The sequence below is a fragment of the Molothrus aeneus genome, chromosome Z (assembly GCF_037042795.1).
Source record: "Molothrus aeneus isolate 106 chromosome Z, BPBGC_Maene_1.0, whole genome shotgun sequence".
In the NCBI taxonomy this organism is placed as follows: Eukaryota; Metazoa; Chordata; class Aves; order Passeriformes; family Icteridae; genus Molothrus; species Molothrus aeneus.
In genome coordinates, this window is record NC_089680.1 from 33,934,424 (window position 1) to 34,078,602 (window position 144,179).

At 38.9% G+C, this 144,179-nt stretch overlaps 1 protein-coding gene across 1 annotated transcript; it reads right to left on the reverse strand.

The window, feature by feature from the left end:
- Nucleotides 1-2,105: 2,105 nt before the first annotated feature.
- Nucleotides 2,106-83,536, reverse strand: LOC136569366 (microtubule-associated serine/threonine-protein kinase 4-like). Its single transcript, XM_066569761.1, has 4 exons — nucleotides 83,318-83,536; nucleotides 20,082-20,235; nucleotides 2,918-3,039; nucleotides 2,106-2,180 (listed from the first exon to the last, which is right to left on the reverse strand). Exons 1-4 carry the CDS (start codon nucleotides 83,534-83,536, stop codon nucleotides 2,106-2,108), a joined length of 570 nt encoding a protein of 189 aa, XP_066425858.1.
- Nucleotides 83,537-144,179: the final 60,643 nt, after the last annotated feature.

The window sequence follows — 144,179 nt, forward strand, 5'->3', positions numbered from 1 at the left end:
GTCTGTCATGGACAGTTCAAAATGCTCATGACAGAAATTGAAGAGTAGCATAACTCTGACTGAGCTGCCTCTGAACTGTGGGGAGGCCTCACTGCAGTCACAACTTCCTCATGAGGGGAAGAGGAGGGACAGGCACTGATCTCTTATCTCTGGTGCCAGTGACAGAACCCTAGAGTTGTAACAGGGGAGGTTTCAATTGGACATTAGCAAAAGTTTCTTCACCCAGAGAATGGCTGGGCACTGGAACAGGCTCCCCAGGGAAGTGGTGACAGCACCAGCCCAACAGAGTTCAAGAAGCATTTGGACAATGGTCTCAGGCACATGGTGTGATTTATGGGACTGTTCTCTGCAGGGCCAAGGGCTAGACTTTATGATCCTTTTGGGTCCCTTCCAACTCAGATTATTCTGTGATTCTGGGTCCACATCAAATCCCATACACTACCCACTCATCACAAAATCAGCCTTCTCCTATACATCTTTAAACCAGCTCTGTGGGTCTATAGAGAAACTGTATTTTTAATTTATAGTCCAACTGCCAATACTACAGGAGTGAATCATGCATAGCTATTGAACTGTACCTAAAGCAACAACCTGCAGCCCATTTTTAATCAATATTCTGTAAAAAATAATCTATAATTTCCCACAGAAAGGTTTTACACCTGTGAACCAGTGAGAGATTTTGTGAATTTTTAATAAATTATTGACAGAACAAGAAAAAAAATTTACGCTTTTTGTACCCTGTTTGCAATTGCACTAAGCACTAGCATGTCTCTTTGACCTGTTACTTGTCATTCTTGTCTGTATCAGCTCATAATCACTATTCAGTCAGATCCATACCAGCTGAGTATCAACCCAAGTGAGAATGACCAGTTCTGGTAAAAGAACTAATAACAGGTTCATTATTTTTCAGATGAGCAAGGCAATACATTTAAAGTAATTTCAACTCAGACTGTGACCAGCTACATGAAAATTCTTCATAAAAATCACTTTTACATAAGAGTAAACTCTCTCCTAAGCATGATTAAAAGTAAAAGCTCCAATTACAAGAATCTAACAATAGGCCTCCCAAATTCAACTCTACCAAATCATGGAATCAAGGGGAAAAGAAAAGTATGCAAGGAGGGCCCTAACTTATGGCCCCTTTTAAGCAAAGACCAAAGTCCTTCAAAAGCCTGACAGCAAAGTATTTGTCAAAGGAGGCTTGAGAAGAGCTCTGCCAATGTGACACTAACATTAACCTCCTTAGGAGGCAGGTCTGATCAGCAGTTCCAGATAAGAAATAAACACTTCTGAGAAACCTGCACCTCCACCCTGTGCACAATCTGCTCAGATCTGCTTAGATGGTTCTTGCCTGCTTTTGCATCAGCATGAAAGAAACTGCAGTCAGGCACAGATAAAAGATGTGGAGAGACAGGAAGGAAGAAGTCTGTGGCAGACAGACATGCCATAAAACTATATAGGTGATGAGTTAAAGGGCCTTAAGGAAGGAAGGCTCACTGAATTTTTCATCAGTCTACTGCTTTATGACCATTTAAAGTAAAAAAAAAAAAAAGTCATTATTGTCAAAATGGTGCTGCATCTTCCTCTTCCTCTAGTTTAAGCATCACAGCACAACAAAAACACAATATTTCTAGCAGCATGCCCCCTAATAGTTGTGCAGATAGAAACAGACCATCAAACAGCAACACAGCCCTTTTTAAATTCAGTTAATGTGGAAGAAATATTTTTTTTATTCCCAAATACAGAAAAGAAGAAAAAATGTGGGTTTAATGCAATTTAAATTCATTTCTGACCATTCATCTACCTTCTTTTTCATTTCAATTACACATAATCCAAATACTTCATTCACAAAATTCACAATTAACAAAATTCACAGGTTGACATTTAATTCCCTGGAAAATATTAGGATTCAAAGCACAGAACTTCCAATAGAATTAAGTGTTTGCAGTTAGTGTGGAGTCCAAAAAGTCTTTAGGCCATATCTGCCCTAAAGAGCCATAAACAGCACCACCACCAGGCAGAAGACAAGATTAGATTTATAAGTGAAGATTTGTTGCATTTGAAGTGAAATACTACTTCAGACAGATCATGGAGAAAACAGCCATCTACCTATCAATATCATATGAAAAAGAGTCATGATGGTATCTCTTCAACATTGGCTGACCATAGCTGCCTTCAACCTGAATATTGTGTTCAAAAAAAATCCAAAACAAATCATAAGATAAGCTTCTCCTTGAAAGTAGATATGGATCAACAAAGTTTTAATGACCAGCTAAAGGGAAGAGATGGGGGAGGCAAAGCATTAATTTTTTTTTTCTTTCTTTATATGAGCAACATATTATCACAACTCTTTGAAGAAAAGTATAGGCTAGTACACAGAGCCCTGCATTAAATTCCAACACTTCTTAAGATATTAATACACAGAAACACAAAGCATGAAACAGATGCTTGAAACCAAAAAGCTGAAAGGTCAAGTGTATGATGCATCTCTGCCCCTTTCTCTTCCCTTATACTTTTATCCAAAAGACTTCATTAAACTCTTGCTTCACACATCTGTGTCCTCATGAGGACTAAGTACTTTCAGAAGTGGAAAGAGACATTGATAGAAAAGAATGCCCTTTTTTTTAAGAAAAGAAACCATTTAAATGCAAGCAGCTATATTAATGCAACATTCAGCTCAGCTTATGCAAAACCCAGTAACCCAATTCAGAGTTACTGCTACCATAAATGTTATTCAGCCACACTCAACATATTAAGTAATGTTGTGTGTAGGCAAGCATTAAGTACTTCAAAAATGCAGTGTAAGGAGGAGAGATTGGTATGGAAATAGACTTTGGTTTGATCCCCACCCTCCCACCAAGAGACACAGAGATAAAATTTTTTTGGTACATTTCTACATTGAAAAAAAGTTACTCACCAAACTAGCAGTGAGTGAGGGTGCTGACTGTCCAAATGTTTGGTAGCGCATCCGAACAAGATTAGTGGTTTCTATAGGTTGCCACAGCTGCTGTCCAGTTGCATTGGGAAGCAAATATTTGCCTGTCAAGTTCAGAAAGAGTGAGTTAAAATACGAGATGTTGCAGTTGAGGCAATGCAATGGATGGTTTACTGTAACACTCTTTCCTCTGGGAAACATCATCCACTGCAGCCCTGACCAGAGCTGATTCCAACAGAATTCCTGCCATTCACTTGCTAGTCCTTCACATCATCCTTCCACTAGATACAGTTCTCTGTTCTCAAAATTGTATCTTTTTCCTACATAGAAACATATTTAAAGCAACAAGAGATGCAAACATCTAGAGTGCTAGTTCTGAAACTTAACCTCTGAAAGCTAGTCAAAAATGAAAACAAGAAAAATATATTAAGAAATATTCCTCTTTTTCCCCTTGAAGGAATAAGCTTCTGAGTCTGAGGGACGGAGTGAGATTTATTGGAATAAGACACTTACCACGTGGACGATTACACAATTTTGTGCGTGAGGACTATTCTGCTTCTATTCCAGATTCGTCATAAGCTACCTAATTCGTACCACTCAATTGCCAAGGATCTTCATCCAGTGTCCCAAGTAAGGGGACATGACCAAGGTGCAGGCCAGCCATTCCTTAGGAGTGCCCGTGCTCTCTGCTCAGAGGCGTCACTTGGCTGCGGGCAGGAAACCACGAGCCTAGGGCCACACAGGTCACAGGGCCACACTCCCCATCACAGAGCGACACCACTCAGAATTGTCTCCCTACAGGTACTAATGAGGCAGAACACATCTCCAGCTCATGAAGCCCAAGCTACAAACTAGCAGCAGGGAGAATATTCAAGGAACTAAGATGACACGCATGTATCAAAACTGTTAATTTCTGCTTACTTTCAGCCACTGGCAAGAAACAAGCGATATACTGGTCTTGGCAATATGTCCACCTTAAGTTCTTACTTATATCTGCAAACTATGCAAAAGTGAGACAATCACATTACTAAAGCAACTGTCTTCTCTTGGAAGACCAACAAGCTGATGCAAAGCAACAATTCAGAATCTTATTTTTAATCAATCTCAGTTTAAAAACACAGTGCAACATCTTGACTGAACAAATCAAATGAAAAACATCTCCAAACCACATGGGCTAAACATTTGTTTCCTGAAATCATTAAACCCCACCTCATTAATCTTGTCATCTATGCGCCTGACCACTGACATAGGATGTGTACCCTGGTAAATCGGCACAGGTTTGCCAAGAAATCAAAAGCCTCAGCTTCATCGTTTTATTTTAACAGTAGATCCACAGAGAGTTGTTGAGATCTCTGGGACTCTTTTTGGAAGCTAGAAGTTCCCAAGCAGCAGCACAGGATAGCCTTTTAACACTTTCCAATCAGTCTTCCAAATGTGCTATTGCTCTTTGTTACACTGGTAAAGCGGAACCCATAAACATTTTTGCACCCAATTTGCTAACAGCCTGCCTGAGTCTAGAAGAAAAATATACAACGAAGCTGCAGTTTCTTGCCCATTTATCTAACGTAACATTTCCCAGAACTGGAAAACCTGAATTAACCTTCCATCTGCTCTCTCTGCTTCTTTATAAAAAATTTTGGTTACCTTTTTGCATAGGCTCCTATCATGCTCAAGTAAAATGGTGCCATAAAGAGCTTAAGACATTGATTGCAATATACACATCTTTGATATTCCATTTATGTCAATCCTCAAATATACCAGTGACATATGCAGTCAGAGAGAGCTTTATATCTATCACCTCAAAAGGTTAATTCCTTCTCATCTGGACAGAAAAAAGAGAATTAGGAAGTGACTGCAAAAAAACTAAGTTATACAAACCTTCCATTTAAATAGGTATGTTTTACTTCTTTAATGCTTTCTACATAAAAAGAGGTCTATGCCTTTTCTTTCCTTCCTTTTTTACTCTACTTATCAGACACTGGTAAGATGAAGTTCTCAGAGAGGGGTGAAAGTGTGCGATCTATAGGTTTCCAGACTTCCAGCAACATCCAGACAGCTCCAAACAAGCCATCATCAAAATGCTTCAGCAATACCTACTTTGTCAAGTAGACATACAATATGCATAACTCCTTCAGAAACTCTATATTAATCCCCTCTAGAAGCCATAAGGAAAATTATCTTAAATAATTTTCAACTTCATCACTGTAGCGTAATATTAGGGCATTTTATCCTCACAGAAATCAGTATTTGAAAAGCAGTAGGTCTTTGCCTGATCCTTTCAAGAAAAGGTTCATTCTATTAAAGTTTCTTCTAAAACTGGGGAACATCATCAGTCTTTGGTCAACAAGTGACTTTCTCATAGGGTGCTGTGGTTTAGGAATAGTATTCCCAAGCTTAGTTTTCCCAGTAAAAAAAGGAAACTGTAAGCTGCTCCCATCCCCTCTAGTGGGACACACAAAAGGCAGAGATCAAGGATTGAGGTAAGGACTTTTAATGGAAACAGCAATGAGACAAGAAAATGAACAGCAACAGCAACAACACTGAAGACAAAAATGTAAACAAAGAGAGGGTTATTTACATGCAAAAATGCTCAGCGAGTCCAGGACAAGAGAAACCAATGGCAGACAGACCCTCTGCCCACCACACTTTCTCCAGGATCAGAAAGAAACCCTGTTCTTCTTGCTAGCAAGAGAAAGAGACCCTTTCCCTTACCTCCCCAGCAATGAGATAGGAGGTAATGAGAAACATTTGGGTCTCGGCCTTGCCCACTCAGCACATGGCAGCCCAGAACTCTTGGGCTCAGCAATCCAGCAAGCTCAGCTGCCCTGGCAGCCAGGACTACAGCACATACCACCACACTCCGTACCGCAAAGAAAATTAACTCTGTCCTGGCCAGAACTAGGACACAGGGGGAACTAGGACACTAGGCCCTTCCCAGACTGCAGTAATTTTCATTTCATATGAATCCCACTTGAGCTTCCCAAGAAAGAAGATGGCAGGCAATCATTTGCATTTAGTACACAAATTAACATTGGCTTAAGTCAAAACAAGCCAAAAAGGTTTAAATAACAATACAATTTAGTCTAGAAGGAGAAAGATATATGAGAAATAAGTGTTATTATTAATGCTTGTACTTAGTTTTTGTGTAAATGTGCACCAGATCCAAAATATGGAGAGCTAATATTGTCTGTATCTTATCAGGGCAGGGCATTCTAAAAGCCACCTTTACTATTTTTCCTTTACAGTGATCTGTATTTTACCCTGTTTTTATCTTGCTCAGACATCTGAAAGAAAGTCTAAGATATCTTGATACAGAGGCTAGAGGAGATGCAATCCTACACAACCACAGAATCTTGTACTAAGCCTTCCTTGAACTGTAATATTTTGCCTGACTCACAAGAAAGCAGAGTGGATTTACTCAGCGCTCTACAGTCAGTATCTCCACTGCAAGAATTCACTTAATAGTTCATTATTTTCCTGCATGATTAGCATCAAGAAATATTTAAAATAATGTTGGGGGTGTGTCTGTTGAAAATATAAATTAGGCAGTAAACACTGTCAAAATTACCAGTGAAATCGTGAGCATGTATGATGCTGGAATTATCCCTCCCCCTCAAGGAGCCTTGAAGGTACCACAGTTTTCACAAAATACTGGAATTAAGGAAAGCAGACTGTCTAGAACTCCCAATTCTTCTTTTCATAGTACACAGGCCTTTAAACACAGAAATGGCATACAAGAAATATGCTTTCTAAAGGGTCAAAATTAGCCAGGCCTTAGACAAAAAGATGGTAACAGATAAATTTCTTATCTGAGAACAGAGCTAACCTACTGCATTTAACCATTACATGATAAAACAGTCCCTGCCCAAAGTGAGTTAATCTTCAACTCTCCTTCAACTCCTCCAACAATAATAAAAAAAAAGTTTAAAATCCTCTCATACTGTCCACTCCCCCTTTCCCCTGACTTTATAGCACTCCTACACTTTTTTTGCTGTAGTTTCATTCATAATTGTATGCATTTTACTGCTTTTACATTTTCTTTGACAACCCTTGATTTTATACATATCCACACTTCCCCTTATTAAGTGATTTCAATGCCAGTATTACACAAAAATTTGACCTGAAATACATTATTATTTTCACACTGCATTCATGTCTGCCTTCAAGCCTAATTCTCCAAGCAGCTGTTTTCCTTTTTAAGTGAACTGATTCATGAGGAATTCATGAGGGACTGAGAGGAAGGCTTCAACTCCACCGCAACCCTTCCATCTTAATTCAGTATTCTGGCCCATATACAGCATAGAACACTGCCAGCATCCAGACCACTGATACACTGGCAGTAATTTCATACTACTTTCATAAGCTATTGATATTGAGTCATCCACTGATAGAGGTCCCCTATTTCTGTCCTCTTCATTTCCAAAATGGTCATTGTTGACTTCCTCCACTTCCTCTGCAGAAGTTTTGCTGGTATCTTTGTCTCCCTTTCAGGACTATCAGGACAGCCCTAAAGTAGCTACACAGGAACTAACATCATCACTTCCCATATCTGAATGCAATCCTTGTTAGTCCAGCACATTCATCAAAAGACATTTTGATGAAGGGTGATTTAAGTTGACTATGTAATGGCAATAATTTTGCATTATTTAATAGTATTACATCATCGTTGGTGAACATAGGTAAGACATCACTGCAGTTCAGTGGCATCCCCCCCTTGAACATGCCTCTTGTATATCTAGATTCATTTGTAATGAGTATTTGTTGAAGGTCCAAATAGAATCATCATTAATTCTTACTTCTATTAGGTTCAGCAAGCACCTATTCATTATATGACATATTGTATAAGGAAAAAACTACTTGTATAAGCACAAAGAGACTAAAACCACATACACTTTCACAAAAATCAGTCACAAAAGGCAGGCTTCGCTTTATTCTAAACAAAAAAATTTTTCCTACAGCTGAAGTTCTACTTTCCTTCCTCTGTCCCTCTCAAATGCATATCATAAAACAGCTGAGAATTACTAAATGAGCTCAAATCTAATACCTACAAATCTTCCATTTTCAGTTAGAATTTAAAAATAACTTCGTCTCTGATAATTAGGCAATTGCATAATATTAAGAAAATGTTTTGGCATCCAAGTAAGATTTTACTTTTACGCAAGTACTTAGGATAGTTTAGATTGCACTGCTAGAAAGTCTGATTTGTAACTAGTCAAAACGCAAAAATAAATACAGAGGAAGCATCTTGAAAGTTTTTACTACAAATATTTTTTGTTAAAATAGTAGAAGCAGTTTCCTATTACGCTACTGCCAACATAAGACAGGTATGCACTTTGCTAAAATGGAAGAATCTGAATTAGGGCTGACAGGAGCTACAAACACAATTAGTCCAAAGCAAAGCTGTGCATATGATTACAGTGTACCACAGACCTACCAGAAGCTAGCATCAATGTGTTTGTGTTAGCTGCTGTGAAATAGCAGTCTTCAAAATAGCCTCTTGCCATCTGGACATCTTTAAGGCAAGGGCCAAGAAATACTTACTTCAATTAATTGTCTTGTTAAATCCACTATAGGTATTTATTATGTTAGTGCAGAATATAAAAAAAAAATACAGAAAGCTAGTTACTTCTCCCTCACTGGTTTACTTTAAAATATAACTGATCTTATCTAAAGAACCTATGCTCTCGACAAGTTAGACTTGCCAAGCACAGTTTCAAGTGGGTTGCTCACTCCACACCTCTTTTTGGGGAGCCTTAGGAGCATGAGCTACCTCAGAGCAGCAGCAACAAGCCACAGTAGAAGAGAAAACTGGATTCTACAGAGTGCTCTTGATCATAGAAATGTTCTGAAAAGAAAAAAAGATGGGTACTGCTCCCTCTTCTTACCCCTGGCATATTTTCAAACACAAAAAAACCCCAGAAGAGCTGGGTTCATTGACAGGTCTTGATGTGAACAGAAAACTGAAGCCACCACCCGCCACCAGGTCACCAGAGAAACAATAGGAGTCCCTACATAGCCAAAGCAGCCACTGTTACCAGATGATAAATTCCCTACACCTGGTGAGCTAACAAAATGCTTCTTCTCCAAAAACTACTGGCCTATGGAACTGCAGAATGTCTATTGTGTAAGAAGGAGAATTTCAAGTTCACCAGCGCCTGTGCCCTGCGAACTCTGACAGGTGGACTGGAACATCGGGATCTACGACCACCAGGGACCACCAGAGAGACCATCAGGACAGAAGAACAGGAGTATAAAGGGGAAGGAAAACACGTTAATGATTTCAGGGAAATTATTATCATATTCTGGGACAATCAATCAATATGTATGTAAAATACAGTATATAAATAGGAACTTCCCTGTACTCAGACTGCATGGCTTGGGGAAAAGCTACTCCCCTGTGCATCTGGACAAATAAAGAATGTTTGCTTCTTAATGCTACATTGGTGTTAATAACTTCTGTATTTTATTTATCAAATTTTTGATAACACCCCTGCCACTCACAAATTGCCTGTACAGCAGGAAGTGAAGAGCAAAGCTGGCAGCAATGTACCACCACTTTTACCGCCACAAATAAGTGAAGCCTCACTCCAGGTTCAGACACCTACCAGGTGAAAGGCAGAGCCTCCCACCTTCAAGGTTCAAGTTAGGACACTTAGCTTTACTGCCTCAAATTGAACTCCTGCAGATATCCCAGCTGTAGAAAATGATGGGGACACTGCAAATTTTAGGGGGGGCAGGGAGGAGAGGTGGAATTAAAGCCATCATTCCCATTAGCTGTTAACCAGAAAAGAGTGGATGGATTTGAAGTCATCACTAGGAAACTTTACAGTATTTTGCCTTATTCTATTGTAGCTACATCAGCAAATTTTACTTAAATTTCAAATCTCCAACAAGCAAAAAAACCAAGAAATTATCATTTTAATAATGTCTCATTTACTGCCCAGAACTTAAAGGAGTATGTTTTGCATATTACTCAACTACACATGGTTGAAGTTAATGAACAATGCCACTTTCCCAGTCTAATGGAAGAGGTGAAATTTTCATTTCAGCCAATTTGTCTCCTAAACATAACATTATTCAGGTAAGCCCATAATTACAACTGACTCAATTACAAATTCTTTTGTTACTGTAGAAGAAGCCTTTGCAAAAAATCCTATTACGCTCACTATAGTTCTTTTACTTTTTGATGTACTATAAATCTCCTAAAATACTCTGTATTTGTTTCACTTTCTAAAATTAGATGAAGCAGTGGCACCCTCAGGCACGTGGTAGGATTCTTTGGGTTGTCCAGAGCAGAGCCAGGAGCTGGACTCATTGATCCCTGTGGGTCTGTTCCAACTCAGGATATTGTATAGTTCTACGATTCTGGCTGACAATGCAGGAAAAATAAACATGGCCTACCAAAGGCAAAAATTTGGGGTGAGATTATGAACTGTAAAAAAACCCACAAAAAAACTGCAGCAGATCTACCTTAAAATTTCACCAATATTGGCAGAATTGGAACTGGAAAAGGACATATCAAGTTTTGGACCACAAACTAGTAGGATGAAGGTTTAGATCTGTTTAGATCTAAAAAATGTATATATATATATATATATATATAAAAATATATATATAAAAAATGAAGCCTCCATTAAGTACAAAGGCATGCAGAATCCATGCTTGGAACAAAATTCTCTCACTGAAAATCATTTAAAAGACAGTACAAAATTTTGCTGATCAGGAAATTACTCAGAGTTCCCTTGCTAACAGATACTCACTGAAGTTATATTGACTATTTGCAAATTATTATGGAAGAACTGTGACAGCAATATAATATTTAAAATGCATTTGAGATCAGTAGCAAATCTCCTTAACTTCTAATTAGATTTGGAGGATAAGGATAGGTTTGGGGTTTTCAGTTTGGTTTGTTTGGTTGGGTTTTTTAAGTTTTCCATACCAAACACACCTAACTCAATAGCACTGTTAGCCAACCAATGACAACACTAACTACATGACAAAACACCCTACAGATTGAAGTTGTCATTCATGACACTACTTCCTTACCTCACAGCTCTACTGAAATACAACTTAGCAAAATAATTAGTTGGTAATATTTATCAGTGAGCTCAGAGATAGAACACTCTACTGCTTCCTTTTCTTTATCTTAAAAACAAATAGGTTCTCTTCCCATAATTCTAACATGCAGTTCCAAAACTTATAAACTGCCAGTCCATTCTATAACACAAATATAATCTACAGGTATTACTGCATCCCTTTCATCCTATGTTACAGCTTACACCTGCTCTAGAAAAATTTCAAGGTCCAGTTCTGTAACTTTGATAACAATAAGAAAAACACACAGTTAAGATTCACACTGCTCACACGATACTACAAAAAGCACACTAAACTACATTCAAGTGATAATGTGACAGAGTTCCTTTCAACATATAGCATATTTTGCAAAACAAGAATCCTGCACACCAAGAGGTCAGAGATAACTGATACTGGCAGACCTACAACAAAACCGTGCCTAGAACACAAAGGATCTCAAAAATTCACTATTGCTCAATTCAAACATTATGTGAACAACTGCTTCAATCAGTGGCCAGTACCCTTGGCTCACGACTCTCCACCAGTTCAACATCTGGGGTTTTGCTGACAGAATTTATGGTACGAAATAAGTATCTCCCATTGCACTATGAAGAACATACCCAGCAACCCAAAACTGACATTAAAACAAGCATGAAATGATGTGTTAACATGCTATTTTCTCTGCAGTACCCACTGCGACCCCTTCTTTTGTCTCATGTATATGTTGTTATGCCCCATAATTAAATCCCTACACTCTTAGAGTAATTTCTCAAAAGGTAGAGTTCCCCAATAGAAAATCCTGCTCCTATTTTCACTGGAAAACATCTATAAATTTTTCCACTCAAGTGTCAACCTTCATTCTAAGGATTAAGTAGAGGAAGTGTTTTTTCCCTCTTCTCAAATATTTCTCTATCTGTGCATTCAATTTCTGCTAAAGCAACCAACTTGGATAAAGCAAGTATGTGGTAAAATCATTTGCTTTACAACATCCACTAGAGAGAGACCACAGGGAAAAAAACAGGAAGACAAGCCTCTAGGAGTAGAGATCATGTGTTCTTGATGTGCAATTATAGTTTATTTATAAATATGCTGCAGTCAGTTTTGCACCAATGAGCTCAGGTACTAGCAACAACAGGACTGCAGTCTCACAAACCTCAAATTTAGTTAATCAGATGATTAAATACAAGCATATAGCTAAGTCCAGGCATGTGGACTGGACTTCCATCCATGCTTTTACAGTTTCAGTGCTAAGCATACTTGAAACAGCTAATTCAACAGCTCTTAGGGTACTTCTTAAGGAGCTACAACTCAAACTTCAGAAATTTAACATGAATATTAATTTTCTCCACTTTTTGTTTTTCCACTATGACAAATGACTCTTAACAATTTTCAAGCTGCTTTTATAAGTGTCACAAAGAGGGTTAAATTCTCTTTCTCCCTCCTTCAAAACTGGCAGCTTGCAAACATATCTGCTAATTAGGCACTCTACTGCTACAGTTTGCTTTGATCTCAACAACAATCAACTTCTCATGTTCCGATGATACAAGCACGATTAAGCAGCAATCAAGGAGTTAAAGGCAAAATAATGAGACAGGAATACAATATCTTCTGTTCTCATCTCATTCTATTACATGGTGCAGACTCCAGACACGTCAAAGAATATGGAAATTATCTTGCTAGGCACACACGGAAGTAAAAATCAACTCTAGTATGCAGGCTGATTGAAGCCTTAAATGATGAAGGTAAGTGACAATGACAAACATAACCTAATGTCATCTCAAACACCAGCACACCAAGAACCATCTAAAAATGCCTATTTTACAGCAGAATATATTTACTTCATCTGCAGAAGACAGCTTTGTACTGAATGCATTAAAAAAAAACAAACAAAAACCCCCCACATTGCATTTCCTCAGCCATGTAATTATAGAATAGATTGCCTCTATCTACTAATTCTGGAGTAAGTTTAACACGTGGCATAGTGCTTTAAGGAAACCTTTGAGGAAGGCCATGGAAAAGACTGCCAGATATGCCCTGGGTAGGCAGTGAATGAATGAAGCATGTTGTACTTGTGTCAGGCACGCATGGCTGCTGAACCTTCCCACCTCTGCAGCCCAGAGCCCAGTCTGGGTGTTAGCACCCGTGTTGGGCTGCTGCTCCCCGTCTGCTGCTGATGGGGAGAGCCCTCAGGCAGCTGCAGCTGGAAAGGCTTTCTAAACAGGGTACATCCAGTCCTGACACATCACAATGAAAGCCCTTTTGAAATACTTCTGTTCTGATATGAGAAGGGAAGAAAATGCAGGAAGTAAAATTTCCTATTAAAGGCACATCTGATAGAGCTTTGGCACTGGCAGTCATTCTTACCCCCACATCCTACAGCACCCCAGCTTCTGGGGCTGGGGACAGCCCAACAGAGGCCACCAAGCTGCATTCCCAGAGACAGCTTTGAAATCATAAGGTTCTTTATGGAGTGCTGTAATCATGTATTTATTCATATATTCCTGGTGTAAATATGTGTAATTTCTTCCATAACAGAAAGAAATTTTGATTATGTACACAGTAAATACAGAACACTTCCTTGTATCTACACCAAAACGCCATCATTAATAGAAATAACCCTTTTTTTAAATGTTGCCATTAAACTAATCATATTATCACTATGACAAGCAGTTGCATGTTATGGGAAGGTCTCATTTCCAAAGAGGTTTCAAGGTACAAGTCACGTGATTGTACAAGTTCAGTTTTCCCCATTCACCAACTTGTACCAAATAGTTGACACTATTGGTACACGGTGTCAACTAGTCTAGTTGACACTAGAGACTTCATGAGCTAATCTCCATTTTCAACAATATTAATGATAATTTATACAGCCCAATGTGTGTGAAAATTCTGCTACTGCCAATTGCTCCTCTGTATGAACGGGGAAAACCTCCTCTTCCAAGTCCTGCCAGCACATGCCAACCTATGGATAAGAGAACAGCTTGATTTTCATGGTCCATAATGCTGTTGATCTTTCTGCTAATTAGTGTTAGCAGAGTGATGAATCTCTGAAGCAAAAAACAGACTGAGAGTTCCCAAGTTCATTTCAAATCAACCATAGATTAATTATACAGGAATAACAACAATTGCTGAGCACATTTGGATGACTGATGACTCAGAGGTGGAAAGTTGATCAAAGCAAGAACATTAAAGAAAAAATACATAAATCACATGGGTTTTTTTTTGTTTTAGTTCTTCATAATCTGTAGACAATACATGATCAGAAGAACACGAAGTAATTTTCCTAATGTAGAGTGCTTTAGGATCCTCGGATTAAAGATTCTATAAAATTAAATTAGTACGTATTATGTTACCTGTGCTTGGGTAAGATCAATATACACCTAGTAGATAACAGCCCTACCACAGTTAAGACACAATTAGCCCATCAGGATGTCTTTTTCAAGTTCTTGATGAGATAACAGTAAGTGAGATAAAAACTTCAAACTACAGGTAGCTAAAATGTATTTTTTCTTTATATATAACAGTAGAGCTTATCAGTATGGTATAAAACAACTGAGTTAGCTTCAGTACTCTCCAAAATATGATCTCTTCCCAGAAATATGTTCTTGCATCTTTCAGAAGTAGAAAGGGAGATAGCAATCTCCAAATGCTGCACAGTACCTGAGAACCCAGGACTGCACTGCCCATCTCGGGGCAAAGTGAGGAGCAGCAGCAGGGCATGAAAGTCAGGGCAGTTTGTTTTGCTAGTCCAAGTGATTTGCTAGGTTAACCCTCTCCACGGTAAAAGCTCATTTAATTTCCCATCCTTTCACATCACCTTCTGCTCTGGATTCTTTTTAAGCATCTCTGAACACAGCAAACTAAAATCTGTGGACAATGTAACTGAAAAACCCTCTGACTATAGACAGCCCTTTGAAGTTTGTGGAGATCAAGACAACCAGCCACCACAGAAAAGCAGCTTTTTAATTAAACATTTTTTCTCCTGATTCAAAACAAGTTTTAAAGTCCCAGTCTGTGTACCATTAGAAATCTTTAAGAAGGCAACCTAAGGCTACAGCAAGAGGCATTTAAATACACGTGTATTAAACAAATGTCTATTGTCCCCAGAATAACAGAGCTGATGCCACCTACCATACTTTCCTCTCAATCACATCCTTTCCCCATCTAGCACACGGCCAATGACCCTGCACCCAGAGGGCACCAGTATCCCTCTGAGACAATCCTCTTTTCCCTCTATCTGACCTAGGGCTGTGAAACAAGCAGCTGCAGCTCAGCTTTGTGACAGGGCTTATCCTGCAGTTCAACAACCTGTGCAAGGATTGTGTTTAACACTTTCTGTGGCACAAGCAAAACTTAAAAACATCCAGTTTACTTCCCAGACAAAGAGTGTGGCAAGCACTGTTATGGGCATGTGTTCATGCAGTGAACGGGGAATCTGGAGTAGGAGAGAAATTAGGACACAGCAGAAGAGAAAAAGGCAAATATTGATTATAGTGTAAAGTGACCATGTTATCCAAAACTTTATAACCCGTTGGAAATATGACCTTTCAAATTAAAAGATGAATTGGTCATAAATTGCATTCAAGTTATTTTACTCTGAGTTTGTTTTATCTCATGAATTCTTATGTTTAATAACCACAGTTATGAAATGCTATTTTTCATCTTGTCTTTCTATTAAACAAAACCGTTAGCACTTCACAACAGGAACTACTAAGGGAGATTTGCTAGACTAATAGCAGGCAACATACTATTTTGATTCCAAGCTTACTCTCTGTTTTTCCAGAAGTGTTCCTCCTTGGCAATGAAGATTAAGGAAAGCAATACTGTTGCAACAATTATATTGAAGAGGTTTTTCCAAAATATAGTAGTATGGTGTCTGCAGGAATCACTGTATATTTCTTTTATTGAACAAACATTAATTAGTGGCTGCGTAGCAATTTTCTACAGTATGCAATAATAGATTTATTCTCAAAAGCACTGATTTAATTTTTCTTTTACTTTGAAAAGTATGCTTTGCTTGTCACTGAAAACATGTGGTTGCTGGATTACTTAAAACTGTGCAACTCAGGGAAACAATTTCGGCTCTAGTTTCCCTGAAGCTGTGTCAACAATAATTTCAGTTTCTATTCTACCTCTGCAGCTTTCCAGTCCTCTTCTCCCTGATCGTCATGATCAGCACATTATGATGTACTGATGACCCAGTACATCATTCTCAATTTTTCTTGTATTCAAAGAGTTTTGTTTTCTTGTATATAAAGAGTTTTGTAATTTACTTCAGCCAGTTCAGTATAGTAGCTTCCCAGTAACTGTAATCTTTCGGGTTTTGCAAGTCTCATTCAATATACTGCAACAATATAGATTTTATTTCTTCTCGTATGTCGCTCATAACATTATTCCCTCCTGCAAAGCTCAATAAACTCATTTATTTGGGATCTATTCCCAGAGGTAAAATCCCTATATATTTACCTCTATTAGTATTCAGCCCTACAGGAATTGAACTATTTTGTTTTATATGAACTAATAAATTTTGTTTTGTTTGTTTTCATTGTTAATACTGCTTTTGCTCTATGACTCAATAATACTGTTTTTAACAGCCATAAGAAAGGGAGAGTAAAATACAAAGTGCAATTCACCTTTCTAACACCTGCAATGAGCAACACGCATCAGTGTAAGAATATTCTGCAAATTTGCAAGCCCGGAGTCTTGTCTCTTGCTTCACTTACTCCCACCTACTGTATTTTAGGAGTTGCAAATCTTGTAACAACAGAAGCAGAGACAGAACTGAAAATAATTTCAAAGATATTTTTCCAAATTATTTTCCAATGAACTGATACCCACTGTTAAGCTAGCACTTAAATTCGTATTAAAAGTAACAAAAGAGAAGAAAGAATAAAGGAATACAGGAACCAGTAATAGTGATGTTAAATATCAAGCACTTTCTCAAATTACAGGCCTCCAAATATTTTTCCCCCTTTATCAACCAGGAATATTTTTTCAAAAACATTAAGACTTAAATAGAAATTTGGAAGGGAATGTGTGAGCATAGAAGTTATCCCTTACCGAGCACATGTCAGCTCACCATTTTAAAAGAAGGATTTATTGTGCACCACTTTTTTTTTTTAATGATACTATGACTCTTGTAGTTTCAAACCACAGTGGCAAACCACTCTTAAGCATTAAAGAAATCTTTAAAAAACCCCAAAACTTCAATATGTTTAAAAAGGGATGTAAATACATGACAAAAGCAACACTGTACTAACTTCAGATTACTGAACATTTGAAACAACTCTAGGAATTAGTTCTCTATCTGCAGTTGTTTCTTTAAAACAGTTTTTAAAAAATCCCTAAAGAATATAAAGAACTTTCTGTCATCAGAATGAGTTTGATTAATTTAATCAGTATCATGAAAGCTGTTAAGATATTAAAATTATTTTAAGATACCAAAGCCCTAGGGTATTCAGGTTCATTTAAAGTGCATTGGTAATAAAGCAGTTTAACATCATTGCACACTATATTCCTAAATCCTGACATGAAACCCTGCACAACAGATTGCATGCAGACAAAAAGCATATCCATTTCCCTTTATAAAGGCCTCAAGCAATAATTCAAGCACAGAGATAAAGATTAGAGACTATGGCAGCCAAGCACAATTGCTATGTTTGTTTTTTATTAGGCTGTCTTCTTCCTCTTTATCTGCGCAGCTTATATGGCAAAGATCAGTTTTTAAAGACCACCATTCCACTTTAAAGTTAGACAAAAGCAAAATTAAAGAACCACACCAGCTCCTGCTAAAAAAAATAACTGTGCTGGCAGTTTCTAGTCTCACTAAAACAGTAGTTTGGTTTACACTCCAAGCTTTCAAAGCTGTAACACTCCAGAGCTGCCAGAGAGTTTACTGAAATGGCTACCAAAATTGACACTTGTCTGCTGCAGGTCACTTACTTTTCATGGAAGCCCATATGGATCACAAATACTTTTACACTGTTTCTGAAAGCTTCATAACAACTCGTGATAAAAATGAAGTTGCAAGGGAAATGACAGATCTTACACTAGTGACACTAAAAATCAGAGCAACAATTATCTGATGATATGATACAAGAAATTCCTGTCGTAGCATATGTTTTTTCTTCACATAAAGTGTGAGACAGCTTAAATTTTTTAATTCTTTAGGCTCCTTAAGACAAAATCATTTGTCATTTACCAGAAGCCATGTAGGTGATTTCAAGGTGGTGAATGCAAAAAGAGGTATTGCTACTACTTCTTGGAGCTTCTTCCAGGGAAAGGGGTAGGAGAGAAGTGAGAAAAGCAAGTACTCCAGTAGTACTTTTCTGTCACCATCATTTTCTGAAAAAATCCCCTTGCCCAGGATTTCTCTCCTGGGAAGCTGAGAAGCCTCAGAGAAAAAGGAAAACAATAATTATCTGATTTGTTTCTCCTGTGTTTTGCTGCTTTGGAATGTGTTTGGAGATTGTTTATCCAACAGGTGGTTGCTTCATTGGTTCCAGATGAATTGTTTTGACTTAATGACCAATCACAGTTAATCTGTGTCAGGACTCTGGAAGGAGTCACAAGTTTTCAGTGGTATCTTTCTAGCCTTCTGTCTCTATCCTTTCTGTATTCTTTAGTATAGTTTAGTATAGTACTCTTAATATAATACAGTATCTTAAAATAATAAATTAGCCTTCTAAGAACATGGAGTCAGATTCATCATTCCTCCCTTCATCTGGGAACCCCACAAATACAAGACTTTTCAGACACGTACTGCAGAAGAGTCAGCTCTATCCACTGTGGAACCATCTTTCATCCCCAAGTGATAACAACTCTGAACAATTCACAGAATTTAGATACAGAAGTGGTGTTTACTATCTCAAGTAACACCATATCAACTTCTTCAAACCCAAATTTGAAGTACTTGATTCTAATATCAATCAACATCACTTGGACAGATAAAACAACTTCCTCATGAGGGGAAGAGAAGAGGCAGGCACTGATCTCTCATCTCTGGTGAGCAGCGACAGGACCTGAGGGAATGGCCTGAAGCCAAAACAGGGGAGGTTTAGATTGGGTATCAGGAAAAAGTTTTTCACCCAGGAGAGGTCAGGCACTGGAACAGGGTCCTCAGGGAAGTAATCACAGCACCAATCTTGATGCAGTTCAAGATGTGTTTGGACGATGGACTCAGGCACATGGTGTGACTCCTGGCGATGGTGCTGTGCAGGGCCACGAGTTGGACTTTATGATCCTTGTGGGTCTCTTCCAACTCAGCATGTTCTGTTATTCTGTGAAATTTCTATCTTCCAGTAAATTTACTGAAAACTATTGTCCCTCTCACCAAGTACAACAAATTCCTCTAACTATTACCCATTATGCACTTTAGAAACATATTTGATTCAAATTCCATGAATTTAATTTTTTTTTTAAATACACGAAGTCCCTATTTTTTTCTATTTAATTTGCTCCATAATCAAAACAAATCACTCTTCAGTGACCATCACTGCCACAGAGGTACCAGTCACAGTCACAATACCAGCACCTAGTATCTAGAAGATGCTACCAGGGCAGGGAGGGCCTAAGCCCTCCTCAAGCATCCTGCTACCTCTTCATGGCTCCACAGAGGAGAAGCTGCAGTCCACAGCTTGTGGCTAGTTGGTAATGCTGTTCCTCCCCTATGAGTATTCCACCACATAAATGGTACCAAATTGTATTTTCTTTAATGAAATCAAGTCAAAAGGCACCATCCATGCACTTCAGCTCCTAGAGGAAACAAGATGTAGGTGATCCCATGGATGGATGCACGAGAGTCAGTGAGATAAATGCCACAGACATGCAAATCTCAAGATAGGGGTGATTTTCAGGCTGCGCTTGGCCACCTATCAACAGCCCCTAGAGGCAGAACCTCAAACATGACTCACCTCACTAACAGTCAGGGAAGCCACGTGGAAGAGACTTATGGAAACTCCAGGTGGAGCTCACACCCCACCAAAGAGTTCAGCCACAAGGCAAACACCAAGTGTCAGGGTGCCATCAGCTCCTTGTGCCAACCCAGGTGACACTACACATACCCCAAACTCACCAGTCAGAGCTCCTCCAAGGCTTCCTCTCCTGAGCTGTCTCCCATCTTCACTCAATTGCCTCTTAAATTTAGGAGACTTTCCAAGGCCAGAAGACACTTCAGGACTGCTGGATTTTCGGAAAGGCATAGGTGGAGGTGACAATATGTGATCAAGCTGCAAAGAAACAGAAAAAAAATACATACCTATACTGTTTAAATATTTATCTTCATTGAAAGAAAAATGTAAGTTACCTTCAACTAAAGATTATGACACCATTTAGGAAAAAAAGATCCCAAAGATCTTAAGGTAACTAATTTGCTAACAGAAAAGAACAATTTTTCAAGCACCAGATTTGTGTATGGCTATGTAAGAAAGCCATCCTCCTTTTGAACAGTTAACTCCACCTCCAACCACTCTCACACAAAGAGCATTGTGCACAGAGGTCCCTTCTCAAGACAAAAGGAATCATACTTCAACTTACTCAACCTTCCATAAAGCAGCATTTCCACAGCTGTGAACCTGATCTGGAAACCTTCTCCAGACACCAACTGGCCTTAAAATGTTTTTCTTTGACAAGTTTTCCCCACGTCCATGTCAGCAGTCACTAGATGGCACTGCACAACCAACAAACTGTAAACCACTGCCCAGTCCAGGGAAACAATAACAGATTTATCAACGCCAGTGAAAAAAAAAAATTAAATTATCCTGTTTATAAAAGGCACATTCATTTACACTGACTTTGAAGTTAAACGGAAATACAGATCCTCATTCTTCAGACTCGGTTCCTGTCATCATAGCCACAAAACATTTTAGCAGCCTGGTCTTGACAATATGTCTAATGTCTCACTATTTTATTAAATCCACTAAAACAACACAAAATGCATGTGAGCAAATACCAAGAAAGTACGAAAAAACAGGGTTTTCAAGTAGAAAAAGTTTTACAACCACGCTTCTGTAAGTGCTGCAGTGGCATGGTGTTATCATTTTGAAAAACCACACCACACCACACCATTTTTTCTTCTGTAACATTTAAACCTTAATTCTCACTACAATTTTTTAGGAAGCCAAGCATGTCTAAGTGTTATATTTTTACAGTTCAGGTACTGAGACTTATCAGCCAGAAAATCTATGCATCACCTGCATACTTGACTCTTTCATCCTTTTTGTCCACTGAAAGGAATGAGTCAAGGTCACAAGAAACACTGACGAAGCTGCACAGCAAAACCCATTTTGCTTACAGTTAATCCCACAGCAATGTACTGTCTTCCCTACAAAGCACTTTGAATCCCTTATTTAGTTTCCTATGTACTTCATATTTCAGGTTAGTTAATTGTTTTGGGGTTTGTTTTAAAGGTTTCTTTAATCAAATCTGCAGCTCATTGGAAGCGTACATACATTCCTCAAGAAATGCAACTGATTTCTTAATCTGCTTCTTCAGTTTATTAAGACTCATTAATGTTCACAACAGATACTGAAGTATTTGATTAACTCACAGCACATGCCTTTAGCTATTTTCTAAGTCGTTTTGAGGTCACAAAAATATTTACTTGACCATTGTTACTATTCATCTTCCACAAACACAGGCACGTCACAAATATTTGTATTTACAACTTCTAAGATACCTCACGAGATTAATTTAAAAATTAAATACAAATTACTCTTTTAAGAAGGAAGCAACTGACAACAGCTAACTTCTAAAAAAAACACCATTTTGAGAGTCTTTCATGGAAGTCTAAAAGCAAATACTCAAGCTGCTTACTGACTGATAGATCCCAGAGATTGTTTCATTCTAGACTTCAAATTAGTCCAAGCATGTGAAAATTACATGATCCCATCAAGGCTTTAGGTGAGTTACCAGAAAAAATTCATGCTCTTTCTTGAAACAGGTTCACACCTCAAAGTAACTAACCACATTTTAAATCTCTTTTTTTCCTGAACTAAGGTTCATCAAGCTTTTAAACCACAGAAGGAAAAAAAAATCAATTCACTTGCACTAAGCTCCCTACACATTAGCACTTAAGCCAACATAACAGAATTTTGCATCTTCCATTCTCTCATCTTTTCCCCTTTTAACAAGATAGTCAAACTTTATGATTGTTCAAGTCACTCCCACAAAGAACAGACTTGTGCATTCCACAACATGCAGTCTGATCTAAAGTCATTATTTCCAATTAAGCTGTGCTCCCTTTTCACAGCTTTCTGGGTTTCAGAAGAAACTTTAAGACAGTGCTATAGTAAAGACCAGCACAGAACCATCTAGATCTTCAACTTATAATTAAGAGGCTATCCCAGCTTCAGGAAAGTATGATGTTTGAGAGCTAAGACAGTTTAAATATTAGCCCCCAGTAGCTCATAGTCTTAAATAGCAATGCCCTGCCAGCATTCTCTCACAAAGATACCCTCTTCTTGCAGAGTGACTTTATTACACCAAAAGACATTTTTAAGGTATAAGACTATAAAGAAACAACATGGAAGTACAGGATTTAGTATTTTCATATTGATGGTAAACTCTTGCTTCACAGAAACAATTACACATATATCAACAAAGCATTTCTGGAAGCTATCCAAAGACTCACTTTTGCTTCCAAAGGCCAAAAATAATCTAAGAGCATGTAAAATGTGTATTTGACAGGAGTCTGTACATTCTAACTGATAATGCAGTAAACCAACAAGAGTAGACAAGGATATACCCCTTAACAGCCTTGACATAACAACTCTGGATGCCTGGGAAATATGAGAGAAAATGGACTGCAGAAAGTATCCAGGCTTGGAAGCTCCCTTTCTGTGCCAGCCCCTAGACAGAAACACGTACCAGAACTAGAGGGGTTTATAGCCCCCATACAGACCTCATTTCAAGGAAAGCATTTATAGCAGATGAGGCTTTCTGTCCTCAACAGAACTGCCTTCCCTTCCCGACAGGCCAAGCATTCGAGTAAATCCAAGCATCCAAGGAAAGCAACAGAAAACATTAGATCCTACTTCCTTGGAACACAAAACTGGTTCTGATGTTACATATTCAAATCCTACAAAGTGGTTAACTCAGTCAAAAAGACTCTACAATCATTCAGTAAGAAGATTACACCAAATACAAATAAATAAGTATTAGTTAATGGCAAGACCTATTCCAACTTGTTAATACTTATTTGAAAGACCTCCTGGAAACCTGAACACCACATAAGTTCAGGCTGTGCATTTCATCAGATTGTAAGATTAGACACTGCTGTCCACAGGACAACATTAAAGCAACTATCTAAGAAGACAGCTGAAATTCTACCAGAGAGATTTTAAATAATTTTAATTAAGCTGCTTCTGCTCAGCACTCACTTTTGCTCATCCACAATCATCACTGTGTTGGTATTTACTTCATACTTACTAGCTATATGGTCATGAGCTGGTGTTGCATGGCATGCAAACAAAACAGGATAATCAAGGTAAGACTGGTTTCCCTTTTTTATCAGTCAAATTTGCAAGTTGCAGGGAATACAATAGCTATATCCTTACAGGAAGCTTCCAACAGACACACATTCATGTTACATCTTGAGTATCTGGCTATCTCATGCTCTGCCCACTGTCTTATTATTGCACTCAGGCTGCAGCCGTTCTCTCAACAACCTTTGAAACCCTTTGAAAATAAATGTTAGTGACCTCAGGAGCACTGGGATAACAGAAAACAGGTTTTTTAAGCTAAAAAGAGGGGAACAGTGAAAAATGAAAACTGTGAAAACAAATGTATTTGAGTTCCCTGTATTTAAAGTACAAGGGTCCTTAAGTTAGCCTTAGAGTTATTCAGGCTGCTTAGAGAGGGATTTTTAATCAGTGCACATCTTGCCACCAGTCTCTGCTGTTAATATTCACAGTGCATGGACAGTTAACTTATTTAAAAGCCTCCCTCCCCCAACATTAAATAATACCTTCTTAATAAAGGCATTTTGAAGACAGAAAACACACAGCAAATAACAACCTATGACAAACGTACTGTTCCTCAATATTTACCTCTTCCAATACATCTTTCCATACATTTGATAAAAAAATCTGCTTCTGCCTGCTAATGTCATAGATATGATGAATTTCTACAAAAGGACTATAAAATTTAGGAGTTAACAGCTTTCACAAAACCCTACTTGTTCCCCTCACATCTGTGAACCTTAAAAAGGAACAGAGTATTATTATAGGAGAATGGTTTAAAAACTACATAGAAGAGGATATCAAAATATCCTTACCATAGACTTTTACACATAGATTTAGAGATCCTGTAGAAACAGGGATGGAATTTTGAGTGAAAGTTTCCTCCAGTTATACAGGAATCAATTTATTCTCAAAAAAATTTTTTCTGTATTTTCAAGCTATTAATTTTCTGTGTGAATAGAATCAGATACAGTCCTCTGAAGAAAATTATTCCCATACCGTACTATGGGCTTTTAACAGCTCACCTACTCAGAAAGGATTATACTAATATTTTTTAAAACCTCAGTAGCATTAAATCCACCTATCTACCATTATGTATTTATTCTAAAGCTAGAATGAATTCTCTGCTTTATAATTATATCATCAAATAGTCACATCAAGTACATCAGCCCACACGTCCTTATGAAAATTAAGGACATGACAACTGATTCAAAATAAGACCTTGCATCAGTGTTCAGGAGCACAATTTGAGCCGAGTACATAATGAGGAGTGAGGCAGTCAGAAAGAAAATGCAGTTCAGAAAATTCATGGTACCAGGTAAATGAAGCTAAGAGAATACGATCACACTGACAAACCAGGATAAGGAAAATAAGCTGTTCTGGGTTGCTGAAATGCGTTGCAAAATGGAGTGTCTTTTCCCAATAAAAATTAAATCAAAACGAGAACTGAACTTGTCTGATCAGCTCCACTTTTTTTTTTCAACACCCACTACGGTTTCACAGTCCAAACTACTTCACTCCCAACCTCCCTCAATTGCTCACAGGCAGTATTTCTACTTCCCACAGAAACTGGAAAATACTGGTCAAATATTCCGTCTTAAAAACATGAATAAAGATGTTCTATTACGAAATTCCATTTCTTCCTCCCGAAAGCAGCACAACTTCTTCCTACCTCAGGTCATGCTCTATATGCATATTCAGTCCTAAAGTTTTCATAGCAGGCCTGTGCACTGTCACCCATTTTGTATCTCCCCAAGACAAGCACCAATCCAAAAAACAAGATGCACTCTCACATGCAGTATATCAAGAGCAGAAAATAACCAATGTAGTTTTACTGTTTAGGTTTTTTTCTTTATTACTAACCCAAAGTCCCTAAGGAAAATTACTTCAGTAAGTACATAATCAAAAAATATGCCAAATCACAGATGTTTAAAGAAGTGAGAAAGCATCAGGCTCCAGTCCTACGCAGATAAACACAAAGAAGCTTCCCTGAGAGAGAGATTCAGTCATTCACTAAAAACCCTCATTGTAAAGTTAAATGCTTAACAGGAGCATGGCTTCACAAACCTTACAAATCCCTTCTGTCTCTTGCATCTTCAAACATAAGCTATGCCAGAAGCAAGCATGCTAGGACCCACCACAAGTTCAACAGTGATTAACCCTTTATGCTCCTAGCAGTCTGCTTTGATATAAATCAGTCTGTTTCTTCATGTTATTTACACTGGGTTCCTCTCAGCATGCTGCCTCTCTGTCTTGCTTCTTTGCAAGCACTTTAAGCATAGTTGCTGGAACTCAATAGCACAGCAAGGCACTGGGTTTTTTTGATGCAAGCTATACAAACTTACTTCAGCTGGGCATAGGGGAGAGGTATGTTCTTATCATTTAAATACTCTCTCTAAGTCTAATTACATTTGGCACAGATACATGAGTTTTGATTAGCTGCACTGACACAGAGAGCAACACTGAATATAATCTTATTAACAGATAGGATCATACTTTCCAAAAGCATCTTAGGATTCATTTAAAAATACACTTATATCAATTAAGAGCATAGTGCAGTTTAGTTACTCCAGATGCTTGACAAGAACTCAGTAGAACCATGTTAGACTTGAAGAGGAAATGCCACAGTGGTGTAGTATAGATACCAGAGAAGTCTCTCTTACAGTACCATTACAAGCAGAGGTGCAACCAAATTTCCATGGATGTCCTGCAGTAACTCATCTCTGCAGTACACAGGAATCCACTACTTTTAGTCACAACAGCATCAGCTTTTGAATAATTCTGCTTGGGGGTGCAATCTGACCAATCTAGGGCTGCCTATGAATCTTCACAAACCTGTATCAAATACATCAACTGAACTACACTGTTCCCTTTAAATCAGCTGATGGTTGAAATACTCCACATTCCCTTTACCTACAAGCGATATTAATCCACCTTATTTTCAAGTAGGGTTTGCAGAACTATGCAACTATTCTGAATATTTACAGCTCTCAGAGCAACCTCTGCAGAACAAAGAATGACACATAACGACTTACCAACAAAGATAAAAGGAAACTTCTCCAAAAACTAGCACCACTTCCAAGAAGCCATGGATAATGAAGGTTAAGAATGGATACAAAGGAAGATTCAACAGGCCACAAGAATTTCAATGGACAAGGAAAGATCCCAGTTCTTGTCCTGTTTCCTACCACAATTCCTCAAAACCAAACAGGTATTTTTTCCACCACCATAGATCAAGAAGAAAGATCACTATGTATCCCACATATCTTAAATTCAGCATTGCCTCTCCAAGGGAAAGGTCTTGTTCAGCTTGGGCTGAAAAATCTTACTACTTCTACAGCCTAGTGGCATCTGTCATTCTAGTCTAGACTTCAAGCCTTGGATTATTTCACTTCCCCCTAAGACCTCCAGTTTCCTTGTTAGGACAGTGGCACCAGTCTGTCAGCTATGGCAGGGACAGAAAGTAAGATCCTAGGCTCATTGTGGATTTAAAAGGATTACAGACAGAAAAGGTCTTGTTTACAGGGAAATTTGCTCATCATTACAGCAACATTTGATTTACACATGAATGCAACTTGCAACTGGCACTGCAAACATGTCCTTACCAAGGTAAAAAGAAACCCACAGTAAAACTCGGCAATTCACAAAGCATCACTCCTAACCATTGTATTTATTGATTTTACATCCCACATATATGCAGAAACACAGTCCTTAAAACTAAGATCACTATTCAAAATTGTCCAGTTCATTATGTTGAACACATGATGTTGCATAAAGAGCAGCAGCAAAAAAAGTCATGATGTCTTCCTATATCATCTTACCTATTATATCCTAAGTAGTAAAGAAACATTTTAAGAATTCTGCTAAGGATCAACAGAGACATAACCACATTATCTTGCTACCCATTTCCCACTCATTCTAGAAATGCAAATCTCTATTTAAAACAATTGTATTTTTCTTGAAAACAAATCTGATGCCGAGTCAATTAAAAGCAAATAAATACAACTCAAGACAAATTTAAAGTATCAGCTATAGCTATGTTAAAAAATAATCAGGTTGCATCCAATCCTTTTTCAGAAACCTATTTACACATGATTGCACAGAAAATGAAGCACAGCCTTTACAGTATTCTACAAGGCCAAAAAGTGGCCTATAAATATGCATGCACACTGCTGTCTGAGCCAATTATTATTTACCCTTGTTAAGATGGAACAGTTTTGTTACAATATGACAGAGTCCTTCAGTTCTTGAAAGCCTCCTGTGTGCTGCATCTGTACACACAGACTCAGAGATAGACTGCTCCCTTTCCAGGAAACAAAGGAAGCAACAGTATTTGTATTGAAGGCACTGCCTCCAATAATTCAGCCTGCCCTCAGTCTCCTTGAATACACACCCAGCTTTAACAAACACCAAAAGATTAAGAAATAATAGGTTTGGCAGACCTCATATAAGGTCCTAAAAACAGAAGCGGAAACCAGAACTCAGTTCTAAAAAAATATAATTCAACCCATGGTTAAAAGGGATCATATAGGGCACTTTACTTACAGGTAATGTCAAGTCTTTTTTATTTCATTCTGACAGTCATACAGGTATTTTCTCAGGAATGCACATGATGTGCTAAGGCCTTTTGCTTCTTACAAAAAAACATATTTCCAAACTAGGAAAAACTGTCAGCACTCTAAAAAAAGTACAGTCAAAGCATCACAAACAGAATGCTAGCCAGGATAAGGCTGCAGCAGATCAACAAGTCAGTCCTACTCGGAAGGACACAGAGGGACCAGATCCAACACAGCAGATTCTGTGAGGAAGTCTGTTTGAAAAGTTAACAAAAAAAGCATGAAAACAGAGAGCAGTGTCCCAGGGGTCTGCCAAACCCACTCAGCTCTGCTGCAAAGGTACCATCTGGAAAAAGAAAATCCCACTTTTTGCAGTGGTACAGCTCCTCTAAGCACTGCCTGGGCATCAGAAACATGCTCATATTTTACCTTTCTTTCCACAGTTTTTAAAAGGGATCTGACAAAGATAAAAAAAGCAGATCTACCCTTAGCTGCCCAGATGTGCAGCAGAGCATACCACTGCTATGCAGCAGGAAGGATACTCCCTTCCTGCCCCTGTCCTGATGGCCATCTTGTCAGGAAAAAGCATTTTGTGGTGTTGAAATTTGCCGTCACTGCTGCCACATCTGCCTGTTGTAAAAGACTCAGAGAGTAGCCAGGACTCAGCAAGAAAAAGCTGGCAGAAGCACTCCTGGTTCCGTCTGGGGGGAAATCAAGGACACAACCCAACCACAAACCTGGTGGCTCTTGCAGCCTGGGAAAACACCTTTGCTGGGGCGAAGGGACAAGAGCTGGAAACCTGCAGCAGAAGAAAAACCACATACACACACACACCCTCCCCCCACCATTTCAGACACAAGGCACTGCAGGTTTATGAAGCAGGCATCAACACAACAGTCCTGATCATTCCAGCGGGCCCACGGACACTGAGGAGCAGCAGCCGCTGACCCCCACTGCATCCCCCAAAGAAACTGCTTGGCAGGGCAGGGAACAGCCAGTTGCAAAAAACACATCTTCCTAACACTAAGCAAACACTTCAGAGGGCTGGTTTGTTTTCACTGGTTTTTCTACTTTAAGAAATCAGAGAGAAGACAACAAAGTTTTCAGTTAAACAGTAGGAACCACCAAGTTTAAACAAAAGTTATTAATACTGTGACAAGGTACTATTTTCTTACCTTCCCTTGGATAAAGCCACCTCTTTGGCAGCTTTTTGTTCCTCGGTTTTCTATAGTTGTATTCATTTTCTCATTATCATATGCAGAGCCATTAGTAGCATTAGCTCTGCACTATGCTCTAGATAAAGATATTAAGCTAGCCACACTAAGTATTTCCTTAATTTTTCAATGAAAGCAGGAATTAGCTACACAGCAAACTGAAAAGAACTTTGATATTTTAGACACTACAGGCAGCATTTTCACCCTTAATTATTTTAATAATACTTTTTACAGGTCAAGAAATCCATGACAAATTCATGGAAATAAGTATTAAAACTTTGTGCATGTGAAGGCACCCATATTCACACTTTTTTCAAACCTCTCTAACGCTTTGGTTCTTACAGAGACTTTTAAGAAAGACTTTTTCCTGGCTCTTTAACTAGCAGGATGGAAATTTAGTAAAACTAGCCTTCAAAGTCACCTGCAATTGAAAAAAAAATTAAATACATAAGAAATAAGTCTATTCATCTTCATCAACTGTTGGCACCATCATCATTTGTCTCATGGAAAAAAATAATCCAGAGGAAAATATATACACTCTGGAAAGAGGTGGTGTGTTGTGGGTTTTTTTGTTATACCATGAATACTAATGAAGCAGGAGCAGTTTAGTTCTTTATAAAATCTATTTCCATTCACATTCACCAATGAGCTCCTAGACTACCTATAAAGGTTTCATTTATTCTATCACGCTGGAAGCCTCAGAAAACTAATTGTTTATTCAAGTCTATCTGCTCCATCCATGCTCAATTAGGTCTCACTTTTCCCTCAGTTACAGCAAAATTAAAAATCAAAATGCAAGCTGAAACATTCCTGGTTCCACTGGCCAGCTCCCCAGAACAAACCACTCTGAAAAACCATTTTTTCAAGCACAGCAAGAGCTTCTTGAACCTAATGCAGCATTTGAGGGACCTTCTCAGCAAGTCACAAAATTCCTACTCATTAACTTACTCCTACTCATTAACTTACTCCTCTGATTAATGGAAAACACATTTCAAATGCAGCTTTCTAGTAAGAATTGTGTTAAGAACTAGTAAGCAATGTTAAGTATAACCGGGCATTCCAGCCACAGCAATTGACAAGTACCTCATAAAAATGGGGGACATAATCTTAATACATAATAAATTAAAAAAAATTTCAATTTATTATTCTTTATGTAGACCATTAAAATATTAAATAATCCATTTTGTCACATAAAGCTTCAAATTCAGCACCACTTTTATTAGGAATAACATATAAAAGGGAACCCCAACACATTTATGCCAAGCAGGTACAAAACAAAAGAGTGAAACCCATGATGAAATGAGCTTGGAGTAAAAGCTTCTCAGCATGTAATGGAGCTGAAGTTGATCCATAAATCAATGCAAGATGAAAGCAAGATTATTTATGTGAAGGGATTGCATTGTTAATTTACAGTCTGATGGAGAAAAGAAATGCTTTATTTGATCAATGTACCAGTGACGTGCATGTGTGAACTTGAGCACAAATTAGTAATAATTACCGGTAGGTGTATCCTCTTGTATTTTTTAATTAAGTTTAACAAGCAGCAGAAGCACATCCAAAAAGTGCAGGTTTTTCCTGAGTTTGCCTTTAACATGCTCCTAAGTTTTTAAATAATGCAGCCTCGCCACAAGAGACCGTGCAGACAAGGGCTTTTTGATCTCTTTCTTCTCCGTTCAGCACTGAGAAAAGACAGCACACGCCGTTACCGAACAATAGCTACCATGAAAAACCCTTTTCCTGAACTCATTTGAAAGTGAACTAGAATAAGGCATTTATTTGATAGCTTTATAGTTTTGCCCTCATCATCTAACACAGAATTCAGAGACTGGGATGCTTCTCCTTTAGCCTCACTAGTAAAATTAGCAGAAAAAATATCAGAAGGGTAAGACTATCTGGGCACAAGGATGCACAATCCAATTTGCATTTGGCAGAGATTTGTTGAGGACAATACTCAAGAACCATGTTTGCAATTTTAAGTGCCTCCACTGCATTTCAAATAATCTCTAAGCGGCCATTTGTCAGTCTCAGACAATTTACCCAGGTCTATCATTACCAGGAGGGATTATTAACACTGCCCGGCCTAAGAAAGATTTTTATTCTTTTTTAGTCCGATGATTTAAGTAGTACTACAATTAGGAAAAACCATGAAGACCATGTGAGAATGTAACCAGACAGGTGACACTGCATCATTTTAAATACTCCACCCTTCTATTTAATTCTTTGTGTAAGCTAAGCAAGTAACTGTCCATGCATTCTAAAGAGCCCTATTGTAAAACCTACACTTATTAAGTAGACTTATCCTTATTCATCCTGTCTTTTTTATCCAGGCTTTTCCAGTTAAATAAGCATCTATTTAAAACAATTATACTGATGGCTGAGAAAAAGAAAGAACTCCACTTAGATCTTTAAAAATCTTATTTAAGGCCTATTAGGCAATGAAATGATAGCAGAATGTATCACACATTTTATCTGAAAGAAGAGACATTAGTATATATGTGTAGGGAACCACATGTAAAAAGAGTCCAAATCTAAACAACAACTGCATTCTTTATGAACTGTTTAGAGCTGCTATGGTTTATTCACCCTCATACAGAAAATCTAAAATTAACAGCAGAAGATGTATGGCTTTTAGAGATTTATTTATAGATCATATCACCTCAGAGATTTACACACAGTTCCTTAGAAGTTCAGTATGATTTAAAACTCTCTAAATTACAAGGATTAGTCGTACACTAAATTATAGCAGTTGATTGGTATCACCATGAATCTCATAAGTAATTTAATGCAAGTTTTGTTTAAATGTCAATATTGTAGGACTTAGCACAGAAGCACTACAACATCTGCAAGATGTTCGTAACCTCTCAACAAGAAGGGTTTTATAACAATATTTTCTTAAAGTCATCTGATTTAATAAAAAATAAAGTACAATCCTACCCATGATGTCTCACACTGTGTTAAGGTCTTACTTCAACTTTCTTTGCACCTTCCACTACTGAAGGAGGAATGCTTTTAAAAGAGGGAGAACAATCACCTTCTGTTATCAAGGACTACTCGATATCTCTCGCCTGTAAGGCAGCTGCACTTTTAATTGACTTGTAAATCAGCTTTGTGCATACTCATTTCAAGTAAGCACCATACCTCATCCTGTATTCTCAGGGTTTCATCTTCTTATTCAAAATAATGAACCTCCCTATCTTTCATAAAACAAAGTAAGTTGTCTACATCAATGACAAAAATTTTAAATCACACATAATCCTTTAATCTGCGTACAGTTACAGAGACTATCAACTAGAACAATTCCAGACCAGTGGCTTCAAAATACAGAAGCAATTTTACCATTTCAAAGTCTGAGAACAAATTAAATTTATTAAAGGGCAAAGATACTGCCTTTTCCACGGTTTAGAAATGTGTCAGTTTAGAAACCTAAAGTTCCTAAAACACATAAAATGTTCATTTTTCAAATCTGTGCTCTTATTTAAAAGTACTGAAAGACAGCACAAGGGATGAAAAGGCTAATAAATTGATGAGATACAGAATCAAAGTTGTCTGGAAACCAACCATTTTTCCATTTAAACAGTTGATGTATTGTCACCAAACATGCCATACACACAAAGAAGGCCCAAGACAACTTCTTTCTTAAACTACAATCTAATTACTCAGGCCCTCTCAAGTACTAGGAGAAGCAATTTGGAATAATCTAACAAGATATCCGGAATACTTCTTTAGTTCCATCTATATATAGAAACAGAATCTCCTTTAGATATATCTTTATCACCTACAGTACAGTTTCACTTCATTTTAGTTCATTTCTTTGATTCTGATAGATAGCAGTAATTCACTAAACCATAGCTTGAAATTCAAATAAAACAATCTTGCTAAGCCATACTAACGAGATTCCACTAGGAAAAACATGCCATGCTAAAAGCTTTGAAATGTATAACTTATGTGACTACATATCACTGTGGGAGTTAACCCAGTTTTTTAGTGATGTTCAACTGCTGTATTAACTGGACATCTTTAATACTAAATTTAAAAGTTATTTAATAAACTATTTCACAAAAAAAAATTAATCATCTTAAGCTAACATAAAGGTGGTTATTACTATATTTTACTTTATTTCAATTACTAAACCATTCTTGCCTTAACATGTGTTTTACTTTTCTCCAATTCTCCCCTCCATCCCAGTGGGAAAGTGTAAAGTGAGTCAACAGTTGTGTGGTATTTAGTGATCAGTTGGGGTTAAACCATGAGTGATGCATCACCCACTTGAAATTTACTGTAAAAACACAGGTAAAGCACAGCAACTGGGATACACAATTTGGTTTCTTAGCCACCTCATCTTAATTTTCATAGCAACTTCAAAAAATTATTGATAACAATAAGTAGTTTATGGACAAGAGGGCAAACAACTTTGAATCTCAAAGCTATGTCACAGTGATTTGTACTTCAGCAACCACTAACCTTCCTCTGGCTAGCATTTGGATGTTGCCTTACCTATTTGAAAAGATAGACCATATTTTGCATGATGATGATGATGATGATGATGATGATGATGATGATGATGATGATGATGATGATGATAATAATAATAATAATAATAATAATAATAATAATAATAATAATAATAATAATGTTTAAGTATCTAATTGATTTGGCAAAATATAGCTTTAACATTTGGTTTTGTGAAGACTTCAAGCATCAAATCAATCACCAGACTTATCAAAGTCACTCAGGAGGGAATAATGCTATGCAACATTTCTGCAGCACACTCCTCCCCAGCACACTCAATATCAAACACTTCAAAGCCCTTTTTGTGAATCCTAAATGTACCATAAACCAAGGTATTCAGACCTCAATTAGGGATCTACTCTGTAGGACTACTGCCTCCACAGTCCTTTCCAATCCAGGGAACACAGGATCCAGAATTCTCTCCTCTAACAAGTAAACATTGTGCTGTCCAAAGACAATGAAATCGGTAACCTTCCAACAAAAAATGGATAGAAAATAAATACATGCCTGCTCATATTTTACAAAATCATGTAGGAACTAGTGCAAATCACAGATCTGTTCAATCAGAAATGCAATCACTCTAAATTATCCTTTATGTTTTGGCTGTTAACTTAGATTCCCAAGCCATTCTCTCCCTCCTAATACTACTGCTTCATCTATTTTCTCAGATGCAAAGGTGCAGAACTATATGCATGCAGAAAGATTTAGGGTGCTCCACCACATTTGTCCATGCCTCATATAAAGACTATCAATTACACTGTCTTTCCTCTCACCTCTTACACTGCTAGCATACCAGAAGGTCACACAAGAATAACATGAAACAATGGACTCTCCATGAATAACTGCTAAAGAATGTGAAGGACTGTAAATCTCTTCCAAGCTACTACCATGCTGTAGTTTCAAACACACATTATAGCCTCATTAAGAAATACAGTACTGTTAGAAATTCTGACTCAAGCAGAAAACCAAAACTAACACATATATTTTCTCTGTAACAGCATTTCACAAAAACAGTGATCTTTAGATACTCCTAAAACCTCAGCTCAGGCTCCTGGTTCAGAGTTTCCATAAAGTGGCAGGCAGGGGAGAAACTTCCCAGGTGCCTGGAGGAAGCAAAGAGGAATTAGAAAAAAGAGGAAAAAGGCAATTCCATCTTTTACCTGCTTGCCTGATTCAAGCTCATCTGTCCCCCTTTACTAGCATCTTAACTTCAGTCAGGATTCACTATTACATCCGCGTTCTTTGGCACATTTCTTCACTAGCAGGTGCTATGCTTCCACAGTGGAAGCTACTTCCCCTAACTACAAAAGTTACATTAACTTACAAGGCTAAGTACAAGAAGGGAAGCAGCTCAAGGCCACAGTTAGGCAAAGAATCAGGAATGAAGCAATGCAAACCTCCTAATGTTTAATAATTTTTTTTATACTTTCATATTACCATTTGAGTCTTCATTGTTCTCTAGTTTGTATTGCAGATATGCTTCTCTTTACTGCTCTCATAAGATGACTGGCACTGCTGGGTGTTTTATCTCCAGAACAATGACCTCCGGGTATGCAGCTCATTATGCACTGCCTGTAAACCACTTATTTTTAGAATTAAGCATAAAACAGAAATCTGATCTCAGATTTCTGTCCCATTCTCCTCATTTAGTTAAGGTTCTGGAAATATTCAGGAAAACACTGCTGAAAGATACGCTCACATATTCAACATGTGAGGCTGCAGTCCCTGCCAGCCAACAGATGGATGTGTGTCCTCACAACAGCAGTATGTGTAGTTAGCATCACTACTAAGACAATGGTCCTCTAAGACAGCCAACAGTCCAATCACAAAAGTGTCTAGATGAAATGTGTTGATGTTGACAGAAAAATCTCGAAGTGCCGGATCAGCAAAATGTCTGCATTAAATTCAGCACTATAACCTTTCTTAAACTCAGAGCTTAAGAGTCTTAAGACTAACTCAGTCAATAAAATTCTCCTCTGCCTCTATCCAAAAGACAACTGCCCAAACAGCAGCAAGCTCTTCCAACTGGTTCCATCTTGGAAAGCCAACTGACTCCAGAAAAGGAAAGGATTCCAGCTTCTCTAGACAAGATGAAAGAGTAAAGAAAAACAGGCAATTGGACATGAGCCTATTGGACCTTACCAGCTGCTGAGCCTATTGGACCTTACCAGTTGGTGAGCCTATACATGTTCTCTAAGTCACTGAACAACCTACAACAACTGAGGTTACTAGAGAAAGGCAGACCTTTCCCTCCCTTGTAATTGTCTCACAGCAAAGCAGGAAAACCAAGCCCAGACAGTACACTCACCTGACAGCTGCATCCCCCCAAGGCATACAGACTTGAAGGAATGAAAGAAACAAAGGATAAAATGCTCAACTTATCCACGCACTTCCTCCTCTCATTTTAAGCCATTTAACATCAGGATAAATGCTACATTGCATGATGTGTCAAAAGGCAGCTCAAGGAGGCACACATTCATCCCCAGACTACAGATTACACTAGACTTTGTTCCACCAGATCTTTGCAGGACCTGTCCACATTCCTTCCAAAGAAAAAACACGTAGTGCAAACAGAAGGGTGATAGCAGTATTCCTATCAGGTCCTACTTCAACATCTCACTAAGAGTCTTCAGAAGATTATGCAATGGAAAATTCAGATCACAGTAAGTAAAAGATAATACTTAAGTATGGTACCAAATATAATGAGGGAGTTTGGTACAGGGAAAAAAGACCCTTTAAATTCAACAAGGCTCCTTCACCCTTGAAGGCATGCCTTTCTTACTTTCATTGTCAAAGTCCTAAGTCCAAGCCAAAAGAAATTTGCCAGGTTTTAGGAAAAAATTGTTTCTTAAACTTTATTCTTATTCACTTTTTGGAGAGTTTCCCTGAAGTTCCACTAGGAAAGAAGAACTGTTGCACTTTCATATTCCAAGACAGCTGAAGACAGCCTGGCATTTAGACAGCAAATTCCATGGGCAGTCTCCCTCCTAGGTCCTCAGCAGTTTAAAGGCCACAACATTTAGGGCTTCATTTATTAAGAAACAGCTCAGCCAGTATTTTGAGATATGCTATCAAGCATACAAAGATCAATTCTCTGAACAAGCTAAGCTTTACTGTTAGGGACTCCACCAACCGAAAAGTACAGTACACTTTGAGAGCTTTTACAACTTCACATTACAGTCAAGAAAAGAAAAATTATATTGATCAAGTGTGCTGGTCTACAAACATGACCTCATGTTTGTTTCACTATCATACAGGCTTAAGTGATGCCAATGGTTTACCTCTATGTATTCAGAGACCAAAAACAAACTTTAGTTAGCACAGAGCATAGAACAAATTACAATTGTCAAGCCATGGTACAAACATGGTGAAAACTGAAGATCAGTACTCTATCTTGTAATTGTGAAGTGCAAACATAAAAGTCCTACAAATCATCTTTAAATATTAAGACTCAACTTTTTCATGAAATTATTTGATCATTCTTTTATAGTTTTGAAACACTGGATTTATGCGACCAGAGTCAACCCTTTTAGGGGAAGATCTCCATCTCTCGCTCTTCCTTCATGAAAAATGAATTCCCCAATAGTTCCTATTCTATCTTTAATAGCAGCTTGCCTGAAAGAGCAGAGAAGCTGAAAGCTGTCTTCACTATCAACTGCAAGCTCATTCATGAGCCAGGCCAAAGCTGTTTGCTTTCCAGGTAAGTATGAACCTGCTCACATCAACCCCCGCTCAAAAATCTTAAGAGAGGAAAGCCCATGTCGTCCAGATGACACACAGCTCCTGAAATCTGTATACCGAAGTCCATACTGCAGATAATTTAACATGGTGCCTAGAAACTTACCAGAATAAGCCACTAAAGCATCACTACCTCAAAACAACACTACCCATTTATCATCAGGACCCTAACTGATAGAATATAGTACCCAGGCCTTACCATTTGACTTCAGTCAGATTAAGTTTAAAAAAAATTGGACAAGCAAATGCCAAGGAATTTTATGTCAGGACCTTATGCCAACATATTTAAACAACAGGACCACTACAATTTCCCGAGCTCAGGCTCATAGTTACTAGCTCACACAGCACTGCTGGAGTTACAAAGGTGGTTTACAGCTCACAATCATGACTCTTGCATCCATCACCTTTTGTGTTAACAGCCAACACACTGAACTGTGCTGCCACACTGGGCACGGCAAGCACCCAAAGAGATACAGAGCATCAAAGACACAAAGAAATGCTCCTTATGAGATAGAATTTTCTTCCATCCTTCAAAACCCCCCTCCCTTTATGCTGCAAAGAGCTGGAATTCTTTGGCCATCACTCGAAGTTTTGAATTTAGTAGTATAAAATTAAAAAGCCAACATGGAAGACCTGAAATGCCCAAGGTGAAAGGATTCTAATACAGATCTAAACACTTACAAATATATATTCCTATACTAGAAATCTATTTGATATTGAAGCCTCAAGCAAACAAAAAAAAAATCCCACATTGCTCTCAGAATCAAGTAACTTTTTGCTCAAGAAATTATATCCTGATATCTTACACAGAAAGATGGAAGGAAGCTTAGCACAGAAAGTATTATTTTTAAATCTTTAAAAAAAAAGCCTGTACCCTTGTTGATGCACACATATAGCAGAATTAAGCATAGAAGTATTTTTCATTCCACTACATTCAGTATTTTTCTTCTACTTCAATCAGTATTTCCTTGTTTCAGATCAAAGTCAAAGAAGAAAGAGACCCTAGAAGAAGCTAATTTGCATACACACTGAAAAAGATAATAATTTACATCATAAACTCCCTAAAAATGGCCTAGATTTGTGCATGATGTTTAAGTATCTTTAGCACATCTTCACTATTACATCATCTGCTCTGAATTTTAATTATGGAAATGGCAAAATTATTCATTATTTGAAAAAATGGCCACACTTGCAGATTAATGCAGTTAGTTAATCATCCACTACCTATTCCCTCAGATGGATATATATATATACATATATATATATACATATATACATATACATTTTTTTTATTTATTTATATACATACACACACACACACATATATATAGGTGTGTGTGGATAGATAGATAGATAGATAGATAGATAGATAGATAGATAGATAGATAGATAGATAGATCGATCGATCCTGGGTAAAAGGGGACATTCTGTTGTTAAGAAGGAATGGGGAAGGGGCAGGGGTTGGCCGTATAAAATTTTACTTATAAATGTATACACCACAAATACATAGTAACACATATAGAGCCAAAATGGGTTAAGAAGAAAATTTTAAAAATAAAAAATATACCTTTGGAGATCACATAAGACAGTGACTCACAGAGAGAGAACAGGTTTCCAATCACTGTTACTAGCACAACTGAAGCTAATGTGCATCTAGGGGATATGTTTTGCTTTGCATTTCCCATTCTATAACATTATGGATTTATAAAAGCAGAGTCTCAGAAAGAAAGATCAATGTATGACAGTTCTCTTTGATCTCTGGGTTTACTTACTTCTGCAAGTGAGATCAGATGTTAAAAGCCACAGGAATTTACCACTTTGAAGTATTTTGACTTTTCATTAACTGGAACAGTAGTACCCGATTACCAGACAAATTCAGAAGGTAGAGCTTATTTTATTTTTGCAGACTTAAGCTTGTTGCCCAACTAATAGGAAAGCCAGTACTTAATTTAATTTTCAGGAACATGATTTCTTAGCACTATTTGAGCTGTGAGAAAGAAAGGGATATTTAAGATAGTTGACCTATTTTGCTCTGGAATGAACAGTGCAACATCCCCACTCAAATTCCAAGAAAAGCCACTAGGAGATAAATATATTTTTCTTTTCATGTTTACTCAGCTGACAAGCATGACCCTGAGCACGGATCAAACTAATAAAGGCCACTTTGCCCTTTCTCAAACAAATTAAGATTTTCTAATGATTACAGGAAAGGAAGACCGAACTGTTTAGTCTGATTAAAACTGGTGGGTTTTAATACTGGCATTCTTTAAGGTTCTTAAAATAACAACGAAGGATAAAAATAGTGGAAGCACCTAACAAATGTGCAGCTTTTTTTAAACAATAATCTGAAAGTAGATCTATCACTTTGTAGATTTTATGCTATGAACTCGGTTTCCTGAATGGAAAATACGTATTTATATCATGTATAATTTTTGAATATTTATTTTAAATATGTAAAGTGTGACTTGAAGACAAAATATTATAAAGTTGCATTTTTGGTCATTGTTTAGCACTTTGGAGTCATTCTATGTATGATTTATTATTTTTATGTAAGATTTCATGACAGTATCCAGAATTGGCATGACGGCAGAGAAAGCTAAAAATTGAAAATTAACAACTATACTCTGGATAAAAAACCTTTTCTAAGAAAGGAAATACAAGAACTTCACTGCATAACCACTTGTCTGGACAAGAAGGCAAGAAGGTTTTTGTTTCCTTCCTTTTTGGGGAAAAAATATTGGAAATCCAAAGAATGAGAAAATTACTTACCATGTTGTTTTTTTAAAAAACTTTAACAATTTTAATAACTTTAGAAATTACTTCCTATGTTGTTTTTTAAGTAAGTAGTCCTATAGTTCTGGTCTCAGACTGCTTCATCTTGTGTGCACAAACTGAGGGGGAAGAGAAAGAATCACCAATGAAATGTATGTGCTTAGATTGGAAACCAGAGAAACAAAACAAAACAAAAACAAAACAAACAAACAAATAAACAAACAACACAGTACCATAGTTGTTCTCTTTTCTGATTTGCTTATGAAAACAATCCACACACTACAGGACTGCAAGATAAAACTGCAACACTAACAGCACTGGTGACACAAGAATGAACTAGAGGAGTATGACACCACTAAGAACATGTACCAAGAAATAGCTGCACAACAACAGACAAATTACTATTAAAATGCCTGCCTATTTATACTTAGTTTCTAATTCTGTCCATCTAATTTCCATGTAATAAGTTTATCAAATATGATCCAAGATTTCAGTTTTATCATTTGGACACCCACACACGTGCTAAGGAAAGGAACTGACTTCATTTTAAATTGGTCATTTCTTTACTACCAAAACCAAATTTTTTCACCAGATAAAATCTTACTGTTCATTAAATTTACTTTCTCCACGAAGAAGTTGGATCTGAAGTAATGTAGCGTCCTAAGAGGGAACAAGGAAATGCAGTACTAAAACAGGTTTCCAGAAAGAAAGCCTGCTGACTCACACAGGATGAGCCTGAAAATAAAGCACCAGCTCATGGAAGAAGGAACTTTCTTGACCAAAAGAGAAAAAAACGCAGTGCCACTGAAAGGCTTAACTAGAGTATCAAACCGCAAAGAAGCAGTAATTAAATCCTGGAAAATCCTGAAATTCCCAGAAAAACAGAAAAGCCAAAGAGACACCAGGAAAAGCAAATTACATAAGTCACGACAAGAGCAGGAATATTTACCTGGGGTGCTTCTACTAGAGGCAGCATGGAGAATCCAGCTGAAGTAACAAGAAGTGGCAAGAGGCTCTATCTACATAAAAACACAGGGGTAGTTACCAAAGCATATGACAATGAGTTAACAGAATTAGTGCAGTTTAATCCTAGAAACACAATCCTGCTTTACACATGGCTCCCAGGACATGTCAAGCCCATGTGCACTCACCAAAAAACAGGAGTGGTAAGACACACATCTCCATGTGCCAAGGGCACTGCTTTTCCCAGATTTTGACCATTTGACCACTGATTGATTTTCAAATTCCTACATCATTAACAAACAAACAGGACTACAATTACATCCAAGTTTTTAAGTGATGGCCACAAAGAATGCATAATTAGGTATTCCTTACATGCACTTATGATGTTTCAGCTTTCTAAAGTTTGTATATACTACTGATACAAATATGTCTTGGGGAAAGTCCATTTTGTTCCCAAAGTCTTAAAAGAATAACACTTATCACTATGTTTTAAAACTAACTTGCTTACTATTGCACATTAATCTTCACATTAGTGTAATTCATTATATATCATGGCTGTATTACTTCAAAGATTTCAATTTTCTGAATGGTGACCAGGTAGTACAGATTGAAATATCAGTTGTTCTTGTGTATTACAAACACTGTCCTTCCCTAGTTACTATGAAGTCTAAGAGAAAATACCATCTTTTCCTGCCCCGCCTTTAGAAGCAGAGGGTGAGGTAGTAAGGAAGACCAAAACCTTTCTACATGGACTATATCTTCACCCCAACTCTGTCCTCTTCCTATTATTCGTAAGAAAATCTGTGTCAAATAAAGGAAACAGCCTGTGTCAAATAGAGGAAACATAAAGGCAGCATGGTTGATGTGGCATAAGAAAGGTGAAGCAGTGACAGCATCAGGAAAAGACAAAATTACAAAGTTTAAAAAAAACAAAAGAAAAAAAAAATCAGGTCAGGAAGTAAGTCTCAGTCATCCAGCCCTGCCTTCTACTCCCACATCTTTGCCATCACTCAACCATAGCGCAGCAAAAGCAATTATCAAAAAACAAAAAACCACTCAAGACTGACTCAATTAAAATTGCCCATTGCCTTTCCTAGATACATCTAAATGACCCCTAAGCAGAGACATTTTTGAAGCTTCTGTGAACCATCTCCCCAGGGGCAACTTCCCCGGTGCACAGTGCAGTTCAGCCACAGGGAAGCACTGCACCAGCCCCTGTTCCACAACCAGGGCTGGTGGCAGTGATGAGGGAGCCCTCCTGTGTCCACAGAACCAGCACAGCTGCCACTTCCTAGTGAAACAAGGCTTGGGACAGCGATGTGGGCTAACACCAAATACACCATGCTGAACTTGCAAGTGACCAGGAAAGTACAGCATGCCAAATGTTTTGAGATTAGCTGAGACGGGACACCATGGAGAAGCACCTTTCCAGGCAAACTCCCACCCACTGCTTACTGTTTTATGGTAACATTTTTTAAACTTGAAAGTAGTTCTTCCAAACACACATTTAGAACAAAACTGAAATAACCACTGAAAATGTCAAAATTTTCCTCATGCCAGAAACTGAAAGCACACCTTCTTCCTAAGTGCTGATGATTAACTTCTCACCAAGATGGCTTCTAGAAGCCGTGGCTATGGCAACATCTTAAATGACTTACCTCTCATGGCAGACTCCTGTAAACAAAGTGACAGCAGCAATAACTTTGGTTTTGATTTTCTGGGGTTTTCTTTTGTTTGACTTTCAGTTTTGGTGGGTTTTGGTGTTTTGGGTGGTTGGGGATGGGGGGGGGGGATGAGAGTTGTTGGGTTTTGGGGCAGCAAGAATAGTTTTGGGTTTGGGGGCCTTTTGTTTGCTTTTTCTTCTGTGGGAGCAAAGCAGGAGGAAAGGAAGTAAAGAAACACACAAAGTGAAGGTCAGCATGTCAGTAGGGAAAAAAATCCCTGGTTTGATCAAAGAAAGTACTAAAAGCTACCATGACTGTCCTACTAAAGGCTTTTTAAACTCTTTGGTTACATAATATTTACTCAGACATCAACTACTTGTAAACAGACTGCTTCAGGGTAATCAGGAATGTTCCTTGATGTTAGCTACTGACCCGCTGCATTACCCTTTGCTAGTCTGTTTATTTTACAGAACAGAGACGAAGAATAAAAGGGATGAGAAAAATACATCTTCTCCAAGTCATGGATTTTGTCTACATTGACTGAATCATTAGGAAAGGAATTTGCAAGAACTTTCTTACTCAATAATGTCCTAAAAATCAAGAAAATCTGGTACAAAGATAATATAGGCTACGTTCAGTAATTTTGTTTTTCTCCTTTCATGCAGCATTTAAAAGTTTCCCATAAAGACAACAATCATGCTTAATGACAGATAATTTGAGTTGTTTGAAGACACTGGAAATACTACATTATGTTACTCAAGATGGAAAGTAAGGCCTAACAACTCAAGTAGAACACATGACATGCTTGCCAAGACAAAACGATACCTCCTGAGACAAAAACAGTTTGAAGCTAGCTGCACTTTTACAGGTGAATTTATTCCTTAGCAGACCCAGAGTGTGTCATGTTAAAAAAAATCCACTGACAGTTCAGGTTATGAACACTATAAAATATCCAGATAATTTCATTAGTATACTGGAAAGACAACAAGCTTGTCTGCATCTCTGCATAGCAGAAACCACTATTTTCCTAGAATTTACTACTAGTAAATTCTGTGAATGAATGTGATGTGAATTTATCAGATGTGGCTTCCCAGCTCTCTTGAGCTCCAATCACAATAACGAAGCACTTTCTGTTCTCTCTCTGATGTGTAACAAACTATGGCAAAATCAAAGCGTTAAACTATTATGAGAAATATCAAATCAAGACTCTGATTCAACTGATATTTGCTTTTAATCACATACACAATTTGAAAGCCAACATGGGGAATGGTATGAAAATGCAGATATTACAAGATGAAAATTAACTTCCCCCCTCTTAAGACTGGAATAATCAAACTGACTTAAAGCACAAGTTATCTGTCAGTATTCCAGGGCAAAGTATTGGCGTTTTTCACAAAAATCTCTGATGTTATAGTCCAATGTCTCTTCAAATTTTATCAACTCTGTCACAAAGAGGCAAACTTTTTTTCTCTTTTTTTAATGAAAAAATTGTAATTGTCAGCAATATAAGTGTAACTAATACTCTAATGATGTCTTTGGTCTTCCTTCCACCAATGCAGCAGAACTCAAATATTTAAAATTGCACAAGTGAATTTTCTTCATCTCACAAAATTATTATTTTTTACCAGGAGGATTATGACCAAAGTATTTCTAAAATTTGCCTGCAAAAAATAGAAATGCAATATAAGCAAATTAATCAAGACCCTCATTAATGGAAAAAGGAGGTATTCTCTGGTTAGATTTTATGTCCATTAACTGTAAGCCCTTAAAAGCAAGTTTAGTACACGCGATTAAATATTGAGAGCAAATCTTACAGTATCACAGAATTACCTAGATTGGAAAATACCTTTGAGATCATCAAGTCCAATCTATGACCTAACACCACCTTGTCAACTTAACTATGGCGCTGAAGTGCCACATCCAATCTTTTTTTAAACACCTCCAGGGATGGTGACACCACCAACTCCCTGGGAAGCCCATTCCAATGCCCAATCTCTCTTTCTATGAAGAACTACTCTCTGATGTCTAACCTAAACCTCCCCTGGTGCAGCTTAAGACTGGCTCCTCTTGTCCTGTGCTGGTGGCTGGGGAGAAGATACCAACCCTCATCTGGCTACAGCCCCCTTTCAGGAGGTGTCATAAGGTCATAAAGTCTCCCCTGAGCCTCCTTTTCTCCAGGATAAACAATCCCAGCTCCCTCAGCTGCTCCTCATAGGATTTGTGCTCCAGACCCTTCACCAGCCTTGCTGCCCTTCACTGGACATGCTCCAGCACCTCAACATTCTCCCTATAAACTGAGGGGCCCAGAACTGAACACAGCATTCAAGGTGTGGCCTCACCAGTGCCCAGCACAGGGGGACAGTCCCTGCCCTGGCCCTGCTGGCCACAGCATTGCTGATCCAGGCCAGGATGCCATTGGCCTTCTTGGCCACCTGGGCACAGCCTGGCTCATGTTCAGCTGCTGTCACCAGCACCCCCAGATCCCTTTCTGCCTGGCCCCTGTCCGGTCACTCTGTCCCCAGCCTGTAGCACTGCAGGCAATTGCTGTGGCCAAAGTGCAGGACCTGGCACTTGGTCTTGTTAAACCTCAGATTGCTGGGCTCAGCCCATCTATCCAGCCTGTCCAGGTCTCCCTGCAGAGCCCTCCTACCCTCCAGCAGATCAACACTCACACCCAGTTTGGTGTCATCTGCTAATCTGCTGTGGCAGACTCAATCCCCTCATCCCGACAATTAGAAAATATATTAACAGGACTGGGCCCAACAGAGATGCCTGGGGAACTCCGCTGGTGACTGGAAACCCACTGGATGCAGCACCATTCATCATCAGTCTCTGGGCCCGGCCATCCAGCAAGTTCCTAACCCAGCACAGAGTGCTCCTGTCCAGGCCCTGGGCTGACAGCCTCTCCAGCACAATGCTGTGGTAGAAAGTACCAAAGTCCAGGTAGACAACATCTACATCCTTCCTTGCATCTACCAGGCAGGTCACCTGGTCATAAAATGAGATCAGGCTGGGTCAGGCAGAACCTGCCCCTCCTAAATTCTTGCTGGCTGGGTCTGATCCCCGACAGCTGTCCTGTAGGTACTGACAAGGCACCTCAAAATGATCTGTTCCACAACTTTGCAGACACTGAGGCCAGGCTGACTGGCCTGCAGTTCCTCAGATCCTTCTTCCAGCCCCTCTTATGGATGGGTGTCACAGTGTCCAGCTTCCAGTCATCTCTAACCCTCCCCAGTTAGTCAGGACTGATACAAGATGGTGGAGAGAGGCTTGGTGAGTTCCCTCAGTACCCTTGGATGGATCCCAGGTGAAACTTAATAGGTCATTTAGATACCTGTATGTATAGACTAGCATTTAATAGGCTATCACAAACCAGAACAAGTCCAACCATAACAAAAGGGGCACATGCCAGAGACAGAGATTCATTGAAGTTATCAAACCACCTGCATCAGTCTGTGGAATCCCTTAGGAAACATTCACCAGAAGCACCCAAGATTATTTATAATTTAAAGCCAGTCATGATTAACAAGCAAATGTTAATGCTGGACACCTCTGCTCTGTACAACCAGCAACACTTCTAGAGTATCACTCCTGCTTATGAAAGACACCCTGTAATGAGGCTAGGATCAAGATGTGTAATGAAAGAAATCAAAGGTCCCTACCAATATAAAAGTCACACTTAGGAGAAAAAGCTAACAATAATCATCTCGACTTTGTTACAGCCTAAGAATCAACGTGGTTTAACTCAGATCTCTTTTGGCTGTTTTTAACACAGCCAACTTTGCTTTTTTTCATTATATTACCATAGGTGAGAAGTTCATTTCCTTCTAAAAACAAACAGATAAAATATTTCTTAATACTGAATAGTATTCACTCCCTGATCACTATAGCTTTTCTGGAAAAAGAAGCAACTGTCTTGTGAGAATTCTGTCAGAAAGAGCAATGCATGGCAACAAGATGTATCTTCTCACCAAAACAGGAAATTCCGCAAGCTGACATTTAGAAACAAATATTATTTTTCCCCTATAGAGTCTGGCAAATAGCCATAACATGACTCATACTGATACTGATGCATCCAATTATGGAACACAAACTAGTAGGAAAAAGTAAACCAAAAGTAAACCAAATCAACTCCAGTAGTATGTGTACTATGCAATGAAGGAATTTTTCTTCTTCTTGCATATTCTGTTGCAAGGGGTGTGGAAGGGGGTGACAAATCAAGGTACTCTAGAAGGAACAGATTCAGTTTCCATTCTTTGTGACTGAGTAAGAATTACAACTCTCTCCATTTATATTTAATTACTCAATTTTTGCTGTACACGCAATCTACTATGCTATTTTACACCACATTGAAGCTAAATATTTGATTTCTGACAAGATCTGGCAATGTTTTGTAAAGACTCTCATCAGTTTTATGCAAAACAATTAAGTAACATTTTTTTCATCTTGAGTTGCTTCATTTTTTTCTGGTTTTTAGTCCCAAGTTTTAGAGCCTCAAAACGTTAAATTTCTCAAGAATGGTAATTAGCCATTGGTAATTCTTGCTCATGTAAAATAAAAATGTATAAAGAAGGGGCTTTTAAATAATTAAATTCCCTTCCTGAGCAATAAAAGAAATAACTGATTCCCAAATATATTTAATTGAACCTACTGCTGTTTCAAATTCAATTTTTCTTTAATTGGTAACTGTAGTACATGTGAATTATTAAGTAGCAATCCCCAAGAACAGGATATAAAATAAAAAGAGAAAAGGCTTCCAATGTAGCTGGAAGATAAACTCGCTTTTTTCAAGACACTCTGTAGAAAAGCACCCTGCTGTGCTGCTTTTTTTATTACCATCTACCTGAAGTTCTGCTGGAAGGTTTTCTCTAAGGAGCCCAAGAAATCAGCTTGAGGATGACGGTATTACGGGACTTGCCTTCTCTGAAGTGTTAAAAGCTTTTTAAAAGGGCTACAGGCACAAGAATCTGCACTCTGACTTCTAAAGAAGCTCAAGAGTAAGCAAGTGGCACCTCTTCTAACATGTGATTGTGCAGCCAAGAGCTGTTTCCCCATTAACCCGTTAAGACAAGACAAGAATGAGTCAGAGATAATTACAAGAAGCCACATGGAAAACAAGGAAAATGCCAACTGTGCAAAGCATATAGTATGTCTGCCTATGCAACACTCTAGAACAGCAAGCGACAACCATTCCACTACATTTTTATGCTATGTTCTTAAGATGCCTATAGTTTCAGCTTTCCTGCATTTAAACAAGGCTATTACCACACTCACCAGCAAAATTATGTTAACTGCAGTCAGCACTATAGGCATTCAATACTCTTCCAAATCTGATGCTGCTCATTATTTACCCAAAAATGCTGATGAATAGAAAGCCTGCTTTGGTAGTTGCCAGCCCTTGCTTCAGAAATATACCAGTCTTCTTTGTACAGTCTGAACACCAATGATCCTGGAACTTCTTGCACCACTGGGGCATTTTTTATTTCTGTTCTGCAAACTGAAGTCCACTGGATAAGAGGAGCTGGCACTTCAGCTCCGCTGGCTGTGGATCACCTCAGCTGAGACTGCAAAAGTCTATGAAGAACACGCAAAAAGGATGTTAGTGGCAAAAAGACTGCTCCATAGGTCTAACAATGCCTTAACTATCCTAACACAACACACAGAACCCTACCCTGTTGCAAGAACAGTGTTTCTTCGTTTCTTCTGTTCTTCAGAAGAGTTCCCCAGGCAAAGAAATGCACACATAAGAAAAGCTGAGCCCTAGACATATGCATAAGCTTACTGTTCATCTCCTCACCAAATACACATCCTCAGGACATCAATATATCCTCTAAGCAGCAGTACCACCAGTACCTTCTGCTGCTGCCACTACAGTTCCTCAGCAGTTCTCTTGGTTAACACTGCATACCACACCAAACAAGAAGGTATGCCACTTGGTACTACATGACAATGTGAACAAAAAGATGCTTTTCCCTAGCTCTTCATTTAAAAATAACCCAGGGAAACTGTAGCAAAAAGACAAAAAGCAGAAGCAAAGCAGGCAGGGATTGCTCAGTAGAGGTTAATCACCTGCAGGGGAGGGCTCACAACTGTTTCCCAGAGAGACTTAGGAGATGTTGCATTAAGCTGAAGCATTACAAACTTGTTGTGCTAAGAGAGCTGCCTATCGGGGGGAAGCCAAAACTCAGCACTGATCCAGCCAGGCACCAAAGGCAATCAAAATAGTTGCCAGCAATCCCAGCAAGCAGAGCAGCAGAAGGCAACAAGGCAGTGTCTGGGCAAGAGGCACAGCATGAAATCACACTTGACTAACACCCACCCCCAGCACAGAAGAAAGTACCCACCATGCTCACATCTATTTTTAAAAAATACTTCTCCTAATAAGGAGGAGAAAGAAGCATAGTCCCTGCATATCAAATGAAAACACTTTAAATTAGATAAAATGCTGAAATGTTTAAGTTCAAGACATCAAATTGGCTTCCTATCTTAAGTAGCAAGCTTCCTGTGAGGAGATGCCTCTTCCTTTCTTATTTCCTCTGAGAAATGTTCCTCAACTTCTACTTAAAGCAACAGGAAATTGTTGAATATTTAGATACATCTTATCTAACTATTTTTGCTAGTTCAGATTGGACACAATTATGTAAGAGCACTAACCCAGGGAAGTTGTGCAGCAGCAGCCCTTTTTAGTCAATAACAGAACAGAGCAAATGATTTGATTAGTCATTAATTAATAAAATAACCATGTGAACACATGGCCCCACAAGCATAGTACTCCACAGGAGTTAGAGCACTATGCTTGTAGGAACCTGTTAGGAGAGTTAGGAGCCTGTTCCCACTTCACCTCTCCAAAAATAGATGGCAAGTTTGAAAGTTACTATGATCCCTGTTACAGGTCTTCTGTGCAGACATAGAAGACAATGGCATATGAACCTGGGAGGGGAAGGACAGGACAGTCAATGCAGTGTCTTTAAGAAGAGCAACAGCTCTAAAACTGCTCTACTTCGAACAGAACTTTGGCAATTCAATTACAGAAGTATCATTTGACTTTAAATCTAGAAGCATCCTCTAGTACAGGAGAAAATCACTTTATGTCTGACAGTAAAAAGCCACTCCACTGGAGAGTTTTGAATTTGGAAGAGAAGAGAAATATAATGAAAGCATGGCCACTCCACAGGAGACTGAACCTACTTTTTCCATTCAAAAAACTACAATGTGATTTCTGAAGTTCTGAGTAACAGGGAAAAAAGGATGTCTTCTGAGGGCAAATTCTTCAAACTCACATATCGAAGCTTTTGATATGACTCCATATTCAGCTATAATCAGCACTAATATTTTATAGAGAATTAAATTTATACAGACTAATTTCTAGTCTTTTCTAGGGATGAGAAGGGAGTTACAGTTTTTCCTATGCATAGTTTTTCCTCATGTAGGATAATATTTCTAAAGGGGCAATTTTCACTGTAATTGACAAACCCATGAAGCCTTGTAAATATCGTTTTACAGAATGTACAGAAATATTCTTTAAAGCCAAAAAAGGGGAAAAAAGGCATCTACATGTGTGAATCAGTGTGTCATTTTCTAGACTGAATCACTGTGTTACAAGATTGCAACCAAATGTTTTCCTGAAATTCTATGATCATGTATGGATTGCACACTGGTCACTTAAGTACCTTTCATCTTAATTTTATAATCCTTGAGGGATACATGGACAAAACCCTAACAACATCCTGCATGTTTTTTTCAGTTTCAGTTATTTAATGACCATTGTGCCTTCAAGGTAAAAAACACATTAATATTTTCACTGAGCATAATAACTATCCTGTGATTACATCTTCCTAGAGAAAGTCTGTATCCTGTATTATTTACCCCAAGCACTCCTTAAGTTACTTAGCACTGCTAAAAATTCAAAAGGTTACATTTAACTGCTGCACAGTAAGCACTGAACAGTATTTTGGCATGTGACCACATATTGTGCCTAACTAAGCACCACAGAAATTGTCTTGCTTCATTCAATATAAAGTTGTATAAATATGACTGGATTTTTGCTAGCTTTATTAAAACGTGATGGGTTTAGAAACCTACTCAATCTCTGAAGAAAGAAAAAGCATGCCCAGTGTTAGAATAAGATGCTGTAACAAATCAAATCAGCTGTATGAGCTCATAAACCTTCAAGTTTCTTAAAGATACCTGAACATGTTCAGACTAAAGACAGATACTCCAAAATCAGTCTGTTAGATAAGAGGCCTAAGACACAAGAGTGGTGAAGAAAAGGAAAAAAAATGCTTTTTTTACTGCATCACTTAAAGAGCTCTTAACTTGCAAATATGCCCATAGCCTATAGCAGTGTCTTAATTACACAAAATAAAATCTTATCATCAAGCCTTTTGTGAAGGATTTCCAAACTTTCTGAAATTTCTGCCATAACTAAACTAAATGTACAACATATTACCATGGTTACCATGGCACAGTATCACCTGGGGAATGCACAAGGCTACTGGGCTTGTATACTCACAACTTGAAGGGTGAAGCAATCTCATTTACCATCTATTCCTTCAACTAACCAGTCACTGAAGCATATGTTTCAAAATTCTTTTACAAGTTCTCACTTCTCTCTAGTTTAGACAGCACAGGGAATATATAGAAAATCCCTATTTGCATGTCTCTGCTTTCCCCCAGTACTAAAATTTTCCTCAGCGTTTAGACTTTGAGAGTATTGAGGTTTCTCTCATCCTCCTTCTCTCCTTTCATATTTAGAGCACAGGTTTGATGTTTGCACTTTTCAGCTTTGGTTTCCTTTCCTCATCTGGTTTCTTCCCTTACTCAGCTAGCTGCACAGTACAAGTCCACCTCTCTTCTCTCACTGCCATTTTCTTTGAGATCCACTCAAGAGAAGCAACTCAAGAAACACCTGCATTGTCCACCTCCACCACATAAGGAGTTGCAAACAGGCAGGCCACTTTCTCATTCTGCTTGTTCAATGATCCATCGGTGCCCCAGTGACAGACTCTAATGTCAGAACATAGAGAGGAAGGTGACAGGTGAGACTACAATTCAAAGTAGGGCATGCATTTACATCAGACTCCCCACACCTGACAGTAGTTTTACACATAATCAGCTCTCCAAATCACTCCAGTCATACTGTGTTTGTGCCCCCGTGTACATTGTTTCAGAAAAGACTATATTCGGCTTCCCCTTCTGTTTACAAGATTGATTCCAATTGTAAGTAATCTTTCTTGGCTTAGAGTTCTTTAAAATTAGAAAATGGCAAGGGGTGAGGACACAGCCAGGTCTTCATATATCATAGGTCATCTAAACACGCAGAAGACTCACGTTAATTAATTTACTAATATCCCCTGCAGATGAGCAGACAAACTCCTTGGTTTTACTTGTCTGAACAGAAGAACATGTCAAATCCTGTATCTGCCATACCTGAAACAAATTATAGCAGCAACTCAAACATTACAAACCGAACAGCACCTGAAGTTAACGTGAAGTTCTGTACCAACACAGTGCTAGGACAGCTCGCAAAACTGAATGAGGAGGTTAACTCATTAAGTTCAACTTCCCATGTTCGCTCAAACAAGACTGCTTTTTAAAAATAAAATAATTTAACATACTGTAGCTCAAACACACAGAAGTACTGAGGACAGAAGGCTCCAAACAGAACACACTACCAACTGAGAAAAGTCATCCTATAGAAACACTTTCAAGTTTGCTGAATTCAATATCAGACACTAACTCTTTAATGGTGTACACTTTCCAAACACACAAATTAAAATAGAAAGAGATTCTGCTGACAAGATAAAGTCAAGGCAATTTCAACATATAGGTGGAACCAGATGATGTTCATGGTCCCTTCCAACACAAATCAGTTCAGGATTCTGTGCTTTCACATCCCATATAGTAATTAAGTCACACCTGAGTCACTGACTCTTTAAATTTTACCTCCTTTAAGCTACAGGCACAAAAGTTCAGCCCAGGCCTACGTCCTAACAAGTAGTAACATTCAAATTATTCCTTCACATATCTGTATCCTTTGAAAACATGGTCCTTTCTGTCCACATGTCCACAAATTTTCCAAAGTCATACATATTTTCATCAGTGACATTTAAAACAGCCTCCCCTTCCAGTGTCACTAAACATGCAACGGACTTTGCTGTTTGTCTTTTGACATGTTCAAAGTATTAGGAAAATACCTTCATTACTGTAGTAACCACCGTTTTATCTCTACAAATAAAGATGACAAAAAATTTGATCAGAATTTCAAGGTATAGTTGAATTTCCAAGAGCTAATCTGAAAGACAGCTACAGTAATCCACATTAGAAACTTCAGAATCAAAGTAGGATTTTCTCCTGTTTCAAGGAAATGTGTAATCCTAATTATCTCTTTACACAATCGTTAAGCAATAAATAGATTAAAGAATTTACTACAAACTTAATTCTTCACGCCTTCTTTAACAAGCCTTTCCAAGAGATGGAATCAAAATCTTTTTTTCATTTCAGTAGCAGTAAGACAGGATTCACTTGAAAAAGAAATTTAAATATAAATACATATTTTCAGGGTTTATTTTCTCTTTACTGCTAGAAAACAATTTGCATTGGTAATGCAAATCACTGTCACTGGTGTTATTTCACATTTAGTATGACAGAAGAGCATCACATTGCAGCAAAGTATCTTTTCTTTTTCCCATTCCCTGTCTATTTGCATTAGGCTAATACTGTCTACCAAGAAAGAACAGAAGGTAATACTCATTTTATAAGGCTACTCTATTTCAGTACACTGTGGTGAAGAATAACACTAAATCACGGTAGGTTTTGGTTTCACAATTAAATCCTACAGATGAGACACCTATATACCTGAAAACTATCTCAAATACTAGCACAGAGTTTACTAAGGCAGCTTTTATTATTTCTTTGAGAAAATTTATATATACAACATTTCTGCAAGGAAAATTTAGATTTTGTATACAAGATATTTCACTAAAAAACTGCTAGTTCACAAAATTTAGTCTGCCCCAATCTTGATGATGGCTAAGGGAAGCTAGTTAGAACATATACAGGTTGTCTGTGGCAAAAGGTACATGGCCAAACAGATGTCAAGAGATCAATCTTCTGACCAGTTCTGTAAGACTTGTTTCTACATGGTTTTTTCACAGGAGGAGTCTGACAAAACTGAGCTGAACAGTTTCCCAACATAATACTGATTTGTCTAAATCAAGGAAGTGACAGCATCAGAAACACCATGATGGCAGTAACAGTAATTGCCAATTACTCCCTCCTGCAGTCTTATCCTCATTCTTGGAAATATGTTAAAAATATTTTTCCCCAATAATTATATTAAATCAACAACTTGTTCTACCATGAACTGGCCTTAATCTAAATTATTAGGAGTTAAAGACAATAAATCAAGTACTTTATGAAGTGGGTTCAGAAGTAGAGTTTCATTCCCAATTCCAGTGAAGTTCTATCACTAGATTACAGTTTTATTCTGCTACAATCCCTTGATCTCATCCCCTTAGCCTGAAAGCAGAACATTTGATTAAAAAGGAAGATAACTGAATTGAATCATATAAGACAGAATTAAAGATGCCTGAAAGTTAACCCAGCGAGGTTGGTTTTTTTTAGTAGTAGTAGTAGTAGTAGTAGTAGTTTACATCAACAAGATCCTATATTTCATTCAGGTTTTTTACTAAAAATTTTAAAACTAGTTTCTTTGGCCTTTCATAGCTTACTCTCTATTATTAGTAGAAATTACAGGTACCCAGCTAGGAGTTGCAGTACATGATTAAAGCATTGCCATGACAATATGCTTAGCCTGGCATCATAAATATTATCCGAAAAAATAACTACCTCTAAGGTGAAACAATCCTGCTTGTAAATTTTACACATAAGCTTCTAAGCTGTGTACACACTTCAGTTGTGCAAGAGGTATCTGACAGGCTCACAGATCAATTCAGCTTGCTAGAATGAATATATTTGTAAATGTAACTCAGGCTTGTGGTTTTTTCTTAAAAAATACAAATTACCTGCAAAACACAGCATTAGCAGGTTATATAGATGAAACCTTTTGAACAATCCCAATTATTTCATACTGAGTAACCATTTCCAGATGGAAAAAAGGAGTAGCAGAAGGATTCCTAAGCTTTCATATGTGGACAAAGGCACAAGAGGAGTGATGCTTCCCACGCACCTACACGTACAGGCTGATGTAAACTACAGAACTATTAGTTTATAAACCTCAGCTTCGAGTCCCTGTAGATGTGGGTGTTCAGCTTCTCAATGTTTACTGCTGGAACTAACATGATGAAGCCACAGTAGCAGCACTACAAAGTGGGCATTCACAGCCTTAAATCCTGCTGCAAAGACTGTTAACGCCCTGTGCTCAGACTTGATGCCACACCCTTCCAGCCACAAATTATATCGGTTCTTCACAGCAAAGACTTCTTCACCCTGTGTTATCAGATGCTCTTGTGGTTATTTCCCCTACCAGCTTGATCAAAGATTATTCTCTGCCTTCTAGTGTAAGAGAAACCCATTTTGGAAACTATGACCTCAGCCCTGCCAGGCTGTCCAATATTTTTGACAACTTCCAGACACTAAATAATTTAAGCAGACAGTATACATGTTACAAGCCACACTAAGACTGAAGTTCACATTTAAAGGCTTTCAAGGATTGCACAAAATGCTTCAGAATACCAGAATACATCAAGTCTCCCTTTGCTGACTCAACTGGATGTTGCACATAGAACAGCTACGAATACAGTTACAGTCTAGGCATATGGCAATATGGCCCCAAGGACCAAGCAGAACATCCAAGATTTCAGTATCATCTGAATTAAGCAAAATCAATTAAGGCAAAACCAGGCCTGTCACCACCCTACCACACACAGTGACAGTGCCCAGCTAGTGCACAGAGAGAGGTGCATTGGATATTTTCTCTAAGAAGAAATTCTTCCAGATGCAGAAAAAACCTCAACTCATTAGCAGTATTATTACTCAAAGCCTGCTGCTGGCAAACATCTAGGCTTTATTTATCAACAGAATAAATAAAATAATAATAAATAACAGAATTTTGGAAACTACTCCAGAACAGAACATGGAGACTTTATTGATGCAACAGGACCTACACAGAATAATATCCAGGAGTTTGCTTCATTCCTCTTGCTTTTAGTCTGTTCCAGTCCATGAAGCAATTGCTGTAGCTTCCCTTTCATTAAGGATGTTCAAGATTCAATGTCAACATTACTAACTAAAATTCTACAGGCTACAGTACATGCTCCTTACATAGGAAGTCTTCTAGCAACATCAGCCAACCAAAAAACTTCATAGTTCAACATTTCTAAAGTTGAGAGGGATTTTTTTCGTGTGTGCAGGTTTTGTACTTCAGAGATCTTTAAATCACATGACAACACTTAAATGTTGGAGGCAAAAGAGATTAAAATGCTAGTTGATTCTCTGATTACCCCTGACATAAAAATGAATCTTTTTGTGTTTATTCTTTCATTAATCCCAATGGCAATACACTTCTATTTCTGAATGTGAAAGAGCAGGACTGTTGATTTAAAGAGAGATGTACTGAATTTTACGGAAATTCAGTAACCAGGCATTATACTGTACATAGGCTGTCTTCTGATTTTACCAGCGAGTTACTATCTTTAAAGACGACAAAAGAAGCAGAGGAATCACTTTCATTTCAAAAAGCACAAGCTCAAATGTCTACTTAAATCAATAAACATGCAATATCACCTCAGAGAGTGAGTCAGAACTTCATGGCAGCTACACCTCCTAGCACAATACAGCAGATTAATTTTTATGTTGGACCTGTCAATGCAGTAATTATTCTCCCCAAAATACAACAACACTATCCTCAGGCACAGAAACAGGGTTTTTTTCTGATCAGCAATTCTGTAAACAAGATGGAGTAACTTGTAATGGACTAGTATGCAATAATTTGGAAAAAGATACCAACAGACAGAAAGACACATTCACAAAGTCATTCGTAAAGTCATTTACAGTTTAGCATTATGACAAGAAATAACACCCACTAATAGGCACCAGGCTTGCTTCCAAAGAGCAACACCTTTCCAGGAGAGAAGGGGAACATTCCATTCAAGCATTGTAACCCCAATCCCAAGTAGTCAAAAGCTGAAAACGTCCCCAAGGCTTGGTCACCTTTTCCCAACTCCTTAACAAAACAAGGGAAGCAATGGATTATGCTTGCACAGGATGGGCAACAAGCAGCTGAAGGGCTGAGAGTGCAGTGCCCCAGCACCAGGGATCAGTGAGTGCAGTGCCACAGCACCAGGGATCAGCGAGTGCAGTGCCACAGCACCAGGGATCAGCGAGTGCAGTGCCACAGCACCAAGGATCAGTGAGTGCAGTGCCACGGCACCAGGGATCAGCAAGTGCAGTGCCACAGCACCAAGGATCAGTGAGTGCAGTGCCACAGCACCAAGGATCAGCGAGTGCAGTGCCACAGCACCAGGGATCAGCGAGTGCAGTGCCACAGCACCAGGGATCATCCAGTGCAGTGCCACAGCACCAGGGATCACCGAGTGCAGTGCCACAGCACCAGGGATCATCCAGTGCAGTGCCACAGCACCAGGGATCAGCGAGTGCAGTGCCACAGCACCAGGGATCAGTGAGTGCAGTGCCACAGCACCAGGGATCAGCGAGTGCAGTGCCACAGCACCAGGGATCACCGAGTGCAGTGCCACAGCACCAGGGATCATCCAGCGCAGTGCCACAGCACCAGGGATCAGTGAGTGCAGTGCCACAGCACCAGGGATCAGCGAGTGCAGTGCCACAGCACCAGGGATCACTGAGTGCAGTGCCACAGCACCAGGGATCAGTGAGTGCAGTGCCACAGCACCAGGGATCATCCAGTGCAGTGCCACAGCACCAGGGATCACCAAGTGCAGTGCCACAGCACCAGGGATCAGTGAGTGCAGTGCCACAGCACCAGGGATCATCCAGTGCAGTGCCACAGCACCAGGGATCAGCGAGTGCAGTGCCACAGCACCAGGGATCATCCAGTGCAGTGCCACAGCACCAGGGATCACTGAGTGCAGTGCCACAGCACCAGGGATCAGTGAGTGCAGTGCCACAGCACCAGGGATCATCCAGTGCAGTGCCACAGCACCAGGGATCAGTGAGTGCAGTGCCACGGCACCAGGGATCAGTGAGTGCAGTGCCACAGCACCAGGGATCAGTGAGTGCAGTGCCACAGCACCAGGGATCAGCGAGTGCAGTGCCACAGCACCAGGGATCAGCGAGTGCAGTGCCACAGCACCAGGGATCATCCAGTGCAGTGCCACAGCACCAGGGATCACCCAGTGCAGTGCCACAGCACCAGGGATCAGCGGACACAGGCCACTCTGAGGAACAGTGAGAACAAAACCCAACTCATGAGCACAATACACACTAAGGGAACACCCTTGGCAGATAAATAACACTTGAGGCAGCCTGTATGGAACATGAACAACAAATTATAATTGATGTAAGCACCAGTGTGAACCACATGAGAATTATGCTAAAAAGATTCAGCTACTCCTAATTTAACAACTCATGCAGTTGTGTTAACAGAATATTCTGAAAGTACCTAAAATACAATTTAGGTACACGCTGGCACACTATTTCAAAAGCTATGTCTCAAACACACAACTCAATATAGATCAGACTGTAAGTCCTCTAAAAATTATAGTCAAAAATTTGATTAACACTGAAGTATTTCACTATGTGGGAACTCAATTTTTTTAAGAAGTAGAACTGAAGCAAGCTATCTGACAGAGACTTTCATTAGTGCTGTAATCAACTGCCAATATATTTTTACTACAATAACAACTCACAAGGCACGTGCAACAATACATCTCAATTATGAAGACCCAGGCTAAACATCTGCTGTTATAAATTCACTTAGGGGCCAGTGGAGAATTGAAGTTGGACTACATAAATTTAAAGCAGAGAGGTATCAGAGAGCTTATTTCTCATTTACACTGCTAGATCAGCAGCAAAGACTTGCAGACACAAACCTGCAAAAATTCTGCTTTCCATTTGTGTGCATCTTCAAAAATTGAAGGCAAAAAATAACCAAACCACAAATGAAACTCTTACATCGCCCACAAAGAGAATTCTGAGGAAATTATTTGACCAGCATTCATCTTTACCTTATTTATAACACTAACTGAAAAGCTTCATCATGTATTACCTAGGCATGGCATGCTTGGTATCTTTCTGTAAGGTTTCTGATAGTGTTGCCTTAAACCATAGTACCTAAGTTTTCACAGTGATTTTTTCTATTTCTGTGACCAGATTACCTCTTAGCCAGTGATCAAGTACACATAATTTTAAATAAAAATTATTGTTCCTAGCTTCTGCTATACTAGAAAGTGGGAGTTATCCAATATATTTAGAAGCATTACAAGGTACTAGAATATCTGAAATTAAAAAAGCTGTATGCTTGTTAAGGTAGGGTTGCAGTTTGCATAAAGATCAAATGGTTAACCTATAAATATATTCATAAACAAGTTATAAACATATGCATAACATTTAACTATTCTGGAGCAGCAGCCAGCCAGTCAAGCAAGATGTCTGTGGAACAGCATGTGTTAAAGAAATCAGAAGTAAGAGACAACTAAGCTGCATTACTTTACAAAAATTGCATGCTTTGATGTTTATTCTACCCACTCCTGGATATTAAAGCTCACCACACAGAAATCTCAGTAAGATTCTTTTTTAGTAGCTGTTTTTCTAATTGTCTTCTTTCCCTTCCATCATTAAGCCTCCCATAATTAGAATGTCAAACACACAATGATTATTAACAAATAATCATCAAAATAAGAAAAAAAATAAATCACATCTACTCACACTCTACTTCAGCAACACGGAAGCAGTCTCCTAATCTAACTTGGAATACAGACTGCTTTCTATATGTAGATCTAGCCTTCCTTCATGTCAAACATACCTAACATTAAATATCAGGCATGTGTGTAATTAATTCTAACACTATAATAGCTAAAAAATCATTAAGAGATCACAGAGAATGAGAAGAGAAACAGGATACCAAATTGATAACTTTTGATAGTAACAAGCAAAAAGGGGAGCACATTTGTGAGGAAGCACCACTTGGAATATCCATTTTTTTTACTAACTGAAGAAGATATATGTGTTAACAAAGTGGTCGTGACATTTCTGGTATCACATGCTGCTGCAGAGAGATCAACAATGCATGAACTTCAACTTGTCAGATCAAGAGAAGCCAATTTTCAAGTGTTACAGCTCAAAATCTGCACATCTTAAAAACAGACCTTAAATACTTACTGTTAACACAAACTCCCAGACCTCCTGCCTTTGTTCATCTAGTGTAATCCATCATGCAAGCAATCTAGTTCACTTCCATTTCGTTACAGTGCCTGGAGGATTATTCCACATATACAGTAGACTCTGGACTAAACTATTCCTAGGTGCTCAAAACCCAGGTATCTTCTTCTCCATGCGACTCATCCTCTGGTGAATACTTAGAAACCTTTTTATCAAATTTTAACTTCTTAACAAAATAATATGAAACAGCATAACAATGCAAGAGGGAAAAAAGTCAAAAATGCTAATTTTCTTGCATTAGTGGAAATTCAAGGTCTAAACAGGTAACTAACAGTGGAAGACTGAAGTCTTACTGCCTGCTCTTAGGGCTTTAAAAGTTGAATATTTTAATATTGTCACTGTTATGTTTGAGAAGCTTGCCAGTAGCAGCATACCTTGAAACCCTTCAGCTTTGAAATTATTTACTTCAGAAATCAAAAAGCACAGAGGTATATTTCCACCACTGCCCCCAGGTGACTTAATGATCTAACAAATTACTTATAGGCAGATGCAATATGGCAACAACTACAATGGCTTAGAATATTTAATAGCAATCTAATGTAGTGCATCATCAAAACAGAGAAGGAAAAGTAAGAACAGCAAATCAAACAATTTTCTCTGGCCTAACAATTAATCTAGACAAATATTTCAAAAGTTATTTTGATGACATTTGTCTATAGGAAAACAGATAATGGGATTCTAACCATGGTTTCTTGACCTTTTTCTACCCCAACATAAAAGGAAAGTAATTATGGCTTTGAAATCTTGTCAGCATAAATTGCTTCATGGTGTCATATGGGGCAAGTTTTTCAGCAGCCACATCTATGCATGTTTACAACCTTCCAGTTTAAAGCCCTTACAGAATTTAAAAATCAGCTTTTCCTTCACTGATACAGTATCAACCTAATAATGCCTGTACTTGAATAACCCACCATGATCTAAAGCAAATGGCCAAGATTCACTTATCCAGACTCAGTACCCTGCATCTCAATTTAAGATATTACCTAATCTGAAAGAAGCTTCTGATCATCGTTCCTCTAATAAGGGAGAAGTCTGAAAGGTGAACAGAAATCTCTGCCTGAGTCTGTAGGATGTTGTGATGAACAACATCAGTAAGAGGTTATATGTAATACATTTTCTGTCTTCATTTGGAAAGCTATCCTGGAACCCAAGGGAAGGCAGACACAGATTCCTGCTGGTTTATCAAACACCCCTCCAATTGAATATCCAGTAGAGATTTTATGACTTCCACAGTTATTAACTAGTGGTGACAGCCTGGACATGCTGGGTCATCACCATTACTGTCAGGGTAGGCTAATGACAGGTTAATGACACACTGTCCATAGCTCATCTTCCTCTGTACAGGAGAAACTCCACTACACTGGTCCTCTCTACCAGGATATACACTGACATATCTTAAAATGAGAGAATAGGATGATAGGATGTTATGCAGAGATTAATCATGTTTCCAAGCTCCAGGATTTTTGCATGCATTCCTGAGCCCTCCAAAACCTGAACTAAGCAGCATTTACAACAGACTTGTTGTGAAGGTAAGAGATTAAAGATGTTCCTTATTCTTTCATTTACTAAATCTAGCTATCCTGTCCACCCTGGAAACACCTTCAATTTTCTTGTCAATCAGCATTTGACCAAGGGATAGACAATCCAAACCTCAGTGTCTCAGATAAAGTGGCTTGATTATTGAGAGAAATCCCTAACACTGCAATTTGGCTCAGTTCTCACTTAGATAATGGTAGGTTAGGAACCTGTCCCAAGGCTTTTTGACTTCAAATTTTTACCCATTCTAAGAATTCCTATGTGTGGTCAAGCAAGAGACAACATGAAAATTTAACCAGAAGCAAGAAAGACAGCTTCATTTCAGGAATATCACGAACTGTTAACAGGTACTGGCCCAAAATAAAAACTCAAAATATTCCCCTTTTGTGAACATGCTGGGGTGGTTTGTTTGAAATAGAGATGGTGACCTCTTGGGTGTGTAATGGCTAAACATCTGAGCTGATAAGACAGTGAGTGAATGACAGACTATGAGTGAGATAGGAGACAGATGGTACCTCTTGTCACCCTAACCTGCCCTCGTTTTGCACAAACCACTGGGTTGTGGGGCTCTCCCTACTTCCCCTGAGAAAATACCAGGCCATTTCCCTGGGGCCTGAGGGTGTTTATCTCTCAACTGCATAACAGAACTCAACACACTGGCCTGATGGGCATATGTGCTGACTTAGAAGGTACCAAGGACTGCCCAAGTGTCCCATGATCCACAATACTACCCAAGCTCCTGCTCTAGAGGAGGTACCTAAGCATTCCCACCTGACACTGAGTGAACATAAACCAAATCTATTTCGAGTTCTGGGGATTTTCATGGGGATTATTCTTCCCCAACACTTCTTCAAGATTTCACGTACCAACTGATTGATCTGGTATGCAACCACCACTTCAACCAATCGGACTTGAAGTAACCAGGAGTAGTCTGCAGTAACCAGCTCTTGGTGCAGGGCCTACAGGTGCTGAGATCCTCACACTCTTGTCCTTTACCTCTTCCCTTCTTTTCCCCTAGGTGTATCCTTGGGTGATGTTGTTGTGCTTTCATACTGTAGTTCTTTTATACTGTAATGCCTTCATGTTTTTATATTGCTATAAACAATAAAATGGCTACATATATATTTTCCTCTGCAATCAAACTGCTCTATAATAAACCCTACAAATGTGTACTTATAAACACTGATAATTTAGTGTCATTTCACTCTAATCCACCCCAAGGGATCAATTAATAACAATCTGTGTTAACTTCACCTTCTGCAGTGAGTTGTAACATTTTATTGGCGTCATGGACAGGATCCCTTGGATGTGGTGCCAGTACAGTACAAATTCATTACAGGCTTTTTTCCTGGTAATAAATCTCACCGACTTCCCAGGGGTGGTAGGGAAAAGGACATTGACCCTCAGTGGGTTGCTGAAGGGTATTATTGCTGAGGGTGAGTGAGGTGGCAGATGTCCTCTCATGGCAGGTTATTAACACAGCCATCAACTTCCCTTTAAGGAAGGAAGGAAGGAAACAATATAATATTAGGAAACAAGTGCCACCATCCAAAACCCTGGGTGACATACATACTGGCAAAATCTTAATCTAAGGATACTGAGTAAGGACAGCTGAAAAAGAAAACTAATGTGTCTGGGTAAGCAGAGAACAGAAATACAAGGAAGAAAATCTCAGTTAGTGGACATCAGTATACTTTCTCAAATAGTGAGACAAATTTGGCAACATAATCAATCTGAGAGCTCAGAAATTTTATAAGCAGTCTCTTTCTGTTATAAGCAGTCTCTTTCTGTTTCTTCTTTTATGGGTATTGTCTTTGCAATGCAAAAGAAAAGTTCCTGGAACAATCTTCAGTTCAGCTGCTGGCTTGATAGATGCCCAATATCTCAAATAACCAAAGTGTCTCCTCAACTAAAACCAGCTTGAACAGATGAAACTGGGCAAACAGCTTTCCCTTTCCTCCTAAAGTCATGAGGCCATTGCAGACATGTCCAGTCAACAATCCTTACAAGAGAATTGTGGAAATTCCTGCAGTTAGGTCACAGCTCTTTCCCCTCTTCTCTTTACTAAATGCAGTCAAAAACCAGTGACAATAGTAAATAATCTTTAGTAACTGAAACCCAAAATAGCAGCTATACCAGAGTACTGAAACTTAGAAGAAGCAAAGGTTCAGCAGGCTCTTGAAGGAGCAGCCCATGAATGTCACTATTCAGAGTCAATTTAATGTCATTCATACAGTGGGCTCTTAGTGAACAAGCTTTTTTACTGTACATCATCTTTATGCTTAATAAGGCTTTGTCCTTACAAATCAAGACAGTTATTGGTGTGATTAAAAATCTGGATGTTCCATTTAGACATTAGTACCTAGGAAAGCATTAGACATTAGTAGTCAGAGGAAAAAAAGAGCAGCAGCGATTTCAGTATCTGTATTGATACCTGGAACTAAAACTTAACTGACTTGCATTCAAAATTTATCATCCTCTTCTAGAACAGTGAATACAGAAAATAAATATATTCCTCCTTGGTCTACACACAAAAACAGGCTAGGAGGAGTTGTTTTGTTTCAGACTGTCAAACTAAAGGACAAAGAACAAGGTCTCACTAGAAGCATAATGCCTCTATGAAAAGACTTCTGTGCATGGTAGCTCTTTAGCAGATTAAATGACTACTACAGAAGTGACATGCTAATCCACATTCTGGAAAGTAATTCCACAGTACAAAAGAAAGCTTCAAAAATTAATCAAGAAACCCCCAAAAACAGATAACCTCCGAAAAAGCTAAACCCACAACCCTTATAAGATTCCCATGTTTCACTTTTCTTCAGGTTGCTCATACAAATACACAGACTCACAGCTCTAAAGAGTTTCAAAGCAAAATGTCTGCTAGCATCAGCATTTCTTCCCCTCAAGGATCTACTTCTACCTTCTGGATATGTATGTAAGAACTTGCTATTGACATCACAGATAAACTAGCTGTGTTCATGGAAATCTTTAAATTAGGTCAGTGCAAATAAGCAAACTATTCTTTTTCCTCTTTGCTTTTAAGTAGTCAAGCTACACCTTGCTTTATTTCTGAAAGCAGTTCACTTGTACAATTATCTTTGGAAGAAAGGCAACCAGCTTCAGCATCCAACAGAACACACACACCTCTGCAACTGAAGCCTCATTAAAATAATGTTACTGCTTAGAAAATAGCTTACATAATTTTTCTAAAGAAACTAGCATTACTGGCCCATCAAAAATAAAAGTAGCAGCAACTAGTGTGGAGAAAAAAAAATAAAGGGAAGAAAAAAAGCCATGTCTACAAAAACAATTCTGCACAGTTTTAAACCTATACCAGGGCTATAATAGAGCTGATAAATCAGCAATACTAGCAAGTGCTCGAGGCTGAAGCCAGGCACAGAGTAACAAAATGAAGGCAGCAAATCACAATTCCAGGTACATGGCCACACACATTCATCATGCCACATAAACGTGGAATCTAGCCATCAAATTGGACAACCTTAGGCCAGTGTGCTGCACACCACCACAGGTAACCTCAACACCCATCTGGCACTGCAGGTTCCTTAACTTACCACTGGAACATTCTTTCAAATCTGCCCTTGTCCTCCTGCAGAAAGGCAATTTATAACCAAGAAAACAATGGAAAAAGAGATGGCTTTCTTGTACCTTTCCTAAGAGCACACCTGTTGAGAGAACAGAATACCTTAACCCAATTAGTTACGGCATTTTCAATCTTTTGTATAAAATTGCAGCACAATTCTGGCCTCCATGCAACTCAAATCTAAACTCACAAACATATATATTTATTAAAAAGGCTGATTTAAGATGACAAAAAGGTTTTAAACCCTTGACAATAAGATGAATGAATGACCAATGAATTTAGCTTCAGAACAGGTAAACCTTCAGCTTTTGCCACATTAAAGGCCTTTTTTTGGCAATCTTTCTTCATAAAGCTAAAATTACTTTAAAAAAAAGTTTCAATTAATACTATGTTCCCCGGCCACATCTCCTACTCTTAAGATACTTATAATATCCACCTCTGACAAATTCAACATGTTTTCACAGAGATTTGTTGAAATAAAAATGTACAATACAAAGAGTGGTTTGATTTTTAAAGCTCTCTCAACTCTCTCAACTTGTAGAAAGGGGACAAGAATACATAGTAAATGAAAGGATCCCCCTAGAAAAAAAATAAATTATCTAACAGTCTTACCATTTCACACAGTAAACCCACTTTGGAGATGTTACAAATATAACACTCTGTATTATGAAATCAGTATTGATGTTTACTCTTAGCAGCTTTCAAATGACATAGATTTTTTCTTCTTACATAATGACAGCTGACAGACATACCTTGTAGTGCTGCTACAGGGATAGGTGTTCAAGTTTCGTACCTGAACCTAAGCTCAGCTCTACAGTACTCAGCCAACAGCAGTATCCACTTCCCTATACACATTCAGGAACTTTGTGGGTAGAAGAGGGAAGCTAGAAAAACATGTTACACATAACCTAAGTGATGTTCTAAAAATACTGTTGTATAAAGAAATAAGGTACAACTCTTCCTTAAAGAAGCAGTGACATGACTGCATATCTATTTCCAGTAACAAAACATGTATGGATCCACACCTTATTTTGATGGCTGAACAGGATTCATTTGGAAACTAACATCAATGGCCACTTCCAACAGCTCTTCAGACAAGACATCAACTTGTTTCAACTTTACTATTCATAAGATTTGCAGATATTACTACAAGTTTGAATTAATTTCTTGGCATTACTACATGGCCAGATCACTGGGTATATTTATAGAAAAAATAACTTTCCAACAGAGAAACTAAGAGCCCAGCATCAGTTTCCAAAGGTGATGTTTGAAGTATTAAATGTATTTAACTGTAAACCCAGCATGAGCTTATAGAGCTGCATTCAGGAAAGGAAAAAAACTGTATTTGTAAACTGAGCAGGTTTCAGCTGCCAACATGTGTCAGCTAAAACTGCATGGAGCTACACCTACCTAAATGTATGTAACAATACTTTTCAAACCCTTTCCTTCTTTGAAAGTTTTTAAAATGCAATATACACATAAGCTACAGACTATGGAGGCCTTGGCTAGCCAACTGACCCAGCCACCCTCTCACTCCCTTCCTCAGCAACCCACGGGAGAAAATAAGATGGAGAAGTTCACAACTCATAAACTCAACAGTTTATGAGAGATCTCATAAACTCTTGGTAATTAAATTATTGGCTAATGAGAAACAAAGACTAATTAAAAGCTTTTTCGAAGTTCAACTTTTTCATTCCAACTCCCCTACCTCTTTCCTCACAAGCACTGAAGGGAACTGGGAATGGGCGTGGGAGTCACTCCCTAACAACTCCTCTCCTCACACTTTTGCCCTGATCCTCACAAAGGACATCCCTACAGCCTTCCACTGCCAGCACCTGGCCACCTGTGCCCAGTACAACTGCATCTTTGGAAAGCACCTGAAGAGGACTTCCTGAGGAAAGACACTGAAACTCATCAAATGCAGGGTGAGATTTACGCAGGGACTCAGGAGCCCCAAACCTGTATTTCTCACTTAGACAGCCAAGGAAGGCAGACAGCTCACCATTTTGCCAGGAAAAGAGATTTTTATTTTTCTTTATAGACATTCCAAGCAAACTGGGTCTGCAGCCATCAAGACCAAGCTCTGCACAGACATCCTTCAGTCAGTTACAGCACAGGACAGGAAAGGGAAGAGAAAAACAGTCCTTAATTCCTTTTGACAATTTCAGCTGGATAATAAATAGCCTCAAAAGCAGCACCATTACATATCTATGTGTAACTGAGAGCCAAGCAATGAAGGCTCAACGCACTTGTGTTACCTCCATCCAACACTGAGTATTCCTCATGATATTACACATGACCTTTTATTTCATGCCCACACAACCACAAAAAACACTTGACTTAAGAGCCAATATGGAAGAACACCTGAGCATGCACAATAAGTACAATAAAGTAAAAAAGACTATGATTGTTTTGATGAAGTCTTATTATAAAAGCTCTCCAAGTGCTTCAGTGGATAGTCACATATAGAGACGTGCTGCAACTACAAGCACTTAGGAGCTGTGCTGAAGCAATCACCAATGTATACTACACCACTCAAAGCACTTCAGAAGGCTGCCTTCTGTGTCTCCTGCAAATGCAGACACCAAAATTATTTTAACTGCTATGTCTGTAGGGAAAAAACCCTTCAAAGTCAATTTCCACACACATATTTTTACTCCTATTATTTGGATTTTTAAAGTATATGCATATGCTTACAGAAATTTTGCAGCAAAAAAACAGTCATAATTGTCCAAACACCAAAAGAAATCAATGCGGCCATACCATACATTTTTATACACAAATGTTTGTCCATATACACTCTCTACTATTAAAAAAAGTTTACTATAAAGATTTCTACATCAAGTACATAAGTATCATTAATCCACTGAAGACCAATTGCCTCCTATATACATGTATTAAATAGTGTGGTTTTAGGGAAATCCTTAAATCTTAGGATCTAACTTTATATCTAGAATAAACACCGATCTTTCATTATGAAAATGTCTTTTGCCTACAGGTTTACTGAAGTAACTTAACTGGCTTTATTTGGTCTATCCAAACAAATAGAGACACTGCAGTTACCAAAACTAAGCTGCAGGAAGCATCTCTTAGTAATACCATCAAAAATGAAAAGAGATCAAAACATTCTACTTGTCCACACCTAGTAAAGTATAGGGAAGTGTGTGTTTAGGTATGTATAACCTCTTAAAGGATTAAAACCACAAAGAGGTATTGCTTTGTCTCCTAGGAAACCTGCAAATCTATTTAAAAGTAACTATACCTAAACACAGGGAAGACACTGCCAAAGGCCAACCACACATAGGAAGAAAGTTCCTATTCAAAAAAATTAAGGTAGATAGAAAACACAGCCTCAGACAGTCAAGACATCTTGGAGGTGGATTACCAACTTCAAACCTAAACAGTGAGGATTAACACTAACCACCTGTTAATTCTCTCATGAAAGCACATTACCTCAACAATAGCCAGTGAAGACAGAGGGATTCATGACTAATGAAAAACACCACACCCAGTCAGAAATTTCAACTGAGATTATTGTGTTTACAGTATCACTGAAGCTGCAACTGCAGCTCTTGCAGACACACTCAGCTTAAGTTTATCCAGTAAAAACAGCTCATGCATCAACTGCTGCCTAAGATCTAAACCCACCAGAACCAACCAGGTCGTGGTTGGCCAGGCACCAACCACGAGCTTTAGGTACCTGATCTAGGGGCAGCACCATCAAAACCCAAGTCAGCAAGGATTCTACTGCCCTTTAACAAACCCTGAAGCACATCTAGGCTCCTGTACAACTGGCAGTGTATGAGGTCATCAAATCTTGGGATCAAACTGGTGTTGATCTGAAGTAATTTCCCTCAAAATACATACAATGTGTACTGCCCTCAACACCGTTTCACAGCAAAAATCCATTACCCTTGCTTTGTGATACTTGCTTATGTAGGTAGGGATCTGTTTCTTAATTTGTTTTGTAAAAACAATATTTCTTCAGCAAGCCTATCTGCATATCAGACAACTGTAGGATCCTTTTTCCAGAAGCTGTACACATTAAGTTTTAATGTCAAAATAACTTCTCTGCAACACAACTTATTAAAGTTCCCAAAAGGAAAGAACAAAAGGAAAGGCATTAATGTAATTAGAAGACCACTAGCATTTAAAATACATTTTTTTCAATAATAGCAGCAGGAAGATTTCAATAGCTGCAACTAGGTATAGCTGAGATACTAGCAGACCTATACTATGAAAAACATTCCCAACTTCTCCTGGAATAAAGCCCAGGTCCTCAGAGATGTTTAGTTTGCTAATTCCAATTCTTTTTTTTTTTTTCCTGACAGATCTATGACTTAATATATCTACATTTGTCATCTACAGTTTCTGCAATTCACTTTTTCCTAATTTAATGTCAAAACAACATACTACTTATGAGTGTCATGCTACTTATGAGTATTGGGAAAGTATACCTGGAATGAAAGTGCTTTAGTTCCCACTGCTATAAAACCTGTCTCTACCTGCTTTAAGTTACAAGCTATTCCTTTGCTGTGCACATGGTATAATGCCAGTTTCTAGCACAGCTGCTCTCTTGAGCAGCATGCAGGTGAGGTAACGCAGACTGTAACAGCAGGGTTTGTAGCTCCCTCTTTTCAGCAGCTACCAACATTCCAAAGTTCAGATGTGCTTTTCTTCACCCTCAAAGAAGCCTAAGTGCCTGATAGTATGGCTTTAGGTTTTTGCATATTTTTAACATATTTTTTCCTTCAATTTGTGTCCAATGGTTCTTTTAACACAATGGTAATACTATCAGAAGCATAAAAATTACTGAACGCCATGGAGAATGTTTTCCCCAAGTGTACCTTATTATACCCTAACCGAACCTCTCTCCTCCTCCTCCTCAAAAATTTTTACCCTACTTTAGGGTAAAGACTGTAGGACTACAGCTGTTTTAATGTAATTCTTGAAGTTTCAGTCGCCTGAGTTTTCAGTCACAAGTTATAAGCTCTATTAGCTTAAAAATATGCACACTGAGTTTGGGTGGCACCAAATTGGGGGAGACCACAAAAACAGTTGCCAGGAGGGAAGGTAATATTCAGCACAGTGATACTATTTTAAACCAGTAGGAATATTCTTTAATTCACGTCTTCCTTCCTAGAACCTTAGAATCACTGAAGTTGGAAAAGATCATCAAGCCCAGCCACTAGCCCAGTCTGTCAAGTGCATTGTTGCTCCACACAACTACCTTAACACATACTCAGTGTGAGCATATACAGATGTCTCAGCAGAACTCAGCAACCCTGAACCCACACCATAATTCCAACACATGGTTTGTGGTTCAGTAAACTCAAGAGCTCAATGCAACTCAAGCAAGTCAATGATGGTCACTGCTCTGCAATGGCAAGTAAGCGATATGCCCAAGGTCATCTCCTTGCTGCTTCAGCTGTAACTCAGAATCACCTTTTCTGAATGTATGTACAGCCAATTCAATATGCAGCACTCTGCTTGTTACAGAGATGTTCCAACAAAATCAATGACATCTTTAACTTTGGAGTGTGTACTCCAGTGGAATAATGTGTTAATACCAGCAGTATTTGAACAAATGAGAAGGGGAAGAAAGCACTGATAGCAAGTTAAAACTCACCCAGAAGCTTTACATTAGCCCAGCCACTCATCAAAGCTATGAAGACGCAGTTGAGCTTAAGGATTTCCCTGTGACCTTTTGTAAACAATCTCTTCTGCTAGCTAGCCCAGAAAAAAATACATTAGGTACAATTCTCCCTGCCCTTCCCTGCAATGTACTAGGCACAAAACCAGAAACACAGTATGAAAGTCATCCGAGGCATTTTTGTTATATGGCCCGAATAACAGCTTTACAATGAAAGCACCCATTGAGCCATAGCTACAGCATTATTACATTCTAGTGAAAGTTTCCTGAGGTAACAATGAAAAAATCAAATTAGCAGTTTAGTGCAGTAGTTCATCTGCTTCATTCAACCACAGCTCTCTTCCTCAGGCTTGCAAGGCTGTTAAAAACAATGGAATCATTAATAGTCCAAGTGCAATTAATTATACAGTCCCACTAGCATGGCAGCATGGCCTCACAACAGAAGTTTGTTACTTGGTATAGAAGCACCACCCCCTAAAAATTAAAAATACATTCATCCCATCCTATAATCAATTCTTTTCACACACACTTAGCAATTTTGCAACAGGGTTTTCGTAGATTCTTTTGTAGTTGGGTTTTTTTGTTTCTCCTGAAAGTCACTTCCAGAGTTGTTTGATCAAAAAGGCAGAAAAATAATTTCTCTTTTTCTAGTTTAAGACTGTACATGTTATCTGTGTGCTTGAGGGCCACACAGGACCAGAGTGGGGCTTCCTCCATCGCGGAGCGGGAACGCTGAGCAGGCTTGTGCTTGAGGGTCACGAGGTCTGGGGCAGGGCTTCCTCCGTCTCTGGGTAGTGGGCTGATTAAGAGACCCCTAGGGAGCACGGCAAACAGGGGAGTGGCACAGCAGCTCACACAGGCAGGGCAAGCAGGATCAGCTGTAGGGTTTCTTGCTAGTAAGGTGTACTGTGTGCTGTTTGCGGTGTTTCTGTTGGTTGGTAGGTTTTAGGGCTTCTGGTAGTAACAGTTTGTACACAATCCAAAACTCTAGTTAGTATGAGTGTATGTAATCAGATGGAACCCTCCAAAAAGGTCTGTCCAGACCCATTCCTGTGCGGACTGTTTGAGCTTATCAGTGGTTTCAGGGGTTGTTGCAGAGGAAGCCTGCCTGCGGTGTGAACTGGTGAACAATCTCCTTTTACTAGTGGCCAGGCTTAGGGAGGAAGTTGAAAGACTAAGGAATATCACGGAAAGTGAAAGGGAGATAGGTTGGTGGAGTTCAGCCCTTCCATCCTTGAGGGAAGCCCACCAAGAGTCAGAGGACCCCCATAACTCCCACTGTCAGACAATCGAAGGGCACCAGGCAGATGAAGAGGAGTGGAAGTACCTACTTGAGGGTACTGGCTTGAGGAGGTAATAAGAAAAATTCCTCCCAACCCCCACTCCCAAGCCAGATGTCACTTTAGAACAGGTGAACCCCTGGACCTGGAGAGCCAGACAGATAATTTAGAAGAAAATTATCTGCACAGTGAGCCTCCCAATTATTATTCATTTGTGAGAAGGATCACCATCTCTAACGTCAAAAAGGAAAGAAGGGTAATGGTGGTGGGTGATTCCCTTCTGAGGGGAACAGAGGGCTCCATATGTTGACTGCACCCACCCCACAGAGAGGTCTGCTGCCTCCCTGGGGCCCAGGCATGAGATATTACTGAGAGACTTTCTGGGCTAATTCAGCCCTCTGATCATTACCCACTGCTGATACTCCGGGCTGGCAGTGATGAATTTGAAAACAGGAGAGTCAGGACAATTAAAAGGGACCTTAGGGCACAGGGTCAAGTGGTTGACAGGGCAGGAGCACAGGTAGTGTTTTGCTCAATGCCTTTGGTGGCAGAGAAAAATGACTAAAGGAATAGGAGAGCCCACATTGTCAACAAGTGGCTCAAGGGTTGGTGTCAACAGCAGAATTTTGGGTTCTTTGATCATGGGGTAACTTCTAAAGCACCTGGCCTGCTGGAACCAGATGGGCTCCATCTCCCTGTTAAGGGCAGAAGGTTTTTAGCTTGTGAACTGGCAGAACTCATTGAGAGGCTAGGTTTCAAGGGGGAAGGGGATGCAGCTGGGCTCCCTGGAAGCAGGCCCAAAGGATGAAATTACCATCATGGAAATGTGGTGGGATGATTCACACGGCTGGAGTGCTCCACTGGCTGGCTACAACCTCTTCAGGAGAGATAGGAAAGGGAGAAGAGGTGGAGGAGTAGCCCTTTATACTAGGGAGGCTTTGGATGCCATAGGTATTGAAACTAATGACGACGAAGTTGAATGCCTATGGGCAAGAATTAGGGGGAAAGCCAACAAGGCTGACATCCTACTGGGAGTCTGTTATTGTCCACCCAGCCAGGAAGAAGTGGTGGACAATTCATTCTATAAGCAGATGGAGAATGTTTCTGGATCATCACCCCTAGTTCTTTCTGGCGATTTCAACTTGCCAGACATTTGCTGGGAACTTAATAGAGCTGAAAAGAGGCAGTCCAGGAAGTTCTTAGAGTGTGTGAAGGACAACTTTTTCTCATAGCTGGTGAGCCCACAAGGGGAGGGGCTGTGTTAGATCTGTTATTTGCAAATAGAGATAGGCTGGTGGGAGATGTGGCGATTGGAGGCCACTTGGGGCATAGTGATCATGAAATTATAGAATTCTCAATATTTGGTGAAGTCAAGAGGAACATTAATAAGGATTTTAGATTGGACATTCGGAGGGCAGACTTTGGCCTACTCAGGAGACTTATTCAGAGAGTTTCTTGGGAAGTAGACCTTAAAAATAAAGGAGCTCAGCAAGGCTGGGCATGCTTCAAAATGGAGATCTTGAGGACACAGGAACAGACTACCCCTATGTGCTGAAAGACAAGTCCACGAGGCAAACATCCAGACTGGATGGGCAAGGAGGTTTTGGAGGAACCCAAGAATAAAAAAAGGATGTATTATCTTTGGAAGGAGGGTCAGGTTTCTTAGGTAGTATTTAAAGGGCTGCTAGAGTATGTAAAAAAAATTAGGGAAGCTAAAGCTCAGTTTGAACTTAAAATGACAACTTATAAAGAATAACAAAAAATGTTTTTATACACATATTAATGGCAGAAGGAAGAGTAAGACTAACCTTTGTTCTTTATTAGACACAGAAGGGAACTCTGTTACTACAGATCAGGAGAAGGCAGAGGTGCTTAATGCTTTCTTTGTCTCAGTTTTTAGTGAGAAGACTTGCCTTAAGGACAGCTGTCCTCCTGGATTGCTTGACGATATCAGGGAGCAGAATGGTCCCCCCATTATACAATAGGAGGCAGTCAGAGAACTGCTGAGCCCCTTGGATGTTCATAAATCCATGGGACCAGATGGGATCCATCCCAGGTGATGAGGGGGCTGGCAGATGAGCTTGCAAAGCTGCTCTCCATCATTTACCAGCACTCCTGGCTCACTGGTGAGGTTCCAGAGGACTGGAAGCTGGCCAGTGTGATGCCCATTCATAAAAAGGATGGGAAGGAGGATCCTGTTAATTATAGGCCAGTTAGCCAGATTGTACCAGGTAAGGTTATGGAACAGTTTATACTGAGTGTCAGCACACAGCACTCACAGGATGGCCAGAGTGTCAGACCCAGCCAGCACAGGTTTAGGGGGGCAGGTCGTGTTTGACCAACCTGAACTCCTTTTATGACCAGGTGACTGCCTGGTGGATGCAGGAAAGGCTGTGGATGTTGCGTACCTGGACTTCAGCAAGGCCTTGGCACTGTCTCCCACAGCACACTCCTGGAAAAGCTGCAGCCCACGGCTTGGACAGGAGCACTCTGTGCTGGGTTAGGAACTGGCTGGATGGCCGGGCCCAGAGGGTGGTGGTGAATGGTGCTGCATCCAGCTGGGGGCTGCTCACTGGGGTGTCCCTCAGGGGTCTGTGCTGGGGCCAGTCCTCTTCAATATCTTTATTGATGACATGGATGAGGGGATTGAGGCTTTCATTAGTGAATTTGCAGATGACACTGAGCTGGGATCATGTGTTGATCTATTGGAAGGTTGGAGGGCTCTGCAGAGAGACCTGGAATGATTGAATGGGTGGGCAGAGTCCAACAGGATGAGGTTTAACAAGTCCAAATGCCCAGTCCTGCATTTTGGCCACAATAACCCCCAGTAACGTTACAGGCTGGGGATGGTGTGGCTGGACAGTGCCCAGGCAGAAAGGGACCTGGGGGTACTGCTCAACAGCCGGCTGAACATGAGCCAGCGGTGTGCCCTGGTGGCCATACAGGCCAGTGGCATCCTGGCCTGTGTCAGGAACAGTGTGGCCAGCAGGAGCAGGGAGGTCACCCTTCCCTGTACTCGGCACTGGTGAGGCAGCACCCTGAGTGGTGTGTCCAGTTCTGGCCCCTCAGTTTGGGAAGGACCTTGAGACACCTGAGCAGGTCCAGAGGAGGCAACGAGGCTGGTGAGGGGCTTGGAACACAAACCCTGTGAGGAACGACTGAGGGAGCTGAGGGTGTTTAGCCTGGAGAAAAGGAGACTCAGGGGTGACCTTATCACTCTCTGCAACTCCCTGAAAGGTGGCTGTAGTCAGGTGGGGGTTGGTCTCTTTCACCAGGCAGCAAATGACAGAACCAGAGGACACAGTCTTAAGCTGCACCAAGGGAAATACAAGTTTGATATCAGGAAAAAGTTTTTTACCTAAGGAGTGATAAACTACTGGAGTAGTCTGCCTGGGGAGGTGGTGCAGTCACCATCCCTGGATGTGTTGAAGAAAAGACTGGATGTGGCACTCGCTGCCATCGTTTAGCTGAGGTGTCAGGGCATGGGTTGGACTTGATGATCTTTAAGGTCTCCTCCAACCTTCTAGTCATTCTGTGAATTCTGTGAATTATCCATTAAGAAAAAAGTCTTCCATTCATCCCTGGTTCCCACTAGATATTTAAGTTACTCAGTAAAGAAACCTGTGGCAAGGGCAGCCAGGCTGTTTGTACGGTGAACACTTACACTTTTACCCTTGAGGTACTTGTAGCTCACTTCTGAACAGCGCAAGTTCATCAGCTTAGATACATTTGTGCAGGAGGGCAAGGCATTCATCCCACTGCTCCTTGGCTGGAGCCAGAGTCTTTCAGACAGAAGGTTTGATGAGGGCACCCCATCTGGTAGCAAAGTGTAAATAAAACCTTACTTAGCTCAGTAAACCAAAAGCTAAGATAGGTTCCTGGCTTGATTTCAAAGCACAGCTCATTTGCCAACACATTCCCATGTTTCCCACCTTTTCAGCTACCTTGTCCTCAATTTTTTGCTTTCACTCTATCACAAAAAAAGAGCTACCAGCATTTTATGACTTTAAGCACCAGTCTCCCACAACTCACATAGCTTAAAACCCAACACCACCCAATGATTATAAAGCTTCAAAAACAATTTTAAACACCACAGCTGCAAGAGAAGAACTGAAAAAAATCTGAAAAATCTGAAGGCTGAAGCAACAAATCATAAAATTTGGCAGTAGGACCTCGTGGGTTTTAGACTGCAGAATATTTCAAGCCCACATCACTGTTCTTAAAGGAGCTTAGCAATGGCACAGTACTGCTGGTGATACCATAACACTGAGAAGCTCCCAACATATGCTAGAACACTGCTGGGCATACCAAAAAACAACAACCAAAAAAACCAAACTAGAAACAAAACAAAAATTTTCTTCCTTCTTTCCTCTTTCCCTGTTAAAGAAGCTGTTAAGAAGACTGGTATTTCTCTTAAGACAAAGCCTGAGCAGGTGAGATCCCAGCCCAGCAACACAGTTCTGCATTACTGAAATTCTTAACAACAGGCATCTACTTCGTCATAATGGATGTAAGAGAAAACCTCCAGCCCTGTGTCAGAGCAATTTCACTGAAGGAAGATTTAAAAACTGCAGGGACTCTTTCTCATTACTAATCTTTTCAGAGTCTTTATACCCCTTATTCCTAAATTTCCCAATTCTGCATTCCAGATTTTTGCTCTAAAGGAATGGTAAATCTTTTTGTCATGCCTTGTACAGAAAAGCATTGCTAGTAATGTTTGTCAGCTCTAGGCACTAACAAGAACAGTAGGATCAGAAACCAAGTATTCAATATGTATTAATGCTTCAGTACTACAACCTTTGAGCACAGTTGTACTTTGGGAGTGGAGAACAGAGTGCATAATTTGTGACAAAACTAAGAGGGAAGCTATCCCATTGCACAAATCATTGCAGAAGAAAAGCTACCTAGCTGCTCAGCTTCCTAGCTCAAGGACCTCCTCATTTACACTGTACTTGGCCATGCTTTTTATTTTGTGCCTCAAGACTTCAGATTCTCTTATTCCCTTCTACAAGGTCAACTTTACACAAGCTGTTACTGCTGGCAAAGTAGCCCCATCATATAGAGCTTCCTGATAGTACAAGAGTAACACACCTTGTTATGTTTACCAACATTCAGTTCAAAGCAGCTTACAGCTAGCCAACACACTGTCAAAGGCAGCAGACTATGTTGGACTCGGGCTGTACTCCTTCTACAGAGCTGCAGCTTTTCAAAAAAGACATTTCTTAAATTTGGTTTCACAGCTGGATGTACAGACACCAAGGGATACTGAAGATTAGCCTCGGGACTATGTCCACCAGTCTGAAAAATCTAAAGGGTGTAAAAGGGCCTCTCAACTACTTTTGCAAACTGTTCAGATTTTGAAGGCTGTAATTATCAGTTCCTCGCCCACCTCTTTCCAGAATTTTAAATATCTAAATAGTTCTGGTGCAAAAAATAAGACATGCAACTCAATGTATGCTTCTTCACTTCTCACTTATTCCAAGTGAGAAGACAGATAGATATTCTGGTTATAGGCATATTTATACCCATCAAATTCTTGAAAAGAAGTTCCAGAGAGCTGCAAACATTACTACTGTAGCGTTATTCTCAAACATCAAGCAGCACACACAGCTGTTTTAGATTAATCCCTCAACCATGTGTCCCTCCATGTCCTCCAATCCCAGAGGATTTTTGAGACAATAAGGGAACATAGCAGCAGGCACCTTTAAAGGCCTATCCTGCACAGGAAAGGTTTAAAGCAGTAGACAAACACACATTTTCTTCATACTAAAAGCAAATCAATGAAGTCTTTTACATGACTCTTGAGACAGCCCTACTCACTCAAATTGTCAAGTATTTCACTTTATAGGTAACTTACCACAAACATAGCTAAAAAACCAAAAGCAATGCTGTTAGTCTGGCTGACATGACACAATAACAGTTTTGCAGCTGCTCGAGACTAGACTGTTTTATTTAATCCCACCACATGCATTTTAACCCTGAGAAGAATAATTCTTTTTATGGCATGACTATTCTTTAATATGAACTAAAGATCATACTTCAGCAATTAGGCTATTCATCTTTAGCTAGCTTTATCATTCACGTGTGCTACAACAGGGAAGAATCCATCATTGTTAAGAGACAAGAATGCCTGAAACAATTAGAGGAAAAAAATGTGCTAAGTGCCACACCGCCTGCGAATGTCCCATGGTTGCTTCTGCAGCAGGATAAGCAGGAATGGAAAGAAGTAACAAAAATACTACTTTCTAGCTACGTCACAGTGACATTTTGCCAGAACTATCACCACCTCCATTACATTGCCATCACTTTATACACTGCTTATTTTACCCCAAAGTCTTTTGATTTCCACCCCTCTCCCAAACAGCACCACAATTTTGTTGGGGTGAAGATATGGCACACAATCTGTAATGCTGAAGGGACTGTACCTTCCCAGTGGGCATATGTTGAAAGATTAATGTGTGAAAGCGTAGTTTCTAGAGCAATACATTCTTTATCACACTCCTCACCTTGCTATGAATACTCTAATAACAAAATCTTAGCTTCTCAGTAATTAATTCTTACCACACAGTCCTCATGAAGCTGCAACAGATCACAACATGAACAGCAAGAAGGCAGATTCAGGAGAGGAGTTAGCCACAATAGAAAAAGGTTTTGTACTCTGTGCAGTGAGATATCTTTTTTAATACACAATACATACTAACTAGATAGTAGGAGAAAATGTGCAACAATCAACTTCAAAGCTCCGTGGACATTTTTCATGAGAAATCTCATCTTGTCATGCTGCTCATCTCAACTCTTACAGACTCAAATTTTCACTTCAGTGCCAAACACTGAATTTACAAAGCAAGAACTGGAATTATTTGAGAACAAAATACAGTATCTCCCCCCCCCCTCCCCATTTTTTGTGGATGGTTTGAGGTTTTAGGTTTTAATGGTTTTAGGTTCTAAGGGAGTTTTTTTCCAAGCATCTAGAATAATGAAGAGAACTTACTATGGTAATTCAGAAGTCACTGGCAGATTCAGAAGCTTATAGATCCATTTCAGACATTTTGTTATATGGCAAGGTATGATTCTGAAAGAATTCTGATTCTTCCTGGTTTGTTATTCTGCTTTGGTAAGCCATGTATACTTACTGTGACAAGGTTTATGGAAAAGTGATGGAAAAGACACGCAACTCCAAGACACACAATTTAACCTTCAGATCCTTGACAATACTGGTGTAAGCAAGGAATCCACTGCTTGCCTTCCTTCTCCTCTTAAGAAACAAGGTCAAACCAAATGAGCTTTCAGCTCCCCTATAAAACACTCACTAAGATTTGAAAACCACCATCAAAATTACTATCCTCCATGTCCATTACCCTCCACAATACCAGTCCAGCATTGACTACTTACAGAGAGCAGAAGCAGACAGATTACAACAGAAAACATACTGTTGTCCAGCCACAACTCTTCTCTTCATAGTCTGCAAAACACTCTCTCCAGCAAAGAGCTCTGACGAGAATAAGGATAAAATTAAAAAAAACTAACCAACCACATGGCATTAGAAATGCAGTGACCCATCATCTATGCAGTATTGTTCTTGAGTGCCCTTCACCATGCAATCCCATCCTGCCTGCCGTCAGCAGTTAGCCACTCACCTCAGAAGAGCATAGGCAAATAATCTGCTTGAATTCATTTGTGTTTATGTGCTCGCTACCCACAGCACTTCAATGCACAAATGTTCCAAAAGCAAAGCACTTCTCAGATGTTGGTGTCAAACCCTTATTTAACTCTCATGTGTCTTAACATCTCAAGTAAAACATCAAAAACACTTCAGAAACTGATGACTGTAATCTTGTAAACTATTACTTGTTCTTGACTACATGAAATGAGGGACCGTTTTTCTTCAGGTATTTTGTGGGTTTTTTTGGATTTTTTTTTAAGATGAAGTTTACACAACTGTAGGATGAAGTAATGACAACAGGGAAGAAAAAAAAAAGTGATGTACCATCTCTTCCCACCCTTTCCTTCCTTGTTTCCCTCCAGGATTTAACTCTTTCAGACATGATACTCAGAAAAGGAGTTATCATGCTTTCAGTCTAATTTCTGAACATAAAAGAAGCTGACCTACTCTAGACAGCAGCATTAAGCTTTCTTCACTGAGGTGGGGAGACAAACCACTTTTTCATAGAGTAGAAATGTTCATATCATTCTTCAGGAAACGACATAAAACTCATAACTTGACCACAAACTGCAAATTAACTGTCTGGGGTATGTAAAAAACAACAGTGTTTCAGAAACCTCTGAAATAAACTCTCTGTTCAGCAGATCTGGCAAGGTGTAAATCTGAGTGTGACATCCTGCTTTTTGACAACATACTTCTAGACAGATGTAACCAGGAGGAATGAGTATACAGGACAGCAATGAGAATGATCAGATGTCTGGAAACACATTCTACAGGAGAAGATGAATGACACTGGGGCTGTTTAATCTAAAGAAATCCGGGAGGAGACTGGTTCAAGTTGTCAATGATGTCTTATACAACGTCACAGAACGAGAAACAGTTCTACTGAAATACCACATGAAATGGTAATGCGTATGGGAAAATCTCCATGTTTTCTAACTATCCATTTATTTAGTTTGGAAACCTATGTCATGACTTAGAAGAATTTACTGACAGCTAAAGTAGAAATAGAGGCAGCAGGACAATCTGTTCCACTGCTGTCTGAAGGATACCGAACAGCTGTGACAACAGATTCAATTCTGCTATGCTGGCAATAGGAACAAGGACAGGGCAAGAGGAGAAATGGTGAACCTGCAAGCACAGGATCACACTGGAGATCTATATAACTAAAAGAACTCAGTAACAGAAAATCACAGAGAACGCCAACATTTCATTATTTGGCAGTAATTAAACAGGATGTCAATGCAAAAACAATATCTTCATGCACTTCTCTCAATGGGATACTTTCAGCACGTGACACTTTAAGTAAGCCTGAATTCATCTGTATGTACATCCTGGACCTCAGCCTTTACTTTTTTCCACTGTGAATAGCTGCTCTCTCAGTTTCAAATTAACTTCTGCACTGTAATGCACTGTGGTGTCCTTGCACAAAAAATAAATTATACAGGTGGATTTGCCAGGTGGTTCTGCAGGTAGGCAGAAATTCAGCTGCAAACAATGACTACACCAAAATGGAAGGATGGGCAAAATCAATGCACAAAAAACAGGCAAAAAAAAAATCTGGTTTTGGCTAATAAGGGAATCTAGCAAAAGGGAAATAAAGGGGACAGAATAATGCTGCATATTCTAAGCAAACTCTCCCACCACAACACTAACTTGAGTTTAAGCTGCTATCTTCTAGCACTGCTAACTGATGGTGAGATATCAGATTGCCCTTACAGAATTTCAAAATTCCATGATTGCAATGTTGAGTTATTTTCGGGCTTACCTTCTCTAAACTGTCAACTCAAAAGATGCCTGTAATTTATCTCCAAAGCATACACAGAAATAACAAGCCTCTACCAGAAATTCAGTGGTCTGCCAGCAGCTCCGAGTTTAGCTAAGTGAACAGACAGACTTTGTAAATTTCTACACGTTTTTATGCAGGCTTACCAACAGAGCACTAAACCATTCAGACACCGCATAATTGTGGTAAGCGTAGCCCCAAGCCCACATGTATCATTCCTGCCGAGAAGCAGGTTATCTTAATCACCTAGCAGTGTGCTCCACACAAACAGCAGCCATGGAGCTCTTACCCAGTTCAGCAAAAAAGCAAGTTCACATCTATATATATTTTTCTAAAAAGTGGATATATCAACATTCATTCTACTCCTACCGTAAATGCATTTCACTGCAAATACATTCCACTCTTCAGGGGCTCATGCAGTTGAAAGAAGCAAGGAACCTGGTCTGAGTTTGAGTATTTAAGAAAAAAAAAGGAGGGAGATACAGAAAGGTATATTCAGTTCCAATTCATCATGCTGCCCTACAGTTGTATCAATTTACAGGATGCACCAGGAAAAGAAGAAAAACAGGAGCTACATAAAAAGCCATTACTGCAGAGGGAAACATTCCTGACAACCACAGCCCAACTAGTTGAAAATAACTTCAACCAGCTTAACAGATATTCCTCTAGAAATGCAAGGTTTCTCAAAAAAAACCTTTGTACATCCAGCTGCATAAAGGCACAGAATAAAAAAACGCCACCTAAGAGCAAACTAAAAAGTTGACCACAACAAAAGACCGTAAGTAAGGCACACAAGAGATGATGCACCGAAGCAAAGTAAAGCAGCAGTGAGACGGAACAATGCACTTGGCTGGGGTCATGGCTTGAAATAGATTTAAGAAGTGTGAATCATGCAACAAGAAATAAATAAAATAATTTCTAAAAATCCGTCTCAAGACCCAAAAAGGTTGTTTTACTGTAACATTGTGGGGTGGCTGTTTTGTCTTAAGAGTGCTTAGTAGGTATTGTAGCTGGATCAGGAGAGAAAAGGGAACAAAACGCGTATCACGGTATATAGATCTATCACCCACAGAGCTCCTCCATGATCCACAGCCTATATCATAAGCTCTCACCAAGGGATTACTGTAGTGTGGGGGCTTGCCCATCACTTCCTTCTGGCATTAAAGAGTTTGCTCTGGAGCGGCGCTTTCCAAAGGTGACACGCTCGGGGATAGGAAAAAAAAAAAAAAAAAGAAAAACAGAAAAACACACACACATAAACAAGCTCTCCTAAAACAAAAAATCCACTCTCCGTACAAAAACCCCCAACTCTCAATTATCGGCAGCCAGAGGGCTAGAGCCGGCCGAGCAGAAACAAGAACGTCTCGGGCTGAGCCGGGGAGACTGAGGCGAAGGCGCTGTCCCCAGGTGGGCGCGGAGCCGCTCCCGCCGCGGGCGGGTCACCGCCGCCTCGCACCCCGGGACGGCCGCGCTGCTCCCGGCGCGGCCCCGGAGCACAGGGCGGAGAAGCAGCCGCCGCCGCCCCGACCCCGCGCACCTCCTCATCCCGCTCCTCCAGCGAGGCGTCGTCCTCTGCCCGCCCGCCTGGGATCGCCCGCTCCGACGAAGCCGTCGCCCCGCCGGGGGCCGTCACCGCCCCGCCGCCCTCTCCCTCCTCGGAGAGAGTTTCCGAGCCGGAGGAGGAGCCGGAGCAAGAGGAGCCGACGTGGCCGGCGCCCCGCGCCCGTTCCGAAGCCGCCGAAACTTTCTCCGCCATGGCCGGGGCTCAGAGCCGTGCCGCCCGCATGCCCCGCCACCAGCAGCCGCGCTCCCCGCCCCGCCGAGCGCAGCGCGGCAGCGGCGCTCCCGGGCCGGGCCGGGCCAGGCACCGCGCTCTGGGCAGCGGGCGGCGCCGGCGGGCGGGCGGGGCGGGGCGGGCCGGGCCGGGCGGAGCCAGCGGTGCGGGGGGCGGGCCCGGAGCGGCGGAGCGCGGCGGGAGGGCGGCAAGTGGCGGGGCTGGGTCTGCCCTGCTGCGGGGGGTGCCTGCCGCCGCGGAAGGAGGCAGGAGGTGGGGAAAGCGCGACGTCCCGCGGCTGACGGCACCTTGACGGCCCGGCCCCGCTGCCCGCAGCCCGGTGCGGAGCGGGCAGCGGGTGTGCCAGAGCCCGGGATCTGCCGGGATCGGCTCGGCGTGGGCACAGCGAGACACGCTCCGCTCCCGGGCGATGTCACGGGTTTAAGTCAGAGCAGCTATTTTACGTTATATAAGGGATTTCTGCGCCCCTCACTTCCTCTAAAACGGAGCTACCGGCAGTTTATGGCAGCAGTTTTACCATGGTCTTCGTACCATTTTGCAGAAGGCTATGGATGCCTAGTTGTGGTCTTGCAGCAAACAGAAGTCCCTTTGAGTGTTTCAAACGGGCATCGACATTGGGATTTGTGACCAAGCTTTCAGTCATTGAAACCAAAGCAGGTGAACTAAGTTAGGCATCTGAAAGCTTTTGCAAATCTTCCTGGACGACTCCTTCATTTTTTAGGACCTAAATGGCTTTTAAACCCAGTTATCCTGTAAATTTTTAAAATATAGTTTCGATATTATTTTTGAAAAAATCTCCTTATTTTTCTTTCCTGAGAACACAGGTCCTCAATTAATGTGCTAATACTATATATAAATATATAATAGTATATACCAGGGCCTTATTTGCTTATTCCTGGACCCCAGATTAATCCAATTGTGAAACAAAACAGACTAAGAGCTTTTGTAATGAAGGAAGTCCCACAGCATCACTACAGAATAGCTATCTTCTTCATTTCACAGAAAGAGAAATGTGAGCACAGACCAGTTATTGATGTACTCTAATTAAAACAGTAGATAGTTGATGAAAATAGGAACCAGAATGCAAGTCTCCACTTTTTCAGATTCCTAATTTGATCAGTTTACACAGTAGGACTACTGCTACTACTACTACTACTATTATTATTATTATTATTATTATTATTATGGTCATCAGATTACTAGTGGAAGGAAAAACAATGATACACAATTCTCCAAATCTCAGTCCTTCTCTCTTTTTGATGCTGGATATTAGGTTGTAACAATGCTGATAGCTTTTTGTGGTTTCTAATCAGTATTTAGATCAGACCTTAAAAAGTTAATTTATTGTGGAAGAGGATTATAAGAGTCACTAGGGACAGAATTTGACCCAGAAATTTGCCTATACTGATATTTGATGATAAGGAAATATTAAATATACACACACAGGCAAAAACTGATTTTGGGCAACTGAATTACACACATATACTGCTCCAAACCTAGCTAAATAATTTTAACTAACCAGTGAAAAAAGTCCCTCCTTGGTACTCCACGTTCTGCACATAAGTTGTTATATCTCCAAAACCTGGACTTATTTATAATTCTTGAGCCCTTGATTATAAAGCTAAACCTTTTTCTGTCAGAATCTGCCTCTAGTGTCATCCTCATAGCAGAACAAGTTGCTTAATTTCCTACCTATTCTTCATAATGTATAAGAAAATTGCCAGGTGGTAAAAAGCAACGCTGCAGGTCTCTGTCATTTCTTTCTTTTGCTGCTAGGGATGAGACTGGAAAAAAATAGAGCTTAGCCAAAGCACTTCTACACTTCAGTTATTATCAGCTGCCAGAACAGCCCCTGTAATCTGGGCGCAGCAAGGAATACATTAGAATAGTCACTGAACTGCTCTAATTTATGCCATAAATTGAAATCTAAGAAGGCACTCAAAATTTATTATATCATCCCAGAGTTACAAAGACAAGTGACGGTATTGTTCTGCTCTGGCCTCTAGACTATGTCAGATCACATGCTCTGCTAACATTATCTTACAGGAACAGAAGAGGGATGCTACATTGCCTATAGTAGCTAAAAGGGAGTTAAAGCTAAAAGCAACAAAGAAAGAAGCTTACATCATTTTCCATCCTGGGAAAAGCACTGTTGCTTGCACTTCCCCATCACAAATCAGTGAGGTACTTTGTAGCAAAACACTGAATATCTGGCATGATTTGAGAAGCTCATTTTGAAAACATTTGTTGAGAAGAAGTCCATATATAAGAAGTCCATATTTAAGCACCTCCTGTCATGCATTGGACTCATTTGGTGCAGAATGTGGAGAGAAGGGTGTAGAGTGGTCTGATTTCAGCTATTACAGGTGGCTGGCTCAGTTTTGGATACATTCATCCATTTAGACACTTTTTTCCACCAGTACATTTTCAAGCAGCCATTCCCTGATCTGCTTTCTGTTCTCCCTCCCCAGCACACACAGCCATCGCCCACTCTGTGCAGTTACAGCTGTTCAAGATGTGTGCTATTCACTTCTGTCATGTCAGCTAGCTGAAAACAAAATACAGGAAAATAAATAAAATGTATCTCAAAACTCCTTGATTATATATCTGTTTGTTAATGCTTGGGAAATTCTTACACTGTGTGGTCTTGAAGGACTGAGAGAATGACAGGCTAATGGATTTATTGACAAGTTTGGCACAAGATACCAAGGTACAGAGGAAACACTGGAAAAAGGTATGAAGAGGTATAGAAAAAAATTGTCAGCAAATAATAGCTGTACATGAGACAGCAAGAAAATTCAAATAGGAAGATAATGATTGGCTTTGTAATTGGCGCTTCAAGCTAAAGATCAGGATCTTTACCAAGAAATGATAGTGGGGAATCAAAGGAGTAGGTATGTTGTAAAAATGACAGGCAAAAAAATAAACATTGCAGCAGTGTATTGAATAAACCAGAGAAGCCAGAGAGAAAGACTGTGAAGCTCATGAAAAAATTTTAAAAGGTGGGACAATGGTGTCAGCAGGGCAAACATCTGTCCTGTATTACAGCTTTAATGAGTCAAATACAAAAAGTAAAGCTTTATAGTAGCTACTGCATCAGTTCCTTGACATCAGTTGTCTTCAAATCATCACCTTTTTGATCTAGGAAAATGTTCCATCAAATTCATTTTTATACTGCTTTGAATATTCTTCTTCCTCTTCGATTCTGAATATTTAGGCAAAAGTCTACCTCTGGTAAGAAACAGTTTTCAAAATACCCTGACAGTGGGGTTAGCACCTGAGAAAATCCCTAGGCAAAACTATCTGATGTGGCAAATGCAAGGCTCTCCAAATAAGACAGTTACACTATCAGTAACAACAGTGCTGTGCTTCCCTTTCTGCATAGTAAATGTGCATTAAACCTGACCTGGAAGAACCACTTCTTTGGATGAATAAGTCTCCATGCTTACTCAGTTCTTGCCCTCCCCGTTGAGACTGCCAACAGCATTGCCAATTAGTGCCAATCCTGAATGCAGATTGTAATACGAATAGGCCTTTCAATATTTAATTCTAGGCTTTTGCACTGGTGGTATATAAATGTTTCATTAGTGCTTTCCTTCCTTTCTGCCATTTTTTTTCTCTGAAAAAGAAGCAAAGCTGTCTACCTGAAGTACTAGCAGAGTATGGGCAAACAGGAACTTGTACTTTTAAGTGCTCCTCCCAGCTCTAGCAGTAAACTCTGGAATGAGAGTTCTTTTTCTTGGGAATCCTGATTTATTGAGAATGCATGTTACAGGATCATAAAGACGACACTAAGTTTTTATGTGATGTGTTTTATCGCTACATATTCACCCTCAAGCAATATCCAAGATCAGGAATTCAAAAGCTTTCATTTGGTGGGGTGAACCCAACTGAATGGTGTTAGTGGCAGGAATACTCACCAACACAAACAACAGTGGTAGGCTGGAAGAGAATAAAAGCATGCATAAGCACGACTCTCATTTCTGTACTGAGACAGGTACCACCAAACATACAGCATAGTTTGGAGATCTCTTTTTTTTATCTCTGAAAATCTCCTTAGAGCTTAGGATACTTCAGAGTAAACAGAATCCACTTTGTACCTCTCTAAGAGAATCAGTTCTGAGACTCTCTTTCTTACCATTAAAAAGCCTTTTTGACAATGAATGTGAGGCACGATTTACTTTCCCTAGCACTTGCAGAGCATGAAACAAGGGCATTTGAACATGCTGATTAGATTCAGATCATCTCAAAAGTCATTAACAAGCTAGTCATGTTACATTGTAAATCCTAGCAACAATAGGCATATGCATGAACAGAAATATTGCATTCAAATCTATGGAACATGTAATAAAACTGAGAAAAAATAAAACATTTCACCTTTTAAATGAACATGTAATTTACTAGATGTAAAATGTTTTTGCCAAGGAAGTAAACACAACTAGTGTAGGCCTCCTGCTGCAGGTGCCTTTATCAAGACCAAGTAGTGTCACCATCTTGGCAGCTAGAGATTATGTGATCTGGACTAAACAGTGTAATTGCTAAAGACACTTTTCCCATATTACTGGCACTTGAGGACCTGCATGAGCACTGCATGAGTCACTGTCCCAAGACCTGCAGAAAATCACACTTAGATGAAGCAACTGGCAGATGTTTACACTCTGACATTCACATTTCTGATATCTTCAGTATTAAAAAAAAAGACATTAAGAAATGCTGCTCAACACAATACATATCACAGAGCATCGGGAGGCTGTACAGGAACGCGGGGAAACGCAACACAGTGAGTAATCCCCTTGTCAGGTCTCCCTCAAGGCATTGCTTTGGGGTTATACCACTCTGACTAAACATCAGAAGCCCACCCTCAGTTTCAGGCAGATTCAGGGAGGCTGTGAGTCTATGTGCTGGAAGGGACAAATACAAGTTAAACTGTTTTAATCTGACTTCAGATTCAGAAGTGTACTGCCAGCCTGTTGTGTGGAGTTTCTGCACCAGTCTGCTGGCAGAGGTGCTCAGTTTTTTGATGGATAACCCTTGAGTAAGGAGCCTTCCATAATTTCTCCCTCACCTTCACAACATCTGTATATCAGGGATATATAGTGACATGCCAGCAGCAGGGAAGAGCAGTAAACATGGCACAGCCCTGTTACCAGCTGGCATACAACAGGAAGGTTACTCATTCTAATACCTCTATCCCCAAATTCTCCTTCATTCAAGGGGAATGCTATGACTCTCATAAAATTATAGGAAATCAGTAGCTTCTCATGTTTTAACAAAGATTATCGCTCTTTCTTCAGAGTGCTGGAACTTGAGAAGTTGAAAGGTGCTAATTTCCCACTTCATCATGGCAGTATCATCCTAGTCAAGATGTTATGAAGACCCAGTCTTATGAAGATCAGATGGGAAGAGATGGTCTATATTCAGGATGGGAACTGGAGATAACCAAAACACCAGTTGTAGATACAATAGGGAGAAGGGAGGAGCTCTTGAAAGGGAGACTTGAACTGTGGTTGTGTTTCCAACCTCATGGTCTGAGAAGCATATTATGGCACCTGTCTAGGTGTGGACTGCTAAATGTAAGCTAAACCATGGCTGCATCCTGTGGTGTATTCTAACCATTATTTTTAATGATGATATTTTTAATTCCCGAACAATGTTTTAATATTTAGCTCAACAGGTGTAAACCTAAGTCACATCTGCATCTTCAGATATTATGCATTTTCCAGACTCCATGGGGTATTGGACTTCCCTGGATAAGTTTAGATGCCTTTAAGTCTACACAGCATCCCTTCCATAAATGTTAAGACTGTGTTTGACAGTGTTATTATGGACTGCAAAGTCTGTGGAAAGAAATCCTTCTCAGCAAGTGTTATCAAGAACCTTTTTGAAAAACATGAAAATGGAAAGTGAATATGAGATCCAGTGATTGTCCTGAATTGTCAAACTCTCCAAAGCTCCATGGCAACAGCTGAGGTAAAAGCAGGTTTGAGGCAGCCCACGAGGTTTCTGTAAGCTCTGCCTGCCCTCGTCCCAGGCCTCACAGTTCCTAAATAGAGCAGGCACAGTGTTTGAGGAAAAGCTGTGATTTTCTCTGAGAAATGAGCTATTGTGTGGGAACACTAAAAATGGTGCCACAGTACTTAAATGGTATTGTTTGTGCAGACATTCCTATTCAGCGAATGAGCAAAAATAAGTTCTTGCTGTACATGTAAATAGGATTAATATTCACAGTTTTACTCTTTTCTAATCTCACTCCCATTAAAGTAGAATCATCTCCCAAACTCAAAATGTCATGACTCTTTAGCTAGGTAGACATCACATGCTTAACAAGATGGATACAATTTTTAGCATAAATACCTCGTGTAAAGTAAAATATTCAAAAGCCAATTTTTACTTGCTCTGTCTACCAGAATTAGAAAAAAAAAGGGCTCTGGGGTTTCTTTTCAGAGTATTGCTTTACCTTTCTTTTTTTTTTAACTTGCAAGATTTTAATAGCAAAAATGACCTCTTTTGCAGACTACTTTCTATTTTTGAAGTAAAATATTATGGCACCAGAATTCTTCCTTTATTCTTTTATTCGTACTTGGTCATTGACTAAATTTGTGTCCCACCATGTATCAAAACTGAGTTCTGTGTTTCTGTGTGGAGTTTTAAGAGGGAAGAAATTCACTGTTTTAACAACCATCACTGTGATGAAAGATTCACATGAGTGGAAGGCCTGCTAAAGGTGACTGAATTCTCTGTTTGCTTTGTCTCTACTAGAAGCTTGCTCCTGTCAAGAGAGATGCATAGCCTTCAGATCTTGCATACTTTTGCTCAGGCTTTGTGTATGGCATGAGATAAGGCATAGTACAAACTCAATAGATTCTACATCAAAATTTGGCCTTTATTTCATCTGTAGCTTGATAGATCAATTATACCAACAGTACCATTCTATGTCCATTGGCATACTTTGCTAAAATATTACCTCAACCATAGGCTTTTCAATTTTTATTCTATGTTGTATTTGTTTGATTGGAAATTTCATCCTAGGACAGCTAGGTCTAAAAATAAATATTTTACAGTAGTGTTTTGGGAGCTGAAGTTGACAAATCCATATTCTTAGATTCATTTACTGCCAAAATTTAAGTGCTGTTTATGCCAGTAACTGCCAGTTTAAAATTAAAACTCCACTGACAGGGATGCAGGAAATTCTCAACTTATCCAAAGCTTGCAAGCTTAAAATTCAAACATTTCTTATGTTCCAGATTAGAAGTAGTGATCAACACTTAAAAAAGTAAATGCTTCAAGCCAGATTCCTAAATATGTACAAAGGATCCTTAAAAGCCACTTTAAAATCTGAAATGAGGTTAATTTAATCTAGGAAGCTAATTTGAAGGAGCTAGCTGTGAAAATAATAGACATTGTTGCTCAGCTGGCCTTGGCTTCCTCTCCAAGGGGATTCTTACAGATTCTGCAAACCCACACAGACTGCCATATGTATTAAGGGAAGTTTTCTCTTAGGAAAAAATGAGTAAGTCCTCCAAAATGTGGGAAAAAATTACAAAGATGATGGATGATGATGATGGATGATGATGATGATAGTAATAATAATAATAAATATATTTTGAAAATTATAAGGTCTATTAAAGTAAGCCAAGATTTTTATGTATTAATGCAATTTCCACAGTTGATTTAATAATTCAGTAGTTTTGGTGTCAACAACACCGATCAAATTTGCACTTTCTCAATGTTATTCTCTGTGTTCAAAGCAACATTCTCTAAATATTTGGGTTTGTGTTACAAAAAAATCTTTGTATATGTGACATTTCATTTTTCTAACCTGTATATGGTAATAATGTAATAAACTTGAAGTGCTTAAGCAAACTTGTCTTCATTTACTAAGTGCAGAAAGATTATGCTTCTCCAGTGACACTTTCCTCCTTTGTAACTAGTAAGTATAATGGCAGAAAGACTGATTCACAGACTTCAAAGACATAATGAAAGTATTCAGACCAAAAAATCTAGTCATGTACAGAAAAGCTTCCTGTCCGAATCCCTGTCCCAGCCTAAGCTTTGCCAACAAAAACATTTAAGAAATGTATCAAAATTAGAGATATGTATTGTGATGCACTTTTAGTAGTGGTCTTTCCCAATACCTTCATTATCACAAGAGTGTGCCTGGGCTGCTTAAAACTTTGCAAAATCGCACTCATTCCGACTGAAGTTTCTATAATGAGAATTTAGCTGAGGTTGTGATCAATAATCTGTGTGGGATTTTTGTTGCCATTGTTAGGATATTTTATTTTGGGGGTGGGTATATTTGCATTTATTGTTGAATTTTCAACCAAAACAATTCAGCCATTTCAAACAATACATCAAATGAAATGCACTGTCTAATCACACTTAAAATTCTCACAGTGACTCAATACAATACAAAGTGCCTGTGTTTTTATGCTTCAGAATAAGAGACAACATTTGGTGGGAGGAATGTGTCTTTACCATCCTTATGAGAATGCAGTCTAATTTCCACACAGATCTACCTTAGTTCCTAGAGTAAAAACATTTTTGTGTATAACCAAAAAAATCATTTACAGTTTGTCTGAAATTAGCCTGATATTCAACCAAGTATAAAAGAATCACAAAGCCTGAGAGAGGCTTTTAAAGACACCGGTGAAAATTTTTAAATGCTGAAAATGTTGTGGGTTGTCTTTCCTGTGGTTTTATTGCCGTTGCTACTGAAAACATGCAGTATAGAGTGTGAAGATTCAAACTGGAGGGAAGTCAAAGAAGCAGGATTACAGGAAGAATGGAATATAAACACCAAAGACTGGAAGAAGAGCTGAGGATGGTTTGGAGCAAGAATGTGGAAATGTAACAAGTGCAATGAGTATGTGCAGAAAATGTTGAACAGAGAAGAGTAGGATCTCAGCGGGGAGAGAGCCAAAACTGCTGCAGGCCATAGGAAACAGGGATTTGTGACCCCTTGGCCATAACCAGCCCAGGCACCTGCAGGTGACTCAAGTCTCTGTTCATGCTTCTGTCAAACAACTGGGGTGAAACCTTATAGCGGGGTTGAGACCCAGCAGCTGTGGGGGTCAAAGCCTTTATGTAAGGAGTGGTGCATCTCTTCCCTGTTGTTGGGTCACTCACATTAGCAGGTTCTTGTTTATGTGTGTTGGCCCTGTCTGGTTGCCCACCAGCCCTGCCTCACCACCAGCCCCTGGCCACTCCCTCCCTACAGCAGGACGTGGGCAAAAATTGCAGGAACATGAGTGAAGAAGCTTGTGGGTGTAGATACAGGCAGGAAGATGGTTTACCAATTGGTGTCACAGGCAAAATAGACCCAACTTTGGGTAATTTAACAATTTATTGCCAATTAATGTTTTAAATTCCTGATTTGAGAACATTGAAGCAGAGAGGGAAGAAGCAAGTGCTAGAAAATCTTTCCCCCTCACTGCTCTTGGCATCCATCTGCCCTTTCTCACTATTTTTCTCCCCACGCACTCCTGCCCAGATGGTGTTCTCTCCCCTTTTGCTCCTTGAGGGGATGGGGATGGTGGTCTGGATCCTGCAGGGTAGAGCAATGTAGCTTCACAGGAAAACATCCCAGACTTCAGCAATACCCAGGCTGAGGTCTCCCTGGCAACCTCAGTGTGCCCCTGGATTGAGGCGATGCTCGAGGACACAGTGAATATCTTGCCCTTACTGGCCTAAGGAGGGAAGAGGGGGTGGTGCAGGTGCCTCTTCAAATTGTGGAAGAAGCTGGAAGAGGTGCTGTGAAACACTGTGCTGGAGGAGCAGTGGGGGTTGAGCCTGGCCACAGCTGTGGTGGTATGAGGGGAACAGGACAGCATCCTCCTGCAGCAGCTAGAATACAAACATATTCTGCTTTGTATTCCTTTACTGCTTTGTGTTGCTTAATAAAAACCTGGTCTTTGCTTTATCACTCTGCTGTACTACATAAAGGTATCATAGAGTCATTGAATCATAGAACGTATGGATTGGAAGGAACTTAAACGATCATCTAGTCCCAACCACCCCTGCCATAGGCAAGGACACCTCCTATGAGACCAGGTTGCTCAAAGTTCCATTCAACCTGGCCTTGAACACTGCCAGCGATAGGATATTCACAAGGTCAGTGGGCAGCCTGTTCCAGTATGTTACCACCCTCACAGTAAAAGACTTTTTCGTAATATCTAGCCTAAATTTCCCCTATTTCAGTTTGTATTCAGGTATTTCAAAACCATTTAAATACAAGTTTATAAAGATGTTTGGAAACAAAATTTCTAAATCAAAGGCCTGGAGAAATGTAAATATATTCTTTATTTTCCTTTGTATTTCTTTCTCAGAGACCAAACTAAATTTCAATCAAAACTCTTTCAAGGAAATTCAGTCATAAAAATACCCTGGAAACTTTTAAATAGTTCTTCACCCTTTGGAAAACTGGTCTGTTGCATCTTCAGCCAAGCTCACCCACTCAGTGTGTCTCTAGCAGAAGAATAAAGATAAAATAAAGATACCCTGAATAAAGATAAAATCTGCTGCAGTCATAGAACTGCTGCCATAAGAAAATAATTCATATACAAAAGACTCTTGTATTACAGTAAAAAAGTCACAGAAATGAGCAGGCAAAAATTAATAATTCTATGATCATCATAAGGACTAAGGTTATGAGTTATATCAGCTCGGAAGTTACCCATGAAGCAAGGGAATTAAAGAAATATTACCTCAAGGAGCACTGGACATGTAACTTATAACACAATACTGCTTTTTAGTGCAATAAGGCATCTGATTGTACACTATTACCCAGGAAGCCTTGATTATGGACCACTCAATAAAGTTCTTCCAATATTGCAGGTATACAACACAAAAAAGTCTGAAGTAAACTAGAGATGCTAAGGTGAGTAAACTGTCTTAGCCATCCCTTAAAATTAAACAAAAAACCAATTATTTTCAATAATGGAATCAACAATTGAGCAAAAAGAGATTCAGTGACTTCTTAAATAGCTGATTTAAAGGTTCCTTCAACAGCCACACTTTGTTCATTCAAAAGGAATGTTTTCAAGTTTTCAAAACCATTTATAGCCGTTTTGATATGTTACATTTTTTATTGTCATTGAAATGCATTTACTGTGATAATTAGAACTGATGGCAAATATAGAGGAACTTTATAAGGATATTCAACCGCTCTAACACAGCTCTAGGTCCTGATGGATTTAGTAATGACTTTTAAAATGAAATTACAGACAAATCAAATGATTAAATACTTCGTCCAGTAAAAAAAAAAAAAAATTAAAAATTAAAAATTTGTCAGTGACATAAAAGCTAAAGAAGTCTTAGAAAGGATAATATGTACATATCTTTCCACCCTAGATCATGTTAATTAGTTGAATGAAAAATTTATCCAAAGCACATAAGCTATTTTTCAGTTCATCTGTTATGGTAGGATTTAGGGAGTTAAAGAGAATAAGGTCTCTTATCGCTGCAGCATTTTATTCTGACTCCAAGAGGGTTGAAGTCATCATTCTTTTCCATGGGGAAATTATCCTGCTATTAACCCACCATTATATTTTACAGAGCAGAGTTAATGCAAACACACTATAGTTGTATATAACTAAAGCATAATTCATTAAATGAGTACAAATTTTATGTAAGACAAGCAACGTAAAGTAATCCTTGAACTTTTCTACAATGTAGAAAACAGAAGTTGGAAAATTTATTGGAGACCACGGGGCTGGGAGGAGTGGGGAGTGTTTGCCCTTTGCTGACTGTGTGATTTCATCAGGATCTCAGGCTGGCCAGATGTGATTGTGCGCCTCTGCCCCTCTGAGAAGTCTCGTGCAATCATGAGGAAGTGAGTTACACATGTAGGTGTGCCTGCCGTGACAGACCCTGTCATTCATGTAACATCACCTACTGAAGAAATATTTGTGCATTTCTATTAAAAAAAAGAAAACCACTTGGTGCATAATCAGTCTTTTTATATATAAAAGAATTGCTTTGAGTGTTAATTAATTTCTAAGATGTTAAAATGTTACATAATGTGGAGACTGTTTTGCAAATGAATGAATTTCTTATTGCAACAGTTCTGTTGAACAATTTTTTTTCGTTTACAAATGCTCTTTTCACAGTCACAGTATTTATCCAGATCTGTAGTTGGATAGATATACTAAAATATGCACAATGACTACTTGTCCAATTGAAATAATTGGTTTTTTGTTTTTGAAATAATTTTGATTTGCCAAACTGTTTTTGCCATGTGAATGAGCTAGTGTGTTACTTAAATCATGTAAATAGAATCAAGATATTTAAGCTTATAGGTTGTCCTTTCTTTCTGTTTTATGGAGAATATGTACATTTGAATAGTAACACGCATTTTGGGATAACATTCAGTTCTGAATATGCATATAGTAGAAATGCATATAGTATGCATATAGTTCTGAAATGCATATAGTAGACCAGAGATTTTTATGTAATGTCATACCATATTAATATATAGGATTATTTGAAAACTCAAATCTCAAACAAATTATTACTTAGTCTTCCACAAAAGTTTCTTAGTTTAAGATAATTATGTGGGGTTAAAACTCAAAATAACTTACATCCCCTTAGGTTTAACCGCTTCATTTTCACCAATAAGGAGAGACAAGTGCGAGAAGATATACGTGAAAAGAGTTTGCTAATAAGGAAAACAGCAACAACCGAAATAACAGCAATAACCACTAGATACAAAGGTACTGAGTCTTGAACAAAGGAAACGAGGTGGAAAGAGAAGCCCCTCCCTCCAAGATGGTGGCCAGTGTAGCAGCCTGCCTGGGTCGGAAGAAAAAGGCAAGGTGGTGGCAAAGTGCCCTTCTCCAGACCATGCAGCAGAGAGAAAGAAAAAAGGGAAAAAAACAAGACAGCAACCAAACCTCCATGGCTCCAGGACTCCCTCACTTCAGTGAGGGATAGGGACAAAAAAACACCTGTAAAAACTATTTTTGTCCATAAGGCGCCAATGCTGCCAAAAACACTGGAAGAAACTTCCCAGCAAGTTGCAGGTCAAATCCCTCCTCAGCACAACCTTCTCCCTGGAACAAAAGAAGGAGCTTATGAAACAGTTCTGGTGGCGCATGGGGGTGCTGGCATGTCTGGGAAGCTCCAGGCCGGCGATGTCAGCCTCCCTGCTTGCTTTGGGCTGAGTGGACACAGTTAGTGTCTCTGCAGTTCCGAGTCACCGCTGCAGTGCAGGGGAGAAGAACTGCTCCTGCTGAGCGCCAAAAGGAAGCAGGCTCAGTCTGGCAGTTCAGAGTGGCAAAAAAGGTCTGGAACGGTTTTGGACAGCAAAATGCAGCTTCTCAGGTTGCACCCCAGAGACTTGCCAGAGGCAATCCCCTCAGTAGCCCAGAGGGAACAAAAGAGAGCTCATACAAGTCTGTTTCCTATTTTTAAAGGGATTCCACCTGCCCCCCATCTGTGAACCTGGTGTAAAACACGTAAGTGCTAAGTTTCCCAGGTTGTTGAGTCTTAAAATGACCTTAAAAACAGACTGCACAGTTTAGCATAGAGGAAATACAGAATACACAGTTTTGGGGTCATTTGGGGCAAAGCCAAGATGGGACACCACGTTTCCCAAAGTGGTGCAAAGCCCCAAGTTGACTAAGGAGTTTTTTAAAAAGAAACAGAATTAAAAATGAAAAGTCAAAGTGTTCCTGAGCTTTAGGATAGCAAGCTTCCAGATCCTCAAGGATCAACAGTATCCTTGTGAAATTGTCTCCAGAGGCAAGGGAGTGGAACACAGCTGGCAGGTCTTTAAGGAAGTCTTCCATTGAGTACAAGAGCTTGTGATTCCCACAGCAAGAAATTGGGCGAGAAAGGCAAGAGACTGGCATGGCTGAGTAGCAAATTGCTGGTCAAACCAGGGAAAAAGAAGCAAATGTACGGTGTAGACTAGGATGGATAACCTTGCAAGGGTGTAGAGAAGTTTGATTGTGTAGGGTTAGGGTAAGGAAGGTCATGCGAAGACTGGAACTGAACTTGGCAGGGGGTACAAAGGATGGAAGGACTTCTACAGGTACATTAACTGACCAGAAAAGGAAGTCCAAAGAAGGCCTCTGATAAACAAAGCTGTTAAATTGGTAACCATGGAGGGGAGGGTTGATGTAATTATTAATATTTTTGCTTCAGTCTTCAATGGTAAACTCTCCTCTCACACCTTCAAGTGGACAGACAGCAGGATGGGGACTGGGAGAGAAAAGTCCTACCCACTGTAAGAAAAGATCTAGTGTATGACGACGTGGGGATCTGAACATACATAAGCATATGGGACCTGACAAGATGCATCCCAGAGTCCTGACAGAGCTGGCTGATGCAGTTCCCAAGCCACTCTCCATGACGTTTCAAAAGTTACAGCATTCAAGGCAAGTCCAGGTGACTGGAAAAGGGGAAACGTGGTGCCCATCTTTAAAAAGGCAAGAAATTAGGACCCTGGAAACCAATAACCAGTCAGCCTCACTTCTGTGCTCGGGAAGATTATTACATTTCTATTACATTTCACCAGCTTTATTGTCGTAAATGGGGCTTTTATTGTACTGTTACATAGCATGCTGTACAATGCAATGCTTCTACAAGCTTGAGACACAAGAGAGGTAGAACAGGTGAAATGCTAAATATTTTGAGCTAATCAATAAGGTCATTGCAGTTCATGTGTCTTTCTAACTCATTTTATATTTATGAAAATAATTTTTAACTCTAATAAATCATGTTTATATTTTGACAGTTCTAGTGAGAAATCACAGTAACTGGGAGTGTCTCTCTTCTGCCATGTACTTCAAAACTTTTTTACAAGAAAGACCACATAAGACCACATCTTCCTCTGGACACAAGATGAATATCTATTTTATGACTGATAGGTGTTTACACTGCTCACTATTAGGGTCAAAATACTTGTGGTCCTGCCTTTCTGTGCCAAAAGAAATTGAAAGCCCGCATGAAGATTAAGCAGTGAAGGTTACTACTTCAGATCATGCAATGCATACAGTTTAATTTGATTCACAGCAGGTTTAGCAGAAACATGGTACTTGGTGTACATATTTTTCACTGAGTTAAAACCAGGCTGGTTGGCTGGGCCCAGAGAGTGGTGGTGAATGGTGCAGCATCCAGCTGGGAATCACTCACCAGTGGTGTCCTCCAGGGATCTCTGTTGGGCTCAGTCCTGTTTACTGTCTTTTCTGATGATCCAAATGAAGGGATTGAGTCTGCCACAGCAAATTAGCAGATGACACCAAGCTGGGTGTGAGTGTTGATCTGCTGGAGGGTAGGAGGGCTCTGCAGGGAGACCTGGACAGGCTGGATAGATGGGCTGAGCCCAGCAATCTGAGGTTTAACAAGACCAAGTGCCAGGTCCTGCACTTTGGCCACAGCAATTGCCTGCAGTGCTACAGGCTGGGGACAGAGTGACCGGACAGGGGCCAGGCAGAAAGGGACCTGGGGGTGCTGGTGACAGCAGCTGAACATGAGCCAGGCTGTGCCCAGGTGGCCAGGAAGGCCAATGGCATCCTGGCCTGGATCAGCAATGCTGTGGCCAGCAGGGCCAGGGCAGGGACTGTCCCCCTGTACTGGGCACTGGTGAGGCCACACCTTGAATGCTGTGTTCAGTTCTGGGCCCCTCAGTTTATAGGGAGAATGTTGAGGTGCTGGAGCATGTCCAGTGAAGGGCAGCAAGGCTGGTGAAGGGTCTGGAGCACAAATCCTATGAGGAGCAGCTGAGGGAGCTGGGATTGTTTATCCTGGAGAAAAGGAGGCTCAGGGGAGACTTTATGACCTTATGACACCTCCTGAAAGGGGGCTGTAGCCAGATGAGGGTTGGTATCTTCTCCCCAGCCACCAGCACAGGACAAGAGGAGCCAGTCTTAAGCTGCACCAGGGGAGGTTTAGGTTAGACATCAGAGAGTAGTTCTTCATAGAAAGAGAGATTGGGCATTGGAATGGGCTTCCCAGGGAGTTGGTGGTGTCACCATCCCTGGAGGTGTTTAAAAAAAGATTGGATGTGGCACTTCAGTGCCATAGTTAAGTTGACAAGGTGGTGTTAGGTCATAGATTGGACTTGATGATCTCAAAATTCTTCTCCAACCTAGGTAATTCTGTGATACTGTGATACCACAGGAAATAAAATTCTTCTTTCATAAGGACCATTTAAGCTGTAAAAGATATGAAGCAACAGTCAAAATCGTAAGTTATTAAGTCTCTTCAAAAAGATAAGCACAAAAAAAATATAGAAACCACAGTCACAGGAATACCTATGGACTTTTGAGACATATTTAATTGTTTGTAGTTAATGCAAAAGAAGTATAATAAACACAGATTTTTTTGGCTTCTGTCATAATTTGACACTTATGCCAAACCATAACCAGAGCAAGCTGGTTCAATACTTCCAGTAAATGGTGCTGAATTTTACTCCATTTGAGACTGTAGTACTGCAGAGGTGGGTAAGCACTTTCCTAGTGTAGCTGCCTGAGATGTAGAGATGGATGTAGCCCTGTCTTTTCCAGGTACCTTAGCTCTTCATGCAGTGCTTCATTTCTTCTGAAGTCAAAGCCCAGCTAGACAAAGTAATATATTGTGCAAAATGAAGTATTACCCACGAGATGCACATCTATAATACATGCATACTTCTGTAATCAGAATTTGGGCCAGAAGCATTGATATGTGGTGTTTATCTTGAAATATGCACTTAATGTTTTCTTGCTGAATCACAGAGCACTGGAAGTGCTGGTATACAGCTTTTAGTAAAAATAAAACATTGATGTATAGTTGTTACACTGTCTACTTGAATTCTTAAATTGTGATCATTAATTACTCAACTTGCTTGCTTTATGCATGGCAGGGTGAATTATACCTGCATTGGTTAGTACCTATTGTTCAAACTTACAAATTATCCGTGTTCCATAGCAGGTAAGAACAATCTTAGGTTTTGGCAAGACAAAATAACACATAGCAACTACTGACAATGAATTACAGTTTTTTAGAATTTGCTGCTTGAGTGAATTGCAGGCAGCTTTTGAATAGCAGCTTCTGAGTTGGGGTGGGGTAGGGAGGGAGGAACTTTACACCAAGCTGTGTAGGGCAGTACATAAAGAACTTAAGTTAACAAAGCATCTTGCATTTTGGATGTACTCTTTCTACGCCAGCTTGTTCCTTCAACACTCTCAAATGAACCCTACTGGAATTTACAGCTTAGCTTATGTGTCCTGTAAAGCTGAATTTTATAGATGTTTTCTCTGTTTATTTAATGTGTAGGTAGCCCCAGGCTCCCATAGAATACAGTTATTTCAGATTGCTTTCCAAATGCAGGACCAGTACCTTTCCTCTCCCCTGACTCTTTGATAAAACAGCTGGAAGGCTAAAACATTCATTTAGGAATCAAGAAAGGAAGATTACCACCTCAATCAGATGGGAGAAAAATGCTCATGTCCCACCAGTGTATCCCCCTGCCTGCTGTCAATAGGGCACTATTCCCCTCCCTGGCTGAAGATGTTCCGTTAACCAAGCCAAGACCCAGGAGTACAGTGAGAAAGAGTAGGAAACAGCCTATGTCCACAGCCATGTGGAATAACTATTAACTATTTTGTTATTTCCAATAACTATTTTGCTTTAAACATTCTTCATGCACAGACCAAGAGTTAACATACAATATTTTTTTCTTCCATGGGGTGACACCTACACATAAGCTTTATTTTATAGAGACAGACTTTCAAGAGGCTTCTCCAAAATGACAGAAGCAGATATGCTTCAGGAAAAACACATTAGAAAGATGCAAGTCAGTCTTAGATTCTTATGGGCAGCTTTGGACTGTCAGTCTCAAATGGCAATAGTTTCCTATTTATTACCTCAACAGCTGGAGAAGAGACAGGCTGAAAATATGACTGACTGTCTAGCAGTCAGTGGCTACTTTTACTGAGTTTCATTTGCAGCTAGGATGTGTTTGTGGGAGGTGCTGTACTTTACTATGCACCCTATGTGAAAGCTACACATCTAAATCAGCAGAGCACAGGTAAGTGCAATTGGTGCACCACAGATTGCATGCACTATTTCAGTGTGTATTTGCCTTTCACCCCCAGACTGGCCAGTGCCTTTTCATCCTTTCATTTTCAAATTACTGTGATACAGTGGAGAGTTTAATAAGACAAAGATTCAGGGCACTGTAACACCTAGCTCTCAAATTTTGACATCTTTGGTGCTAACCCAGGGTAAATATGTGATTCTTATTATTTGACAGTATTTTTAAATATTGATTTAATGTTTTCTAACTGCATTAGATTGTCTCTATCTAAAAAAGTACATAGCTATTATCCACATAGCCTCAGTGCAAGCTGATGGATAAAAGTTATTTAATTCTAACCTCGCAAAGTGTCATTTCCATTTAGGTGTCTATTTCACTTCTGGAATAACAAACAGCAGTGCTGGTTCTGATTGATAGCTTTGGCCACAAAGAACTGAACTGGGATCATGATTTTGTTTAACATAAACTTTACAATGTACCCCTGTTATGATTTCAATATACTGAAATAAAGAACACATGGCCCTCTCTTGTACTCAGAAGTTATCTCAGCACTCCTGCCTGGTCTGACATTGCTCATCATAAAGTTGGACTAAAAGCTTCCTAGATCATGTTATATTTACACAGTACTTTGACAAAACAGGCTGAAATCAGCAGAGTGGCTCTATACATGTACAGAACATATGCACACATACACACACACCTGTTGTTGCTGTAAGGTGCCTCTAGCTTAACTACCAGCTTTAACCTACTCTAAAGGCACCTTGATATCACCAGCAAATCCAGTCTACCTTCATGGCAGGGAAGTAGACGTGGCAGGGAGCCACAAGGCAAGAACTGGTAGAAATCTGTAATAGCATGTGCATGTATATTACTGCTCTGGTACATGCTAAGGTATAATTGGGGTCTAAATTTTCTCCGTGGCCTTCTCTGAAAGTCACCTCAAGAGAATTTACAGCCCTTTGGAAGCAGATGATATTCATGCAAGGTGTCATCCTTGAACTTAAAAAGCAGTTGATATGCTAAGGTTGTATATCATGTTTAACACAAAAGGGGTATTTGCTTTTGTTGATACTTGAACCTAATGCGTAATTGGTAATAGATCACTGTTCCCTGATATCAGTTCCATTCTGGTAATGGGTAAGTAATGGTTTAGGAAAGTGTTGATGCCAGAATCTTGAATTCTGTATAAAATATTTTGAATTATTTACATTTTTTCTCAGATATGAGGCAAACTGAATTTAGCCACATAAACAGCCACAACCACAATACCAGTTATATACATCTTTCATATATAAATGTAATCCATTTATATATGAAATCCATTTATTTACAACTGTAAATGTAAATGTAAATACCAGTTATATACATCTTTCATATATAAATGTAATCCATTTATTTACAACTCAGACTAGTTGGCATGACTGCAGTCATTATTTCTACACAGGTGGGGAACCCCTAAGCAAGCCTTGCATAAGTTACCAGTTAGAGAGCAGTGTCACTACAGATACGTGTTAAACACATCTGGGGGTCAAAAAGGAACAGGCAAAGTAAAAGCAATGCCTCCAAAACGTTGTACTTCCTCCAACTTTGCAGTTTCTGTCATCTTCAGTATCAGGCTGGGATTATAAAAAGGATTAATTCCCAAATTCAGCACAGCTGACTCTGTCTCCATGTACACAAACAACCAGTGATACCCACTAATGACGCAACAACTTAGCAAAGTTGATTCCAGCCCCTCCTTGTGATTAACCATATCCTGTGCATTCACTCTGACAATATGTCTTGAGAGGCAACTACCTGTCTCCATAGAGGAGAGAGAGTTACCTGATCTGTAATAATTTATAACAATCAAATAATAGATACTCTTTTTCTTTACTAAATTGTTTACTGTGGCATTCAAATTAATACAGATGCTTATTCAACAAGAAATGAAGACAGAAGGGAACAATTCCAGAAGGGCAGCAAACATTCAGGACTATTGACTTTGTTCTAATATATGTTGATTCCACTTAACTACCGAAACTGGTTTAACCCAGATTCAGATACCACAACAGAACAAGATTTCAGCACCTTTAATAGATGTTGCCAAAAGGTCAACTGAATAGACAGGTAAAACAAATAAAATGCAAGACGCACAGAGTTTACAGCTTGAGTTAAATATCTATAGTGATTGACAATAAGATGAAAAATTGTTAAATTAACTTAATGTAATGATTTAACTCCAGCCCCATCAGTAGAATGGAGGGAGATCTAGAAGGATAGGAAAGCAAAAGTGGCACAAGCAAGCAAAGCAAAACAAGGAATTTATTCTCTGCTTCCCATGCACAGGCAGGTGTTCAGCATCTCCAGGAAAGTGGGGCCTCATCCCTCAGAGGAACATGAGGAAGATGAATCTCATCACTCTGAATATCTCCCTTTCCTTCTTCTTCCCCCCACTTTGTACACTCAGTGTAATGTCGCATGGTCTGGAATATCCCTTTGGTCTATTGAGGTCACGTGTCCTGGATGTGTCTGCTCCCAGCCTCCCAAGCACCCTCAGTCTCCTCACCAGTGTGTAGGTACAAAAACAGCAAAAGCCTTGGCCTACAGAATAGTAAAAAAAATATCTCAGTGTATCAACCCTGTGTTCAGCACAAATCTGAAACACAGCCCCATACCAGGCACTGTAAACAAAGTTAACCCTACTGCAGTCAAAATCAGCATATTCATCAAACCCATTTGCTTTTAGCCTCTTTTCTTATTAAGTCATATTTTGAACATAGAAAGTTGTTAGTTTAACAAGACTCTAAAAGAAATGCAAGTACCTGGATGAACTAGATCTGCTGGAGCATGTGTGGTTGATCCCCAGTGTTCTGAAACCTGGAGCAATCCAGAAGATTAGAAGAGGTTGCAAAAGATGGTGAGGGTGCAGGCTGCCTTATACTGCAACAGAGCGTGCCTATTTCAGTTCCCATTCAGGGGTATACCCTTGTAAGCACGAAATTTCAACAAGAGCTACACCAGACAGAGTTTCTTACACGCCACTCTATTATAGTCTGGTCTTTTGAGAATTTTAAAAGGTATCTTCTGGCAATGCATTGACACCATCAGACTTTTTGCTTAATAAGAATCAAACAACAAAATAACAGCTCTTCATCTGTACTAGCGTGCTTTTAGTTACAAACAGCTTAACAGAAATTCCTCTTATATTTGCTCCCCCACTGCTGTGCCACATTTTTCCTCGAACCACTTTGTGAATAATATGCCACAAGTATTGACATATAATTTAATGGACATTACTTGGAAAAACAAAAATATCAGAGTTAAAAAAATTAATGTTTTCAATAGTATTCTTAGCTTATATTATTTAGGAAAACTGAATTTTCATTTTTTGATAATTTACTCTTTATTCCAAATTAAAATATTTGCATTATGACACCACAGTTGATTGCTGAAGAAAAGTCCACTATGTCCAAGCATAATATTTTATGATTGCAGAGTAATGAGAATGGGAGCAAAAGAAGTTTAACATCAACAATATTGATAGTAAAGATAAAAGCAGAAACTAGCAAGGGTAACAATAAATGTTGAAAGTACTTCCAATTATGAAATATTTAGGCTAGATATTAGATATCAGTTGCAGGTAATGTCTTCAGTTGTGCAAGACTGTCTGCCTCAACATTTACTTGAGCTAAAAACAAGTGATGGGGGGAACTATACTGAATGACTCAGTTTTCTATTTTCTTTTCAGATTTTTATGCATACAATTAACTTGATAGTGGCAACTGAGGTCAGGAAATTCTAATCTATGTCACATAATTAGTGGGATTTTAGAAGCCTGATGTTTAGAATAGAATAAGCTTTCATCATAAAAACATTATTTCATTCCCTTGCAAGTTAAATGAGAAAAATGAAACCTTGTGTAGAACTCTTAGACTAATATTCTTTGAACGAATTCTGGATTTCAACTCCTTGGCTAAGACTACAAAATCTGTTGTGAAGCAAAGAGTCTTGTTTATTTGCTGTCAGAAGGTCCTCCACATTTTGAGGTATAATCAGCAGACTAATCAATTATTAACTGTAGTTCTGTCTTGTCAATCTCTTTCACCTTTTATCTTAACTAATATTTATTTTTTAGTCTTACATCTATATTTAATTTTGACTCAGTGATTGTCTTCAGCCTCTCTAGGCTCTTGTCTTCTTACTAAGTGGGATGTTTTTCTGGCTACTGGTGCAAAAGTATTGAAAATACTTTAAATTCACATTTACTTTAATTTCCATGTATCCCCATCCCATATGTTATGAGTGCTCTGAGACAAATCTCATTAACATTTAAAGAATACCAGCTATTCAATATCTTCTTTCCAGCTTGCTTAGCAATATAACCTTTATTTTCCTTTAACTGGAGTCCTGACAAAGACTTAATTTACAAGGGAAGCCTCAGCTACAGCTGCCATTCAATCCCACGTTTTCCAGGGACATCTAGTTATCAATGTGTTTAAAATAATTACAGAATGATGATAGCAAAGCATTTGCTTTTGCTAGTTGCTGATTTCTACCCAAAAGCCTTTCTGAGAAACTTAGTAGCACAGGGCCTCATTTTTCTCTAGCATACTATAATGGATAACGTTCTAATGCATTTCTTCCCACTGCTTTTCCCTGCTGTATTGTATTTTGCCTTTGTTGTATAGGCACAGCTGAGCCTGAGTTACTATTGGTTTAGCTTCAGCCTGCGTTGAGATTATTCTCACGTGATTTAGTTTAATTATTTTCTGATTTTCCTTTTATGTATTTAAACCACAAACTGAACTTATCTAATTTTTCCTGTGCTTTTTTACCTGAAAATCAGATAAAATAGCTTAAAGTTTTAGAAACTGTATATGGAAATATACATTTATATAATAAAAAACCCCTAGTCCTTCAGATTACTAAACAAAAACAGACAAACCAGGAAATTAAAAAAAAAGTTCCTTAAACAGAATTGTTCTTTCTCATATTCTTTTTACTGTTTGAAATGTACTATTTCATTGCTGGTTTTTTTTTAATATTTGGGAGGGGTTTCCTAATTTTTTTAAATTGATTTTAAGCTTTCATGCTCTATATAGAAATCTTTCTTTGTATGTCATCTGGTTCAGTATCACTTTACTTCGTTTACTTAATCTGTAAGTATGACCCTGTGTAACTTTCCTGTTAAGTCATCTTTTGTATTTCATCTCTGGTACTTCTTGAAGGATATCAGATTATTTCATTTTAAGAAATAGTCTACTAAGTGATAACATGGTCTAGTGTATTTTACCTGGCTAGAAATCAAGTTTTCTTTTCCTGATTCCTGCAGTGGTTTATCACAGTCAGTAAGGCTATGTCTTTTATTTTCTTTTTTCTTTACCTTTTAAGTTAAAATTTTTTGAAGGAAAATTATTTACTTGTATAATGTGACTTGGATCCTGGGTAACCTCTAAAAACACTTATACATATTATTCAAGATAATTTAGCAGGAGGAATAAGACACATTTCAGTTGCTGATCATAAATTTTCACATACAAACCATTTGATTTTCTGTTTCTTCAGAGAATAAGGAGGGCAAAGCAAAGAAAGGAAGCCATCTTACCTCCTCAAGGGTAAGGAAGCCATCTTACCTCCTCCTCCTCCTCTTAAAAAGGGCAGGAGACAAACATTGATCCTTAAAACCCAGTAAAATAATCAACCACATGAATGTTCCCATTTTTAGAAATAAGTTGTTATGATCTTTGCTTGTTCCTTAACTTCAAACCACCCATGCAAATCTTAGAAGAAAAGCTTTTAGGACGGAGAAGTTTGCCTAACTATATTCCATTAATATACTGCTATGCAATAGTAATGAAAAAATAAAAATTAAAAAAACTCCTTGAAACCTAACACCAATCACTATATCATGCCAGAAACAGGATGAACTAGTCACAGTGTCTCATCCCCAGGATTCAGGATCTCCACCCCTGCTTTAAAGCCTTTGTTACAACATTCCCTTGTCCCAGTGACGAGCAATAGTATTTCAAAGGAGGCCTCTTGTCTGCCAGAACATTCAAAGGCATAAGGCAAGCCATGAAACATAAACACATATCTGGACTGAATCTAAACCAGAGTCCATCAAACAAAACAAATAGATACGCTTAAAAATGGCACCTCATGCAGGGCTGCAAACAAAGCCATAACTTGTGATAGCAACAGGTAGGAAAACAGGGGTAACAGCAGGGAGGTGGGAGGAACCTTCTGGAGGTACCATGAAAAATCACCTGTCTATGAAAATTACAGTGAAACAGCATGCTTCTGAATGTCAGCAAGATTTTTATGCAGGTGGGGATTTACTTTTTCCGCACCTGCTGTCAGTATGCATTAGACCATAAATATCAGCAAACATTGATTAAGCATGTTCCCCAAATGAAACATTAGGCAAAGAAGGAAGGAAAGTATTGCAGAAACTTCAAATTATCAAAGGCAAATGACTCATCCCACAGCAATTTAGGGCAGGGCCATTGCTGCTTATCAGACTCTATTGTGTTGAAAGTTTTGTAGATTTTTCTTTTTCTAAAGTAACTATAACCTGACTATTTTACTTACCAAATCCACAGATCAGTAGTCATCAACCCTAACAAAACTATGGAAATCAGATTACTGGTCAGCTGCAGGAAGAGGTGGTTCTTGCACTATATGTCTTTGGAGAAAATACGAAAAATAAAGCAAAGAGCAGCAGAAGCCTCTTTTCACCCTGGAATCAACAGGGCAAAATGTGACTCCTCTGCTTCTTATCCAAATGTTTGCTTCTTGGAACTGTTTTGGCACAACACAAACATCAGGAATCACACTCTCCCTTACACTCTTGCCTCATTACAGAGCCTAAGCAGCCAGAATCTGGTCAGTAATATTTCTGGCAGCGTTGCAGTGAGAAAGGCATGAAAAGATTGGGCATGCATACAGGCTCTTTCTTCTGCTAGAACAAACTTACCCAAAACTGTGGTATTCAGTGACTGTTTTCTCACCAGTATCACAAATGGTTCACAAATAATTGCATGGATAATTTTTGGCATTATTTAATCCACATTCCAGCTATTATTTTCAACAGCATGAAACACCCTAGGTAAAGGTTGCCTCTAACATATTGGAAGGCTTGTTTCTAATTGTTAGCAGCATATTGCAACAGAGTTTTTATTATGGAGACATGCTTAGTTACAGATGAGCTTCACTAAATAATAGAAATGTTAACATATTGCTACAATAAATAAAATATGTGTCATATGGGGCTTGATTACTAAATATCTGTGTGGCTCCAGACAATCTGGAATTTAAAGGCATGTAAGGATCAGACTTGCTCTTTTTCCCAAGGATGTAGGTTCTGTTGTCCCTGCAGTGATGCCCACCTTAGCTGTATGTCAGAGACAGGCAGTTCAGCTGAATTCACTCTTCTGTGCTAGGACTGGTGCTCCATGTATCAAACCATAACCTGTTAACTGTCCACAAACATTGTGAGATTTAATGATCCTGGGCAAATGAACTAGCCATCTACAGCTGTGTATGCCTGACTTACCAGTGATCACTGACTTCTCCTCAGGCCAAGCTTTAACCATCACCATGAGTAATTCTGACATAGTTTTCATCCATCTCAACTGGATGAAAACAAAACAATAGCAAGGCTGAAAATTCTTTGAACTTCACAAGGGTTCCTTCTAGCTCACATATAAATGTGGGAAAAATATTTAACCTTAAAGAAAATCAGCTGGAAATTTTGGGAAGGAAAACTGTCTGCGTAGGGAGTTCATAGTAAAATGGGAAGAAAAGAAGAATTTATATTTTGACTTTTAAACTGTACTATGTACTGATGACTTGTGTAACTTTTAAATCGAGTTTGTAATTCCCTGTAAAGCTGACTAATGTACTATGGTTCTTTGTAATGTGAAAGACAGAGTGGTAGGTAAGCATTTCAATTTGCAATATTTTAATGTCTTTTCACGTTACATACTGAACATGAAGCCTACCTATCACCAATTTTTCAGCTCTGTCTTCTCATATGCAGGCATCTTTTACACACCAATCATTTTGAACCAAGCTCTGTTTGCAGAGACCAGGAAGAATGGTAATATTTAGCATAGTAATTATCCTTTTAGCCAGGATGTTTTTCTCCTGAAAATAGGATCATGAGCACCTGCTGCAATTCAGTTACTAGAGTATGTCACAGTCAAGCACATGGCCCTCCCTAGGCTTATTCAGGCTAAAAGTCATTGGATAAGCCTTTGGAAGGAAATGGATTATATAAATTAATGCACTGAAATTGATTTTATTTTAATTCACCCAAGTCATCACTAAGAATCTATTCTGCTTTTCTTTTTGCATAATGAAAGCTTTTATAGGCAATATTGCAAGGTTCCAGTAACAAGATATTATTAGGGAGATTACCTCTGTATTGAAATGAGAGGCATTAATTTCAGTTTTCACAATAATATTAAGTTGTTTAATGTTTAAGAATTTGACCATCAATTTAGTTAGAAACAGAACAAATTCAGATCCTTTTGTTTGCATTTTTTCAGTTCTGTTTTTCTGTTAACAGTGTATTGGTAGTACTCCAAAGCAGGAATTATATAAATATTGAAATGCCATTACCCATATGCAAAGAGATACAGTCCAGCTAAGTGTAACTTTTTTTAAACTGTATTTTGAAGTATAAAAAGATGAAGAGTTTGTAAGGTCTATTGATCTTCTCCTTAAAAAGCCAGAGGGAAGTTTGAGTGTATACACTAGGAGACCAGCTATTCCAAACAAAAAGGCCCAGTACTGAGAAATCCTTACCAGCCCTGCAAGACCCTGCTAGTTTTGACAGTAGTTGTAAACTCATCGCTGCTCAAGATAGCTGATCAATTCTCCTAGCAAGAGGCTTTTTAGATAAAGTCAGAACTGATTTTTCTAAGCACTGTTGCACATCTGGTTTTAAATAATAATAGCCCTTGTGCCAAGTATCATAACTTCTGTGTTCTGGAGATGACTGAGGATGCCTTCGGGCACAGCAGGAGGGGAATATCTGGAGTCCTGAGGTCCAAGTACCTTACTGAGCATGCAGGGTACTCTCAGCACAGGTATACACTGCCTTTATCCTCTGGTAGGAATCTACTCCTTCTGCTCGTTAATGAGTAAACTTGTCAAATTCCTGCGAGTTGAGAAGGAGAAGCACAAGAAGATTTTAAAGCACTTTTGTCTCCCAGGTAGCCCTACATTTCACACATTCACAGTGTAATGCTCCCTGCTTCTCACTCTTGCTGCAAGATCCATGACCAGCAGCAAGGAAGGAAAGGTCTGTCCTTCAAAGAGAGTTGGGAAGCCCTTGTGCCATCCTGCTCCCTAGCACTTGAAGAATGTAATAGAGGGACCAATGACCTGGACAAATAATTTTGCAGCCTGTGCTGGTTTTCACTGAGGTAGAGTGAATTTTCTTCATAGTAGCATGAACTATGTTTTGAATTTTTACTGGAAGGTGTGTTGATAATACAGGGATGTTTTACCTATTGCTGAGCAGCATCAAGGCCCCTTCAGCTCCTACCCCACACCAGTAAAGAGGCTGGGGGTGCACAAGAGATTGGAAGAGGGCACAAGCTGGGACCCGAATTGATCATGGAGATGTCCCAGACTATATGGCATCATGGTTAGCATATAAAGGTGTGTGAGAATAATGAAAAGAAGGGACATTTAGAATGATGGTATTTGTCTCCGCAAGTCACCATTATATGTGATGAGGCCCTGATTTCCTGGAGACTGTCAAACATCTGCCTGCCCATGGGAAGTGATGAATGAATTCTTTGTTGTGCTTTGCTTGTGTGAGCAGCTTTTGCTTTATACTCATTAAACTGCTTTTATCTCAACCCACAAGGCTTCTTCCTTTTACCCTCCCGTTTCTCTCCCTCATCCTGACCAGGGAAAATGAGTGAGCAGCTGTGTGGGACTTAGTTGCTGGCCAAGGTGAAACCAGGCATCACAGCTCTAGTTCACATTGTTATTGGTAATCGAGAGTCATTAATCTATACACAAAAATGACATCTTAAGATAGCTCAGGCCAACGAATTCTATGTAGTTTAGTGTTTCATCATATTTCACTATAATAACACATGAAAAGTAGAAGAGAAGAATTAAGTGAAAAATGCAGTGTAAGAAGACTCAAAAGAAGATAATGGGAAAGAAAAGGAAGAGGAATTTGATCTGCTTACAGACATTTTTACTTTTTAAATGCAGCTCTAGAAAGTGGGAGAGGAAAGGAGGTTTAGGCCAGAGAGATATAAATCCAAGTGAGCAGAGGAAGGAAGATTTAATGAGGAGAGATAAGAGCAAGGAGGCAAACCTCGTCAGCCATAAAAGGAGCCATGGCCAACAAAAGGACAGAGGAGAGGTATTCTGAAGCTGATATACTCGAGGTCAGCCCTAAAAGCTGGGGACTAAGCTGACAGTTTCCTAAACTAAGTCACTTATGCATCTAGGAAGGATTTTGTTACCTGTACCTGTCTTTAAATGCTTTTCTTTTGCACCTCAAATTTTTGCAAATCCAGTCAAGACAATACAATACAGGCGTCAGTGCATCAAACTGTAATCCCAAGGAAGATTAAGGGCTCTCTGGCACTGTGATGGACTGTATTGTATTGGTTAAGGCACATTGTCAGTGTCCTTTAGAGTTGCTACATATGACCATGAGTGTACAATAATGATGTTTTATTCCTGGCCTAAGATTCCCCAGATTTGTCCCTCTGAGATACCCTGTCCCTGCTGTGGACTGGGACAGAGACAGTGAAAATGCTGGGATCTGAGATTCTTCCTGATCTACCAAAACAGCAAAACACAGCTTCCCAGAGAAACTCACTGCTGATTTCCTCACATGCTGAGGATGGTGAAATCATCATGACAAAGTGCTGATCTCTGTTCTTCAGTCCGGAAAGTCCTTGGAAAACAGAAGGAATACAGCCATGATCCCAATTGGGTGTAACCACTATGATATAATGTAATGCATTGCATGCAGAGAAAACAGACAGATGTTGTTATGTAAACAGATATTCTCCTAAACTTAGACTCCTTTTCCTCACCACCACATTCCTCTGGGGTGTCATCTGCCTCAAATGAATCTAGAGAGACTCTGTGTATTGAGAGGTGTAAGATACATGCAAGAATGTCCAGCCATAGCTCCTTCCTGCACAGCAGCAGATCAAGTGGGTTGTGGAGACTTTTGATATTTCATGTGCAAAAACAGGCCAGTGCCATTCAAAAGCCAAACATTTCTGTGTAGTCACAAGAGCAAGACTGATGCAAGCAGCAGCTGTGTACTTGTTTCTGGTGGACCAATAGCAAAATACATCCCTAGCCATGCTCTGGAGTTCCTCCATTTTATGATGTTTGCTCAGTATTTGCAAATTTGTACATCCTAATTTTTACATTTGTGCATTTGTACTACTAGGAAAGAGATTTTTGTTGCCGTTGAACAAGTGATTTGGAGACTTTTCATTTCCCATGACGTCAAGCATTTTTATAAACCCTTGCCTGCTGTACTCTACATTAAAAATCCTGTACAGACACAAGAGCTTAAATAAAAAAATCACCCATACAGGCAAACCATGACCTCCCCCTTGCAGTCCCTGCCCTCTGACAGGAAGGCTCTAGCACTGAAGTAACTAATGCCGTGCACACACACACTTTTCATAGTGCATTTGGAGAGTTTGGAACAGTGCTCCAAATGAGACTGGCTCCTTTACAAAGAGTTTGTTTTGCACACCACTTGCCCCAAGGTGTGTACAGTCACTGACAGACCTTCCACAGCAGCTTTATATCCACTGCTCTATGTAACATTAATGAAAGCTTGTGAGGCTCATAGGGCAGCATGGCATAGCCCAGCAGGCCGTGGCATGCTGCAGTGCTGCCCTGCCCCCAAATCATGACAAGCAGCTTAAGGGGTTGTGCTAGGTATATACCTAAATCAAGCATCTCACTTCACAGAAACTGGACGGCTTTCTCCACTAAGGCCTTCTGTTTCCTAAGAATCAGAAAGAGCTGGCTGAAAAGCATAGTATGCAGTATTTGTATACAATACCAGCACAGCTTACATGGGAAACACACACTGTGCTTTCACCCAGCAGCTCCTTCAGTACCACCTTTAAAATTTCAGTAAAAACCATGCTGAAAGTATGTGCTTCCCCTGATTGTAAAGTGTATTTATTGTTTTGTGTCGGAAGAAGATAAAAAATGGGTGCACATCTGCTACTTCTCCAAAAATAAATTGGCATGAATTCTTCCTTGGAGAGACCAGAGAAAGCACAAAATCTCTCTTCTCCTTGCAGTGTTGGTTACCCTAACATGACCCTCTGAGACCTCTTCTAAACATCCAGGGGCCAAACATGGTCCTATACTTCAAGTAATCTTCTAAATAGTTGAAAATATGGGGATAAAACTTTATCAAATCTGCATAACAGCATTTTACATACACTTCACCTAGGTGTAGTTAATTGCAGAAAGGACAAATTGATTAATACAATTCTCAGTAATTCTAATCAGATGATATTACAGAGGCATGAACATGAATCAGCACTCTATGCTGATAACTTATTTCATTAGAGGCCAAATGTTTCTGCCTCTGCATAATACCTCTTATAAGACATTTTAGCATTCTTTTTAAAATATTTTAGGGCTCTTAGCAACCTGATGTGTGGCATCCCTGCTACACAGGGGTGTTGGAGCTAGATGATCTTTAAGGTCCCTTCCAACCCAATCCACTCTTAATGATTCTATGATCCTATGATTTTCACTTTCAGGAGGCTATGGGAGAGCTCTGCTTATAAGCTTAATTTTTTCTTTCAACTAAGTTCATAACTGATAAAAATTTGGAACAAGTAATCCAAAATCCTCTGATATAACTTTGGAAATAGCAAAAGTGCAAAACAACCCTCTTGTTCAACCTGTACATTTGCAGAAATTCTTGCAAAAGGTGGGACTGCTGTACTGCAAAAAAAATTATAATAAAAGTCACCTATCTGCAAAAACAACATTTGAGTTTAATTGAACTGAGAGTAACTACACAAGCAGAAAATTTTCTAGTCTGCAGAAGCTACTGATACCAACTGCTTTTTTAAACTAAAGTGATGCATGCACACATACAGCTTCAGGCACTGAAGTGTCTCTGCTTGTGCTTCAACACATAAATTTATATAACCTCATTGTAGATCAAGTTCTGGGGTACTCAGAGATTCCCATTCAAACAAAAAATAAGCTAAAATTTTGATTTACTAATTTTGCATATTAGTCCCTTTTTTTACTTAGCAACTCAGAAATCAGAAACTCACACTTTTGATTCACAGTTAGAAGACTGTGCAAAAACTTGGTAAAACTCTCAGTGGTAATAAATTTTACCAGATTTTCTTCTCATTGGCTGTTTGCATAAAGTAGTGGTGCCAGACGCCCTCTCCATCTCACCTTCCTACTATTTACCAAAAATGTCATTCCCTTCATTCCTTTTCATGCAAAATCATACCTTGCTCTTATTTTTTGTACTCTTCTCTGATAATTTAACTAATCCTGCCAATTGAAGACACCCTGATAATCCATCCTAGCCTTCCGTATTCTTATAGTTCTCCTTATTCTGTCATTTTAGACTGCAAAATCAGAGGGACGCTGGTATTTTTAAAAATACACTTTTATCTCTTTTTGTCCCTCAGAGGGACAAGTGTATTTTTAAAAATACACTTGTATTTTTACAGAAATTATCATTTTATCATTTGCTCCTACAAATGCCACAATATGTTTTTGCTGACACTAAGATCAAAGTTAGGTGCTGTGTCCCTCAGATCTTGACTAGTAAAACAACTTAAACATGCAGAAAATCATTTAGGGTAGAATAGCACTCAGAGCAATTTAAGTACCTTAGACCTGACTATCCATGCCTAATTACCAGGATGGGATTTAAAGTGTGCAGATGTAAATCGAGTGTACAAAAACCCATCTGGAGTACACTGTTCACTGGTTTGAATAAATGCAACATTAAAAATCAAATAAATCCCTAAGTACTATAAATCAAAAGTGTCATGCCTAATGTGACAGATAAAAGGACTGTAGTACTCTTTCCAGTATTTTTGTAAGATATATATATGTAGTAGAAATCAAATTTTAGACTGTTTGGAGACATGTTTTTAAGGCTTTAGACTTTGTTCTTTGAAATTTTTTTCTCTGTTCCTCTACCTAAACTAATGTTACTATGGACCAGGGAGGGATTCCTTCTAGGAAATACAGTTTTACTTTAAGCACAGTAACTAATACCATAAACTCAAAGTATATAACTAGTGTCTGGTAATGAGAACTGAGTACTTACTTCAGCTCAGCATTAACACGTATGGAAAGCAAAGCTAATATTTGAAATGTGCTGAGAAGAGAGCAGAATTGTAGGTTGAAGTTTGACTTTTGAGGAGTAAGTACTTTGTATCAGAAAACTCCACCACTCTTGCAGAAAAAAAGAAATTAAGCCATGGTTGACCACAACAACTGGGTTAAAAGGCAGAGGCATAGGGAGGGCATAGTTTGGGTGAACAACAGGGGACAGTAACCCTGCCACAGGTATTAAGATATGCTTTTCTGAATTCTCTACTACTGCCTTCAGTCAAATTTGACATTAAATTTTATTCAAAGGCACGATCTGACTGATAAAAATATTTTTTATTAGATCTTTTCATCATGATTTCAAAAGGCATTTGATGTATCTGTCATACATATGAACTAAATTGCGTGTTCTGTGCCGCACATTTAACACTAAAATAAGCATTCTAGGCCCAGTCAATCATCCTCAAGATAAAATTTGATACATTTGGTACATTTTGAGGAATTTCTGATAAAATCACAAAAAAACAAGTAAATATTGTTTAACACAGACATTATCTAGCAGGAAACCAAGGAAATTCAATCTTTATGACTGTTTGCTCAAAATTATTTTGTCCTGAGGCATATGTTCTCTTTAATTATCCAATCACACACCATGTTTCCAGTAGAAATCTTAGTTCTTCTTTTTTTATCTTTTGAGTATGGGTTGTCAACAGCAATAAGAGTCTATTAATAAGTTTGTGATGTAAATGTATAAAACACAGAAACAGGTTACACAACATGAAAGAATGCAGGTACTGTCTGTTTATGTTTAAAGTCCCATGGGTGGGGAGGTTGAAAGTGTTTATAGAGCTGGCTTATGCCTTTTCACCACTGTCCTTAGTCAAATAACTCCAGCTGCAGTATTGCTGAGATTAGGTGTAGTCACATGAATGTAAATAACTATATAAACAGAAAAGGTCTTTCTTGATTTCCATTCTTTCTGTTAAAAAAAAAATCATTTGGTGCAATTAATAATTTAATCTGGTCACCCAAAATGAGGTTTTAAGCCTTTTTTAAGCTTTGCTTCCAGGAAAGATCCCTAAATACCTGAAGAACAGTCTGATAGCCCTAAAATGTCAACATGTCTTTAGCTTCAAAGGACAGCTGGAATTTTTAGCTATTTTTACTGAAATCTACCCTCTAAAAATGCAAGCTTTCATATCATTATTTAATAAGAAATTCTTACAAAACCAAACATATTAATCTCTTCTACACTTATACATACATCAGATGCTTGATCTCAAAAATATTTAGTTTGGTTAACAGAAGTACTCCCTTCACTTCATCAGGTGTCTTGCTCAGATGAATTACTATATTCATCTTACTTAATTTGCACTCTTTTTGGGGTCAGTCCCAATATTTTAGATTTCATCCATGGTTTCTATAACTCTGTTGTAAACCATGGAGTCATATCTCATTTTCCCACAATTTTCACAAGTATTTAGCCTATCTCCATATCCTGGGGTTCAAAAATACCTCAAGGGGTATCAGTCAGAAGAAATATTGTTGTAGGCTTGACGTGTTCACCTTTTTTTCATTGCCATCACACGGGAAAACAAACACATTCCATGCTGAAATTAATCAAATTCAGCAATCTTTTGACAGTAGTGCTCTAGCATCTTCTTTCACTGCTTCATCCATCACAAATAAATCATGATAGCTGGTGAGGCACTGGAGGATTGACATGGCAGTGTGTCAATAGCTGTAACTGAAGTATTGTTGTTGCCTGGTAAATTATTAGCAGTGGGGATTGTTGACTGAGCATCAATTCCCCAGAAGTTTCTAGCCATTAGGACACATCTTTCAAAGCTTATTGGCCTCAGAAGACTATAACCACAGTTTAACTTCAGCAAGGGTCTAACGTTTGGACTGGGCTATCCATATCTATGTCCAGATCCAGGCACATTCGTTGATGGGCTGTCTCTCAGCGTTCAGCTGGGGAACCATCACTGAATAGACAAGTTACTAATGCAGTTCCCCAAGGAACCTATGGCCCTAGGACAGGTCACATTTTTTAATCAATGACTTGGAAAAAACCAAAGTCATTACGGATAACATTTCCAATAGTCACAAAGACTGATGGAAGGCCAAATAAGAGAATATGTCCTTAACCCCATGTAATTTTAATGCCTGGAAGCTAGGTACAAACAGCACATTTAATAAACCTAAATGTAAAATCACGCAGTGTCCAAGTGATGATTGATGACTGATCTCCTCTGTGACCATTAGCACCCCTATGTGATTACTCGCTGTCATTTTTGCCTTGCAAACAACAGCCAGTATTGAGCCATATGCACTCATACAGTTATGGAAGGTATGACTGACAGAAGATAGGTTATCTGATTCCTATGGATTCATCGAGTGAAAAGGCTTTATGCAGAACTGAAATACAAGGCTACTCAGCTAGAAAGAGTTCAAGGAGAGATTTATTTGGAGCTAGTCATTAGCAAGTCACATTAAGGTCACGCTGAAGCCATCAGTGCCTGGATGATCAATTGAGATGTGAAATGATCAGTTACTCAAAGCAAGGCTGATTATGTATAATTACCCCATAGTAGTTTCCTTAAACTGTTGGGAGCGTGCAAAATGAAAGACCCTTGTCATACGGCCAGGTCTACTGATTGCCAGAAATTTAGACGGGAAAAAATTTGCCTTAGAATAAGCAGCGATGTATGGCTGTTTTATTTCTGTAATTTAACCATCTACCAGGGATTTCACAGATAAATTCTTGAATTTTCTATCACCTTAGCATGGCTGAAGCTAAGGACGTTTCCATGATATCTGCTGAATACCCACTGGACACCCAGACATGCAGTTTTTTCGACTGTGACAATACACAGTTTGCAGTTCCTAACACCACCACAAAACATGGCTTCTGCATTTCCATCTGGGATTATGCAATAGTTAGAAGTGCAAGAAAGTGCATTTTCACATTTTAGAAGGGATCTGTAAGAGAATAAAAATCTTCTGGTGACATTCACCAGTTAATTGAGCCTTTACTAGCAGCGTAGTATTAGAAAACATTCCTGATTCTTCTCAGAAACATGTATTAATACATCTAAACCCAAAGAACATAGGTGTGCAATATCTAGAGAAATGCAGTTTGGGTAGCAATAATTGAGCGAGAGTTCAATCCAACAACCAAAGAAAAGCATTAAATATTGAAAAACTTGGCCTGTTTTTATAGACTGCCATGGATCAATCAATTTTAACTAAGCACAGAGGAGGCTCACGGGCAACTTGATTGTACTGTGTAACTACTCACATGCACCACAGCAACAGAATCATAGGGAGCCTATCAGCCCATCAGACAAATATATCACAAGATAAAATAGCTGGAAGCTGAAGGGAGGCAGTACAAATCAATAATAAAATGTTATCTTTGTTTTAAATGAGGAATTATTAATTTAGGAATGATTGCAAGGATTGGGTTTTGATATGACCTATCTCTGATGACTTTTAATTAAAATTTTGGTGTTTTACTGGGAGAGGCACTATAGTTAAACAACAATTTGTTTATTTAGTAATACAGCCTATGCTGTGGAGCTTAAGCATATCTACAGATTGTTCCATTCTAAGCTTGAAAATTAATCTTTTATATGTTCACTTTTTTTTTTTTTTTGCTTTCAATAAACAGGAAAAAAGTGAGATTTTTTCTGTGTGGGAAGCAAAAATTCCAAATAATTTCTTAACACATCACTAAAAAGTGATTGTATTTCTGCTGCTGAATCTTGACATGTGTTGAGGAGTTTGATCCTCAAATGCTTTGAATTTACAGAGGAGTTTGTTTGTTTGTTTGTTTGTTTGCTTTTCCTGAGTGAAAATGTTTCTGTTTCTGCGAAGTAACTCAGGCTTCACTAAGAAAACTGTCATTTCTTCTTATCAGAAAACACAAGTCCATGTGGACAACCCTGCATTGTATCCATTCCATCAGGCTTTGTTTCTCTGCTCCACTACCTTGATTTTAATGAAATCTGTCCTTGTGCTCCTGCTTGCTTTGAATTAGCTATTCTTCACCCAGTCAGATTGATTGACTTTTTTATCTCATGACTGCCCAAGTATGGAACAAGCTTCTTTCACAGCCATCTATACCACTTACAAATTGTTTTCTGGTTTATTTCCATTTATTCTTGTAAACACCAAAGCACAAGAGACTGAAGTCTTCAAACTTCACTGTTCTACTTTATTATTTTACTTAAGAAAACTCTGCTGATTTCCATGATTATTCCCTCAAAGTAAAGACCTCTCTTGTTCATTTTACTGCTTCAACTGCTTACGCAAAGCAGGATCTTCTTTGAACTAAGTTGATATTGAGGGATAAACTACACTGTTTTTTTTCACTGCATATTATTATTGGGGAAAATAGTCTGTAATCACTCTATCACATAAAGTGTACTAGTGATTTTTGCTTAATTTAATCAAATTCACAATATGTGTTGTTTACAAATCTGTTAAAATATTACTATCTTTAAATATAGTATATTTAAATACTTGGCAACAAATGGCAGGACTTTGATTTCTAGTAATTTTATAACTGGAGGAGATTTTATGGTATTAAATACCATAAATACCTTCACATTTTATATTTCATCTTATGAGAGGATCAGCTGGGATCTCTCAGAATTAATCAGCATTTAAGAAGACCAGGAATTTTAGTATTTTTAGTACAAATTTATCTCACACAATTACTACACTTGATTTTCTAGTTCTTGTGTCTTTGTTAACTTCCATTGCTATTTCAGAACTGTAGCATTTTTCACACCATCCCAATGTGATGTATTTTACATCCAATAATTCTCTGGAGACACAAGGGAAACCTTGAGATGTCATTAAGTCTATTATTGCTTTGCTCCAGAAAGAACAATTATACCAGTGTCATTTCTGACAGGTGTTCCACTATTTGGTTCTTAAGGACTTTAAAAGATGGAGATTCCACCAGTTCTCTTGGCAATTTATTGCAGTGCTGCCCTTTCCCACCAATTAAGCTGTAGTTTATACCCATTACTTCCAGGCACAGAACATGGAAGAATGGATTATTCCCTCTCTTTGCCAACACCTTTTATGTATTTGAAGGTTGTTTGGTTCCAACCATGCTTTCTTTTCCAGGTTAAATAGCCCAATTTGTACGATCATTTTTCATAGGTCACATTTTTAGACTACTGAAACTTCTCATTTTTCTCTACTGAATTCTCTCCAACTGGTCCACCTATAATTGGAAAATTGCTCTGAGTGAAGCCTTTAAATGCTGAATCAATAGGAAAAATTTCTTCATGTCTTGCAGGCTACACTTGAGATAATAAATTCAATTTGATCCCAAAGAGCTCTGGACCATTTTTCATCAGTATGACATTCTTGAATCATGTTGAGTGTATCTACAGTTATGGCCAGTATTAACCCCTGTGTCCTTTCCTGTAGAACTGCTCTTCAAATTACTTTTATCCATCCCGTCTACAAAATAGACAATGACTGCTTAATGTGTGTGCACCCATTGAGTAGCTTCTGATTATTTTCAGATTATGTCTCCAATTTGTCAAGATCCATTTAAATTGTTATACCATTCTCAGTATATTCATCACTAGCTTGAATCCGTCGGCAAATTAGATAACCATACTCTGCACTCCATCATCCCCATTTATTAACAAAACCATTGAATAGCAAATGGGTTAGCAATATGTACTACTCTATGAATCCTTCTATTCTGACAGTGACCAATTGATAAACACTCTTTCAGTATTCTTTTCAAATTCAATTTCTAGTTCTAGATCTAGATTCCTCTAGATAAGAAGACACTATGTTTCTTTAGCTAGCATAGGACATACTGACATGGAGAATCCCAAAAGTCTTTCCAAAATCAAAATGCAGTGTGTCTTCCCTTGGTCCATATACTATTTTCCTGCCACTGAAGGAAATTCAGCAAATAGTTTATTGTAAATATCACATATAATTGGTGCAAAACAGAAAGCAAAACCTGACTTTGTGAAATCCTTTCAATGGATTGTGATCCCATACTGTGTTTTTCTTCCTACAGAGGAATTGCCTACTCCCAAAATTTATTGTTTTTTCTGTAGTGCACTGTAAAGTGTCTTGGGAATCTGAAGCACTTTGCATGCCTTGATTAATAGTAGAGATGTTTGTGCTGCACTGATTTTAACTTCTCTAAAAGGAAAATAAAAATATCACTACTTTGGAAAGAAAATAGGTAGCAAAGAGTACATAGCAGATGTACTCTCTTTTATCAGTTGTAAAAACTGATAAGGGGAGCTAAAGGTGACAGAAGGCTTTTTGGATGGCAGGGCTGAAACCAATAAAAATCATGTCTGAAGTCTATTTTGAAAGAAATAAAAGAAATGAAAATTGTATGAATGGCACAGGCTCATTGGTGAACAGAAATGGTAGATTTATTCACAATAGTACTGGAGCAGAAGTGTTTATGAAATAATTCCCTGCTGTATAGTGAGATCATAAAAGGATGATTCTTGTATGATGAAGTACTTTCTAGCCTATTTGTGACCAAAGACATTAAACAGCTACTGCATTTAATAATTTTTAAAATATCAGGCTGGGAAAATTTGCTTCTAATTCCTAAAATCACCATTTGAAGAACTCTCTGGCTCACTTATCTTAACACTTACTGAATTCTGGACTTTCTATGAAATTCCAGAAGACTGAAAAAATGACAATGTCTTGCCAATAGTTCAAAAGGGCAGGACAAATGCAGGAGAGGAAGATCTACTAAAGAAACAACATATGGTTTAAATAGATGAAGTTTTGCTTTTCCAAAAATTTGCAATTTCCAACATTTCCATTTATCAAAATTACTTTAAAAAATATAGAGGTATCTGAATTTTTGCCCAGTTAAAACAGATGGCAGGCACTGCAGTGTTTCCAATCTCCAGCTTCAAGTTTTGAAGGAGGCTCAAAGTGAGTTGAAACAAAAAAGTAACTGAGCTGTCTGACATATTCTCTTGTAAACAATTATTCATACCAAGCAACTTGTCACAGCTCCATCAATTGTATGAGGAGTAAACCAGGATTAGTCAGTATGTATTTGGCAGCAGTTACTTTAGCAAATTAGAGACAATGCATATCCTCCTGCTAATCTATATTTGGTTATGTATTGCATTCTCATGTTTATACTTTTGTGAACATTACCATTCATCAGTTGCTTTCAAGATAATGTGTTCCACATAAGCAATCATTTTCTTTTATCATCAGGTTTTGTGCTCCTACCTATACAGAGATATGTAAATTTAAAATTTCTCTACTATAGTCAGAAAAGCCTGATTATATCATGGTTTTCCATGACAAAGCTGATGGACAAGGCCCTTGTCCTCAAGAAGTCAATTGAAATGCTTCAAACCAAAACCAGAGACATCAAAAATTACCATTCCTGAAGCTTTGGTAGACAGTCCTAAGATGCTCAGCTACCTAACCTTTGAGTTCAGCTGGAAATAAGGCAGGACAAGACATCAGGAGTTAAAGCAAAGTCCAACCCAAAATACTTTCAAAACTAAACATAAACAACTCAGAAATTCAAATCCAACTATTGAACATTCAGCTCAAAGGTCTTAGATGAGAGATGAGTGTGTGGCAGATAGCTTTACTTGCCATTAATTTTTAATTTTTTTTAAATCCATACATTATGTCTTTTGTAACTAGCTGTTTCATCCTTCAAAGCATGTATCACAAGCATCTAGCTTCATATATCTTGACAAAAACACATCCTTGGAGGACTGGGCAAGAATACTGAGACTTCAATTCATCTCACCCCAGAGGCATTTCCACAGCATGATTCATCTAGTCCCAAAGCAAGCATCTAAACTAGGTCTGATGAATCAAGTCTTAAACCCCCTATTTCTTTCCCTTTCCACTGAAAAATGGGCAGCCCACCAGGTGTCAGAGTCCTCATTTTGGATATTCATAGGAAGGAGAGAAAATTCTAAAACCTATGCTTCATGAAGTAGAAATAGGCTGTGTGGTTTTGTTTTATCATCATTTCCTCATCTCTAACAATCTTAATATGTATAAGCAAAGCATTAGTTTTCTAGATCTGTTTGCCAGAACCTTCCTTACAGTCACTTATTTTAAAGGTCAGAAGTTTGGTTCAGTGTACTAGTGTCCATATACCTTCCCCAAATCCCAAAGCTTTAAGCAGTTGTTTACCAACTACAAGAATCTCTAGACACCTGGATAAATAGGTCTATTAATTGCAAAGATTGCAGTTTCAAGTCAAAGTGGATCAACATTTACGCATTTTACAGGTTTCTGTACAAGATAAAATCTAATTTCTCTACATTGGCATCTAAACCATTTTTGACTCCATTCTATATTCCCTTTTAAGTCTCACTGTCCTCATAGTCATAAATGAAGGACGTAATACTTTGTTTCACTTGTAAATGTCAAGCAGTGTAGTGTTATCATCTATGTTACCAGTAACACTAATAACACTGCAGACTAGACTGCTCTGTCTTCATCAAAGGCTATGCATCAGTTGAGACACTGTGCTGATGATAACCTGAGTCAGCTATCAGGGAAAAGGGCTCTGTAATATGTAGGTCACTACCAGGGTTCATTTTAGCAAACACCTGCAAATTGCACTTCACCAGGAAAAAAAAAATCACATCGGCAAAAACAAAAGCAAAGTGCAGAGAAGATATATGAATGTATTTATATCCTCATGCCCTACCCATGTACACAAGAAGCTCTTGATAGCTTTTTGAATATCTGTATAATCCCTGTCTTCCCACAATTTTAGATTATTTTTGCATTGATTTTTTTCAGATGGCTTCCAAGCATTTTCGCTCTGCCTATTAATACAGTACAAACATGTTGATGTCTATGCCAGCTATGAAGGACACTGCAAAACAAGACCTGGAGTTGAACTCCAAACATAGGTATAATGAAAAGAAATCCCTGAATATCAGCAGAGTAAAAAACTCTTCTATTGATTCTCATTTAACATCTGTCCTGCACAGAGAGGTGGAGCGAAAAGTCCTCTAAGTGACCAGTTAGATTCACCAGCCCTTCAAACAAAGGCTTACCTCATTGTCTGTGCAGTAATAAATTAATCTAAAATATTCAGAATTTTTAAAAATTTAAATTAATTTTAAGCTTAATTACGATTATTTGGGTTTTGTTTCCTCACTCTAGTTAGTGGAGTGGGAAGTTTATGAAAAAGAGAAGTGTTGCTTAACACTGAAATCTAATTAGCTGACTGTGCAACACATACTCACAACTAGTATGTTTAAATAATGCATCCCACTTCTGATTGTCTGCCTTGGCTGCTGCCTAGTATTTTCCTTATCTATTGTTCTTATTCAAGGAGAATTCATTCATGGCATCCACTTGTTTATACATACTGATATTACAGACTTTAATATAAATTAATGTCTATTAAATTTTTTTTTGCTTATTAATTGAATTTTCCCCACTGGAATCGCCTTGCTCTATTTTTTTTCATAAGCAGATAAATAAAAGAAATATCTTGAGCTACCATGCACCATCTGGATAAATGTCAGCTATATCCCTACCTAGAGGGTTTGGCGTTTATTTCTCAAGAGGGCAGGTGTTGGTTTAGCTTTCCTTGCCTACAGTTTGCACAGCTGAATAATTTAAAAAGGACTCAGTGCTGAAAGATAAAATGAAGATGGAGTATATTGTTTCTGGCTACAATCCCTGGTGCTGTAGGTGGCATTTTCTGCTAATACAGCTTGAAATAGAATTGCTAGCAAAACCAGAGATTTGAATCATCATAATTAAGGTTGTGTCAAATGGGATTTTTTCTTTGAAAAAGAATACATACATAATTAATACTAAGTGCATAAGCCACCAGTATATATTTAATCTGTGTATCAGTTACATCCCTAAATGAATGGTCATTCAGTGAGTTCACTAAAATTCCTGCATCCTAAATATCAGCCCAAAGCAGCAACTGTAGAGAAGTGTTCTATGAAAAATGTTCTGTATAAACATTTATTGCCTTTGAAAAATACTATATTTCCCCATAATTAGTACACTGGCAAAAGGTGTAAAACTCCAAATTCTCTTCCATCATTACAATCAGAGTTATATATAGTAGGTCTGATATTGTTGAGATTCCATTAAAATGGATGCAGCGTAAGCATATAATACAGGGCTTTGTTGAAATCAAAGGGTTTGCAGCATAAATAAGGGTAACAGAAGTTTGGAAAGGTCAAAGTGAAGATAGAATTTGCCCAGGGCCACACATAATTAAGTGTTAAAGCTCCAAATTGATTCAGGATGCCTGGGCTAACTGAATGATGTGCTGCCTTCATGTTTGACAGTGTAGGGGAAGGTGTGTCTTTTGAAGAAATACTATGATTCTGTACCAGGTGCTAACCTCTGAATTTGTCTAATAGGGGTTTGGTCTCAATTTTGTGTGCAACTCAACCCTGATTTTTTTCTGTGCAAAATTCAATCTTGGGCTAAATCGGCTGCATGTGTGCAGCTGCACACTGCTGTTCTTCAGCCTGTGTCTTCCCAAAGTGTATGTAGTGCTTTATTAACAATGACAGTAGTTGGTAATTGAATATTCAGATAAATTCTGCATGAGGTCAAAATGGTTTATCTACAATCAATCTCCAATTGATTTGCCTGTACAGCCGAAGTATTTGCATATCTCCTCAAACACACTGAGAACACACTGAACAGCATGGTGAAGCATCCCTCAAGAGCCAGTAGCTACAGGGGGGTCAAGGTGAGGGTCAATACAATACCCACTACAGCAGCAGACAAGTCATCAGTTTGAATTTATTCTCATCCAAGGGACAACCTCATTTGCTCTTGTATATTGAAGGAGGGGAGAAAAAGGGAAGAAGGAAGGAATAGGTGGAAATGATGAAAATGTCAAGGAAAATAAACTTAGGGAAAGAGAGAAGACACAGAAGAAACTGCAACAGTAAGAAAAGCAGGAAAGAAATCCCTCCAAAAGCAATATAATGTTCAGCAATGTCAAGTACAAGCAGCCTGGTTGGCCTTCTCTCTGAGCATTTTTCCTGCCTTCACCTCCAAAATGCACAGCTCATGATGCAGCTTGAAGAGGCCTCATGACACCGTTCAAATACCTCTCTACCTGAACAAATATCAGCTATTTCTGTGTCTGTGTCATTCCTGACAGGTATTTATCTAACCTGTCCTTAATGATGTCCCCAAATAGAGGCTGAACATCAGTGTCTGCCTTGGAACTTAACAAACAGTTTCCAGTGTCTAACTCAGTGGTTTAAAATCTTTTTGCTGCAAAAATGCCTTTAGACATTTTCTGTTGCAGCTGCAGGTCAAGTCAAATGAAACTATACATTACTTGTCTTAATTACCCATCACAAATTATTCTGAGACATCCACACAGCACTTTTTGCAATATGTGAAGACTACGCCCAGCTAATTTAAGCAATTTATTCTTAAGTAATGTATTCTAGACCATCCAGCATTTGAATCCTTTTGAATCATCTGAAGTCTCACTTCAGACATTTTACGGGATAGAGCTGTCCAGCTGTGTCATAGCTGATCTCAAGGAAAGAAGAAATATAATTTTGCACATCCCCACAGCCTGGAGTTTACTTTATTCACTCCAGAATATCTGAGTTTGGGTTTCTTTGGCAGTCAGGGAAAGTATTGTTGACTTGTACTCAGTTTGTGATCCATAAAGCTTACATCATATAAAGATCTGCTACTGAAATAGTTGTTCTCCTCTTATTTGTGCAGCTGATTATTCCTGCCTAAATGCAGTTTCTTATATCTATCCCCAGTGAATAGCATCCTATTTATTTCAGACCATACCTTCAATTTGTCAAGATCACTTTAAATTCCAATCCTGTCTTCCAACATACTCACAGTCCCTTGCAGATTAGTGTCATTAGCAAATCTAATAAGCATGTTCTCATTCCTTTCATTTTTGGCAATCCCCTGAGATTACAGCACAGTTATGACCTTGTTAAATTGTAAGGATAAGATACATACTTTTCTGCAACACTTTAAAGCAGCAACCATCAATCAAACAGACTTTGAGGATATTTGTTCTCAAGAATTCTGTACAGGTCTCCAGGAAGACAGGGTAAGTCTACACTGCCTTTGAAGGAAATCCCAAGGCCAAAGTCGAAATGTTTTGTTTGGCTTCATTATTGAGCCTCCCTCACAGCCTCAAACATGCCCATACACTGGTACTTTATTCTCATACCAGTGAAGTCCCATCATCATCAAGTGGATGAGCATGTCCAGGGCTCATCCACTTCAGAATACACATCAGCTGCCTTTGATGTGTTTTGCAAAGGCTTCCTTAGCAATGGGGAGGGTGCAACAATTGAGATGTGTCAGGGAGCCAAATCTCTAACAAAGTAAAAGAATTTTCCCCACACCACAAAAAGGGTTGTGGTTGTGTGTTGGCTGTAGAAGTGACCAAAGATGCCAGAGGTGACCTGCTCTTGAGTTCCCATTTGTGCTAGTACTGGCAAAGAACTTGTCCACCTGCCAGGAAAACACAGAGCCTGAAGTTCAGGGAAGCACTTCTGCTTCAGCACTGCTGAGGTTGCACCTCAAATCCTGTGTTTGATTTTGGACTCCTCATGGCAAGAAAGATATTGAGATGCAGTAGTATGTCCCGAGAACACCAATGGAGCTGGTGAAAGGTCTAAAGAGTGACTCATATGGGGAGAAGATGAGAGAGATTGGGCTGTTTAGCCTGGAGAAAAAGAGGCAGATCAGGGGTGAACCTTATTGGTTTTCACAACTACCTGAAAGGAGGTTGTAGCCAGATGGGGATCAGTTCTTTTCTCCCAAATAACAAGCAATAAGATGAGAAGAAATGGGTCAAGTTATGCAGGGGGAGGGTTAAATTACACGTCAGGAAAAATTCCTCCACAGAAAAGCTGTCAAGCATTGGAACAGGCTGCCCAGGGAAATTGTTTAGTTCCAGTCCCTGGGGGTTTTTAAAAGATCTGCAGACTTGGCCCCTGGAGAAATGGTCTAGTGGTGGGCTTGGCAGAACTGCATTAGTGGTTGGACTTGATTATCTTCAAGGTCTTTTCCAACCTAAATGACTCAATGATTCTACAATTAGGATTTAATCCAACTCTGACTCCAGCACCAGGCTTTGCATATGATCTGCCACCAGCTCTGACAGAAAATTACTGGAACATGCCCTGCCAGAGGATCCTTCTCCACTCCTCATAAGAACAATGGAGAATCAGGGAGTTTCAACAAAGAAATATCTTAAGATAGCCCCTCTCTACAGAGGGGGCTTTTTTAGGTACAAAGTCAGTTTTTTAGGTAGTTAAAGGATGGCTAATATAACTGCTCAGTGCTACAAGCAGTCTAGGTTTTGCTAAAATATTGTTTCTTCTATTTCTGGACATGAAAATGTTTCACTTTTCCAAAAATCTAATCCCCAGTAATTTTTCTTCAACTGCTATAATTCCTTCAGTTTAACAAAAGGTCTGAGAAAAAGGAAAATAATTGAGGGGAATCAGCCCACAAAAAACTAAAGTATCTATTTGTGAGATTTCTGTAACTCTCAATGACACAATGGGAACCATGAAAATGCTGAAATATACTGGTAACATGAGGAAAAACTTCACAGAACAAGTGAATGGTGTAATAAGTTGCTCATCACATTCAAATAAACATCCTGAGAACATCTGGTATAAGATAAATGTGCTGCAAGTAGACTTGCTCTAAATTGCTGAGGTTAAGCTAATTAGACATTTAGTTGTCCATCCCCTGTTTTTGTTTTCCTGTTAATCAACTGAGCAATGTCAAGGGTCAGAAAAACTCACTCATACATACTCTGGTGGGGGGAACAGACAGCTCTTGTTAGGCTCCTGACAGAGGAAATTAGCAGATGACTTTTTGATAGAAGGAGCTGGATTTCCTTTGCTGGAAATAGCATGAAAACTTCTCATGGAAAGACCCATCATAATTAGTGATCATCATTTATCATCATCAGAATTTTGCCAACAGATCCTAATCACTCTTTTCCTCAACTGCTCACAGAAAAACAGATGTATGTTAAAAGTGTTGAATGCAGGAGACCACTTTATGCCTGGTAGAAGATATGGAGTGCCTGTGGCATATTTAGACAAATAATTTTACTTTTTGTCATATTTGTAATAAGAAAAAAAATTGTGCCTATTTTTAAATCACGGCAGTGTAAAGGCATAGTTTTTGAAAGAAATTGAAGAACTACTCTTAGAACTTTCTTAAGGGTGCAGAAACTCTGGGGGAAAATTTCATATAAATTCCCTTAATTTGTATTTTTCTTCTCTTCCTTCACATCTCCCATATTCCAAAATCTTTTCTGACACAGGATATATTTCTCATCATATATTTATTATGTGAGATTATCTGCTCTCTCCTCAATCTATTTCAGCTCTATCCAGCTGGCAAGAGATGTTGAATAGGTGCAGATGAGGGCTACACGACTCCCAGGCCTGGGACACTTCTGTACCAGTATCATCTGAGCTAAATCAGAGTTGGCACACCAGACATGACACCCAGTAATGCCAGTTTCTCTTTCTGTTATCTCACTTTCTGAGACTCTAACACAATGATGACATTCCTCACTGCTAAGGAAAGCCAGACTCCCTGAACTGCTGGGGTTGAAGGGGCTCTCTGGGTCATCTTGTCCAAAGTCTTGGACTGGATCCCAACTTCTCGATGCTTTAATCAAACAACCAGGAGAGGGATAGAAAGAAAGAAAGAAAGAAAGAAAGAAAGAAAGAAAGAAAGAAAGAAAGAAAGAAAGAAAGAAAGAAAGAAAGAAAGAAAGAAAGAAAGAAAGAAAGAAAGAAAGAAAGAAAGAAAGAAAGAAAGAAAGAAAGAAAGAAAGAAAGAAAGAGAGAGAGAGAGAGAAGAGAGAGAGAGAGAGAGAGAGAGAAAGAAAGAGAGAAAGAAAGAAAGAAAGAAAGAAAGAAAGAAAGAAAGAAAGAAAGAAAGAAAGAAAGAAAGAAAGAAAGAAAGAAAGAAAGAAAGAAAGAAAGAAAGAAAGAAAGAAAGAAAGAAAGAAAGAAAGAAAGAAAGAAAGAAAGAAAGAAAGAAAGAAAGAAAGAAAGAAAGAAAGAAAGAAAGAAAGAAAGAAAGAAAGAAAGAAAGAAAGAAAGAAAGAAAGAAAGAAAGAAAGAAAGAAAGAAAGAAAGAAAGAAAGAAAGAAAGAAAGAAAGAAAGAAAGAAAGAAAGAAAGAAAGAAAGAAAGAAAGAAAGAAAGAAAGAAAGTCAGCCTTATTGGAGTGATAGATCTGTTCGTTACACATTATTTAAAATTATGAAAGAGGAGATATTTATCCATCCCTCCTATCTCATGTAACTTCCTTTGTTCTTTATCCTCTGTACAGTGGAGACAGTTGTGTGCAAAAGTCAGCTGGGTAAAGAAAACGGGGTCAGCTCCAGAGATTATTCCTATTACCTGTTAAATCCTCGCTTATCCCTTCAGTCACAAAGGCACACTGAATGCAATAAAATGAGTAAGAAGGGTGCAAAGTTCATAGATAGGTTTATACATGTTTTTATGGCCAATAAGAACTTCCCCATTAATGAGCAAGTTAATGATTACATTATCTTTAGATTAGGGTGCCTAACTGCCCACTAGACTAAACAGTGAGTTGTAAAAGGAGTTTATAATGTACTAAATGTGTATATTATGAAAATCAGTAAGTAAAACCTTTTTTAAATTAAGAGACATGGGTGTCAGCAATCTCTCTTCTCACCCTTCATGTCATACTGCCAGTTTGCAGGAGGCTTAGTTACATCAGGTAATTTGACCACCAACTCTTTTACTAAGGATTTTATACCAGATGGTTAGATAATATGCTTTACATGCCCTGCCTCATAAATCTCAACCCTTTTTCTCCTCTACATTTTAGCAGCTTATTATGAGCTTGTAGTTCTTTTATTCCTAGTATTGTTTTTATGCATATACTATCTTGGATTATCAAATTGTGTCATTCATTGCCAGTATTTTTATTTTCAACAAAATTGTTTTGATCCTTCACAGAAATATGTACACAGAGATTTCCTGCCACATAGCACAAGCTAGGAAAAGCAAATGGACATAATTTATTTCAAAAAGTAATAAAGAAAAGCATAATTCAGAGATCATTGCCTGACTGTTTTTACATTTTGATGTGCTTGAATCTTGTCTGATTAGCAAAAACAAGATTAAACATGCTTCAAAATTGAAACGGGATTGAAGTTTATATGTATAGTGTCACCACCTCATCTTACTCTATAGAGGAAAATTGTGTCAGAAATTATTTGGATGCAATAACATTTAATACCCATGTGCTTGTTCTAATGAATTCATTATTTCCTTTGCTCTCAGTTTTAGCAGTGATATTGTGTTAGAGCGCAAAGTCTGTATTTTCATTTAATTTCCTGCAGGCTTTTTTGTTTGGCTCATTTGTCTTTCCTTATCCCTTGAAACCATCTATAGTAATTCAGTTCACTGCAGCTAGACCTTTTGACAGAGCCAGAAATAATCAGTTCCAGGCACTGCTGATTCCAAAGTCAGCTAACAACTAACTCATGGCTCTTACCAATTTATGCGTTTTAGCTTAATGGAGACTTTTAGACAGCCTTTCTTTCTCCTTTGTCCTGTCAAGGAGTTCATCCATTCTCTTTCCTTTCTACTGAATCACAGTTTGAATAGTGGTACAAAATCAAATCATGCAGAGATACAAGAAAATAAAATTTTGGGTTGTTATTCCCAGTCCTAGTTAATGTCTCTCAAAATATTTCCCTCCATAGTACAGTAGTGTCACTGAATATGTCAGTATGGAAAATTTGTTATTTAAAATCTTTTAAAATATAAGACAAACTCAATGTAAATACATTATCCTTAAGCTTCTGCAAATGGACAAATGGTTCTTAAAAGTTATTCTGTTGTTTACAGTTAAGTTAGGATACTTCATGTGATTTGAGTAATTAATTTTTTTCTGCTGAAGACAGTGTTCATTAAGATTTCCTAACTGACAGGTGGCAACAATTTCTTGACATGGAAGGCAACCCCTCTGCCCCTCCTGCCTTGTCTGTGCCTTCTGACCAGCCTGCAGCCATTGATAGCCACACTACTGTCATCAGATTCATCCCACCAACTTTCAGTAATGGTAACTGTCTTCAAGGTGTATACTTCCAAATTAAAATAGCTTATTCTCAAACATTAAGTGCAAACAAAATGCTTTTTTCTGATTTTGACCATTCAAAATTTCTATGAAATCAATAGTATATTTTTGGCCTGGTAATTGCTGCCAATTATCAACCAAAGAATGAAAGAAAGCCACAAGATCTTTTATGTCTTTGGTCTGATACTTGTGGACATCATTCCCTACTCTGCATTTCTCCGATACTTCCTCTGTGCTTCAACAAGGATAAATTACTTGTCCTCATGTTCAAGGGCTCTTTTGGAGAATCACAATCCTATTTCCATTCTGTGTTAAAAAGCTAACTTCTGTCACCAAAGGGCCATATTGTTCTGTAAGTCATTAAAAGGTTTATTCCTTCTTTTTTATTTCCTTGTACTTGATAGGAATTGACTAAACATGCTGCCGAAATGTCACTGCCATACTGATTCCTTCTTCCAACTTTAACCCGTTCACCTGACTGTATCCATGCAGACATGTGTTTATCTGTAGGCCACCTGGGATAGTTCCTGTCTTTTTTTCTTTGCTTGGGCAATACAGAAGAGAATAAAGTGCAAATCCCTGTAGGGGACCCCATGTACAATTTGTAAAGTCAAAATGAAAGCAACTATAACTGTATTCCAGCAGCCTGCACCTACTTTGTGGAGTATTTGAAGTCTCAGATATACTACTTAATTACTCTGGTATGTCTATTAATTTTCTCTCAATTTCTAAAGGATTTTCCCTGATGCATTAGAAAGAAATGTGCTTGGATTGACAACAACTAACTGTTCATAATAATCTTTTTTATTCTTTATTTTTGCCTGGTGGACACTGTAAACAATTTGTATCATGAAAGTTAAAATTTTGTAACCAAACAATTTGAAAGGGATACCTGCTTAACTATGAGATTTTGCAGCCAGGGAAACAAATTATATTCTAGTCCACATCCTCTTGTAAAATAGATGTCATTTAGGAGAAGCCCTTAAAAAGAGATTTCTTAATTGGAAAAACATCATTTTCAGTCACAAGTGGCTGAGCTGAAGTGTGTCCTCAGAATATCAATATGAGCTGAAGCTATTAAAATGTCATGGTTAACCTTTTTTAAAAACCTAATTTAATTAGAAAAATAATAATTAGAGTATTCTTGACAGTTAGAAACACCTGCCTCAAATGAGCAACATGTAAACTCTCAATTTCAATGGCAACATTCTACTGGAAAAGCAGCACATGAACAATGAGATTGAGTTAGAAAATTCTGTGATTAACTTATTGGTTTTGCTATTGGGAGGATTTGCTAGACCATGCTGGAGGCAGGCACAATTAACTTCCTGATCACACCTAGTAAAATGTTTTTGCACATGTCAGCAGCTCTTATGCATAATACAAAAAAAAAAAATCAGACTAATCAATGTTCCTACACAGTGTAAGTTTCCTTGCTTTTTCTCAGATTATGAGAGTAGATACCCCACGAACTGAGGGAAAACAGCGGCATGGCACCCTACAGGGTATTTTTTCATTAAACCTGCATGAGTTAGAGCCTTGCTCTACCTAGCATTTTGCAGGTACATTTTCACTCAGACAAAAATAATTATATCTCATGTCAGATGTGGAGACAAGTTCCCTTTTAGTGCAGGGGCTGCTGGAATAAAAGCAGTCCTATTAAATGGAACTGGATTACCTGAGGCACACTGTGGCCCTAGGATAAAACTATACAGGCATCCTAACAGGAGAAATATGTGGAGGTCAGCTGATGAAATATCTTGGAAAGCTTGTTTGATGGCTTATACTTGGAAATTAATATCCAAAATAATCTCCCACCAGATGTGGGACTGGAGAATCACTGTTCTTCAGACAACAGAGGAGTCCTACAACAGAATCCTTAGGACCAACAATTTTAGGAAGACACTTTAATACTTTGGAAAACAATTCTGTTTACAGGCCAGTGGGATTGCCAAATTCAGTGTCCATGGGATGGTGCAGGCTATAGTAGCAGTTAATTTACTTAAAAAGTGTCCTTTGACATCATCCATGTTCTTTTAATTGGATTGATGTTACATTTTGGATTTCTCCTGGATGGATGTCATACATCTAGTCATGGAGCCCTTTACAGAAATAACTGTTTTGGCGCCCCATATTCCTGACAGAAGACTAGGGCTTTGTTGTGTTCTTCATACTCATGGGAAAATAAATCTCAACCCTTTTTCTCCTCAATTCCCATTTTCCAGTTCAAATGTTTAATGGGATTTCACCAGGAGGGGAATCACTAGAAGAACCAGCAAATTTACGTTGAACAGATTAGGATCCTGGTCTAAACCCTATGAAAACATCCACCCCAGCTCTGCTGTGGAGGACAGTGTCACTCATTCAATTCTAAAACAAGGAAGGGCATAGGCTGGGTTGGACTAATCTAAGTATAGCAGAGCTAAGAGTTTTTCTCAACCTCTATGTCACTGACTTCCCTTCATACAACTCCGCTCGTACAGGAATTTCTTCACTGTATTTCTGTGTACTGTAAAATCTCATAGGCATTGCCTGTTGCCTGTTCTTGTTGACCGCCTCCTTCCTATTCTTTTTCACTTCAGCAGGCTCCAAACAATTACAAAATGCTGGCACCAGATGAGTTAAAAAATAAAATACAACGAGATTTTTATATCTCTGCACAGAGATAGATACTGTGCATTTTGTCTTCAGCTAGAGAAGGATTAATAAAAAGGACTAATAGAAAAGATATGCTAACCTACAGCTTTGAGAGTGCACTCAGCCTTCCCTGAAGTTGAGATTTCAAGGAATAAATTTGACTAAAATCAGGCTATGGAGACATGTCAGGAAATCATAGCTCTTTCAAGGCATGATTGCATACTCACCTCTGTAACAATTGCTACAGATTGTGACTAATTTTCCAGCTATCTTTATACTGATTTATAAGTGTTATATGAAAGAAATTGGAGTAAAAGAGGCTTTTAATTCTAGCCTCCTGTAACATAGCAAAACAATATACTCAGGACTGCCAGCATTTCCTTCAATTCCAAGGCCTCTTTGGAAAACCTTGAATAGCAGTGCTGCTTATTTCCCTGGTTCACACAGTGACTTTTTGAACAGGTCACTTTTGCAGGTCAGTGGCCATTTACAACCTGTCCAGGTGTTCAGGCACTACCCTGACATCTTCTGCTCTCTGCTGGCCTCCCAGCATGGGCAGCAGCACCAGCAGGGCTCCTTCACCCAGCCAGCTTGTGGGAACAGTGGTTCCTCATTTGATCAAGCTGGGTGGAGTCAAGAGTTGGCTAGTGAACCTGACTGGCACTTGTCCATGTTGTTGCATATCTGAAGACACCTACAGCAACTATAAGCTGCTCTGTGCTGTTAATTGCTCCATATTGTTCATAAAATCATGGAATGGCTTGGGTTGGAAGCAAAATTGAAGATCATCTAGTTCCAAGCCCACCACCAACGTCAGGAATGTCACCCACCAGACCATGTTGCTCTGTCCTGAAATTCATTTTATAGTGGCATTTTTTAGTATCCTGACTTTTAAAGCAGATTCTCATCACACTTACATATATCTTTAGTGTTTCATAATCTTAATTCTGTTACCTTGACAGCCGTTGCTATATCTAGCCCTAGTCCAGGCTGGATCTCATCAATGAATTTTATGAAATGGTTGTGTAAAACACAAGCGCAATTAGAATCTTCCAAAATCAGCCACCACCCAACAGTAAAAAGAAAATGCAATTTCAAAATACAGCCTTTGTTAGAGGACACCTGTGCTAGGGATGACTGAAGGCAAGGAGCAAGTTTAAAAAGGAGCAGAGAAGAGTAGAGCTGAAAGGTGGGAAGAGAACACATGGAGGTGCAGCACACTTCTGTCAGAATAACTCATGTGGCTGATCTTGCAGCCAAAAAATCGTGAGCAACACTTGACTGCTCTAGGGCATTACATGTTCCCAAGGAGTAGCTGCAGCTAGAGAAGAGGAGCTCTCATATCAGTGATAATTGCTGTAGCTCAGTGAAGATTTTTAGAAGAATTTCCTCTGTCTTCTCCCAGCTGACCTGCCATTTCCAGTTTTCATGCCCTTCCTGCTGGTTGTGTGCTGGGATATGTGGTAAGACTGCTAAATAGCTCTTTCAAACAAGGGCAAAGCATGACATTATTAACCATAAACTGGCATAGCAGAGTGATATGAACTACACATCAGTTCAAGACAAATGAAGTGTGGCTCTTGGAGCAGATAAACGCATCAATACCTCCTCAGAGTACAAACACAGCCTGAGAGGAAGAACAATTTCTCAGGTACATCTGTTTAAAGAGATTCTCTAAGCAATCAAAACACTATTTTGAATAACTCTACAGTTACTACCATACTGCTAGTTATATCTGAATGAGTCTTATAGCAGGTAGTTCAGGTTCTATAGCAGAGAGCTCAACAAAGGATTTAAAACCTATCCATGAAATTAGAGTACTTGTATGATTAGCAATATTGCTAGCATTTCCCAAAGCCATTAATTTAAAGCTGTTTTGGTTATGTCTGTGTTGTAATACAGTCACAGAAGCAATGATAGAACTTGCATCAGCCATATGCAACTGTCCTGGTCTTGTGCAGATATGTAGTGGTTAAATCCTACATCCTGTCCTTGCTAGATTACAAACACTGAAATTGTATTCCCTTAAACACGTGTGCAGTTTTACACATTTATGTCTCTGCTTAAGACAACAGAATTCTGTACAATATTATTTAATGCCCTGCTTTAACTTACTGGGACAAAACAAGGCTTCCAAATTCATGAGCTGCTTCTGCCCTGCTCAATACTTGACAGCTGGGCACTGATTTAATAAATTTTCCCCATTGTCCTAGCACTTGACAATAACAGCCCTCAAAAGGTTTCTAGTTCTGTGGGAAATGCAATCCCAAAGACTTCATAATTTTCAATGCTGAAATGGGGAGGTAGCAATTTGCTCTTCTGTCTATGGCCCTCTGCCTTAAGAATATGAAGGTCTTCTACTAAATTTATCTATGAAAACTTATTTTTCTTCCTTTGCATTCTGAAATTCACCTTCTTCTCTCTGTATGCCTCTTTGGGCAAGTTGCAAAGTGCAGCTGTGGAAAAGAGAGTCCTTAGCTCTTCCTAAGTTTTTTTTTCTAAGATTGTTGTACTACCATAATTTCTATTTCCAGATACCATGGACTCTCTGGGGACTGCAATATTTTCAAGTCTGTCTCCATATTTTATTCAGTAAATAGGATAAAAGATACTCACTGTTGACTCAGTTATCAGTCTTGGAATCTCTTAGTCACCTCCAGATCTTCGTGCAGACATTCCATGATATTAATACTGCAGAAGACAGATTTAGTAGAAAATGTATTAAGCCCTCCCCACACAATTAGTTTCAGCAATAGCAGTTCTTGTTGTCCCAGTTATGCATATGCTTAAACTCCTTTGTTCACCTGATGCCTCTGTGTAGCAGTTCCCTCTCCATCTGATGTTGTTTCCCTAATCCTCTCAAGACATCGTCTTTCATCTTTCTTTATTGCAAAGTGCAAGGCTTCAAAAGCCTTGTAGATCACTTGAATACCTTGTGTCACTGACTGCATATGGATAAAGGATACTGACAAATTACCAGAGTAAGAAATGTAGTTGTGAGACTATGTACACAGCCTAAAGCAAGATGCAACATGGCATTGTTCATAAAGGAAAGATCTATTTTTCTTGAAGATAATGTCTCTTGTGCTTCTACCCTGGAGACAGCTTGCATTACTTAGCCAACATTTGCTTTGTTTAGTGGAGTTTACATTCCTTACTCCTGGGATTATGAAGATTTGGACAGTGAAAGCTGCTCTGAACAAAATGCTGTTCATAGAAGTTCTGATGCACAAACACACACAGTTCATGAGCACTTCATGCAGTTATTTACACCGTACACTGATTCAGATAGAAAACAGTTTTTGAACAGGAATATCCTGAAACAGGATATTTTTTCTTAGAAGAGTGTTAGATAGCTAATTACCCGGTGAGTGATTTCTTTTAAAGTGTGTGTATCAGATGGGGAGAACACAAGTATCTGTTATCCTTGCCATGGAAATGTGGCTGTAGCAAGTCTTGGCAAGAGCACAAAGCTCCACTCCTTGGAAAGGAAATATAGAATTGGAGCCAGTGGATTTGAAGAAGAAGCATAGACCTACAAAATTCCTACAACAGCTGCTTTGGTGTCACACTGGAAATTACTAAAATGGCAACAGCACAGAGGAGCCCAAGAAGAGGACTATACCCTACCATCAGGAGGGTCATGGAAATAGTGAACAGAAGCAGATACTGCTTTATTTCCACCCTTGTGAAAAGTAAAGATCACAGTAAAAACAGGGAAGGCTGTGCACAGAAATAACATTTGCAGTGATAGGGTGTTTTAAAAACAGATCTGAGAGGCATGTGGATTCTTTTATTAAAAAGAACTAAATCCAAACAATTTTTTTTTAATGTTTCATTGAAAATGTATGAACACCTGCTTGTTACAATGGGTTGGGTTTTTTCCACATTGTGAGTCATATACAAGATATTTTATCTCCTTGTTACGTGATTTCCTATTTCAATCTACTTTTTAAATTAGCTAATATAACAAGCGGCAGGATAAGTACTTGAACACAAGGGGTTTTTTGCAGCTGAAGACTAATTCATAATAATACATATAGAATCTGCACCAGTTCACACTGCAGGGCCCTGGAAAATAGCGTCTTCCAGAAATGCTAGCATAGTGCAGCTATCAATATCTAGTAAATTTTATTGTGATTTTAAGTCGGAAATTCCCCATAGCTTTCTGAAAGAATATATATCATGAATACAATACATTATTTACATAAAAATTTATTCTGCTCCTAGACGACATGGGTTTCAAAATTAGATTTGCCTATATAACTCCTTTCCTTCATTGATAATCAGAGAGTATAACAGCCATTCCCTTCAATTTATTTAGCACAATGGTGGAGGAGGAAAGTTCTACTATGGAGTAATCTCTGCTCCACAGGATCAGTTAGGGAAATTCATTCAAAGGAAAGAAAGAAAGAAAAAGGGATTATGCCATATGCACATAAATTAGAGATAAGACAAATACTACTTACACTTGAGAAATTTGCTAAACAGAATATAGAGTCAGCTGATTATTTTTTTTTTTTTGAGATGTAAGCTAGGTTGCATAACACTGAAAGAATCTTCTTGGTTCATTAAGAAGAAGTAGCCAAGAATTATAAAATACAATTTTATTTACCGCATTATTCATCTTGGGACCCATACAGTTTAATACCTTCATTAATGACATAATGCATCAAAAGAAACATGACCAGCAGGTAAAAGGGGGTGATTCTGTCCCTTTACTCTGCTCTAGTGAGACCACTCCTGGAGTTCTGAATCCAGCTCTGGGACTCCAGAACAGGAAACATGTAGGTCTGTTGGAGCAGGTCTGCTGAAGGGCCACAAAAATGATCAGAGGACTGAAGCATCTTTCCTTTGAGGAGAGGCTGAGAGAGCTGGGCTTGTTCAGCCTGACAAAGAAAAGACTCTGGGAACACCTTCTGTGGCCTTCTGTACTTAGCAGGGTGCTTACAAGAAAGATGGAGACAGGCTTTTTTAGTACAGCCTGTTGCAATAGGTAAAGAAGTAATGGTTTTAAATTAGAAGAGTGCAGATTCAGACTAGATATAAGAAAAAACATTTTTATGATGAGGGTGATGAAACACAGGACCAGGTTGTCCAGTAAGATTGTGGATGCCCCATCCCTGGAAACATTCAAGGTCACATTGGACAGGGCTGTGAGCAATCTGACCTAGTTGAAGATATGCCTGCTCCCTTCCAACCCTGCCCATTCTACGATTCTGTGGTTATGAATCTGTTTTTTTGCAGTCAAAGATGAGATGATAGCTGCTTCAGGTACCAAAATCAACTGACCTATGGTTCCATGGAGCTCAGCTGTAGTGCCATATGGAACATTAGCTGAGTCATCCCAATCCAAGTTAGGCTGTCAAGGGTACCTCAGCTTCCATTTATGTAAATAATCTGCTTGCAGAAGCTCTTTTCAATAATTCAGTAATGAACTTTTAAGATCAGAACTAATTCCATACCTCTTCTACAAAGCACTTTAGCACACATTGGTGCTCTACTAACTTCTGAAGGACCCGGGCACATGTCATGTTTATGTCTCCTGAGCTGTGTCCAGCCCTTCTGCTTTGATCACATGAAGTCCAGAGAATATGGCTCAGGGTTGTTAGCAGTGTGAAACCTCCAAAGGCAGAGTATGGCACAACAATGATAGCAAGTCCAGCCAGTGTCACTTGTTTCTCTGAGGAAGTCTCAGTTGTGAGGTACTGCAATGAGATCTGAGCCACCAGACTCTGTGTCCCTGGAGGGGTGGCTCAGCGAGATAAATCTTTTCTAAGGCTGTGAGTGTGGTATGCTTCACTCTTCCTAATATAGGTGTACACAGGAAGGATTTCAAATTATCAGCATTTCTGGTGCACTCATTTGGTCATGCAACATATTTAATTAAAATTCATGTTTTAAACTAGACTGCAGGTTTACTGAAATTTTACAGAAAATTGATTTCTGCCCCCCCCACGCCCCCCCCCCGCCAGGTAGCAATTAAGAATTAGTGACTGGAGCCTACCTGTTACATGCTTTATGATGTTTTTCTAGTGTGTGTCTCTGAACTAATATTACAGTGGTTTCTTATTACAAATTGATTTACTCTCTTGCCAAGTATCCTATGAAAGGTACATGAATCAGCTACAGCAGATCAAAAAAATATTTTTGAATTTCCAGAGCGTTTTTTTGTTTTTTTTTTTTTTTAAAGCAAATACCCTAATATTTTTTATCTATTTAGATGGCACTGCAAATTTCATTCAAGTTACATCAAAAGTTACAGAGAGAAAAGTGACCCTCTATGGGTGTTTGCACTACAAAAATAATTATCATCTTCACCGAATGTAAAGCAAGTTATTAATCAGATTCATCTGATTAATCTGATTCAAATTAAGACTTCTTTGACTGGAAGAAAGTCAGGCAAAAATCTATGACCTCAGAGAATTAAGATGAAGACACTTGTTCATCTTCCACAAAAGAAGTCAAATTGTTCTGTACCATGAGATGTGCTTAAGCATCACTCAGGTAACCATCACTGCATGCACACAAGGGATTTACTCATTCCCTGTCTCAGCTATTATTTCTGAGCAAGCTGTTGATTTAATACTACATGAAGAAGGCAAGACTAATATTCAGTAACTGTGATGTAAATTAGCTGAATCTTTCTGAAAGTCTAATGATTGCAGAATCTCTTTTGTTTTATTCAACCACTTGTGGATAACCTGGCTGCATCACAAAGCTGTGTTTTCAGTGCATTTGTGTGTGTTAGCTGGATGAGGCTGCAGGGACAAGCAGAACTGCAAATAATTGTGTCAGGGTGCTTCTTTGACAGTTTCTGAATGAATAACTGAGTACACTGAATAAAGCTGTATCAATAGCAGTAATACATGAAGTAATATATGAAGGCTCGTTTACTTGTTTGCATTACCTTGTTTTCAGCTGTATTTGTCAAGGTTCATGTGCCTGCTGGCATGCAAATATGCAAAATTACAGAAGACACTGGTCACATCCACAGCAATAATCCACAGGCAGCAATATGACTACAGATGTAAAATATTCCATCTATTTTGTACGAGTGAAAGAGTCATTGAGCCCAGAAATGTGCACAGGCTTAGCACTTTCTTGAGATCACATCACTCTGAGCTGTGCCGTTCTCTGTGCTGCTCTGCTGATGGCCTGTGAACTGCCACCTTCCTGAAGCAGGTCAGGATGCACAGCTGCAAATTTTGTTTAGGAAAAAAGCCCAAATTATACACATTCTCATGCAGTTAGCTGTTTTCAAATGTCTGCTGGTAAACAATATGAAGAACCAATTCTCAAATTCTATCAGTACCTCACCAAGATGCTTGCAATTAAAATAATGAAATCATTATGTTTGCAATTAAAATAACAAAACCATTATGTTCTTGCAAATAGCATCCTTCCATTTCCCTTTTTTTGCAGTTACTTAACTTTTGTTTCTTTTTCTTCTACCAAATGCAACACAAGATGGTCTGTGAGGGCTGGGAGATATACACAGAAGACATTTCCTTTTAGAGGAACAAATCAAGGGCAGACATTCCGCTCTTTCACTGGTACACAGAAGTCACCCTGTCATTCCTGCAATATGTTGTGTTGCTCAGGAAGGTAGGATGTGGGTAGCATGTATGCAGGAGAAAGAGGACAAACAGCATCTGAGGCATAAAGAGGTAGAGGGACTTAAAGCAGAAAGAACACAAGTATTTGCATTTTTTAGAATAAATTAAGATCTTAACACATATCTTATCTAGCATTGGAATTTGCAGTTCAGGCATACAGAAGTTTGATGGGCCAGGTTATTTGTGCAGGTGTGTCACCTGTCAGGAATGGAGTGCCACAGCAAAGACATCTTTGTTGTATAGCAGGAAGGTACCATGTGATTCCCAAAAGGCATCAATGCTGATGTGGACTATTCCTCTGGATAAAGAAGGGATAAATCACACACAGAAGCAAAAACACGTGTCAGTCTGAGACAACTCCTCTGGTCACTGGGATGTGCTAACATCAATGGGAGAAGTTTCTCAGATGTTCTAACTGTGAAGCAGAAGGTCATATTTTGCTCTGAGGGCAACTTCAAAAGGAACAAAAATGCTGGTCTTTTTTTGTTCTTCCAGTAAAAGAAATGGGTTTAAACAGAAAAAAAGATGAGTTTTCCACTGGAGAAATAACAGTGACAGGCAAGTGAATCTTAGAAAGACAAAGAATTCTCTTGGACCCCTGTGTTTCTCTGGGTTTACAAAATACAACTCTGTATGCGTCTCTGCAAGCAGGAGCAGAGGCTGCTCCATTCAAACTAAGTGGGGCACGTAGTGGTAGACAGAGGGGAGTTATTCCTTCTGAAATAAATTCCACAGCTAGCAACTCAGCTCAAGCTCTTTCTGTGACTGTTTTTAGATTTAGCTTCAAAGTGTAAAAACATTTTTTTAGTATCATCCAAGAGATGTTT

Coding starts and splice junctions, on each gene's coding strand:
- LOC136569366 (XM_066569761.1), bottom strand. CDS start 83,536: ATGGCGGAGAAAGTTTCGGCGGCTTCGGAACGGGCGCGGGGCGCCGGC. Junction 3,040..20,081: donor CCTTGGAGGAGCTCTGACTG/GTGAGTTTGGGG, acceptor TGAACTTGACAG/GCAAATATTTGCTTCCCAAT. Junction 2,181..2,917: donor CCTCACTCACTGCTAGTTTG/GTGAGTAACTTT, acceptor CACAATATTCAG/GTTGAAGGCAGCTATGGTCA.